Source organism: Enhydra lutris, unplaced genomic scaffold (assembly GCF_002288905.1).
Source record: "Enhydra lutris kenyoni isolate GAN:26980312 unplaced genomic scaffold, ASM228890v2 scaffoldscaffold9, whole genome shotgun sequence".
Lineage (NCBI taxonomy): Eukaryota > Metazoa > Chordata > Mammalia > Carnivora > Mustelidae > Enhydra > Enhydra lutris.
In genome coordinates, this window is record NW_019154093.1 from 3265832 (window position 1) to 3408036 (window position 142205).

General features: G+C 46.0%; 4 protein-coding genes across 7 annotated transcripts in view; 2 read left to right on the plus strand and 2 right to left on the minus strand.

The window, feature by feature from the left end:
* Positions 1 to 11589: 11589 nt before the first annotated feature.
* Positions 11590 to 42922, minus strand: LOC111143556 (small nuclear ribonucleoprotein U5 subunit 40). The gene is made up of 10 exons (XM_022497381.1): positions 42723 to 42922; positions 40436 to 40565; positions 38185 to 38278; positions 36455 to 36620; positions 27263 to 27385; positions 20425 to 20545; positions 18186 to 18268; positions 16153 to 16214; positions 12839 to 12942; positions 11590 to 12114 (listed from the first exon to the last, which is right to left on the minus strand). Exons 1-10 carry the CDS (start codon positions 42864 to 42866, stop codon positions 12065 to 12067), a joined length of 1077 nt encoding a protein of 358 aa, XP_022353089.1. The 5' UTR covers positions 42867 to 42922; the 3' UTR covers positions 11590 to 12064.
* A 166-nt stretch (positions 42923 to 43088) lies between these two features.
* LOC111143162 (zinc finger CCHC-type containing 17) lies at positions 43089 to 99754 on the plus strand. 3 transcript variants are annotated; one of them, XM_022496672.1, is made up of 8 exons: positions 43089 to 43185; positions 51893 to 52013; positions 60203 to 60260; positions 69745 to 69845; positions 71436 to 71527; positions 80294 to 80394; positions 82150 to 82295; positions 98855 to 99754. In XM_022496672.1, exons 2-8 carry the CDS (start codon positions 51948 to 51950, stop codon positions 99014 to 99016), a joined length of 726 nt encoding a protein of 241 aa, XP_022352380.1. In that variant the 5' UTR covers positions 43089 to 43185; positions 51893 to 51947; the 3' UTR covers positions 99017 to 99754. The 3 variants fall into 3 exon arrangements, with proteins under 3 accessions (XP_022352380.1, XP_022352381.1, XP_022352382.1); XM_022496673.1 differs by lacking the exons at positions 43089 to 43185; positions 51893 to 52013 and adding an exon at positions 59358 to 59402; XM_022496674.1 differs by lacking the exons at positions 43089 to 43185; positions 51893 to 52013; positions 80294 to 80394; positions 82150 to 82295 and adding an exon at positions 59358 to 59402.
* A 638-nt stretch (positions 99755 to 100392) lies between these two features.
* On the minus strand, positions 100393 to 107690 carry LOC111142855 (fatty acid binding protein 3). Of its 2 annotated transcripts, none has more exons than XM_022496211.1 (4): positions 107435 to 107690; positions 104081 to 104253; positions 102098 to 102199; positions 100393 to 100727 (listed from the first exon to the last, which is right to left on the minus strand). In XM_022496211.1, exons 1-4 carry the CDS (start codon positions 107505 to 107507, stop codon positions 100674 to 100676), a joined length of 402 nt encoding a protein of 133 aa, XP_022351919.1. In that variant the 5' UTR covers positions 107508 to 107690; the 3' UTR covers positions 100393 to 100673. The 2 variants fall into 2 exon arrangements, with proteins under 2 accessions (XP_022351919.1, XP_022351918.1); XM_022496210.1 differs by having other exon boundaries at positions 104081 to 104286; positions 107435 to 107553.
* A 30843-nt stretch (positions 107691 to 138533) lies between these two features.
* LOC111143370 (serine incorporator 2) overlaps positions 138534 to 142205 on the plus strand; it is a 17137-nt gene continuing 13465 nt past the window's right edge. The window contains exon 1 of the mRNA XM_022497069.1: positions 138534 to 138572. Within this exon, the coding sequence (XP_022352777.1) occupies positions 138534 to 138572 (39 nt within the window). The remainder of the gene's footprint in view (positions 138573 to 142205) is intronic.

The window sequence follows — 142205 nt, forward strand, 5'->3', positions numbered from 1 at the left end:
ACCCTGTCTCTAGGGCCCCGAGGTTCCGGTTCGGCCCTCTCATTCCACTCTGGTTCCCAGATCTGCTCCTCATCCCAGCCTCCCTCCTAAGTGTCTGGTCACGTGTTCGTCCTTCCCTCTTTCCTTCTACTGGCATTTACTGAGGCCAGACTGCATACACACCCCTGGGGGACCCGGGGGTCCAGAGATGAGCACTGCAGCACGGTCCCAGAGCTCACTGAGCTTCCCAGTGCAGGGAACAGACAGGTTCCCAGAGTCATGAGGGTGAGATGCCTGATGGCAGAGACAGAGGTCCTCCCAAGGGCTGTGGCCAGCCCCTAAACCCCACTGCAGTGGGGAGGAAGTCAGAAAGCAGAAGACTGCCTCCTTCCAAATCCCTGGGGGGGCTCAGTCAGTTAAGCGACTGCCTTCTGCTCAGGTCATGAACCCAGAGTTCTGGAACTGAGCCCCATATCAGGCATCCGGCTCCTTGTTGGGCTGGGAGTCTGATTCTCCCTCGCCCTCTGCTGCTCCCCTTTCTTGTGCTCTTTTTCTTTCTCTCTCAAGTAAATAGATAAAATCTTAAAAAAAAAAAAAAAAAAAGATTGCTCTCTCCAAGACACCTTGAAAAGCACTCAAACTTCCAAACACATGCCAAATCCATTTCATCCTCCCTGCCTCCCTCCAAACTTCCTATAGTCACCTCCGTGGTTCACATCACTCAGGCAGGAATTCCTGTGTCATCCTCTTCTGCTTCTCTGTCCCATCTGACCATTCTGTGAACCGTACCTTTCCAATAATATCTATAAAATTCCTACTGTGTGTCAGGCTCTCCACTGGGAGCGGGGGAACCAACCAGTTTCTGTAGCCACCGGGAGAACAGTTCATCAAGGGACTGTCCTTACAACCGGAAATACATAATGACAGACTCTGATGAGTGCTCGCTCTCAAGGACAAAAAAGGGTAAAAGACGGCATAAGGGGGCACAGACCAGGTGTGGAAACCAGGAAGGGCCTCCTTGAGGAAATGGCATTAATCCTGAGAAGACAACAGGAGGGAAGGAGAGGCAGAGGGGGCAAAAACAGTGTTCGGGGCGGAAGAAACAGAACATTGCTAATTCTTCCCACCTTCTCTGCTTTAACTAGCCCTTCTGACCCAGCGGGCAGCGTGAGGCAGATCCAGACCCAGGGTTTTGCACCCACACATCCTGGGTTCCAGTCCCAGCCCTGCCACTTGTATGCTGCTCCCATAGTAAGCTCTCAGATCCATTCTTATGATCTTCTCCTGGGACCAGCTCTGTAATTGGTGGGGTCTGCTGCAGAAGGAAAATGCACGGCTCCTTGTTAAAAACCCGAGGATGGCGACCCAGCAGAGCATGAATCCAAGCACCGGGAGGGCGCTGCAGGCCCCAGGGAGACTGTGTATCCCTGAAGCCAGAAACCAACCCCATCCTCTCCCCGGACTACTAAAATGGTCTCTTCACTGCCCCCACCACCCCACCCCCCCAGCCATTCCTGGGCATGCCGCTGGATGTTTTGAGACACACAGGTTATTCCTAGAGTTGAAACTCCTTGTGCTGAGGTTTTCACTTAGAATAATAGGCCGAGGGAACAGTGGGAACTTCTCTCAGCCGTGCTTGGCGAGGAACAGCTGTGTCCCACCGGTTTCTATGACCAGACGGGCTTCCAGAGTCTGTGAAGTCCCTGAGATGATATGCAAAGCTTCATGCGAGCAGATGTGCCTTTTTCTGGGGAGAGGCTTTCATCAGATTCTTCAAAGAGTCTGTTTCCACAAAAGAATGAGAACTAGCCCCACGAAGCCTCGGCCCAGATGTAACGGTTCTCCAGCAGATACTCTTTGGGGCCTCTAACAGATAGAGCCTCTACCAGTTTCCTCCATGACCTTAACAATGCAATTCAATAATATTAACAATAATAGCTACCACGTCTTGAGTGCTTACTCTGAGCTGGTTGCTTGACATATATTATCTCATTTAAGCCTTATAATAGCGGTGGGCTCCATTGGGGCTATAACCAGCCCTTCCCAGGCTCTCGGCTGGATCACATCCCACCCAGGACACCCTGTTCCAAGGCCTGGCTGTAGCACTCTTAAGTCCATCCCACGGGACAAAGGAGGGCCTGTCCTGACCTCAGCAGAATTAGCCGCTGGCCCCAGGTCATTCCACCGAGTCCAAGCCTTGCCCTAATGAAGCCACGCACACACCGTGACATCTTCCAAGCTTTGTGTGTTTTGTTCTGTCTAAAGTGTGTCTCCCGGCTAAATTCTTAGCCTGGAGAACCGTAATTTTCAAATCTCAGCACAACTGTCACTTCCCCTCGGAAGCCTTCCTCACCCTCTGGGACCCAGGGCGGTGCCCCTCCTTTGGGCTGGCAGTGGTCTGGGCTACCTCCATTCAAGCTTTTCCTGGGATTTACTGTACTCGTCGGATTTCACTGGTTTCCCCCAATAGACTGTGAGCTCTCTGCGGATAGCAACTGGGTCATAAATTATCTCTATATCCCACAGGGCTTGGATGGTGCCAGGAGTCAGCAAATATGTGGTGAATGAATGATCTTCCTGGCCTCAGGCTTCAGCACACCTCAAGCCCTCTTTACCCCCTGGAAGTCCAGTGTTCTCGGGGCGGGGGGGAAGGCGGTCTAATTGTAGGAACAGCCAGAAACAGCTTCGAAAGATGTCGGGGGGTTAGGAAACGGGGGATGACGTCCAGAGGGGCTGGTAATAGCCCAGATGAAGGATGACTAACCCCTCAAGTAGGGAAAGGCTGTGGGGCAAATGAAGTAGGATTTTGAAATAAAGGACAGAGATGATTAAGAGAGTACCCACGCTTCCTGAGTGAGGAGGCAGAGTCACGGTTAGCCCTGGAGAGAGGCATGGGAGGGGCTGCTGTAGCTTTGAGATTTACTAGGTGGTGAGGAGTTCCCCCTTTGTCCTAAACCAAGAGGTCCCAGGGTCTGAATATTCCACCATAGTCCCTCTGAGGGTTAACACTGAGAGTTCCACAGAAAGTTCACTCACGAGATGGCTAAAATGTTAAGGCTATTCATTTCTGGGGTGCCTGGGTGGCTCAGTGGGGTTGGACCTCTGCCTTCAGCTCCGGTCATGATCTCAGGGTCCTGGGATCGAGCCCTGCATCGGGCTCTCTGCTCAGTGGGGAGCCTACTTCTCCCACACCCCCTCTGCCTGCCCCTCTGACTCCTTGTGATCTCTCTTTCTCTGTGTCAAATAAATAAATAAAATCTTTTTTTTAAAAAAGCCTATTAATTTCTTCTTCCACGTTAGAGGACAGAATGTGCTCACTAACGATCATTTCTGGGGTATTTTCTGACACCAACCAATTCTCTAGCACCGACTGGTTGTCCGACAATTCACCCCATTTCGGACACTGAGGACCCAGAATGAGCCCGGCTCCTCAGCTGAAGGGTCAGTCCCACAAGACTGCCTGCCCCGCGGATGCCAGCCACAACCTCTGGTCACCCCTGCTTCTCCCCAACCAGCTCTAAGTCGGGGATCCCTGTGACCTCCTCCTCAGCTCCCATAATTCTCTCGTGAACCCCTCACAGAACTCAGGAAGGTGCTTGACTTACCTTTACTGGTTTCTTAGAAAGGATTCAAATAAACAGCCAGATGAAGAGGTGGATCAGGCAATGTCTGGAAGGGTCTCTCCCGGAGGGGTTGGGGTGTACCATCCTTCTAGAAGGTTCCCCAGCCCAGAAGCTGCTCCAGATCTCATTGCTCGAGAGATTTTATGGAGTTCAGTCTGCAGGGCCTTCCCAACCCCAGGTCTTCCCAGAGATGAGTGGGAGCGGCTGACAGTTTCCCCTCAGGTCACTTGATCTGTCTGGTGACCAGCCCCATCCAGAGTCCCCTCATGAGAATAAACCCAAATGTCATCCAAGGAGACTCACGAATAACAAAAGGCAATCCTATCACTGGGGAAATTCCAAGAGTTTTAAGAGATCTCACAAATGGGGACGAAGACCAGATATATTTTATATGATATCACAATAGTTAATGTCTCTTAAGCATTCTGGGCCAGGCACTGTTCTGAGCGATTTCTCTCAGTAAATCATTAAACCTCACCACATACCTTTAAGGTAGGTGCTATCATCGTCATCCCCTTTTTCCAGATGGGGAAACTGAGGCTCAGACAGGTTAGAGCACTTGTTCAGGGTCACACACGCAAGACAGGGACATGGCAGAAATAAGATTTGCCCCCAGGCAGAAGAACTACTTGACCTGTAATATTTCTGTTTCGTTCCTTGCGTTTTTCAAGCTTTTCTTTTTTTACAGAACCTTTCCTTCCAAAGAAATCATACATTTCTAAAACAACAAAGTGGACCTGCGTGTGTGGGAGTGTGTTTGGGGAAAGAGGACCAGCAGACTGCTCTGTCCCGTCTGTCCTCACCTCCTGTGCAGGCCTCCAAATTTACACCTCAATGCAAACTCTCTCAGGGACAAGTGGGAAGGCTACTGGCCTGGAGGAGCTTCCAGGGGCCTTTTTGGAAGAGGGGAGAGATGAAGAGCGGGGGAGAACCTGAAGGGCAGAGAGGTTGTGTGCGTTCTGTTAAGCCACACAGCTCATTAAGAGACCTGGATGTCAAGACCTCCGGGTCAGGTCCATGACTGCGCCGGGCACTGTGCTAGGAGCTCTGGAGTTGAAAATGAAGAGGACAGGTGCCCTGGAGAACCCTCGGGATAAAGGCTTGTGGGTTAGCACACTGGCCAACAGTGTGGCATTGCCTATTGCTTCTTCTTCTTCTTCTTTTTTTTTAAAGTAATCTCTACACCCAGCGTGGGGCTCGAACTCACAACCCTGAGATCAAGAGTCACGTGCTCTACTGAGCAAGTCAGCCAGGCGCCCCCCACTGCTCATCTTCTTAAACCCCGAGTTTTCGCCCACCTGCCTTCCCTCTCTGGCCCCTGACGGGCCCCTGAGTTTGTGACTCTCGGGCCTGAACAAGCAGGTGGTTACTGGCGCTGCGCAGAGCGGCGGAGGACCTCCGGGTGCAGAGACAGGATGGTGGGGAGAGTGGGGAACTCTGCGTGGTGATGGAAAACTTCAGAGAAAAGACAGTGCTGACTCAGGTTTAGGCTGCCAGGCAGAAGTGCGGACACACGAGCGTCAAACAGCGAGGTGTGTCTTTCAGGAACGGGGCCCCTTTTTTCCTTTAAGTTCTGCAGGTACTTTTTACCTCCTCTTGCCTCCTTCCTGCCACCACTCCTCTCCAGCCAACTGGCCTCAAAAATCTGTTTTGGAGCAAATCTTAAAAGGAAAAAACAAATCTCTGCTAAGCAGAAATGGCTGAGAGAAAAGGAAGAGGCCGGCATAGGGTGTCAGTGAGCGGGCAAGGTCTAGGTGGGGAGACCCCAGACAGCTCGTAGAAAGTGTCGTCTCCTTGTCTGGGGCAGTGGGGTCCAGAACGCCTAGCACAGCCTCTGCGGCCAAGATGCATCTCCCTTTCCAGTCGTCCCTGGTGGCTGCGGGCTTCTAGTCAAAGTCTGCCCTCGGGGCACCTGAGCTGGGGACGTGGCGGGCTGGCCTCGCCAGCTGTGCAAAGCTGCCATCTTCTAGTCCACTTCGTCTGGGCTCTGCACTTTGAAGCCCCCCCAGGAGGAAGAGGCTTTTCTCTTCTCCAGCGCGGCCGTCTGGTGTATGAAGACACTGATGTGTCTTGCCTGGTTCCCAAAGCTGTTCCTCACAAAGATCTTCCAGAACCGGAAGCCAAGCCCCATCGGGTGTCCTCTTGTCAGAGTAGGGAGAAAACTGGGCCGGCTCCCTTTCCGCAAGACCAGCCCAGAGCTGCCACCCTGGCTTTCGTGACCCTTTGCAATCTGGCTCCTCCAGCGCTTTCCAAGGTTCCTACTCATCTGCCTGCCACGCCTCCACCATGCTGTTCCCGCGACGTGCTGTGTGTCATTTTTGAACACTCCCGATTTGGTGATCTGTGCTGCTGTCCCTGTTTTTCCCACTATCCAGCCTGTACTTCCCGGCTCCCAGCTCCCTCCCATCTCCCCACGGTCTTTTTTTTTTTAAACTCATTTATTTGACAGAGATCACAAGTAGGCAGAGAGGCAGACAATTCCCGTGACGTGCTGTGTGTCATTTTTGAACACTCCCGATTTGGTGATCTGTGCTGCTGTCCCTGTTTTTCCCACTATCCAGCCTGTACTTCCCAGCTCCCAGCTCCCTCCCATCTCCCCACGGTCTTTTTTTTTTTTTTTTTTTTAACTCATTTATTTGACAGAGATCACAAGTAGGCAGAGAGGCAGACAGAGAGAGAGGGGGTAAGCAGGCTCCCTGCAGGACCTGGAATCATGACCTGAGCTGAAGGCAGAGGCTTAATCCACTGAGCCACCCAGGCGCCCCTTCTCCCCACATTCTAACTCTCAGTAGAACTTAACGCTAACTCCTCCTCAGGCACTGTCCCTGGCTTGTAGGTATGCCTCCAGGATGGATTATATTCTGTTTGAGTTCCTTATTTGTATCTTTTCCAAAAACAAGGGCATGAGATGACACAAAATGCAGATAAATGTGGTACCTTTTTCTGGAGTGTCAATTTTACTTGGTGCTCAGTCATTTAAAACACTTATTAGTGTAAAACAAGTACAGCTACGTTAGGAAGCAGCACACAAAACCACGCACATTTAAACAGTCAATTTCTCTAGGAAAAAGGTAGGGGGACTGCTCTGAGTTAAGAGACACTAGAGAGACAGAATAGCCAGACACATGAAACCCAATTGATTCCAGATTGAAAAAAAAAAACAGCTATAACAGACATTTTTTAAAAAAGATTTTATTTTTTGGAGAGACAGAGATAGCAAGAGAGAGCAGGAGCAGGGAAGAGAGGGAGAAGCAGATTCCCCACTGAGCAGGGAGTGGGACGTGGGGCTCGATCCCAGGACCCCAGAATCATGACCCGAGCTGAAGGCAGAGGCTTAATTGACTGAGCCACCCAGGCGCCCCTATAAAAGACACTTTTGATACAGAGGAAATTTTAATATGATCATTGGACAGTATTACAGATTGCTGCTAATTTTCGTAGTTGTGGTAATGTTACTGTGGTTATGGAAGAAAATTCTTAGGAGATGCTTGCTGAAGTATTTGGGAATATTTGGGAGTGAAGAAGTATGATGTCTCTTACTCTCAATAGTCACTGAAAGTTGTATATACGTTGTGTGACAGATTGTTGAATTATCGAATCTAGGTGGGGCATATAGATATTCACTATATTAATCTTTCAAATTTTGTTTGAATATTTTCAAAATAGTAAGTGGGGGGGTCTTACATTTTAGGTTTAAGGTAACATTCCTTTTTTTTTTTTTTTTAAAGATTTTATTTATTTGACAGAGATCACGAGTAGGCAGAGAGGCAGGCAGACAGAGGAAGGGAAGCAGGTTCCCTGCTGAGCAGAGAGCCCGATTTGCAGCTCAATCCCAGGATCCTGGGATCATGACCTGAGCTGAAGGTGGAGGCTTTAACCCACTGAGCCACCCAGGCGCCCCAAGGTAACATTTCAAAGTTATTAATTTCAAGTCTCTCCTGCCCCAGTTCATTCTTCTCCATCATTAAGGACACACAAGGGGAAAAGTTTGAGGGGTCCTGGCTTTTGTTTTTCTCCCCACCATTCTCCCCTAGCAACTCCCCAAAAGACTATGACTATCATTTCTGTATTCTCAGAGCCTAGCACAGCACCTGTCACAGAGGGGTGTTAAATAACTCCTTCCTGAGTGAGCAAAACCCCTAACTTCATAATATGGATGTGACCTTGGGAAACCCGTACCTCCTCTCAGTTTCCCCTCCTGTAAGCTGAGGCTAGACCAGATGACCCAAGCACACGGAAGGCCCTTTCTAGCTCTGGCACCTTTGGATGCTGTCCCAGGGGTTCTGAATGGAAGTCACAGGTCTTTTTTCTAAACAAACCCCAAGTCATCAGGCAGAGATGATCACTGATCACAGTGGATCAACCTCCGATCTCTGGCTAAGATCCAAAGTTTTAGCTCAGCCATGGGCTTGGGAGAAGTGGGTATAAGCTCACACAGACCACATGTCCGAGCAGAGGTTTCCCAGAGATCCAGGGGTGGCAGGGGAAGTCAGTTTGGCTTTATGCTGCCCTCCTGGCTATGACTGTAGACATGGCTAATGTTAATGTCCTTAACCTTGATTTCATATTGCAATCACCTAAGGAAGCTTTAAAAATACTCATGCTCACCCTGGAGATTCTGATTTAACTGGCCCAGGCATGATCTAAGTGAGCATCTGGAGTTTTAAAGACTCACCCGCTGATTCTAATGTGCATTCAAGGCGAAAAGCCACTAGGGCTACAAGGTGGTGAAGGGGTAGGAGCTGTGGCTGGATTGACATTCTGGCTTTGCTACTCACTAGCTGGTTAACCTTGGGTCTTACTCCTCTTTGAACCTGTTGCCCCGTTTGACAATCAAATGAGATCATGCATGGACAGCACCGAGCCAGAAAGAACAGCTAAACACATACTCAGGGGAAGCTATTAATGAGTAAACAGAAGCCTGTGGCTCTCCTAAGAAAGATTACAACTCTCTGAGCCCGTGGAGCCGGGGCTCGCCGGCTTGCATCGCATCACTTGCAGGGCTTGTGAAAACAAATGGCTGAAGACTTCCTTCCCCCTAAACTTCCGGTTCAGTAGATCTTGGATGGGGCTCTAGAATGTGCATTTCTAGCTTGTCCTCAGGAGATGCCGCTGCTGGTGCCGTTCCAGAAAGCATACTTTGAGAATCATGGTTCTGAAGCAGGGTTTTTCAAGAGCATCACTGACCTTTCGGAGCACCTCATTCTTTGAGCCATTCTGTCCCCTACTCACTAGACGTGCAGAGGATCCCTCCGCTTGTGACAATCAGAAGTCTCCAGACATTGCCGAATGTCCGTTGGGAGGCAAAACTGATGAGTTGAGAACTACTGGTCTAGAGGATAAAATTAAAGAAGATCTGAGAGTCTAAGTGGTTGTCAGAGGCAAGTGAGGGGAAGTTGAAGCCTGGAAGAAAGGAAGAGAGTTTGGGGCAGCTCGGGGATTGATACAGAGCGGGTGCACCTGGGATACTGAGACAACTGACTGGAGGGCAGAGGGCAGGCTCAGAGCTCAGATTTGGCTTCATTTAGTCCCACAGGAACGGGGGCTGTCTTTTAAGTCAGGCCCCGCCCTGTGTCCTGGGACACAGCTGTCAAGGCCTAAAATCTCTCGGAAGGAGCAATTCTGTCCTAACTCAAATGGCCTAATGGCCTTTCCCTGTGGCTCCACTGCCTGCAGCCCCAAACTGCTCTTTCTCTCTCACACCTCAGTTTCCGGTTCACGCGCTTCTGAGATATTAACAAGCAGCTACCGGTGAGAAACAACCGGAGTTTTGCTGTGAAGAAGCCACTCTGCTAAGATTCCCGACCTGTCCAAATCCACCTCCCTCAGAGCTCAGCCCACCAAACTCAACCACCCAGTGGAAAAAAAAAAGATTTGGCTCTTTAAGTGCCAATGGTATTAAGTGCTAGAGACTGTGGAAGTCATAAAGGGAAATTAACTGAAGACCAGAGATGCCATTACTCATTCGGGAGCAATCCCTCTCTCCCAAAGTGAGAATACAGTTCGCACCCTCTGGGGATGTTTAATACTCAAATCTTTATTCCCCAGGCTAGGGCCGCTATTCCCTGCAAATTCTAAATGGTGCTATTTCCTGCTAATGGCTTCTATCCAGCCTTTGAAGAAGGCACTTGGGAGGGGCAAAGAGGCTGAGGTTAGAGGAAAGCCTAGCAGTCTCCAGGGCCTTGGTCTCTCCCAGGCGCAGTCAACTTCTCAAGGGACTGGTAGGCTTTGAAAGTGCGGTGTTAAGGTTCAAGTCTTGTTCTCCCCTAAGCCAAGACGGAGACAGGGGAGAGGTCTGGTGCTCGAGAGGGATTCGGGAGTAACGTGAGAGCGTTAGAGGTGTGAAGAGCAGCTTGCGGACCATGTTGGCCAAATCTAATCCGGTTAAAGGCATAACCTTCTGTATAATTATTGCTCATGCCTGAAATCTCAGTCATCACTCCCTGTGAAGATCCCTCTATAGTTTGTGTGTGTGTGTTTTTAATATTTATTTATTTGGCACAGAGAGAGAGAGAGAGAGTGAGAGAGAGCACAAGCAGGGGGAGTGGCAGGCGGAGGGAGAGGGAGAAGCAAGCTCCTCACTGAGCAAGGAGCCTGATGTGGGACTTGATCCCAGGACCCTGGGAGCATGACCTGAGCTGAAGGCAGATGCTTAACCAACTGAGCCATGCAGGCGCCTCTCTAGTTTGTTTTAAAGGCTCTGAGCAGTCCTACAGTAAATAAAGCACTTTATTTAACCCAGGTTCCCCCCAAACTTATCTGAGCATGGGGTCTTTATGTCCTAAGGTCGCTAACGTATGGGGGAAACTGTTCTGTGGAATACACTTTAGGAAACCTTAACCTATAGGATCTAGTACATGAAGGACAAACTCTCCCAAGCTGAAGTTCTTTCGGTTCGGGAAATGCGCGAAGCTTTCAAGCTTGTGCCTGTAGTTTCTTGGAAGGCACCTGTTCGTTGTCCACCTGGCAATGCCCTTGCCCATTCTCTGAGTCCCAGTGTGAGCAGGATCCCATCACCTGTGAGACTTCCTGAACTCTGGCAGGCACAACAAATTACTTTGTTTCCAGTACATGTTATCCAAAATTCATTCACTCTATGAAAAGTAACTGGTTTGACAGCTTTATTATCCTGTTGGTTCCTTCATTAATGACTTAAATAAGTCTTGGATGTGTGCTCACTTAGAACTATCCTCAGTCTTACAATGAGATAAACAGATGATTCAGGTTTGGGAGCTCAATGTATAAAACCATACATGTTCTAAACAGGCGGCAGGTCTCAAGACCTCTGTGTCGAGACGGGAGGTTCCCAGAAGGCACACACCACGCCCCCGTGCCAGCTGGGATCCACCAGTGCCGGTGTGTGTGCGCTGGGCACAGTCGCCCAGAGATCCAGGGAGACAGTGACCTGTTTTGAGGGTAGAAAGCAACTAACAGCATTTCTCAATGTCCTTGTCAGTTTAGGAAGAACAAGGAAGCAGAAGCGCAAAAAAATCTCAGATGCTGTCCTAGTCCAGGTACCGCACAACTTGCTCCTGTTCCTTCTGAGCTGAGTCTGCTGCAGCATTCCAGCCCGCCACTCCTACCGGCTGAGGCTGCCCCCAATCCCGCACCCACTCAGGGAACCTGACTGTAGGGACTGCTGCTCAGAACAGTGTTTTTGGCAGAAGGCAGAGTAGGAAACAGATCCTGTTCCTTAAAGAGCATGTCAAAGTGTACAGAAACTAGGTTCTTTTAGACTTTACACCTCTTGACTGCTATGCATCTAGTAGGTGAGAAACTGTTATGGATAATTATTCTCTGGGAATAAATCTTCATGGGAGTAAATCTATAAAGAAGAAAAGGGGGGAAAACCCTAGACATCCCTATAAACCTGTAAATAGCATCTTGGAAGTTTAAATGGATTGTATTCCCCTGGCTACATCATGCCCAGCTCAGATTTACAGCGATCAAGCTTCAAAGGCAACAATAAGTCCAATCCACACGACTCTTGTAAAAGGACATCTATTTGGTTTTTAATACAAAATGACTCAGAGAAACACAGAGAGAAAAATATCATACAAGCCAGTTATTGAATTAAAAAAAAAAATTCCCAATAAACAAATTTCAGTCACATTCCCTGTTTTCGGCCTGGATTAGGAAACAGGAAACTACAAACCAATCCATGTCTGTCTCTTTGAAAAACTCTTACTTAAAAAAAAAAAAAAAAAAAAAAAAAAAAGGAAAAAACCCAAACAGTCCCTGAAATCTGGCCGGTGGTTTTTAGAGGCCACTGTCAGCTTGCCTTAATCATCCTGGTGGAACGGGATAGCAGTGGTTGCTGGAATATGGCCACCTCCTCCTTGCTTTTTGCTAGGAACGATCTTCATCCGAAGGGAGGCTGCTGGCCTGGGCACCACTGGATGCCACTCACGCCGCCTGAGGTCTCAGGGTCAAGCAGCCGGTGGTTCTTCCATCCTGTGTCTTCACTGAATCTCCCCCATATACAGTCTCTTGTCGCTGGACGCTGAGAGGACTGGGGTGAGGAGAATGGAGAAGATAACTGGAACTAATGAAGGCTCAAGGAGATTGGGTGCTCAAGGGCTCTTGTGTCAAGAGCCAATTTTGGTATAAAAGAGCAATTGGGTTTAGTTTAAATTCCCCTCCTCTTCAACACTGTTCACAGGAAACGGTAGCCTGGCTTTTCAATCCAAGTCCTCTTGAAACCACAAGGGTGGACTGTGGTATGGGAAATGCATTATCAGGGTCTAAACCCTGATGTCCCGTGTCAGCCAAACCTTGTGAAAAAGACCTTCTCAGCCATTCCAGGGAAGAATCAATGTCTGTGTCAGACATTCTGCAAATGTGTTTCCGCTTGTTATAGTTAGCCCGGGAGAAAGTTGCACTCTCTCCTTAAATTCAAGGTCCACTGTTTAATTAGCTAGTCAATAAAATGTTAAATTGCAACTAATAGTTGAATATTAAGAAATATTATTTATCCAAATATATCACTGCAACAGATTTGAAGCACATAAACTCAAGAGAACTAGAAATAGATTAACCAGTCTCCCTTTGAGATTAAGAAGATGGGACGTTCTTCCTGTCACCATTTAAAACCATGGTAAGACTGTCAATGGACGGCCATAAAGCCCACATGGAAATTCACATACAACAGACACCCACCTCTGCCTTGGTATTTTCAGGGCCCCTGTAGGGAGGTTCCCATAGTTTCCCTTACCCCAAAGTCAGGACAGACTTACTGATGGGCTCATCTGGGTGAAAAGCCACTTCATTGATGGAGCCGGCATGTCCGGGCAGCTTGTACAAAATCCTCCGGCTTGTGGTGTCCCACACATACACGAACCTGCAAAGTACCATGATGCACAATGCTAGAGCTTCCTAGAGCTCAGGGGAGGGCAGAGGCCCAGCTTTTTAAGAGAAATGGAAGCAAAGATTTACTTATTACCCTTATTTACTCAACTGTGTTTTGGAACTAGCTTTAGAATGTAGAAATTTTAGAATTTAGAAACTAGAAATACAGATTTTGAATAAAGGACGGACCCTGCCTCCGAGTAACTGAACAGAGATACAGGAATAACTAAAATCATAAGCATTACTGGTATTTCAAATGTAAACTTCTGAGATAGGAAAGAACATGGAGAAGAAGGACAGTTTTTCCTATGGTCCCCACACAGAAATCTTCAAAGAGCACCTGCTATTCGTCCAGGAAGTCTTACAGGTAACCTAACTACGGCAGGCTGGGAGCCTAGGTTGCAAATCCACTAAAGCTTCTCAGTACTGCATTCAAATCACAGAGCCCAGAGAAGGGACAGAAAATTTCTGCAGTGTAACACAACCCAAATATATACTTGACCAAGCTTGCACTGAACTCATGGGAATCCCATGACCAGACCAGCTAGTCTGAACTCAATTTACAGATAAGAAGGCTAAGAACAATGACTCTTCCAAGGTGACACAGTTCATCAGTGGCTTAGCGACAGAACTAAAATGAGAACGCCAGTATTCTCCTTTCTCTTACCACCCTCACATCTTCTACTTCCCCTCACCCCTCAGAAGTTCTTATGACCTTCAACCTTGCTTGGGTAAAATAAAGAGACATAATCTTCATATGACCATGCAAAAATGATCTGTTGGTAAATTTGAAGGGCTGGTGGTTTTCAAGCAGGTTATAAATATCATTTACATATTTGTTTTGTTCAGTCAACCCTAAAAGTCACCAGTACTTGATTATAAAATGCCTGGTGCTGATGTGACATTCCATTTTTGGTCTAAAATACAACTAAATACGAGCTTCTTACTTGCACTGTTTAGCTCTCAAGGACCACACTCCACAGGAACTAAATAAAAGTTCCAAGCAAGATGGGGAGGAAGCAGGAAGCTCATCTGTCTCCAGACTCCTTGGCTCTGATGTTCATGTTCTTCCTACGGTCTTCTTCCTTGCTAAAAGCAAATAATGCCCCCAAGATGATATGGCAGAGTAACAAAGTCTGAGCTCAGGAGTCCGAAAGACCTGGGTTCAAGTCTCATGTACCCATTTACTCATTAAGTAACCTCAGACAAGTATTTAACTTAGCTGAGCTCCTCTCTCCTTCATTGTGATGATGGAGACTACGCTGAGCCCGCAGTGTGGTTGAGAGAAGTGATGAGATGACATACGTGAAGCACTTGGCACACAGAAGGACAGCTGCTGTCATGACGAGTACATTCATCATCACAACAGATGAACATGAAGACAATAGGCTAACTCACGGCAGACAGACTGGCCAGTCTTCCCACAGTCCTGGATAGGAACTGTTGAAGGGTTTTGATTTTGAACATGAGGAGGGAGGTGATTTTCAAGTAGAGAGGGGAAAACTTGCCAAATCCAGGCCAAGCTGAAAAGCAATTTTCTGAGGACACATTTCCCAGGCACATAAAAGCCAGCAAGATCTCCAAGGGTTTACTTGAAGGCCTCACTTTCTATGGCCACCAGTTAGATGCTAAATTTAGAGGGGTTCCTTGTCCTCCCCTTACTTTGGCACGGTGACATTTGGCAGGAACCAGGTTCCTTATATAACAGAGCTGCTTGTTGACTTGGGGCTAACTGGAGAGGTGGCCTGTGAAACGTGGCCAACCCCAGCATGGAGACACATGGCCTGTGCCCAGGTCAGAGCCATGAGGCCCCCATGTAAGGTTTAAAGGAACAGTGGGGAGGGAAAGAAGGAAGAGGACACTGAAAGTCAGAAAGGGTCAATGGCAGAAACAAACTACTCAAAAGAAAAGCTTAGGCAAATATCATGTAAAAGCTTAACTACATAAAAAAGTATCACCGCTGAAAATGATGTAAAAACACTTAGATTGGTTCTTACTCTGTCAGAACGCACCTTAGGCTGTAGGTCGGTTTCTTAAGGTCTTCCTTAGCAACCTGCCTACTAAAAATCCCTCAGGTTCCCTCTGCAAGGCAGCTTTCTATACCACCAGGATGCAAACCTGTTTGCATGTGGACCCTTGACCCCTAGAAAACACCCCTGGTTTTTCTGGTTCTCAGGACCCTGGGATCACGACCCCAGCCGAAGGCAGACACTTAACCAACTGAGCCACCCAGGTGTCTCAGCTCCCTTCTCTAATTCATCACTGAATGGCTGAGCCAGTTTAAACTGACAGCTAGGAAAGTCTCAACATCTCTGAATTCAGCCCGGGGCTGAAAAACACCTAGCTCACATGCTGACATAACCCGCATCTAGCAATCATGGCCCTATTGTACTCACACCCTGCTCTGAATCATCCTCAGCACAGGCAGCCGTTACCAATAGCTGAGTTGATATGCAGGCTAAGAGCTGACTGCTGTCCTCGAGCTAGGAATTCATTCATGTAATATTCACTAAGTGCTTAGAATAGGTCAAATACCGCTCTGGGTTCCAGATGACTAAGACTCATTGCCTGACCTCTGGGAGCAAATAACTTAGTGAGGGTGCCCCACTGTGTTTGTCTTACTGTAAGATGTGATGAATGCTGATAAAGGCTGGATGTGTAAGGTGTGACGACAGAGCAGAGAGGAGAGTGATTAGTGCTACCCCACAGAAAAGGGAGAGAGAGGGCAGGAGAAGGTTTACAGACAGAATACAGAGGCGATTTCTAGAGAGATACGCAAGTCTAGAGAAAAAGGGGACATGAGAGAGAAGCCTGGAGGCACAGGGGGTGTAAGGACAGGGAACGTTCCTGTGACTGAAGCGCTGCGGCAATGGTGGGGGAGCCGAGTACACAACACGTATTTGATGAACTGAAGCACCACGAAAGACTCTGAAGAGGGAAACAGGAGCCAGATTAGGAGCCTAGACTTCACTCTGATGGCAGAGGGAATCCAACAGAAGTGAAGAAAGTGTTTACCCTCCCCGTTGAAAATGCATCCACAGACTGGCAACGCTGTGCCTGTCTGATGTGATGCTCAGGCCCCTCACACTGCACGCAGCTCCCTCTCCGAGCACAGCCGTAGCTCTGTGTCTGCTCCAGCTCGGATCACGCACAAGAGAACTGCCGCTCCGTCACTCTTCACCTCACACCCGGCAACCCTTACCTGTCAGCTGAACCAGCTGCTATCTTACTTCCATCAGGTGACCAAGAGCATCTCAGAAGATTCTACAAAGGTGAATAAGCAGGAATTCAGCGAATACAGTAATGTACCAAGCCCCTCTTTACTAGACTATAAAATCACTGAAAGACTTTAAATTTTTATTTTTAAAATTTTTTATTAACATATAATGTATTATTAGCCCCAGGGGTACAGGTCTGTGAATCGCCAGGTTTACACACTTCACAGCACTCACCATAGCACATACCCTCCCCAATGTCCATAACCAACCAGCCTCTCCCAAACCCCCAAGACTTTAAATTTCTTTCTTTCATTTTTTCTGTTTTAAGGGGAGGGTCAGGGAAGAGGGAGAGAGCATCTTAAGCAGGCTCCGCACCTAGTGCGGGGGCCCAGTGTAGGGCCTGATCCCACAACCCTGAGATCATCACCTGAGTCAAAATCAAGAGTTGGACGCTTAACCCACTGAGCCACCCAGGTGCCCTGAGACTTCAAATTGCCATTATTTTATATTCTGTGGCCTAAGACCACATATTTTATTTCATATAACATACAAACCAATGTTAGAAAATGTTTAATTTATAGTAAATTAAGAGAGGACCTGGCAACAAAGTTTTATTCTGCCTAAAAATGGAGACCTCCTTTGCTCCATATTTATTTTGATCCTCATTAATAATTTTATCTTGAAGGAAAATAAAAATAAAACCAAATTCAACAAAAAATAAGAATTATTTAAAACAATTTTTTAAAGATTTATTTGAGAGAGAATGAGAGCGAGCGAGAGAGAACCAGTGGGAAGAGAGGCAGAGAGAGAAGCAGACTCCCTGCAGAGCAGGGAGCCTGATGTGGGACTTGATCTCAGGACCCTGGGATCATGACCTGAGCCAAAGGCAGACACTTAACTGACTGAGCCACCAGGTGCCCTAAGATTTGATTTATGAAGTGAAACTGAATCAAACAGACTCTCAAAAGAAAACCATATGTCTCTATTAACAAATTATCTGGAGGAAAAGCTGCTATTAAGAGCTGACCTAGTACAGAAAAAATTCTCTCAAACTTTGGGCCATGATCCATACTGAGAAGAGGGATGTATTCTCAGGGCCCTAAGAGCTGGGCACTGGGAAGGTGAGGGAAGCCACCTGGGTAATAGCCAGGAAGGCTGGGTTCCATATGGAACACTGGCCAGAGGGTCAAAGTTGCCAAAGAACTAAAAGGATAACACTATCTTGTTGAAGTCAGAAATCTTAAATTAATCTTAAAATTTAAAAAAAGGGGGTCCCATCACTACATACCTATGGGCCTTCCTTCCTCCCTATGCTTCCATTAGCTTTATTTTTGGCAAGAACAGTTATTTATTTATTTATCTGACAGAATGAGAGGGCAAGAGAGCACAAGCAGTGGGGGGGCAAAGGGAGAAGCAGGCCCTTCACTGAGCAGGGAGCTCCATGTAGGGGCTCGATCCCAGGACCCTGGAATCCTGACCTCAGCCAAAGGCAGTCACCTAGCCAACTGAGCCACTCAGGCAAGAACAGTTTTTGTTTTTTTTTTTTTTTAAAGATTTTTTTTTTTTATTTTTATGAGACAGAGAGAGAGAGAGAGAGAGAGAGAGAGAGAGAGATCACAAGTAGGCAGAGAGGCAGGCAGGAGGGGGAGGTGGGGGAAGCAGACTCCCTGCTGAGCAGAGAGCCCAATGTGGGGCTCGATCCCAGGACCCTGAGATCATGACCTGAGCCGAAGGCAGAGGCTTAACCCATTGAGCCACCAGGGTGCCCTACAAGAACAGTTTTGATGGAGAACAGTGTTAACTGAAATGTAGCCCCTTCTTAGTAGAGCTACCACCCTCTACCCTTAATGCCACGCCCTTTTATGCCCCCTGAACTGAGATATAATTGACATACATAGTTTTAGTTTTAGGTGTACAACATAATGATTTGATGTATGTAAATACTGCTCTTAGCACCATCTTAAATGTTATCTTTGAGTCAAATGGACAGTAAAACTCTTTGCCATGCAGAACTTACCTTCTCAAAGTTGTGCACATTTCCTTGAAATATCTTCACACACCTCTCTTTAGGAGCAAATGGCCGGACATCCCAGACCCGCACTGCAAACAGAGCAAGAACAGTTATGGGCCAGAGGTCTCCTGAGAACCCAGCTGCAATCAATGTCATGTCAATGACACGTGCTGTTTCCTGGTGAAGGAAGGCCAACACGGTATATTATAAGGTACATGATAAGGCTCTTTTTTCCCCCCTAAACAGGCATAAAATGCATTCAAATTCCATTAACAGGGTCTAAGGGCACAGTGGAAAGCTGAGCGGGCAGAAAGGGGAAATGCCAAGCGCACTGCTGGGGGTCTGCAACGGAAAGTAGCTGGGTGTGACATTAACAAAACATTGGCAGATGATTCCTCTGCCAACCCAAAAAAGCCACATTTAACAAAGCTTTAATATGACAATCTAAATACCACTGACTACTGTGACAATCAATCTATAAAGACCAAACAAAGGACTAATTTTGCTCATAGGGACACCTGGCAGTCTACACTTGAGCAAGGTCAAATTATACTAAGATAGTATTATACTAATAGTTAGAAAAAGTGAACTCTGATTTCTCATTCCAGCTGTTATATGTATGGGTGGTATCAGGTAAAAAGTGAGGTTACGGTTTAGTCTCTGTAAGATGAGAATACCACTTGTTCTTTTTCTTTTTTACAAGAGTACATTAAGGACCAAATAAAATGATAAATGTACCAGGGCTCTAAAAGAATAGAGGCAATGGATAAAAATAAGGATTTTGTCATTTTATTATACAGCCATAACAAAAAATTCTTATTACTTTAATAACCATTTAGGGAACCTCATCATTCCTTACTGTGAACAACGCTAGAATTTGTCAATGGCAAATACATCAAAATCAGGATATAAACAGCACAGTAAGCAGTGGCTACAGCTGTTGGTAACAAATCCTTTATCAATAGTGGAATTCAAGGGATGTCATTTTAACTGCGTGTAATAAACAGAACAATCGGGATGCCTGGGTGGCTCAGTTGGTTCGGCGGCTGCCTTCGGCTCAGGTCATGATCCCAGCGTCCTGGGATCGAGTCCCACATTGGGCTCCTTGCTCGGCACGGAGCCTGCTTCTCCCTCTGCCTCTGCCTGCCACTCTGTCTGCCTGTGCTTGCTCTCTCCCTCTCTCTCTCTCTCTGACAAATTAAAAAAAAATAAATAAATAAACAGAACAATCCTAGGATTCAGAGAGGCATGGAAAGTGAAGGTAGGTGTGAAAGTTTGCTATTAAGGTGAGAATACAGTCAGAAGGTAAGGGTGTTCATTCATTTAAGAACTACTTACTCAGCGCCCGCTGAGTGCTAGGCACTGTCTTCATTACAAAAATGTCAGTGAAAGCATGTCTGTTTTTGAAAAGCCTATGAACACAATTGTACAGAGGCGGGGGGGGTCATCTCTAAATCCTCCCAATATTAAGCATATAATCCACCTTCTTTTTTGTTAATAGTAAACCCATCCTCCCACGTGGCAACTCAAAAACAAGCAGAGAAGAGTCTATCTGTGTGAATGTAGAATGTTGCAATGTTTTACTGTTCAATTCCCATCCCACCAGTGCTTTGGAGCAGGGAGGGAGGACACACTGGTGGACAGAATGCAACTCTACCAGCAGCTCTACTGGTCATTCAAGTTTGGTGCTCTCTGTAATGCTCGAGAACTGCTTTGGATGGATCTCAACAATCTACTAATCACCAGGAGCTTCTCATACACTACCTGGCTCCACAGCATACCAGAGCTGAAACAGGTCTTAAAAGCTATAAGCAAAGTTGCCCGAGGATTAGAGTAGGCAGATTTGGGACTAGAATCCTGGCTTCCTGACTACATCTTCTAAAGGTTTTTCTATTACAACGTGTTCTCCCAGTTGCCCTGGCAGAAACCTGTGAACCACCCTTGACTCTTTCTTTTCGTTTTGTTTTTTAAAGATTTATTTGACAGACAGAGATCACAAGTAGGCAGAGAAGCAGGCTCCCCGCTGAGCAGAGAGCCCGATATGGGGCTTAATCCCAGGACCCTGAGATCATGACCTGAGCCGAAGGCAGAGGCTCAACCCACTGAGCCACCAAGGCGCCCCGACTCTTTCTTCGGATCCACATGTATCCCGGTACACATTTCTAGTACCCAATGCCCACTTTCCTTGCGGACCTTGAGGTCCACAGTGTCTGGACCCTTGGAGAGCTTTCCTTTCCATAGTTACCTGTATTGTCCATTGCATTTGACAAGAGATAAGAGCCTTCAGAACTTAAACTCAGGCCAGTCACCGAATCTGCATGGCCTCTCATGGTGTAGGTTAGCTTGTTTTGGCGCAAGTCCCAGACCTACAAAAACAAAAAGGTGCTCCCAGAAATCAAATTGAGAATAGCAAAGAAACATAGTTACTAAAGAGTAAACTGCCTGGAGAAACTGGTATCCCCTCTCCATCTGGCTGTGGGCCCAGTATTTAGCATAAAATAGAGGATTTCTGTCAAGAGGAAAAAAACTCGTCTTTTAAAAAAATTTTTTTAGAGAGAGAGGATGAGTGTGGGTAGGGGTGGGGCAGAGGGAGAGGGAAAGAGAGAATCTTTTTTTTTTTTTTAAAGGATTTTATTTATTTATTTGACAGACAGATCACAAGTAGGCAGAGAGGCAGACAGAGGGAGAGGAGGAAGCAGGCTCCCTGCTGAGCAGAGAGCCGGATGCGGGGCTCCATCCCAGGACCGAGATCATGACCTGAGCCGAAGGCAGAGGCTTAACCCACTGAGCCACCCAGGCGCCCCAAGAGAGAATCCTTTTAAAAAAGATTGTATTTATTTATTTGACTGAGAAAGAGAGAGCATAAGCAGGCAGAGCAGTAAGCAGAGAGAGAAGGAGAGGCAGGCTCCCTGCTGAGCAGGGAGCCCAAAGCAGGACTCCATCCCAGGACGCTGGCATCATGATCTGAGCCAAACGGCAGATGCCCTGACTGAGCCACCCGGGCACCCTGGAAAGAGAGAATCTTAAGCAGACTCCATACCCAGCACGGAGCTGGAGCCTGATGTGGGGTTCAATCTCAAGACCCTGAGATGATGATCTGAACCAAAATTAAGAGTCAGATGCTTAACTGACACCCAGGGCCGTTCTTATCTTTCTTTTCTTAAGATTTTATTTATTTATTTGACAGACAGAGATCACAAGTAGGCAGAGAGGCAGGCAGAGAGAGAGAGGAGGAAGCAGGCTCCCTGCTGAGCAGAGAGCCCGATATGGGGCTTAATCTCAGGACCCTGAGATCATGACCTGAGCCGAAGGCAGAGACTTAACCCACTGAGCCACCCAGGCACACCCCCCTTGTCTTTCTAAAAAAGGGAGTCAAACTTACTATGTCTGACTAAAGGGCTATAAACTTACATTACTTTTTTATATATGTAACTACATATAAATTACACATAATATAAACATATTTAATATATATAATACATAATGTTATTTATCATAGTATAATAAAATTTAACAAAAGTTAAGAATTTGCAGGGGTTATTCTTTTTTTTTTTTTTTTAAGATTTTATTTATTTATTTGTCAGAAAGAGAGAGAGAGAAAGCACACAAGCAGGCAGAGAGGCAGGCAGAGGCGGAGAGAGAGGCAGGCTCCCTGCTGAGCAAGGAGCCCGATACGGGACTCGATCCCAGGACCCTAGGATCATGACCTGAGCCGAAGGCAGCGGCTTAACCCACTGAGCCACCCAGGCGTCCCTGCAGGGGTTATTCTTAAATCATAACAAAATATATTAGGAATTAAAAAACTAAGTGTCAACTTAAAATACTTAAACTATGATTCTTAGCAATTGTAACTAAACTATTAGAACTACAGAAAAACAAGTGAACACATCATTTGAAAGGGCATTATGATTATACGTAAATATATATAACAAGATAATATACAAATACAGATGCTTAAAATTTTTCATTTAACGTTATATGCACACACATACACACATATACTATGGAAAAGCATATTTATTAAAAATAAAGATAAATTGTAGATTCACTGTTGTCTGGGTGGGAAAGGTAAGAAACAGTTTGACTAAAAATAACCTAATGTCGGGGCACCTGGGTGGGTCAGTGGTTTAAAGCCTCTGCCTTCAGCTCGGGTCATGATCTCAGGGTCCTGGGATCAAGTCCCACATCGGACTCTCTGCTTGGCGGAGAGCCCGCTTCCTCCTCTATCTCTCTCTCTGCCTGCCTCTCTGCCTACTTGTGATCTCTCTCTGTGAAATAAATAAATAAAATTAAAAAAAAAAAACAAAAAAAGCCTAATGTCAAACACAGAAAATAAATGGTTCATTAAGTTATGGCCCATAAACATACTGCAACACTATGGGATCTCATGCTAGAGACAGTAGAGCATTGGCGCCTAGGTGGCTCAGTCAGTTAAGTGTCTGCTTTTGGTTCAGGTCATGGTCCCAGGGTCCTGGGATGGAGCCCCACATCGGGCTCCCTGCTCAGCGGTGAATCTGTTTCTCCCTCTGCCACTCTATCTCTCTCAAAAATAAACCTTAAAAAAAAAAAAAAAAAAAAAGAGTATAGCAGAGTGGAAGAGTGAGGAGTTAGGGTCAGACTGCCCAAGTCCTAAGAGTTATTGGGCCACCAACCCTCTCTAAGCCTGTTTCTGGTCTATAAGATGGGGATAACAACATTACTTCCTATGGCTGTTGGGAAGATGACAAATAGAATGCTTAGCAGATGCCTGGTACACCGCAGGCCCTCAATACTTGGTAGCTGTTATTAAGCAACTCCTAAAAATAACTCTGAAGACCAAATGTAAAAGTGTTCCAATAATAAGCTATTAAGCTAATAGGAAAATACAAAACACTATATACATTTACATAGACTGCAACAATGTAAAAAAAAAAAAATTAAAGCCAACAGAAATGGTGTGAAATGTCAAGGCAATTTTGTTAAGGTCATTGGTATTATTCAGAATTTCCTCCAAATTTGATTTAATACTGCCATGTAGTTTTTCTAAGTGGAAAAAAAAAATTTCTTTTTTCCTCCCTGTATAAGGCACTTCTCTTACCTAGAAATGATTGGTGTTGTATGTCAAAGCAATACATAAGGCAGACAACTCCACTTTCTCCATCAATAACTCACTCATGTGTGGAACCCAACATACTTTATATACAGTGATTTTGGTGTCAGGATGTTAGCTGCCTCAATAATCAGGAAAGCTTGAAATGGCTGACGTTTTTGTTCAAGCTATTGTTCCTTCTCTTCAGAGAAGGCATTGTTGAAGTCTTTAGCTTTTTTAGGAGAGAATGAAATGTGCCATCCCTTACAACACTTGGGCACCATTTCCAGACCTTCCTTCTTGTGGCCTACACACATCATTTGTGCACAACCAATGTGTATCTGGGATTTGCGGCAGAAAGAACTAATTTAAGCAAGATATTTTCCAAGTGCCCAAATCAGTTGTTCAGTGAATGCTTGGGTCTCTGTTTAGTGGGCATCAACAATATGAGTTTTCATGCTAGAAACAGTTGAGCAGAGTAGAAATTTTCCCCAAATTTTTGGAGTACTGGGTACATTCTTTTTTTTTTTTTTTTTTTTTAAGATTTTTATTTGTTTATTTGACAGATCACAAGTAGGCAGAGAGGCAGGCAGAGAGAGAGAGAAGGAGGAGGAGGCAGGCTCCCTGCTGAGTAGACAGCCCGATGCGGGGCTCGATCCCAGGTCCCTGGGACCATGACCTGAGCCAAAGGCAGAGGCTTTAACCACTGAGCCACCCAGGCGCCCCTCTTTTTTTTTTTCTTAAAGATTTTATTTTATTTGACAGGCAGAGATTATAAGTAGGCAGAGAGGCAGGCAGAGAGAGAGAGAGGAGGAAGCAGGCTCCCTGCTGAGCAGAGAGCCCGATGCGGGGCTCGATCCCAGGACCCTGGGATCATGACCTGAGCCGAAGGCAGAGGCTTTAACCCACTGAGCCACCCAGGCGCCCCTACTGGGTACATTTTAAAAAAAAAAAAAAAAAAAAAAAAAAAATTTCTGGGGTGAAATTCATTCATTTTCTAAGTAGGCTCCACAGCCAACATGGAGTCCAGTGTGGGGCTTGGACTCCTGACCCTGAGATCAAAACCTGAGCTGAGATCAGGAGTCAGATGCTAAACTGACTGAGCCACCCAGGTACCCTTGAAGGACATCCTCTTAGAAAAAAACCTAGTGACATATGTTATTACTGTACTTATAGAACTTTATTTGCACATTCTCTGTGAGATAAATTCGGCCTTCAGAACAGAGTTGAGATTAGCTGTCTACAGAAAATGCCTACCCTGACAGAAGGTATAACATACAGTGCGTGTCTGAGAGGTCATGGAAAACCTTCAAATCCTAAAAAGGGATCGGGTACCCCTTAAGGACTATAGCATAATTAAATATATCTGTTTAGAGAAGACCCAGGAAGAGTCTAGGATAAAGAATGAGGAATAAGCCACACTGTATGTCATAAGAAGGCTTTCCTAGCACAAGAGTATTACTCTTAAGCTGATCTATCCTCATAGTGGAGATGAGGGCATCAAATTCTCAGACTTAAAGAAAAGAAGCCAGTCTCAAAAGGTTATACATATTGTATGATTCCATTTGTATGATATTCTCCAAAAAGGAACTACAAGACAAAGAAGAGATCAATGGTTGGAATGAGTTAGGAATGGAAAGAGGGTTTGACACAAGTGAACATTACAAAATTTTGGGGATGATGTAAATTGTTCTGTACCTTGTTTGTGGTAGCTACACAAATCTATGCAACCATAAACATTCATAAAACTGTATACAAAACAAAGTTGATTTTGCCATATGTAAACTTTAATAACTATTTTATTATTAGTTTTTAATGGGAATTCTTTTTCTTTTTCTTTGTAACCTCTATGCCCAATGTGGGGGGCTTGAACTCATGACTCCGAGATCAAGAGTCACATGCTCTACCAACTGAGCCAGCCAGGCACTCTTAATAATTTTAAAAGTATGAAAATTATAATAGCTTAATGACACTAAACTACTGTCATGTGTATGAGATGCCCTCTAGTGATTCTAAAGCTAATGGGCTCCCAAACTTCTCTCTGGGAAATACTGCATTAGCTATTAAGATGATCTAATTAAGTTCCCATGCCCTGATTTGACATTCTCCATACAGTTATAAGATAGAAAAAGGATGGGAAGTTAAATTTTGGAAATGGTCAATTTTCAAGTATTATGGGACATCTAAGCGGGGGAATGTTGAGAGGTTGGCTGTATACAGGGGTCTGGAGCTGAAGATCTGGGTCGGAAATATAAAGTTAGCATACAGATGATAAAGTCATGGAGTTAGGTGAGAACTGTCCAGGGAAAAGGGATATATGAGAAGCACCTAGGAAAGGACCTTGGGGAATAATGACATTTCAAATATGTATGGAGAGTTTCCATAGTGTAGTGGTTATCACGTTCGCCTGACAAGTATATATAGAGAGAATGGCTCTCAGAGGTATTTGAAAATGATACGCCAGAGGGGTAGGAGACTGTAGGTACTGTCACAACTATTAAAAGATTAAAAGAATCTACTGAATTTAGGAACAGGGAGGATTATTGGTGACCTTGAAGAGAAGGTCACCAATGAAACAATGGAGGCAGAAGCCAGACTGCTGAGGAGTGATCAGGAGACATGGAGTGGAGGAATGAAATGGGGTGGAACTGAAGACAGTGAGTGTAGAACAATTGTCAGGGGGCACTTCTCATAGGCATTAAGAGCAGGACTCTGAAACCCGAGTCTGGGTTTTGCCGGGCTTCTTTTAATTCAGTTTCTTCATCTGTAAAATGGCACGAATAGCATTTATTTCATAGGGTGCTGTGAAGCTTAAATGAATAAGAGAAAGCTTGAAGAACAAGGCCTAACACTGACAGTAAGGGTCCCACGGTAATGATAACATTATTACTGTCACCACCACGAAAGAAGTCTGGCTGTGAAGGGGAAGACGGACAAGGCAACAACAGGAGGAAGTGGAATGGAAGGAAGACTCCCCACCCTAACGCCAAGAGCTGAGCACAGTGGGGTGATGATGCGAAGACAGAAGAGCAGACTGGAAACAGGATCTGGGAAAACAGATGGTATGAGGGCCCAGTCAGGAAAAGGAGCTGATATCCTTCCACTGAAGGGACTACCTTTAAACAAAAGCAAGGACATTTCATCTGTAGTAGCAGCAGAGGAGGCAGGGGGGGAAGGGCACACAGCATAATTTTTAGGTAGGGACAGTAGGAAGCTGGATATTTACCTACAGTTATCACTCTAAAGGTAAAACAGAAGGCCAAAAATCTTTGAGACACTTAAGGAAGCCAGTATGTAAAGACAGACGCAAATTGTGTAACCCCCAAAACACTTCCCATCCACTGGCATTTGCTATGTCCAGGAACTGCAATGTGCTCTAATGCATTAGGTTCATTTAATCCTCACTACAACCCCATGAAGTAGATGTTATTATTGTGGTTATTAAGAGGCTGTTAAAGAACTTGCTTGCAGTCCTAAAAAACTAGAAAATGACAGAACTGGGATTAGAAACCAAGTTAATTGGTCAAAAGCACGAGTACGCTGTGCTGCTGTGTGGACCACCGCCACTCTAACATCACCGCCTTCCCTCTTTCTTGGCTGTGGATTCTCTGAAACTTCCTTTGTGCAGTCTCAAAGAGAAAGATGCACTGAGAGATCAGAGTTGAGAATCAGAGGATGATTCAACGCTATCTCAGCAGGCCAACAGAATGAGGGGGAAAAAAAGGTTGCAAATGTCTTTAGCCAAGGAATGCACTCTTCACGTTCACAGACTCCACACATGGGGCCTCACTTCACATGAACTGTCTGGTCCCTGATGGCATTTATATGAGCTATAATGCAACCCTTGGCTTAGAAGTCAATGAGGATAGGGCAGAAAGAAAACAAGATTTAAGTTACTATCTTCCTTGTAGTTGGTATAAAGTACAAAGCTATCACAAACTCACAAGTTTGAAAAGACTACCATCTGCGAATGGAGACAGGTGAAAGGAAGGTGTAATGCAAACATTAAACATACCTTGATATCGTTGTCTATTCCACCAGAAATAATCTGGTCACTTGTGTCATTGAAGGTCACAGCTAACACCTGGTACGTGTTCTGAAATGTCTGGATGGCTGCTTTCTTCCGGATGTCCCACAGCTGAAGCAGAGGAATAGGAGGGTCTATGGTCAAATATCATTGTAAGTAATTGCAGAGTACATCCTGAAGTCTTAAGGATTTTGTAGAGGTAAATACATTTTTTTTCTTTTTTAAAAGATTTTATTTATTTATTTGACAGAGAGAGAGTGTGTGCACACAAGCAGAAGGAGTGGCAGGCAGAGGGAGAGGGAGAAGCAGGCTCCCTGCAAAGCAGAGACAGCCCGATATGGGACTTAATCCCAGGACTCCGGGATCATGACCTGAGCTGAAGGCAGTGGCTTAACCGACTGAGCCACCCAGGTGCCCAGGTAAATACATTTTTAACAGGGACACCATTCAGAAACTTGTCTGGATATTCTATTAACATGGTGAGACGTGACATAATTTGGCCAATGTATCTGAAAGTTGGGATAACAAATCACTTTGGTTGTATTTTCAGACACCTTTGTTAAAGTATGAATAATCATAGTTCATCAACATGCCTTAGAATGAAAATCCTCTGCTTGCTTAATTCATATGCTCTTTGCACAGCAAGGATGTCAGACCAGTGCTTTCAAACTGCAGCATTAATGGGCTATGGCTCACATTAAAAAATATACAGAGAGAGGTTACATCAATGAAAACAGCAGAGTAGGGAATGCTAAAAGGTTGCCCCTCTGTAAAAGCAGAGAATTATGTGGCAAAAAACCTGGCAGAATTAACTTTATCAGAACTCTAGAAACTATTCAAAACTTTGTAGCAACCAGTAAAATGCTTAATGAGGAAAAAAACCCTCCTGAGTCTTGGTAAGAGTTTTATAGTGTTTTAACTTACCCTGTCTCCCTCTCCTACTCAGCAAGAGCTCTGAAGACAATGGCCCATATTCCCAGTATAGGTTCCTATACCAGAGGGACCAGAATGGACCTTATTCTCAAAGAACTGTGGTTGTTTTTAACTTTCTGGTGGCTCCCTGAAGGATGAACTTAAAAGGTTTGACTTCATTTTGCATAACTTGGAACTCTGCCAGGGCAGAGGCATTCATCTAAAACATTTAAAGGCAAATGCATTAGCCTCTGCTGTCTGGGGCCAGGGATGAGAGTTGGGGCAAACTGTACACAAACCAAAAAGCTTGGGAGAAAAGCTGGGGAATGACACAATTTGGAGAAAAAGAGCTTTGAAAAGCTGATGTATTCCTAGGACTCTAAAAGGCCGTTTGCATGCCCATGTCTGGCACACGTTCAGAAAAGCCCTGAGAAGGTCCTAAGTGCTCTCGCAGACCTGCACGAGCTCCGCACAAGCAGGAAGTGAAGGCTAACAGAAAGTTGTAAACTGACACAAAGCTGTAAACTGCCTGGTAAAGACAGACCCCCCCCAAACACACACAATGAGTCTGCAAAGGCTGGGGAGAGGTTTTTATCCACAAGTGATTAAGAAAATCTCTGTCAAATCATTAGTGAGCCACCAAGCTAATGCAACAGAGATTTCAGTGGCTACACATGGCAAATAATACAGACTTTATAAAATTAGCTCAGAAAATTCACTTAATAGGAGTGCCTGGGTGGCTCAGTTGTGTGGCTGACATCTGGTTTTGGCTCAGGTCATGGTCTCAGGGTCCTGGGATTGAGCCCTGTGTTGGGCTCTGTGCTTAGCAGGGAGTCAGCTTGAGATTCTCTCTCCCTCTGCCTCTCCCCCTGTTCATGCTCTCTCTCTCTCTCTAATAATAAGTAAATTCTTTTTAAAAAGATTTTATTTATTTATTTGACAGAGACAGACATAGTGAGAGAGGGAACACAAGCAGGGGAAGTGGGAGAGGGAGAAGCAGGCTTCCCGCCGAGCAGGGAACTTGATGCAGGGCTTGATCCCAGGACCTTGGGATCATGACCTGAGCAGAAGGCAGATGCTTAATGACGGAGCCTCCCAGGCTCCCCAAACAATAAGTAAATCTTAAAAAAAAAAAAAAAGAAAGAAAGAAAGAAAGAAAGGTGGGGCGCCTGGGTGGCTCCGTCATTAAGCAGCTGCCTTTGGCTCAGGTCATGATCTAAGGTCCTGGGATTGAGCCCCACATCAGGCTCCCTGCTTGGCGGGAAGCCTGCTTCTCCCTCTCCCACTTCCCCTGCCTGTGTTCCCTCTCTCGCTGTGTCTCGCTCTGTCAAATAAATAAATAAAATCTTTAAAAAAAAAAAAAAAAAAAGCAAGATAATTTACTAAACAAGCAGCAACAATAAACCCTTGGGAGAAACTAATTTCCACAGTTACCACATTATAATATTCAAATGTTTTCAACAGGAAATTATGACACACACAAAAAAGCAAAGTATGGCCTGTACAGAAGAAAAAAAGAAATTAAGTCTTTTCAAAAAATGATGATGGGACAACTGGATAACCATACTCAAAATAATGAAAGCAGACCTTTATCTCATACCATATGGAAAAATGTACTCCATGTGGATCAAAGACCTGAATGTAAAAGTTAAAACTATGACATTCTTAGAAGAAAACACAGGGGTAAATTTTCATGGCCTTGGATTTGGCAATGAATTATTAGCTATGAAACCAAAAGAACAAGTGACCAAAGAAAAAACATAAACTGAACTTCATAAAAATGAGAAACTTTTGTACATCAAAGGATAGTATCAAGAAAATGAGATGAGAAGATAACCAACAGTGGGAGAAATATTTGCAAATCATGCATCTGATAAAGATCTAGTATCCAGAATAAAAAACCCATAGTTCAACAACATTGCAAATAGCCCCGAAAATGGGCAAAGGCCCTGAATAAACATTTCTTTTCAGGAGCTGTAAGCACAAGAAAAGAGGCTCAGCATCATAAATTAGTTGGGAAATGCAAATCAAAACAATGATTAGAGATTGCTTCACACTCACTAGGATGGTTATAATTAACAAAAAAACCAAAACCAAAACAAAAAAGGAATCACAGAAACTAACGAGTGATGGTGAGGAAAAATTGGAATCCTCGAACACCACTGGTGGGAATATAAAATGATCTGGCTGCTGTGGAAAAGCCTGGATGTTCCCCAAAAAGCTAAAGCAGAATTACCATACGACCCAGCAATCTTCCTCCTAGATATATACCCAAGAGAAATGAAACAAAAACTTATACACCAATCTTTGTAGCAGTGTTAAAAAGGAATGAAATAGTAATACATGTTACAACAAGGATGAAGCCTGAAAACATTAAGCTGAGTGAAGGAAACTGAACACAAAAAGGCCACTTATATGATTCTATTCTATTTATATGAAATGCCCAGAAGAGGCAAGTACATAGAGACAAAAAGGAGATTAGTGGTTGCCAGGGGCTGGAAGGTAGGGAAAAAGTACTGACTGCTAAATGGGTATGGGGTTTCTCTTTTGCCCTCCTTATCTTTGTCAGTCCCTGTCTCCCTATAATGGACTGCTCCCATCCTTTTCTAATTTTTATTGCGGGGGGCAGTTTTGGTATTGGATCATGGTGCTGAGTACACATATTGTGAATGTACTAAAAGCCATGAATTGTATACATTTTAAAATGGTTAAAATGGGGGGTGCCTGGGTGGCTCAGTGGGTTAAGCTGCTGCCTTCGGCTCAGGTCATGATCTCAGGGTCCTGGGATCGAGCCCTGCATCGGGCTCTCTGCTCCGCAGGGAGCCTGCTTCCCGCGCTCTCTCTCTGCCTGCTGCTCTGCCTACTTGTGATCTCTCTCTCTCTCTCTGTGTCAAATAAATAAATAAAATATTTTAAAAAAATGGTTAAAATGGTAAATTTATGTTATGTGAATTTTACCCCAATTAAAAAAAATATAGAAGAAAATGTCCCCTATAGAAAGGGTTGATTCATAAACACAGATGTATTGAGGGGAGTATATTCTGGGTGATAGTATAAAATGTATTCCTTAATGCAGATTGTGATTTAAAAAATGTTTAAAAGTTACTATGTTTAGGCCATCTAGTTTAATCTCAACTTTCATGGATGAATAAACTAAAGTGCAAAGATAGAACTAACTTGATGAGAAACACCCAGTAGGTCAAGGGCAAAACAAGGACAAGAATTTAGTATTGTCTGATTCTATTACATTCATATTGAATTTACTAAAAAGTGTTAATTTCTTATAAATACTAAACATATGTTTGTTTTAAAAAGTTAACATTTATCTTCAATAGCTGTTTGATTTATTAACAATAGAAGAAAATAAAGATTAGGTACAACAACTCTCGAACCCTATATTCTATAAACAATTAGGCTCTATTTAAGAAAAAAATAAACTTACATAACATAGATCTACATTAAAAAAAATTTTTTTTAAAGTTTATTTATTTTTAGTAATCTCTACACCCAACATGGGGCTCGAACTCACAACCCTGAGATCAAAAGTCCCATGCTTTGTGCGCCTGGGTGGTTCAGTCGGTTAGGAATCTGCCTTTGGCTTGGGTCATGGTCCCAGGGTCCTGGGATGGAGCCCTAGGTTAGGCTCCCTGCTAAGCAGACTCTGGAACCACGACCCAAGAGCTTTATCACTCCTAAATACCGGAGTGCGTTTGTCCTATGAGATACATATAATAGGGCTGTCTGGTGGCTCAGGTGGCTAAGCGCCTGCCTCTGGCTCCAGTCATGACCCCAGGGTCCTGGGATCTAGCCCTGTGCTGGGCTCCCTGCTCAGAGGGGAGTCTGCTTCTCCTTCTCCCTCTGCTGCTCTCCACCCCCGCCCCCTGCGCCTGTTCATGTGCTCTCTCCCTCAAGTAAGTAAAATCTTTGGGGTGCCTGGGTGGCTCAGTCCTTAAGTGTCTGCCTTTGGCTCTGGTCCTGATCTCAGGGTCCTGGAATAAAGTCCCATAATGGGCTCCCTGCTCATCAGGAAACCTCCTTCTCTCTCGCCCTCTGCCCCTTCACCCAACTCATGCTCTCTTTTGCTATCTCTCTCTCTCTCTCAAATACATAAAATCTTTAAAAAAATCTTAAAAAAAGAGATACATATAATACATACATACATATGTGTATATATATGTGTGTGTGTATATATATTCCTATAAAATCTTAACACAACCTATCAAAATTAACACCAATACATTATCATCATCCAATCCTCAGGTTTCATTCAAGTTTCACAACTTGCCCCAATGTCTTTTTTTTTTTTTTTAAAGATTTTATTTATTTATTTGACAGAAAGAGATCACAAGTAGACAGAGAGGCAGGCAGAAAGAGGGAGGGAAGCAGGCTCCCTGCTGAGCAGAGAGCCCGATGCGGGACTCGATCCCAGGACCCTGAGATCATGACCTGAGCCGAAGGCAGCGGCTTAACCCATTGAGCCACCCAGGCACCCCCCAATGTCTTTTATTGCAAAGAAATTCAGTTCAGATTCATGTGCTGAATTTATGGGTCATGTTTCTTTAGTCTCCTTCAGCCTGGAAGAGTGTCTCAGAATTTTCTTGACCTTGATGCTTCTCAAATAATAGGATAGTTATTTTGTAGAATGTCCCTCAGTTTGGGTTTGTCTGGTATTTCTTCATGATTAGATTCAAGTTATGCCTCTTTGGCAGGAATCTCACTGGAGTGATGCTGTGTTTTCACTGTATTTTATTGAGTGGCTCATGATTTTGATTTGTCCCATCATGGATAATGTTCAGTTGATCATTTGATTAAGATGTTCTTTTGACAAGCATTATTGCATAAGATGTTCCAGGTTCATCTTGTACTTTCCCTGCCCAGTCCTGAAATAAGGAGTCCTGGTTTCTTTAGTGGAAAATGGTATTGAAAGACCAATACGTGCCCAGTAGATGTGCTCACTGCTTTGGGGGTTTTGTTCCTAAACCCTCTCAGTGGACAGTTGCCAATATATGCACACACAGGCACATCACATCTGTAAGCATACACTTAATCTCTTGTTTTTTCTATACCTATCTGTTTTATGTGTTGAATCCCACGAGTTCTCACTGATACATCCAGTTCAATGCCAACAACACAAGATGCATTTTAGTCCTCTCTCCTGTATTGGTAACTCCTTTCTCTGACAATGAGAAGTCTGCCTCCCGTTATACTTATTATACTTACCTGATGAAGATTCCTGTATGTAATTAATCCCCTATATCCTTTTCTACCCTTCCCCTGCATGAATGTCTTCCTTTCTCTGTTTGAACTGTGATTCACATCTCCTGTGTGGACCCCCTCCCCACCCCATTTGGGTTGTCCCTTTGTATGAATGCTCCCTTCACTCTGCTCTGGCTCCAATATCCCTCTCCAGGCTGCCTTTCCTCAGGAATGCTATCCTTAGCCTCAGACTTTGGACCTAAACTGCTCTCATCCCATGTGGACACACTCAGCTCAAGCTCATACCCATACTTTCTCCTCCACCAAAGCACAGATGAAACTTTTACTCTGCTTAGGCACTGACTCTATGTTGGGCTGCTCTCCCCTCCAATTCCCCATACTGGGCTACCTACTCTGTGTCATGTGGATGCCATCCTTACCTTTGTCAGTCCCCATCTCCCTACAATGGACAGCTCCCATCCTGCACGGATGCTTTCCTTACCTCACCTGGGCCCTGACACCACTTTGGGCCACGATGGCCCGCCCGCACCTCTAACCCAAACGCCTTCCCTGCTTTGGTCTGTGTAATGGCACGAGGACTAAATTGTTTATAAAAGGGAACAATCTTTATTTATATATATGTTTACATATATAAAAGATAATAATATGTATGCTTTAAACCTATATACAATATAAAAATGATTTCCTTTAAAATTTTTTTAAAAGATTTTATTTATTTGAGAGAGAGAGCATGTGCACATGAGCATAAGCAGGGGGAGGGGCAAAGGGAGAGGGAGAAGCAGGTTCTCCCCTGAGTAGGGAGCAGACACAGGGCTTGATCCCAGGACCCTGGCATCATGACTGGAGCCAAAGGAAGACATTTAAGTGACTGAGCCACCCACGTGCCCCTAAAAAATGATTTCCAAATTGCTTTATTAGAAAGAATGAATTGTTAAAAACCGTATGAAAACTACTAGTATGGGGGCACCCGGGTGGCTCATCTGGTTCAGCATCTGCCTTTGGCTCAGGTCATGATCCCAGGGTCCCAGGATTGAGTCCCGCATCAGGCTCCTTGCTCAGCGAGGAGTCTGCTTCTCCCTCTGCCTCTGCCCTTTCCCTTCCTCATGCTCTCTCTCTCTCCCCCTCTGAAACAAATAAATAAAATCTTAAAAAAAAAAAAACACACCAAAAAAGCCAACTACTAGTTTGGAGAATGCTCAGGTTGCCAATTCTAGACTGAAAATACAAGAATTACTGAAAGCTTTGTTTTCTATTGAGAATTCTGATGAGTAAAATGCAACACAATGTTTTCCCCCTTAGATAAGCAAAGGTTATTAAATTCCCACACTTACAAACCTAGAAAAGAAAACAATAAAGCATTCTAATGTGGCAAGTAACTAAAAGGCATATGTAAAAGGCTGTTCAACAAAGAATTGTTTATAAATAATATGGTGAAATTAAGAATAAGGAACTGGTTAAAAAGCAGTCACTTCAGGTGATGTGACATACTGCACATTAAAATAAATATTATTTTCAGTAATAAAATATTTATTTCAAATCATTTTTTTTAAAGACTTTATTTGACAGACAGAGATCACAAATAGGCAGAGAGAGGGGGGGAAGCAGGCTCCCCGCTGAGCAAACAGCCCGATGCAGGGCTTGATCCCAGGACCCTGAGATCATCACCTGAGCTGAAGGCAGAGCCTTTAACCCACTGAGCCACCCAGGCGCCCCTGTGTCAGTGTAGGTTTATCCATTGTAAAAAATGTACCACTCTGGTGGGGGATCACAGGAGAGGCTATGCATGTGTGGGGGCAGTGGGTATATGGGAAATCTCTCTATCTTCTCAATTTTACTGTGAACCTAAAACTGCTCTTTAAAAAAGTCTTAATTTAAAAACAAAAATTCCCATTCTAGACCTACTGAACAAGAATCTTGAGTTTTTGGGTTTTTTTTAAAGATTTTATTTTTTATTTGTCAGAGAGAGAGAGAGAGAGAGAGAGAGAGAGAGTGAGCGCACAAGCAGGGAGAGCAGCAGGCAGAGGGAGAAGCAGGCTCCCTGTTGAGCAAGGAGCCCAATGCGGGATTTGATCCTAGCTCCCTGGGATCATGACCTTAGCTGAAGGCAGATGTTTAACGGACTGAGCCACCCAGGCGTCCTGAGAACCTGGTTATTTTTAATAGGTTCTTCAGGCAGTCTGACATGAAGACAAGCTGGAATCACTGAACTAAATGATCTTGTTACTAAACCATATACTGACCTTTTTATATAGTGACTATACTTTTATAACAGCTTTGTAAGACATGTATATTGCTGTCATTGTTCTAAAGACTGAGAAACAGGATCAGAAAAGTGAACTGCCTGAGATCACATAATTAGGTAAACAGCTCAGTCAAGAATCCCAGGGAATGCCTCGGTGGCTCAGTGGGCTAAGCGGCTGCCTTAGGCTTGGGTCATGATCCCAGTGTCCTGGGATTGAGTCCCGCATCGGGCTCCTTGCTCGGCAGGGAGCCTGCTTCTCCCTCTGCCTCTGCCTGCCTCTGCCTGCCTGTGCACATGCTCGCTCGCTCGCTCTATCTCTCTCTCTGACAAATAAATTAAAAAAAAAAAAAAAAAAAAAAAAAAGGATCCAATTCAGGTGGTCCATTTTATTCCAAGTCACAAAGGTTCAACATGGTTCTAACATTCTACAGGATCCTTAAAAATACTGCCTGTTATTTTAAAAAACCTCTGTTTTTGGGGTGCCTGGGTGGCCCAGCCAGTCAAGTGTCTGCTAACTTTTGGTTTCAGTTCAGAGCATGAGCTCAGGGTTTTGAGACTGAGCTTTGCACTGGGCTCCACAAGTAGCATGGAATCTGCTTGTCCCTCTCCCTCCCGATCTGCTCCCCTTCACCCCCACTTGCTCTCTCAAATTAAAAAATCTTAAAGTAAAAACAGAAAGACCTCTGTTTTGGGAAATGACTGCTAAAACAAAGTTGTGGAGAGGAGGCTACGCCATAGATGGAAGGCAAAGTAAGTTCACATTATGGAACCTCTAAACCAGCAACAACATACAGACAGACAACACCCACCTTAACTGTCCCATCATCGCTGCCAGTGCAGACAAGCTGGGGGCCCCTCCTGGCCGGGTAACAGGAATTCACAAAGGAAGTATGTCCTTTCAGCCTTTTAACCCTCTCGCCTGTTTCGCTATCCCACACTGCCACAGTTTTATCTGTGGATGCGGAGAAGAGCATACTGCAAGAGGAAGAACAAAAAACAAGTGAGTGAAGACGAACAACAGCCATCCATCCTCCCCATTTGCCAAAATGTGCCAAACTCTTTAAGGCCACTGACATGTTGTACTGTTGCCAGTCTCACACATGATGTAGGCATGCCTCACCCTACCTACCAAATCCTACTGGTGCTCTAGACTGGGTTACGTGGTCTACCCCATGAAAATGTAAAAAAAAAGTCCTTCTGTCAGTCCCCATGATATATCCCAACCTAATACAGCAGTTTCCCTAATCTCTTCCTCCTTTTTGATAGATGACGCTTTAAACACTTTCCCATCTGGAAATGTTTAACCACTCCCTGCTACAGTGGGAAGACAGACTGTGGCAATTCTTTTTTTTTTTTTTTTTTTTAATTTTTTATTTCTTTTCAGCGTAACAGTATTCATTGTTTTTGCACCACACCCAGTGCTCCATGCAATCCGTGCCCTCTCTAATACTCACCACCTGGTTCCCCCAACCTCTCAACCCCCGCCCCTTCAAAACCCTCAGATTGTTTTTCAGAGTCCATAGTCTCTCATGGTTCACCTCCCCTTCCAATTTCCCTCAGCTCCCTTCTCCTCTCCATCTCCCAGACTGGCAATTCTTGACTCAGTGATTCAGTAACTTTAACCCTTTCTCTAAAATTCAAAGTTTCTTATTTCATCTATGAAAATGATTTTTTTTTAAGTTTTATTATTTAAGTAATCTCTACACCCAACAAGGGGCTTAAACTCCTGACCCCAAGCTCAAGAATCACATGCTCCTCGGACTGAGCCAGCTGGGCGCCCATGACAATGATTTCTAAGCTATAATTGATTTTATAAGGCTTTCTTTATTCAAATATTAACAGGAAAAATGCATACAGGGCTATGTACCAGTTGATTTAGGGACCTTAGGATTTTAAAAGGTCAGAGGTATAAAACAATGAATGTTCACTGAAATACCTAATGGATTAATTAACTTTGCATAATCACATTTCTATATTACATAGTTATTGTAAAATTAGGCAGTCATTAAAATGTTTATGATAAATGTATGTTATAATAAATGATACATTAGGTGAAAAATGTTAAAGGAAAAAAGCAGCAGAAAAGATCATACATGAAGTTCTAATGTACACGTAAAACCAAATTGCTTTAAGCAGGAAAAAAACTTGAGAAACACTAACAAAATATTAACAATGATTATCTTTGGAGTGGTAGGAATATGGGTTATTTTAAAATTTATGTATTTTTGAGTTTCTCAAAGTAAACATTTTATTGCTTATATAGTAAGAATAGCTGATTTCTGCATATAAAATTATGTTTTATGTCTTAAAAAAGAAACTGGGCTATTGATGTTAGATAGAGATGTATTTATAAATGCATACATGGAACAAGAGATTGGGTTGACAGTGATAGGATAATAAAGTAACTGCCGAAAATGCGGTAGTTTTTGACAGCAAAGTCTCCAGAGAGACAGAAAACTTATGGATGAAATGTGAAAGGATGCCAAGAAAAATTAGTATGAAAGCAGCTGTCATTCTATCATGCAGACTTCTTACTCACCTGCCATCAGTGTTATAATGCAGCTCCATCACGGCCCCACTGTGTCCCTTCAATGTAGCATAGTTATCACAGTCACCATAGACATTCCACAACACTGTTAGGAAGACCCGAGTTATATGATCATTACTACACAAAAGAAAACTCATCATTAGCCATAGGAAAGGTACTTATAAATTTACCACAATGGTTTTGAGATTACACTCCCTTGGAACACTATTGGCTCTACTGGCTGGACCGATTTTCCTGACACCAAAAACAAAAATAATGTACTATTTTCATATTTCATAAGATTGATAAAAATTAGTTAATAGATATAATTTGGAGGGGCACCTGGGTGGCTCAGTTCACTCAGCATCTGCCTTTGACTCAGGTCATGATCCTGGGCTCCTGGGATCAAACCCTACATAGGGCTCCCTACTCAGTGAGGAGTCTGCTTCTCCCTCTGCCCCTCCCCTATTCGTGCTCTCTCTCTCAAATAAATAAAATCTTAAAAAAAGTAGGTATAGGGGCACCTGGGTGGCTCAGTGGGTTAAGCCTCTGCCTTCAGCTCAGGTCATGATCCCAGAGTCCTGGGATCGAGCCCTGTGTCGGGCTCTCTGCTCAGCAGGGGGCCTGCTTCCTGGCCCCCCCACCTGTTTCTCTACCTACTTGTGATCTTTCTCTCTCTCTGTCAAATAAATAAATAAAATCTTTTAAAAAAATAGGTATAATTTTTAAAGTCTTAAGCTTTCTACTGTAATTTTTAAAAAGTTGGTACTCACTACTACATGTTGGTTGAGTATAGAGGCTACAAAATGATGGCACTTACAGAAAACCCAGGAAGCTGGAATTGACTTGAAGGTCACATGGCAATGACTTTATACTACATTTATTCATTCCACATGTACCATATACCTACAACATGCCAGGTGCTAGGATAAAATGAGATAAATGAATAGACACAATTCCTGTCCTCAGGGAACTTGGTCTAGCAAGGAATGAACTTTGATGAGTGTTATTAAGGAGCACCTCTATATATTATAAGGTACATACATATTGTAGTTATTTTTCTGTTGATAAACTGTTTTTTGCTTGATGAAATAAGTGTATCGATTCAAGAATGTTCTGCAAAATTGCAAGTGTTCCAGATGCTTGGCCACCGTTAAGTTTAAGGAGCACAGTACTAGAACAGCTAAATTAAGACAGCAAAGACAGCTCTCATCTATTCTGAGGTACAGACTTATAAGCAAAGAACTAAAGGACTCACTTCATCCCATAATGCAACAAATGATGTCAGAATAAAAGACAGTCAGATGCTCCTGATATCTTCTCTCTTGCTTTTTTCTCATGACTCCTCTAAAGTGATTTTTTCAACTTATTTCTCAAAAACGGGTACGCCAACTAGCAGCTAAGAATCTGGATGCAGAGTTTGTTTTTTGTTTTTGGTTTTTTTTTTAAGATTTTATTTTTAAGCAATTTCTACACCCAATGTGGGGCTTGAACTCATGACCCTGAGATCAAGAGTTACATGCTCTACCAACTGAGCTAGCCAGAAGCCCCCAATTTTTTAAAAATTTTTAAGTAGGCTCCACACCCAACATGGAGTTTGAACTCAGCCCCAAGATCAAGACTAGCATGCCCTACTGACTGGGCCAGCCACATGCCCTGAACTCTTTTTTTTTTTTTTTTTTAAAGGATTTTATTTTTAAGTAATCTCTACGCCCAACATGGGGCTTGAACCCACAACCTCAAGATCAAGAGTCACATGCTTTACTGACTAAGCCAGCCAGATGCCTCTTGGATGCAGATCCTAATGATTTACAGGGAGATTATCCAACTGAGTTGTCACTTTACCATCCCCACCCCCCACTTCTTTCCCATATGCTAGGATTCTATGAGTGGATCAAGAGGAAGGTCTCACATCTGGGAAAAGGAAGCTCTCTCTCCCCTCATTACTTCCATTAACCTGGTATGCCTAGGTCTCTTATCTGGCTCAATCCACTCAAGATTTGTCTCCATGAGGAAGATATTCTTAAAGTAGGGCAACTCACTTTCCAACTAGTAACATAATCCCTTTTATATTTACCACATGGACCTTGAGGTCTATACCCAAGACCATTCAATATTCTTATTGTACTGTTTTAGCATATTAGCTATGTAGTTTGTGACATGACCGATTCAGACTGATGACCTTCTTCGGCACTGGAGGTTTTAAAAAATAATCACAACTTAGCAGACAGCAATTATTCCAACTTCAGAAACTATCTCTTACATATCAGTCGATCAAATCCTGCAGATGCTAAGGTGGATCCATTGGGGTGAAACTTGCAGCAGTAAACTTCCCCTTCATGTCCTGAGAGCAGCATGATTGGGGCCTGAAGGGAGGAACACCTTGGAGGTCCCTGAACAAAAGACAGAAGTACAGAGTAGTCACTACATACAGGCAAAAGAGGGTGCAAAAGACATGGGAAACAATAATTGAGTAGATTTCTCCTGATTTAGAGAATGGCAACTCTTTTATACTAACTTATGCCTCCAATTTGATCCCTTCCTGCTGTAGTGTCTAGTGTCTACCTGTTTACTAACTACTCGCTCACTCTCCTCCGGTCCCATAGCCAACTTTTAATTGCTCAAACATGTTAAGCTCATTTCTGTCTGAGGATCTTTACACTTGTTGGTCCTGATCAGAATCCTCTTCCCTTGATCCTCCTGTGTTTAGCTCCTTCCAATGTTTCCTCTTCAGAAGGTCTTTCCTTGATCACTCAAACTCAAGCAGCACCACACCTCCCCTCAGTATTCCATTACTCCTACTGTACTTCTTTACAGCACTTACCACTACTTGAAATTACCTTAAATATTTGCTCACGCATTTTTTTCTTTTTCCCCAGTAGAAAAGCAGCCTTGTAAGTGTAGGGACCCTGCCTGTGTCATTCAATACTGTTTTCCCAGTCTCTAGCTCATTTAATGACTGGACTGTGCTTCCCAAACATCCTGCAGGGTACATATTACCCAGCAGTTTTGATTATGTTCTTGACACCAAGCCTAGGCTTGGACAATTCAATGAAACCCAGGCTGATACTTTTTTTCAGAGAGAAGGATGGGTGCACTATTAGTGCCAAATATCTTTAGTAGTTTCTGGTTTAGTCAAAAAAATATTATGTGCCGGGCTATTTTTCTAGGCACTGGAAAAGTAGTACTGAACAAAATAAACAATGGAGTTTGTGTTCTAGGAAAGGAGGAAGAGGAGAGAGGGAGAGAGAAAACAAAACATACAGCAGGTGGTAGGTGCTATGGAGAAAAAAAAGCAACGTGGGTTAATGCATATGGGGTACTGCAATTTAAAGCAGTGTAGTCAGGAAAGCCTTCCCTGAAAAACGGGATATCTGAACAAAGATTTGGAGGAGCCGGAGTGTGTAAACCGTTTTGAAGAGCATTCTGGTAGAGTGCAGCAAATGCAAAGGCTTCGAGGCAAGAGCATGGAAGCCAGAGAAACGAGCAGCATCAGCAATGGAAAATAGGTAGATTTGAGATAAACGGAATATGGGCAAAAGATTTTAAGGATTTTGGTTTAACTCTGGGTGAAGTGGAAAGCCACTGAAAGTTTTCAGCTGAGGGAAACATGATCTGACCTTTAGCAAGGTTCTCCAGTCGCCGGACTGAGAATAGACTGACTATACAACAGCAGAAACAGGATTACCTTTTAGGACCTCACTACGATAATGCCAGATGAGAAAATAATGGCTCAGACCACGAGTTAGTGGTGGAGGTGGCAGAAGGGGGTAGCAATTCGGTATATATATTTTGAGGATGGTGCCAGCAGGATTTGCTCACCCGCCAGTGGAAAGGTTGAGAGAGGACACACATATTTCTTGATCTGAAGCTAACAGCACAGGAAAAGAGATGTGATCATTACCTCTATCTTACAAGAAATGCAGTTAAGACTACGGATTTGGGGTTTAAAGTCTCTTTCTATCATTTACCGGGTAAATTTACAAGAGACTGCACGAAGTTCCTAACTCTTAAGCTGTAACCAAGATTAATGGAGTTTTCGCACACAAAGCCCTGGGTGCAGGGACTCAATGAATGTTAGCGATTGTTCGGTTGTCGTTAATAACAACACGAGTGCTGAGAAACAAAGGGGAGAGCAACTTGCCCAAAGTCCCAAAGCGAGCGGGTCTCATTCATTTCCTTCCTTCCCTCATTCATTCATTCTTTCATTCATTCATCCATCCACTCTACAACCTTTTCTGAATGTTTACTCTATGCCGGATCTCTGTGGAAGATTAAGTATGAAAAAGCCCTGGTATCGGTTTTGAGTTCAAGGTCTGTAACTTTAATTCTAACGCCCCCTCACAGGGTGGTCGAGACCCTGAAAACAGGCGTCCAACCGGGGAACGAAGGGAGCATCTGCGGGGTTGTTGACCACCTCCACAGTGCTCCCCTACTTTAACTGCAGGTAGCTATTCTCGTTCTGCCCTCGCAGTGCGGGATCACCGGGTGCTAGGCTCTCAGAGAGGAAGATGAGCGTAGGGCCGAAGGCTGTCTGCTACTTCACTTACCGCTTGTAACAAAGCGCCAGGCGCCGTCGGCTGCTGCCCGGCTCCGGGGCCCGACCCCGCGGCTCCCAACAACAATTCATGCCGCTGCCGCTTGACTGGAACCAGTGGCAACTCTGGGCCTTTGCGCTTTTGCTGCTCTATCATGGCGGCAACCACTCTCCTCAGCGCCGCCACTGACCGCGCCGACACACTTAGGCAATGCGCGATTGGTTCCAACTTAGTTCTTCCCCTAGAACTTCCGGCTTCGAGAAACCAATCACCTTCCAGTATTCCCTTCTGCTCCGCCCCCTGAGTGCTCTCCTTTTATTGGTCAGATCTTTCTAGCGTCACGAGAGTACGGTGCCAGGATTGGTGGGTGGGGCTGGAGTCCCACCTAGGCGCGCTGTGTCTTGTGGGTGGGAGCGCTGTCTGGTTTCGGCGTTTCGCGCAATGCTGCGGCGGGGAGACCCGGAGCTGACACAGAGTAAGTGGAAGGAAGGTCGGGGGTGGGTGGCTGCGGCATCTGGAGGCGGCACCTCGGTTGTGTGGCCTGAGTCTGGCCCTTCTCAGCTGATGGTTTTCAGGGGGCATAGGCGGGCCCCGAGGTCCCAGCGCCTGCACGTAGCAGCCTGGGTTCCCCTTCTTGGCCGGAGCAGAGCGTTGGGGTCTCTGCGGCCGCTTGGGGCCCTCGACCGCTGGCTTGTTCGTCCAGCGCTTGCCTTGTCCAGCCCTTTGCCTGTGCCGGACGCCCCCAGGGAGGAAAGCCTTGTCTCCCAGCTCCACCAGGCTCCTCTCTGGCTGAGGAGGTCGACTTGTTTCTGCCACTGATTGTGCAGTCTTTGACTAGGGCCTGCTCAGTCCTCTCAGAGAGACGGAGATGAGAGGAATATCCGACCCCTGCTTCTCCAGAGCACGGTCTTTTGAGAAATTTGAATTCATATCTGGGAACTAGGTCTCTCCTTAATCGTCCAGCTGGTACTGGAAAGAGCCTTGAGGATACATGGTGAACCAAAGATGGTCCCTGACCTCAGGGGTTTGAGTCCGGGAGGGCAAACCTGTTAAACGGTGATCTCACTAAAGAACTGTAAAAGACCTGCTGCTTAGGAGACATACCTGATGCTATGAGTGCCTGAAATAAGCAGAAAGGCGTCTGTGAGGAAGAGATGCCTGAATGGATACCTGAAGGAAGGATTTTAATTACTTGGGTCAAGGGAGGAAGGCAGAATATCCCATATAGAGCAGCATGTGCAGGGGCCCTGTGGTGAGTCGGAGGAAAATGACTATAAGGCAAAAAAGAGGCCACTGTGGCCAGTACAGAGGGAAAGAAGGAGAGTCTCCTACAGGTTGCAGCGGGAGGTGGGTAGAGGTGCAGGACTTTTACTTCAAGACCGATGAGAAACCACTGCGTTGTTGTTGTTGTTGTTGTTGTTGTTGTTGTTGTTGTGGGAGAGAGTGGTGAGGTGGGAGAGGTGGCTTGATCCCTCAGTCTCAGTAGCATAAACAGGTTGGAGGAATGATAAATGCAGATAGACCACTTAGGTGAGAGAGATAAGCAATGAGGACTGAGGTATTGGTACAAATGCAGAGAACTGGACAGATTCTAGAGATAAGGAGGTAAAATCAATAGAACTTAGTGATGGATTAGATTCAGGGAGTGAAAGAGAAATCAAACATAACTCTTGGGTTTCTGGCTTATGCAACAGGGTAGTTCTTTTTTTGGATGGGGAAGGGAGAGGTCATTCATGAGATCCAGGAGGCAGTTTGAAATACAGCTTTGGAACTCAGAGATGTTTTGGGAAATATTTAGCTGGGAGTAATTTGCAGATGGGTGGTAATTGAGACATAGGTGTGGGTAAGATCAACTGAGAGAACCTCGCGTGGTCCCAGCATGTAATGGCCAAGAACAGGAACAGGACTCCACAAGAGAAACAGAAGAGCTAGGGTAGAGGACCAGAAGAATGTTATCTCAGCAGCAGGAAATTGTCTGTGTTAGGAAATCCTGGAATTCAGGGGTGCCTGGGTGGCTCACATGGTTAAGCGTCTGCCTTTGGCTTGGGTCATGATCGTAGGGTCCTAGGATCAAGTCCTGCATCGGGCTCCCTGCTTGGTGGGGAGCCTGCTTCTCCCTCTCCTTCTGCTGCTCCCCCTGCTTGTGCTCTTTCTCTCTCTCTCTCTGTCAAGTAAATAAATAAAATCTTTAAAAAAGGGGCGCCTGGGTGGCTCAGTGGGTTAAAGCCTCTGCCTTCGGCTCAGGTCGTGATCCCGGAGTCCTGGGATCGAGCCCCGCATCGGGCTCTCTGCTCAGCAGGGAGCCTGCTTCCTCCTTCTCTCTCTCTGCCTGCCTCTCTGCCTAATTGTGATCTCTGTCTGTCAAATAAATAAAATCTTTAAAAAAAAAATCTTAAAAAAAAAAAGATGTCCATAAACTGATCCCATTAAAAGAAAATCCTGGAATTTAAATATCATCAGAATTGAAAAAAGTCTTTTGGCTTTATCTTCATGGAGCTTATGGTGTCCTTCATGAGAGTTGGTGTGATGGGACCAGAAGCCAGATAGGAGACAAAAACTCAAGAGAAGGAAATGAAGGCAGTGAATCTAGAGAGTATTTTCCATACATATGATTGTAAAGGAGAGGAGAGGATGTGGAAGCTAAGGGAGATGAGAGGTCATCAAGGACCCAATTTAGAGGGCAATGGAGAAATTGAAAATGCAAGAGAGAAATTGAGTCATTGATAGTGTTCTGAGAACATAGGAATGGATGGGATCCAAAGTACAGTTAGAGCAATCTTAGGAAGATGGGAATGAAAGAAGTTTTTCCAGTTAATAGAAAGGAAGAAGAAAATGAAGGCAATAGGCACAGGTTGTTTCTGTGTTTTGTACTGGTAAAATGAGTTTTCTCATGGCTTTTATTTTTTCAGTAAAGCAGGTGATGGGATCATATACTTAGAGGGAGAGGAGGTCAGAGATTTGAGATTGTAGAAAGTATGGAAGTCATTGTAGATTGTGGGAGAATGAGTAGACCAGAGAAACGTAGAATTGTCCTGCAGAATTAAGGGTCCATTTGAGGGGCGCCTGGGTAACTCAGTCGTTAGGCATCTGCTTTCGGCTCAGGTTGCAACCCCGGGGTCCTGGGGTCGAGCCCCACCTCGGGTTCCTTACTTGGCTGGAATCCTGCCTCTCCCTCTCTCTCTCCCACTCCCCCTGCTTGTGTTCCCTCTCTCACTATGTCTCTGTCAAATAAATAAAATATTTGAAAGGGAAAAAAAATACAGAGTGTCTTTATAGAATTGTAGTATGTACTTAAAAAAAGGTCCACTTGAGGTTGGAGATTGTATTTTTTTTTTCTAGGAACATTAGGCTGTTCAGTGTAGGCATGGAGAAGACATATCCAGGGATAGTGAGGACCGGGGATTTGACTTGCTCAGCATACTTTCCACCTCTTAATGTGCCTTCTCTTACTGAAAAATTTGGGATGCTAAAAGCAATTTCCTAGACTCCTTTGCACCTAAGGTGAGAATTGAATTTGGAACTGAGTTAGATGTGGAGACAAAAAGGGTGAGAGCCATCCAGTTTTGCTGGCAAGTATCATAGCAGAGGCACTGGATTTCTTTAGTCAACAACTTTCTGGTTTAGTGACTTTCTGCAATGATAGCCATAACTTTCTTGATCATGGCAAAGACTTATTTTGTGGGCTAAGACTTGCTCCTGTAAGTTCTAAGGGAGCCTTCTCCTGTAGCCCTTCAAGTAATTTTGTAAGGCACATAATACCTGGCAATAACTCCTTTTCCACTTAACTTAGCTAGCATGGGTTCTGTTGTCTGCAGTTATACTCCACTCATGCCAGAAAGGTGAGCTGTAAAGACACGGAATTAAAGGGAGGTCATTCTAATTATTAAAATGATGAGCCCTGGGATCCAAGCTGGAGAGGGCTAACAGGTTGGAAGAAAGTAGAGTTCAATAGATTAGGGTTCTAATGAGGTCAAAGAACAGTATTCTCTGCTACAGGACTTCCATTTATCCTTTGGTTGTCACCTCTTAAACTTCCCTATGTCCTCCAAACCCTTGCTCTCTCTTGTTTTCTCAGTACTTTGAACCTAGCCACCATTTTTAGTGCTGATCACACTTGTAGTTAGCTAAGACAAGTAAAGCTTTTAGGTTAATGCATGGCAAATAAACACTGACGTACTAGCTGTTGTTATCAGAGTTCTTGGAGAACCTCCAGGATTATTGATTGTAACAATAGTGTGGGATAGAGTACTGGCCATGGGGTCTAGTGCCAAACATGGTTAGCTGTAAGCAGCCTTTGTCAAGTCACTTGACGTCTGTTAACCTCATTTTCAGCTAAATAAAAATAACATGCTAAATGAACTTCATAATTCCTTTTCAGCTTTCACGTTTTATGAGACCATTTTTGTGTGTGGTGTGTTTTTGTTTTGTTTTGTTTCATTTTACTATTTTTTCTCTTTCCTGCTTTTGAACATTTTCTTAACTGATCCATGACTGAAGTTCAAAAAGGAAGAATCATCTATCTAAGGTAATCATTCTAGTAATTTGGTGGGGAGGAGGAATTTTGGCTATCAGTCTCCCACCTTCTGAACTCACCAATATATTGGGTGGAACTAATTTCGTCTGCATTCTTTAGGGCAGAATGCTTTCTCCCTTCTTTCTCTACCTGTGTTTAGCACATACTGAGGCTCTATTCACTCATTCAAAAAGAAAAAAAAAGAAAACAACAACAACAACAACAACTTTGAGTACCTACTGTATACCAGACACTGGGAAGAGAAAAACCAAGAAATGGTCCTTGGTTGCATCTTTGGATGAATGAATCCAGACCCAGCTCATCATTACCTCCTCCAAGACTGATGCCCTTCTGATCTGACTCCTCATTGGAATCTCTAATGTTGGGACTTAGTTTGTATTAGAAATTATAATAAGATTTAGGTGTGGGTTGCATATTCTTTTTGAGGCGGTGTAGAATAGTGGTTGAGAATGCAGGCTCTGGAGTCATTATTCTGTCTTTGTTGATATCCCAGTATTTTTACTTTTCAGCGGATTCTCTCAATTCTTATACACAGGTTAAGGATAAATTAGAATTCCTTTAACTCTCAGGGTTTTATCTAGTTAGTATTGTTCTGTAGCAACCACAACAAATCCAAATCCAAAGAAACAAATACAACAAAAAAATCATGGCCAGATCAGTAAGGTGTCACTTGAAGTTCCAAAGGTGCTTTAAGTATCTTACTGATTTAGTAATTGTTCTATGGACTTCTCATTGCTTGAGAGAAGAGAGAACAGGGGTTTTTTTGATTTTTGTTTTTTTCTTTTTCAGTTGCATGCACATTAAAAACAGCTTTTAAACAATCACAAAATTGTGGAAGTACAGTACAAATAACATTTTTTAATGAATTATTTGAGAGTTAAGTTGCTGACTGGATGCCTCATCATCCCTGAATACTTTAGTTTTCCTATAAAAAAGGACATTCTCTTATATAATCACAATATAACTCCTGTAATCAGAAAGTTAATATTGCATTACTACCTCTACTCTCCAGGCGCTGCTTCTCATTCTTGGCACTGATTCATCATTCTGGACAGCCCAATATGTGGATGTCGTCATTACCCTGCTCCTTTCCACACTGGGTTGCTCTTTTTATTTTTTAAGATTTGATGGAAAGAGAGACAGCCAGAGAGGGAACACAAGTGGGGGTGTGGGAGAGGGAGAAGCAGGCTTCCCACAGAGCTGGGAGCCTGGCGCCAGGCTTGATCCCAAGACTTGAGCCAAGACTTGAGCTGAAGGCAAACACTTAATGGCTGAGCCACCCAGGTGCCCTGCTGAGTTGCTCTTCTTTGCAAATTTCCTCCTCACCCGACATAGGTTCTGCCCTCACTCTGGGCCACCATTTGTCTGCTACACCTCTCATTCCCACAGTGTATTTTTCTTGCTCTGTCCCTTGCTTTGGGAAGTGGGTGGCTAGTAATTGGGTCCATGTTGCATTCCTACATATTCTATTATTGTTTAAAACATTCAAGGAAAACGAAGCACTTACTGTAGGTATTCTGTTTCTAGAATTATTGCAAAGCAGCTCCAAATGATGTACCTCGATCTTTACCAGTTTACTTGCTCTTTGACGTCTACAGATGTGGTCTTATTTGACTGGACTATATGTATCTCAATGTTTGTTTGTTTTTTTTTATAAGATTTTACTTATTTATTTGACAGAGAGAGAGATCACAAGTAGGCAGAGCAGCAGTCAGAGAGAGAGGGGGAAGTAGGTTCTCGCTGAGCAGGGAGCCCGATGTGGAGCTCAATCCCAGGACCCTGGATTATGACCTGAGCCGAAGGCAGAAGCTGAATCCACTGAGCCACCCAGGCACCCCTCAAATAAATAAATCTTAAAAAAACAAAAAACAACCTCGGATTAACTGAGGAGCTTCTGAATAACCACCATCAAACTCTAGTTTCTTTCTTACTTTTTTTCCCCCCTAAGATTTTAGTTATTTGAGAGAGTGAGAGAGAAAGCAAGAGCATGAGCACACACACAGGAAGAGGGAGAGAGAGAGAAGCAGACTCTCCACTGAGCAGGGAGCCTGGTTCGGGGCTTGATCCCAGGACCTGGGATCATGATCTGAGCTGAAGGCAGACATTTAACCAACTGAGCCACCCAGGTGCCCCCAGAACTCTAGGTTTCTACAGAATGTAATCTGAAAGAAAATTTTAAGTTCCATTTTTTAAAAATGGCAACCCTCTGCTTTCGTGAAATTGTAAACCTGTTACTGTTATGTTTCAGGATTTCCCTCAGTAATGCATACTGCTTTCTTTCCTGAAGGATTGCGCAGGGTTTCTCAGGGTAGTGCTCTATAGAAGGAGCCAATAGGAGAGCTTTAAGTTATGTGGTCATACACTTAGCACAGCAGAAATCTGTAAGAATCAACTTAAGATTTTTTCTACTTTTATCGCTCTTCCCATGACCTTTGTGTAGAAGGAACAGGTGATCAACTAAGACGTTTGAGCTCAATTTAGGTGTCCTAACCGCTGATGCCTCTATGGATTCTATACCTCACTGTATGGATTCTATACTTCACTAGTGTTCCCAGAGCTGGAGGAATTAAGGTCTCTTGATAGAGCCACTGGCCTATCGAGGTCAATAACCTTTATTCTAGGATGTGAGGTGAGAAATGCTGGTTAGAGGGAGGGAAAGATTGGAGATGAACCTGCATAGCTGGGAAGTGGAAGAAGCAGTATCTAACCAGGCTGTGATACATGGATTTAACCTGTTTATCGGCCATTTCTCAAGAACTGACAAATCTGCCTCCATTCTATGTTCTATTAGTAAAGTAATAAAAACCACCTATGGCTGATATAAGCCGAAAAGCACAAGTTTATTGCAAGGATACAAAGTTCTCTTACAGAACTCAAGGAGAAGGATGTAGGAACCTGGGGGTGATACTAGGACCAGGATTTGGAAGACTGATAGGATTTTCTCTCATTTTTGTTTTAAGCGAGGCAGTTCAATTAATGGATGGTCCTGTAGATCAGGAAGACTTTGCAAAACTAGGACCCGAAGTTGTCATATGAAAGTGAGGGGGTTGAGGAGAGAAGAAGGTATTTGGATATGAAAATCTAAGGAAAACAGAGTTTCAAGTCTTATTGTCAGGAAGTGTAATTGGGAGGAAAAAGATACCCGAGGGCAGTACCATTAGATTTATCTTCATGTAGCAGTGATTTATCCAGCAGAGTAAAGTGGCATGGTTAAGAGCCACTAGACTGCAAGTTCCCTCTCTGTTTAAAACAGGAGACTGAGGGGCACCTGGGTGGCTCAGTGGGCTAAAGCCTCTGCCTTCGGCTCATGATCTCAGGGTCCTGGGATTGAGCCCCACATCGGGCTCTCTGCTGAGCGGGGAGCCTGCCTCCTCCTCTCTCTCTGCCTGCCTCTCTGCCTACTTGTGATCTGTCTGTCAAATAAATAAATAAAATCTTTAAAAAAACAAAAAAAACAGGAGACTGAGCAAGAGTATCTGTAAGGTCCCTTCCAACTCCAAAGTGGTTAAGATTCTACTCAGGCAGCATCACCATCATCCAGGAGCTTGTGGAAATGTACAATCTCAGGCACCACTTCAGACTTACTGAATTGCAGTCTGCATTTTAACATGATTCATAAATAGTTAAGTAAATTTGGTAGGGGCGCCTGGGTGGCTCAGTGGGTTAAAGCCTCTGCCTTCGGCTCAGGTCGTGATCCCAGGGTCCTGGGATCGAGCCCCGCGTCAGGCTCTCTGCTCGGCGGGGAGCTTGCTTCCTCCTCTCTCTCTGCCTGCCTCTCTGCCTACTTGTGATCTCTGCCTCTCAAATAAATAAATAGAAAATCTTAAAAAAAAAAAGTTAAGTAAATTTGGTACATCCAAGAATGGATTGTTATGTGGGCACTAAAAAAAGAGGTGTAGGGGCACCTGGGTGGTGCATTTAGTTAAGTGTCCAACTCTTAGTTTCAACTCAGGTGGTATTCTCAGGGTCATGACATCGAGCCCCACATTGGGTTCCACACTCACTGCAGAGTCTGTTTAAGACTCTTCTGGGGCGCCTGGGTGGCTGAGAGGGTTAAGCCTCTGCCTTCGGCTCAGGTCATGATCCCAGGGTCCTGGGATCAAGCCCCACATCGGGCTCTCTGCTGAGCGGGGAGCCTGCCTCCTCCTCTCTCTCTGCCTGCCTCTCTGCCTACTTGTGATCTCTGTCAAGTAAATAAATAAAATCTTAAAAATAAAAAGAATATCACCTACAGCTTGAGAGCTTTGAGGATTAAATGAGATATTGGCTGTTTGGTGCTTAGCACGGTACCTGGACATTCTTGATAAATGTTACCTCTTATTACTATTATTCCCTTTTTAAAAATTCAGTTTCACACACACACATCTCAAAGCCTTCCTTCGACAAAAGAATAGTAACAATAGCGATTAGAAAAAAACAAAACAAAACAGACTAATGTAATGGCCTTGGGTAAGTATCAATTGGGAAAAAAAGGATCCAAGTTTCCACAACTCCTCATGATGACTGTGGGCAAAAGAGATGTGGATGAAAGCGCCTAGTGTTAAATCTAATGCCATTATTCTGTAGAGACTAGCAGGGGATTATATGCACATTTCTTCTTTAATGCAGATGTCTTTCGCATGTTGTTTGTTTTATTTCTTTGTGATAGGACACTTGAATTAGCTTCAGCAGAAGAGAAATGGAGGAGCCATAGAACATTAAGGATGAATTCAGGAAGACCCGAGACCATGGAGAACTTGCCGGCTCTCTACACTATTTTCCAAGGAGAGGTATATTCTTTTTGGCCTTAAAAACTTTCCATTTGTGTTAAGCATAGTTGCGGGGTGAAAAGCAGCTGGGTTTGGAGCTTCTGTCCGCTTGAGAATATGTGGAGCATCGCAGTTCAAACAGGAAGGACTAGTGGAACATCTGGCTACTATTTGTACCTCCTCTAAGTTCCAGACTCCTAACTGCATACTTGACATCTTCATTTGGGTACCTCACAGCATGTCTACTTAATGTTTTAAACTGAATTTTTTCTTGCTTTCTTTCTTTTAAAAGAAATTTATTTTTTTAAATAATTTCTACACCTAACATGTGGCTCAGACTCACCCCGAGATCAAGAGGCAGATGCTTCACCGCCTGAGCCAGCCAGGTGCCCCTGAATTTTTTCTTTTCTTTTCTTTCTTTCTTTTTTTTTTTTTTTTTAAAGATTTTATTTATGGGGCGCCTGGGTGGCTCAGTGGATTAAAGCCTCTGCCTTCGGCTCAGGTCGTGATCCCAGGGTCTTGGGATCGAGCCCCGCATCGGGCTCTCTGCTCGGCGGGGAGCCTGCTTCCTCCTCTTCTCTCTATGCCTGCCTCTCTGCCTACTTGTGATCTCTATCTGTCAAATAAAATAAATAAAAAATCTTAAAAAAAAAAGAAGATTTTATTTATTTATTTGACAGATAGAGATCACAAGTAGGCAGAGAGGCAGGTAGAGAGAGAGGAGGAAGCAGGCTTCCCGCCGAGCAGAGAGCCCGATGCGGGGCTCGATTCCAGGACCCTGGGATCACGACCTGAGCCGAAGGCAGAGGTTTTAACCCACTGAGCCACCCAGGAGCCCCTGAATTTTTTATTTTCTAACCAGGTCTTTTCTTTTAGTCTTTCCTATCTCAGCACATGGAACCACTGTCCTTTCATGTACCCATGCTAAATGTCTGGACATCATCCTTCATTTCTCCTCTTGATTCGATCTTGATTTTCTCTCTCCTTCCAGTCCATTGGCAAGTTGTACTATTGCTTCCTCCCAGATATATCTCTTGAATGTATACTTCTTTATCCCTGTGGCACCCCATTAATTCATGCTCTCCATTTCTTCTTAAGCCACTGGGGTCTCTATGCCTATCTCTGTGCCTGTAGACTATATGTCTATAGTCCCTCTTTAATCTGGACTTGGCCTTTGCCTACCCTGACTGTGTGGTTTTGTTCTATTCTACTTGCATACCAGCCACACTGGCTTCCTTACCACTCTGAGCATTCTAAGCTTGCTTCCTTCTCAGGACTTTTGTACATGCTGTGTCCAACTACCCCACTCTCCCACTAACTTCTTTTCATGTTTTAGGTTTTGACCCTAAGGTCTCCTCAGAGATATTTTCCCTACCATAAATAAATAGGCTCACCCTATATTTGTGTACTTGTGTAATATCCATCTTTCTCATAAGACACTAAGCTCCATGAGGGCAGACCCCTGTGTGTTTTGTTTGCGGTTGTAGCTCTCAGTCCCAGCTAGTTGGATAGAAAATAACAGGTGCCCATTACATCTGTGGTGACTGAATGATCAGCCTTTGAAGAAGAAGGCATTGTATTTGTAGAGCACGCAAAACCTGGATTCCTGTCCTAGTGCTTTTACTTTGTGATTCTTTTTTTTTTTTTTTTTAAAGATTTTTATTTATTTGACAGAGATCACAAGTAGGCAGAGAGGCAGGCAGAGAGAGAGGAGGAAGCAGGCTCCCTGCTGAGCAGAGAGCTCGATGTGGGGCTTGATCCCACGACCCTGGGATCATGACCTGAGCCGAAAGCAGAGGCTTTAACCCACTGAACCACCCAGGCAGCCATTACTTTGTGATTCTTGAGACCACCCCTTACTCTCTTCGAGTCTTGGTTTTCTCATTTGTTAAACGGAGATAATAATTTCTTTCATAGGATTGCCATGATGGTTAAATAAGCTATCATCTATAAAAACAATGCCTGAGATAGATAATGTTAATGAATTCTTACTCTTTCTCCTCTCAAGCAATATTTTAACAGTATCATTCTTACTTGCTTTATGGTTGTTCATACTTGCTTTTTGGTTGACAGAGTTTCATCTTCTGATAATGGGAGGTCTTTGAGGGCAGACTTTGTGTCTGTCAGTTGGCTATAGATAATTGTGGCTCTTGACTTCTGTTAAGTCAGTCCCAACTTGTAAAGTTAAGATACAAAGGATAATAATGTTCTAGCAAATAGTAAACACTTCTGCTCTTCAGAGCCTTTGTCTTTTTTCTTTAAGGCCTGTGGTGTTCCTAGAGATCAGTGAGGTACCAGGGCTCAGAAGGGGAAGTGGGTAGCACTAGAGATGAAATTGATTTTCCTGATGATGAGGTTTGTTTGTCAGGTGTTGCACAGAAGGCAAAGAAGAGTGCTGTGCCCTTCACAGACTGACTCAGATTTCTGAAGTGACTCTTGCCCAACAGCTGCTTAAATAAAGTGGGACTTGAACTAGTGTAGGTTTTATATGTTACTTTTAAGGATGGATGGTCTAGGGTAATGTTTGGGGAGAACTTAGTAGTCCTAGCTTAGTATTTCAGGAGCACGTTTTGAAAAAATGATGGTTTAGGCGCCTGGGTGGCTCAGTGGGTTGAATCTCTGCCTTCAGCTCAGGTCATGACCTCAGGGTTCTGGGATCGAGTCCCGCATCGGGCTCTCTGCTTGGCAGGGAGCCTGCTTCCCCTTCTTTCTCTCTGCCTGCCTCTCTGCCTACTTGTGATCTCGCTCTGTCAAATAAATAAATAAAATCTTTAAAAAAAAAAAGAAAAAATGATGGTTTAGAAATGACTGGAATTAGGGAGAGAGAAGTTGCTTGATGTATCAGAAAGAAGAAACTATTTTTCAGAATATTCATCCACAAATATTTAATGAGTACCTGATATTTCAAAGAAGACTCAGTTACATTAAAATTCAAAAAAATTTGTCAGCAACACATATGTTAGTACTTTTATACATTCTGTGTCATTGACTCTCCAAAAAATTATTACCCTCATTTATGGATAAGGAAACTCCTCTCAAAAGTTAATTAATTGCCCAGTGGTTAATAAATAACAAAACTGGGATTTTATTTTATTTATTTTTTAAAAAGATATATTTATTTATTTTGGAGAGAGAGGAAGAAGGAGAGTGGGAGAAAGGTTGCAGGGAGAGGGGAAGCAGACTCCATGCTGAGTGTAGAGCCCCATGCTCGCTGATCTCACAACCCTGAGATCATGACCTGAGCTGAAACCAAGAGTCAGATGCCCAACCAACAGAGCCACCCAGGTGCCCCCAAAATGGGATTTTAAATCAAGTCCTTTCTCCAAGTCTGCTTTCTGCTAAACTGCTCCTGGGGTGTCCAATTTATCAAAAATGCATGGAGGAACCAAAAGAACCTTAGGAGAACTCTTCTAACTGAATTGAAATATAGAAAGAGGGTTGATAGTAAATCTAGTTGTTCCACAGTCATTTGGCTTTCAGTAACAGCATTTATCACAGTCTGTCTTGTATGATTATTACTTGTGTGTGTGTTTGTCTCCTCCACTAGAGCATGAGTTACTGGAGAGGAAGGGCCGTGGTTGTCTCATATATCTTGGTAACTACATCAAATTTATTTCAAAATAGGCTGGACATTTTTTTAAGTGTTTTTATTTCACAGTACCTAATATGATATCTTGCATGTGAGTGCTCAGCAAATTTTTTTTTTTAAGATTTTATTTATTTTTTTGATAGAGATCACAAGTAGGCAGAGAGGCAGGCAGAGAGAGAAGGGGGGAAGCAGGCTCCCTGGTGAGCAAAGAGCCTGATGCAGGGCTCGATCCCAGAACCCTGAGATCATGACCTGAGCTGAAGGCAGAGGCTTAACCCACCGAGCCACCCAGGCACCCCAGTACTCAGCAAATGTTTGAATAAAATTGAACCCAAGCTTCTTTGGACCAATCTGCCTTGAAGAAACAAGTGATATAGACCATAACCTAGCAGTTTTTCTCTTAGCAGGCTAAGCAGGGCTGGGGAGCCCAGTGACTGAATAAGTGAGAATCCAGTATTCATCCTTCTCTCATCCTCTGAGAGGTTATCTTGGTGTTGGAGTTGATGAACTGTGGTAGCAGGTATAAGCATAGCAGTGTGAATTGGGATTTGGCTCAGCCCAGCCATAGGCAAAGAAATGGTTAGGGAAGTTTGGTGTTGGTGAGGTGGAAATGGCATTGAACTAGAAGTAAAAAGACTTCTGTTCTTGCTACTTTCCACCTTTGTGACTTTGGACAAGTAATATAGGTCTCTGAGCCTCAAGTTGTTCCCTCACATTATGGAGTAACTACTTTTAAGGCCAATGTAGCCTCTACTCCAAAGATGATAAATTCATTTTGCCTGAGCCCTGAGTTTAGTTGATATAATTACTGAATTTTTTCCCCTGAGTTATTTGACTAATTATTCTTGGGACACCAGACAGACTGTGTGATCATCTACAGCAGGTGCCATTCTGTTAATTTCAACTCTGACTGCACCCTAGGAGACACAGTGATGGAAACACCTGGTACTGGAAATAGGCAAGAATGCCTTTTCCTGACTAAACAGTTGAGTGTATCCATTCCGGAACACATTAACTTTTTCTTTTGGGAGAGGCCAAATTAAGGTCTGTTAATGATATTTCCTCGAAAGATCATAATGTGACACTGGAGTTCAGGATTGAAAAGTGAGATGGTCTTAATTTACAGCAGCAAGGTGAGTTGGGCTCCAAATTCCAGATGGTTCTTTTAAGTTTGTTAGATAACTCTGTCCTTAATAATGTTGTTATGCAGTAAGAAACACCTTAGTCATCTTTCTAGATCTGTGGAACTAAAGTCAGTTACTAAATTAAAGCAAAAGCTGAGGTGCCTGGGTGGCTCAGTCATTTGGGTGGCCGACTCTTGATTTTGGCTCAGGCCATGGTCTCCGGGTCATGGGATCTAGCCCCAACTGGGCTCTGTGCTGGGCGTGGAGCCTGCTTGGGAGTCTTTCTCTCCCTCTCTCTTTTCCTCACTTCTTGCATACATGCGTGCATGCGCATGTTCTCTATCTTTCTCTCTCTTAAAAAAAAAAAAAAAGTTTAAAAGCAAAAGCCTTTAGTTGGTCCACAAAGAAGGGATTTGCTTTTATTATAATTAAAAATTTACAATCTTGGGCACCTGGCTGGCTCACTTGGTTAAGTGACTGCCTTCGGTTCAGGTCATGATCCTGGAGTCCCAGGATCAAGTCCTACATCGGGCTTCCTGCTTAGCAGGGAGGCTGCTTCTCCCTCTGACCTTCTCCCCTGTCATGCTCTCTCTCTCTCACGCTCTCTCTCTCTCAAGTGAATAAATTTTTTAAAAAAACTTAAAAAAAAAGTTACAGTTTTATCTGTATCCATGTAGCTCTGTTTTGCAGAAAACAACTTGCTTTGTGTACTGGGGTAAGCACTTTGTGTCTCTGGTCTTCCTTTCCTCATTTGAAGCATGATAGGATCACACCAGCTAATCTCTGACAACTTTCCTCCAGTTTCACCTTACCTTGATTTTAAGTACTAGTATCTGCCTCATTGTACTGTTTCTTTGGGACTGTCTGGTCCCCACCCCACTATAACATATTCATCAGTATAAAAGAGGACTTTTGGTTCTTGGGACACCTGGTTGGCTCAGTCATTTAGGTGTCTAACTTTAGCTCAGGTGATGATCTCAGGATCCTGGGATCCAGTCCCTCTCCTGGCTCTGTGCTCAGCGGGGAGTCTGCTTCTCCTTCTCTCTCCACCCCTCCTCCTGCTCATGTGCACTCTCTCAAATAAATAAAATCTTAAAAAAAAAAAAAAGCTTTTGGTTCTTAACCCATTAATGCTGTATCATAGAGTTATTTCAAGTGTTCATTTAAAAATATGAGGCAAATGGAAGTTTTTGTTTCTTTCCATCCTAACATTGAGATGAGTAATGATATTTGGTGGAGTGAGAGGCACTGGACTAGGCGTCAGGGGATCTAGGTTCTGTGCCTTGTGTCTAAGTTAGTTGTGTTTCCATTAGTCACTAACCTTTTTTTGTGCATTAGTGTCTCAAACTGTAAATTATTAAAATGCCACAATTTGGGGTGCCTGGGTGGCTCAGTTGTTACGTGTCTATCTTCAGCTCAAGTCATGATCCCAGCATCCTGGGATCGAGCCCCATATCGGGCTCCCTGCTCAGTGGGAAACCTGCTTCTCCTTTTTCCTGCTGCTCCCCCTGCTTGTGTTCCCTCTCTTGCTGTCTCTCTCTGTCATAAATTAAAAAAATCTTTTAAAAAAAAAAAAGCCACAATTTATTAAATGTACTTTAGGTGCCAGGTATCACTGTGAAGCACTTTGTGTGCATCATTTGTTATCTGCTGGAGGAAAGTGACAATACTTGGATACTTAGGCCCTGAAGGGCAAGCTGTGTTCAACATCTCACAGCTAAGGAGTGGCAGAGCTGGATTAGAAGCCACATCTTTCACTCCAAAGCCTGTGCTCTTTCTAAAGCTACACTATTCCACCTCATCTGCAGCATGGGCCCTACCATGTATACTTCTGAAGATCGTTCCCAGGAGCAGATAAAATGTGAAATGTCACATTGCTTCCGTGTTAAAATTTTATTTATTTATTTATTTATTTAATTAAAGATTTTTATTTATTTATTTGACACACACACACAGAGATCAAAGTAGGCAGAGAGGCAGGCAGAGAGAGAGGGGAAGCAGGCTCCCCGCTGAGCAGAGAGCCCGATGCAGGGCTCGATCCCAGGACCCTCAGATCATGACCTGAGCCAAAGGCAGAGGCTTAACCCACTGAGCCACCCATTAGCCCCTGTGTTCGAATTTTATAGTTCAAGGGAACTTATGAGCAGTTCTAGTGTAGTTAAGACTCACTGGGTTCAGATCCCAGCTCTGCTGCTGACTAGCTTTGTGCTTTGGGTAAGTTGCTTGGTCTGTCCATCAGTTTGTCATGAAACGAGAACAATAACAGTACCAATATCGTATGGCATCATGAGGAGTATGTAAAAGGAAAGCACTTTGAGGGGCGCCTGGGTGGCTCAGTGGGTTAAAGCCTCTGCCTTCGGCTCAGGTCATGATCCCAGGGTCCTGGGATCGAGCCCCGGATCGGGCTCTCTGCTCAGCGGGGAGCCTGCTTCCCCCTCTCTCTCTACCTGCCTCTCTGTCTACTTGTGATCTCTGTCAATAAAAATAAATAAATAAATAAATAAATAAATAAAAGAAAAGCAGTTTGAACAGCATTTTACACATAGTGAGTAGTCAATGTGTATTAGTGAACAGCGGTGCAGTGGGGCTTGACTTGTCCTATTCACTCACCTTCTCTTAGTTTTGATGAAGCTGATACAGTGAATACCTGAGATGAAACAACTAATTAAAGTCACTGAAAAAATAAAGCTTATGTCTGTAAGATTATATTGAATATTTTATAAATAATAATGAATTTAGTGATAAATATGGAATTTAGTGACAGGTTTAATCCCAATCCCCGGGTTGGGGGGTGGGCTAGAGGATGGATGGGAGGCAGAGATAGAGTTTGGGTTAATGTTTTATCTGGCAGGGGTTCTGGGCCTTTCATTACTATTGCCTGTTACATAGACCCATTAAGCCTCTAACTTCTCCATCTTAGGGCACCTCCACAAAAGACTCAGGGACAACTCTTTTTCTCTCTCATTACATCTTTCTAGGTTCTGTTACATATCTGTATTAGTATTTTCTGTAGTTGTCTTGTAAAATCTAAGACTGGTTTGGAGTTAAATAGAGCAGGCTATATCATCAGTTTTGACTTGAAGTTTAGGAGAAAGGACTGTCCTATATCCATCCCAAATTATTAAAGTTCTCTGTATTGGGATTGGGGATCTCAGCCCTAGCTAACAGAAAGTGTAACTTTATTACCAGATTTTCTGCTGTGTGTTCCTTTTCTTCAAATATCTCCTTTGGGGATTTCAGTACGTGTGGGATTTGGACATCCCTAGATTTTGTCATACCATCTGACAACACTCCAATCTCAGCAGTGTGTTTCATGTGTTCAAAAAGAACTGAAAGAATATTTGACAGAACATAGTTTTAGGGAGCTCTGCAACAGTCAGTGCCAAGTGGGAATTCAGGGAGACTAGGTTAAATGCTATGGAAGAGAGATTCTCATTTGTGTGACATTGATTCTTTTTCTTTTTCTTTCTTCCTTTTTTTTTTCTTGGTCTTTATAGGTTGCTATGGTGACAGACTATGGAGCCTTCATCAAAATCCCAGGCTGTCGGAAGCAAGGTGGGAACCTGTCACTTGAAAGTCAGCCCTTCCATTCCACTGTCTTTTGTCACCCCTCCACATCCTGATTATAGACTCTTTTTCAGACAGTACTTTGGTTTTTGTCTTTAGTGTAGAGATATGGATATAGACAAATGATGACAGTCCATGTTTTTGTTGGTCTTAACTCAGAAGAATGATGCTCTCTGACTTGGTCGGGGGCTGGGTATAGCTACTTTTGGAACCAGCTCTTGTCTAAATTTCACCTGTGACCCTAGGCAAGGCCCTTGACCTCTTTGGTCTTAGAATTTGGGGTAGGGCAGTCTAATCCCTCTCTGATGCTGATGTGGATTTTCTAGTATATGGCACAGGGAATGGGAATAGTTTTGTAACCAATATGAATATATTATATGTATTATGCTTTAATTTTTCTATTTATTTATTTATTTATTTATTAAAGATTTTATTTATTTATTTGACAGACAGAGATCACAAGTAGGCAAAGAGGCAGGCAGAGAGAGAGGGGGAAGCAGGCTCCCTGCTAAGCAGAGGCTCAATCCCAGGACCCGAGATCATGACCTGAGCCAAAGGCAGAGGCTTTAACCCACAGAGCCACCCAGGCGCCCCTAATTTTTCTTTTTAAAGTGATAGACATTAGTTGAATATTTCTTGAGAATCCCCTTATTATCTATAATCTTATTTGTTTCTTAAAATAATTGTGTTAAGTAGAAAAGACAGGTTCTATAGACTGGTGGTCTGCTCAGAGTGATTTAGCTAAGTAATGGCATAGCTAGGTCTAGAACCTGAGCCTTCTAATTCTTAGCCCATAGGCTTCTTACCATACCGCAGTGCTAGTAGATCCAAAATCTCAACTTGCTTATTCCTTGTGCTATAATAAATTAAGGATTTATTGAAGATGTTAATGCAAAAAAATATAACTACAAGGATATTAGAAAAATATGGAATGGTATTTGACTTCATAAAAGTAAAAAATTTTATTTTAAAAATCATAAGCAAAGTGTATTGGGAAAAAGAATTTGTAGGACACATGACGGAAGACTAATTAAAAAAAGGGAAAGTAGGAAAAGGTGCCAAGAATATGGAAAAAATTCATAGGAGAAAGAATAACAATTGATTGATAAATGTCTTAAAAGATGCTCATTCTCCAGATTGATTTAAAACTAATGTACTCTTTCTCTCTCTCTCCCTCTGCCCCTCCCTGCTTTATGCGTGCTCTCTCTCTCTCTTGCTCTCTAAAATAAATAAATCTGTAAAAAAAACAAAACTAACTTACACTGTGGCACACTATGCAGTGAACACTACTTGGCGGTAAAGTGAAATGAGATGAAGCGTGGTTGTATGCAACAATCTGGCTCAGTCTCCAGAGAATTATGTTGAGTGAAAAAAGCTAATCCCAGAAGGTTGCATACCTTATGATTCCTGATTCCTTTTGTGTAACATCCTGTTTTGGTTTTTTTTTTTTGCAGTTTTATTGAGAAGTAATTCATATACCATGCATTTCACCCAAATGTACAAATCAGTGGATTTTTATATATTCACAATTTTGCAACCATCACTACAATCTAATGTGAGAACATTTTCATCACGCTCAAAGAGAAACTCTGTACCTATTAGCAGTCACTCCAAATTACCATCCCGCCTGCCCAAACCTTAGGCAGCCACTAGTCTATCTTCTGTCTTTATATGTTTGCCTCATATGGGCATTTCTTATTAAATGGAATCATACAACATGTCTTTTTGACTGACTTCTTCACTCAGTATGTTCCCTAGGATCTTTTCTGCTGTGGAAAGTGTCAGTACTACAGATGTTTATTGCCATTGCCGAATGTGGCGGGTAATTAACCAGTTCTCCAGTTCTTTGATTCTCTGACACCAGCTGGGTATCCTACAGTTCAATTCAATTTTGACTCTAACTGCCCAGAGGTAGAGCCCTCCGCTACTCCACAGACTTCAGGGCTGCGTTCCACAAGACTGCTCTCACTTCAGATGCCAGTTACAAGCATCAAGTCCCCAGATTACCCACACTTCTGTCAAACTTGGCTACACATTTGAATGTTCCCACACCACCCACCCCACCCCCTCGTTCCGATAATTTGCTGGAACAGCTCAGAGAACACCAGAAGTGCGATACTTACTGTTACAGTTAACAAACTGGGTAAAGGGTATCCAGGATTTCCCTGCATTATTTCTTTTGACTACATGTGAATCTAAAATTATCTCAAAATGGTTTTTTAAAGTGATTTAAAACACTCATAAGATTTTTGAGATTAACAAAGGCTAAAGACATTGCTGTTACCCTGTATGTTAACTAACTGGAATTTAAGTAAAAACTTACCAAATTACTACTAATAACAAATTTTGGAAATAGACATTTTCAGTAATAGTTTTACTTACTTTTGGGAACATAAATTGTTGTATATTTTGGCAATGCCTATTCACATTTTTAATATGCTTCTTCTTTAATCCAGTAGTCTTTTAGCAGATTGTTTGTAGCATAGACTTAGATAAATTACGTACATTTATGCAGGGAACTATGCAGATGATAAGAAGCATGATACTTTGATGCTGGTGCCTTCTTCATTTCATTTATTTATTTATTTATTTGACAGAGAGAGAGAGAGAGAGAGAGTGAAAGAGGGAACATGAGCATGGGGAGTGGGAGAGGGAGAAGCAGGCTCCCCACTGAGCAGGAAGCCCAATGCGATGCCTGCGGGGCTAGATTCCAGGATCTGGGGATCATGACCTGAGCCGAAGGCAGATGCTTAACAACTGAGCCACCCAGGCGCCCCTGCCTTCTTCATTTTACCAGAAAGGATCTCTGAAAACTGCCCCCACACTGCTGCCTTACTGAGAGCCTTTGTAAGATAGCGCTGGTTGTAGGAAGCATTTTTATTTCAGAGATGGTAAAGTGAGGGCAGGAATGTGCCTCTTAGAATTCATGAAATGGGTACATCCCAACTTACTGAAATGGAAAGATGCACAAGGTAAGATGAAACAGCATGTTGCAGCAGAGTTTGAAGAACAGGACCTTCCCTACCCTCCCTGCATACATTTTTAAAAAACTTTATTTAAAGATTTTATTTATTTATTTGTCGGAGAGTGAGAGAGAGATCATAAACAGGGGGAGAGGCAGGCAGAGGGAGAAGCAGGCTGCATGTTCAGAGACTTGCTTGATCCCAGGACTCTGGGATCATGACCTGAGCCGAAGGCAGATGCTTAACTGACTGAGCCACCCAGGCGTCCCATCCCTACCTACATTTTAAAGCATGTGTACATTAGCCTATATAGTTTTGGAATTACTGCATATGTTTAGAAGAAAGCCTAAGAAGCGTACTCAACAAACTGTTGACAGAGGTCACCTCTGGAGTGTTCAGTTTGCTAGGGGAGACATGGACATGGAATAGGGACTTTTTCTTTGGACAGTTTTTTAAAACAAAATTTTTCCTTTAAAATAAGTCCAACAGCTGATCTTTCGATAATAAAGCCCTGCTCCCAGCCTTGGAGACTATGCCACAAATTACATCTTGATTAGAAAGGGCTCACCAGTAGTTTCCAAGCTAGCAGTAGCAATCTGTTATAAAGTTTCTCATTTTCTGTTGTTTGGATTTAATGGGAGGGAACTCATCGCAGTCCCTCTAGACATGTACCTTTTCTGGTCTGAAGACAGATTTTCTTGGTGTACTCGCCGTAGCTCCCAGTACTTGAAAGTCCCATCCTTGCTTGTGCATTTATGTGGCACTTTGGGGACTGTATGGAGATGAAAGACCTGCCACCTCTTAGCAGTTAGTCTTCCACTGACTCGTGTCCATGCCCTGTCAGGGGATGCCTCCGACTGTGGCTTCCTCCTTACAAGTGATCTGTTAGTCTGACAGCTGGTGAGAAAAGCCTCAGAGGGAGAGCTCAGGAAGCCAAGTAATTAGGTGGGAACTCTCTAATCCTGGGCTTTTCTGTGGGTTTACTGTATAACTTGAACAGTTGTATTTTGGCTTCTCTGCTCTCGAAGGGGGAAGATCATTAAGTTCCATACCAAAAGGACTGAGCTATAAAATAATTCTGGTCTCCAGATTTTAACATTTTGATTCAGGAAAGGAGACTCTTGGGTTGTTTTTCTCTGCCTTTTTTCTCAGAACTTTTACCATTACTGAGTTGAAGACCCCTTCCTAGTATTCAGATCTAAACTAGATTTCCCCCCATCTATAGTGGTGTCTAATAGAACCATCTATGATGATGGAAATGTTCTATATCTGTTCCAGTGTGTTTTCTGACACTAACCAATTCTCCAGATTCCAGTAGCAGGTATCTTAATTCAATTCTGACGCTATCTAGCTGGAGTAACTGTCAGATACCACAAGTTAAAGGGGCTCAGACTCGCAAGACTGCCTCTGCTTCAGATGCTGGTCATAAGTCCTGAGCCACCTGTACTTCTGACTGGTGCGCTATGAAGCAAGGGTTCCCATGACCCCGTCCTCAAGTTTCTTAGTTTGCTAGAATGGCAAGGTATGGGTGGTGGGTGTACTCTAAGCTTATATGTCTTCTCTGGCACACCACCCTCCCAACAAGCTGATGTTTTCACTAACCTGGAAGCTCTCTGAATCTCATTTGTTCAAGAGTTTTTATAGAGCTTAATCTCTAGCCCGTTGCCCTCTTTCCTGGAGACCAGTGGGGCTGAAAGTTCCAACCCTCTCATTTGATCTTCTGGAGACTTGGCCCATCCAGAGACATCTAGGAGCCCTACCCTAAGTCACCTCATTAGCACAAACTGGTGTGGTCAGAAGGTGCATATGAATAACAAAAGACTATCCTATCACAGGAGAGATTCCAAGAGTTATAGGAGATGTGTACAGGCTGTGTAGGAACCAGGGACAAAGACCAAATATATTTTTGTATTATAGCACATCTGTGCTATCCAGTAATGTAGCCATTGACTTTTAACTTCATTTATTTTAATTTAAACTTAAAACAGCAACATGGCTAGTGACTATCATAGTGTCAGTGCAGTCTTCTGTGAAGTTCTTTTATTTTTTTTCTCAACTATCCTCTGCCCTACCAGCACGTGAAATTTTGGGATCAGAGACTGTTTAATGTTATACTTTTAAGGTGTCTTGCTTATGGTAGAAGCTCAAATATATTTACTTCATGGAGCCCAACACAAAGGCCAAGATCAAGCCCTGAGCTGAGATCAAGAATCATACACTTTACTGACTGAGCCATCCAGGCACCCTGAAGCTCAAATATTTTTAGCAGTTAATTCAGTTTAGCAAATAATTATTTTGAATTCTATTATCTGGTCACTATGTTAGGTGGGAACACTGAGATAAGAAAATAGTCCCTGCTGCTCTCAGATTGTTCATATGCTAGAGATATGAACAAATTACAATGCAGTGTAGTAATATAAGTGAAGTTGCAGTTATCCACTGAGCTGTGAAATGTTGGGGCCTAGAACAGTATTTGAGGAATAGTGGGTATTCAGTACATTTTATTAAATGAATAAATTCTAGGGGCGCCTGGGTGACTCAGTGGGTTAAAGCCTCTGCCTTCGGCTCGGGTCCTGATCCCAGGGTCCTGGGATCGAGCCCCACATTGGGCTCTCTGCTCAGCAGGGAGCCTGCTTCCTCCTCTCTCTCTGCCTGCCTCTCTGCTTACCTGTGATCTCTGTCTGTCAAATAAATAAATAAAATCTTTAAAAAAAAAAAGACAAAAAAAAAATAACAGCTCTGCCTGTTATTGGCTTTTGACTTCCAGTTGCTTCAGACTTGAGCCTTAGTTTCCTTATCTGTGAAATGGGAATGATGTGTTTATTTTCGAGTTTCTTGATTGGCAGGATCATGTCTTATTTGTCCTTGAATCCATTTTGCCTATAATACTGTGGATATTTAATAACTATTTGAATGAACCTATAATTGCGACAAGATAAAGGGTGTGAAAGCACTTTAACTTGTGGACTTACATTATTGTCATATACCATGGATTGGCGATAACTTATTTGAAAATTCTAGAAAGGGAATTCAGATCCCCCAAAGATAAAGGGAACCTTTTATTTTGACATTTTTGGGCTGTAGCTCTAATCATTTTATTTTTAGAAACTCTTTGTAGCAGTGGGAGTTGTGAAAGAAATTGAGGTTGAACAACACATTTGGGAGGATATTTTTAAGCGAACAATAAATAGGCTACTTCTGTTTTTTTTTTGTTTTTTTGTTTTTTTTTAATATGTAGTGACTGAGATGCTAGCTCTTTCCACGTTGTCAAAATTTCTTTTACCAGCAGACACTCAGATGGGAGTCAGTCTGTTTAAGTGTCATGTTGGGTTTACTGAACATGATGATGGACTTGATATGCCCTTTGGGCATTTATGGCTTCATGTCAGAAATCCAGGCACAAACTGCTCTGAAGAGCTCCCTTCCATGTAGATGGACAAGCAAAGCATTTTTGTTGTTCCTGTTCATTTTGGAGTGTATGCTGGAGCAGAATTAGATGTGTTTCTACTTCTTATAGATGAGACCATCTTTTTTTTTTTTTTTTAATGTAAACATAGACCAAAAAAAAAGAAAAAAATAGAGAAATATCAGTATGTTGTAGAAGACCCTACAGACTCACATTCGAATTGCAGTTCTTAATTAGCTTTGTAATCTTGCACAATGTATTTAACATCTATAGTATTTCCTCATGTGAACTTATATCACAGGGTTGATACAAGGATTAAATGAATGGGTGGATGTTCTGTGTTTAATGAGGTATCCAGCACAGAGTAAGGGGGCCTCAAGTGTGTTATTTCGTGCCGTCTACCATATCCACTTAATCCAATTCTGGGTGGTTTATGTGGCTGGCAATGAAATACCTCCCAAAGAATATAGACTGCCCTCTGAAAATGCAGCTGGTAATGAATCCCCCATACAGAGCATGGGATTAACCATAGATATATGCCAGGTAATTGCCTATAAATCTGTGACTAAAGAGATGAGAGCACTCAAGACAGTGACAAAATAATCTGGGTGTGATTCCAGAGAAAAGGGATTGGAAAGAAATTATAATTTAGGAGACTGAAATCCAATTGTATCATTCTATCTATCTATTCCAAGAGGAAGTGATAGTCCCTTAAATTTGTGTTCTGGAAACCTATCTTAAACTATGTGTCTCCGGGCGCCTGGGTGGCTCAGTGGGTTAAGCCGCTGCCTTCAGCTCAGGTCATGATCTCAGGGTCCTGGGATCGAGTCCCGCATCGGGCTCTCTGCTCAGCAGGGAGCCTGCTTCCCTCTCTCTCTCTCTGCCTGCCTCTCTGTCTACTTGTGATCTCTCTCTGTCAAATAAATAAATAAAATCTTTAAAAAAAAAAAAACAAAAAAACTATGTGTCCCCATTTTGTTCTGATTCTGTGTTAAAGCAATTTGTGATCACTTACCCAATTTTTTAGGTATTTGATACTGGGAGCAGTGGGTAGTTTAATAGGCAAGGACTGGGAATTTAAAAAAAGTATATCCTAAGAACTGAGCCTGGGTGCCTCAGTTAGTTGAGCATCTGCCTTTGGCTTAGGTCATGATCCCAGGGTCCTGGGATGGAGCCCTGAGTCAGGCTCCCTGCTTGGCGGGATGCCTGCTTCTCCCTCTGCATGCAGCTCCCCCTGCTTATGTGTGTGTGCGCTCTCTTTCCCTCTCACAAATAAATAAATAAATCTTTTAAAAAAAGTATATCCTCTGTTGTAAATTAATAAATTGGTGAATTGTGTCTTTCCCTGTACCAGTCACTAAGTTCACAATCTGTTTAACATGTTAATATAGTAATATATTATTTATTTTAAAAGAAGTTATTATTGGAGAGAGAATGTGTATGCACGTGAGAGCACAAACAGAAGGGGGAGGGGCAGGGGAGAAGCAGATTCCCTGCTGAGCAGGGAGCCCCACACAGGCTCAGTCCCAGGACCCTGGGATCATGACCTAAGCTGAGGGTAGACACATAACCAACTGAACCACCCAGGTGCCCCTAGTTTGTTTCTGATTTTTTTCTGTTTTCAAAATACATCGAAGGGGACAGAAACGCAGTTGAGAAATGTTTTGGCCATTCTCACTGTGGGTTGCAGGATAAATTTAGCTTCCCTATGACTGTATTGGCTGCTCAGATTACACCCTTAGGGTTTTTTCTTTTACCTCTGGCCAACTCTTGCCATCTGGTGGTAAAGCTGGGCATTGGTAAATTTTTGTAGTTTTATTATCCTGACAAATGTCTTGAAAGAGATGAATTGATTTAGCTAATCCCTCAGTGGGGTGAAGTATCTTGATTGATAAAGCATGTGTAGTTTTTGCAGTTGGGGGTTACATCAGCTTCAACCAAATCAGATGGACCAGACTTATTTTAGGAAGTAGGGAAGGTGATGTTGATTAATACTTTAATAATTTTATTCATAAAAATCTGAAATGGTCTATTAAAGAAGTAGGGAAGGTGGTTCTCCCACAAAAGGATTTTGGACAGACATTTAATAATTTTATTCATAAAAATCTGAAATGGTCTATTAAAGAAGTAGGGAAGGTGGTTCTCCCACAAAAGGATTTTGGACAGACAGAAAAGTATATCTATTGTAAATATTTTAAAAATTACTTAATAACTAATCCATCATTTAACTTTTAATTAGTTTTATTAAATATTTTTACCACTCTTGTTAGTGAGTGCTAAATGATTTTTAAAATTTTATACTAGCCTTAGGAATATTTCTTATTTTACTACACTCTCCCCCATGGGTGTTATTTTCTAAATATGCTGTTAACTTAATAGATTAAAAATGGCACCTTGTTTCGATTTTCTTTTTTCACTTAACATCTATCATAATTATTTTTTGTAATTGTAATTTAGTTGGCTTCTTACTCTTCCGTTTGATTGATTTACCATAGTTTACCAAGCTAATTTTCCAATTATTGGTCATTTACATTGCTTTATATCTTTTTTTAAACCTTTGTGGGTAATAATACTATAAGTACTTTTATATACCCATAGGTTTTTGGTTTTTGCCTCTGTTGAGTTTTTTCTTTTGGAAAAATTCTAATGATGATATTCTTGCATCAAAGGTATAAACATTTTGATGCCCTTGCTTTCAAAGACTTTCACTGACTTGTGTTTTTACTAATGTGTTGTTCTTGTATCACGTTTGCTGACATAGAGCATTATTTTTAAACAATATGTGTTAAGTACAAAAAATTATCTCAGATTGTTTTAATTTACAGTTTTTTTTAAAAGATTTTATTTATTTATTTGACAGAGAGAGACACAGCTAGAGAGGTAACACAAGTAGGAGGAGAGGGAGGGGGAGTGAGAGAAGCAGGCCTCCTGCTGAGCGGGCAGCCAGATGTGAGACTGAGCCACCCAGGCGCCCCTTAATGTACAGTTTTAAAGTAACAGACATTTTTCAGTGAATCCTCAACTCCCATCTTCTCCTTACCTCATTAGAGTATAAATACCAGATATACCCCCTGTGCTTTATTTCATTTTTTCTTGTACCCAGGTCTGGTCCATCGAACTCACATGTCATCCTGTCGTGTGGATAAGCCCTCTGAGATAGTAGATGTTGGAGACAAAGTGTGGGTGAAGCTTATTGGTCGAGAGGTAAGGTTCCATGCAACTTTCATGTTGTTAGACTGAGGAAAAGCTGGGAGGTGGGGGGACAGTGTTGGTATTTAATAATGGCAAATGTGTATATATTGTTAACTATGGCTGATGATCTTATTTTTGAATCCTGCCATTATATTCTGTCCTGAATTGAAATCTTCTGGTTGCTGTCCTGTAAACTCAGAAGGGATGTGGTATAAACTATAATAAGTGTGGTGCAATAAGTACATATTTATAGAACTTTCCTAAAGTGGGGAAAAAAGAACCAAAGAGAGAAAAGAAAACTTAATTTATGGGACTAGTCTTTGTCATAAATTTCAAAAGAATAGCTGCCAGGTACACTTTAGTTTGGACCAGAACAGTAAAAAGAGACAGTTTCCCGTTATTGCTCCGAATACCCAGCATCATGCAGTATGAGGCAAATGAGAAAGGTCTGAAGGAGCCGGTTAACAGCAGCTCACTTGAGGGCATGAGGGCTGTGGATGTGGGCAGCCTGCTCTTGTACCGGAGAATGGCAGGGGAGATAGGTCTGAAAGAGATACCATTTGAGAAGATTTGAGTGCTTAATATGTACTAGTCTGAGGGATGTAAGAGTGAGCCAGACCTAGGTCACCTCAGCTGTTATGGAGCTTATATAGAATGTAACTGGATGAAACAAATATAAAAGTAAGCAAACATATATATAAAATAATTATAAATTATAATAAGTGCTATAATGGGCTCAGGCATTATCAGCAGTAGATTTGGTCAGGAACGGGCTCTCTGTGGAAATGATGTATGAGCTGAGACCTAAAGAAAGAGGCACTGGTTATGTGAAAAATTAGGATAAGCATATTCTAGACAGAGAGAATGACTGATGTAGAGACCCCAAAGTGGAAGAAGGAGTCAGGTGTTGGAGGAAGCAAAAGAAGACCAACATGGCTAACAATTGCCTTCATGTTTAAAAATGCACTAGACTAAGTCCAAAAGGGGATCTAGTCTAGTCTGGAATGTTTAGGAAATGAGTTCTGGTCTCATGGATCTCTGAACCTATCATTATGCTGAACTTACCTGGAAAAACCAGGTTTTATATTCTTAAAAGGCCTTGATTTTGGTTACCTCCATAAGCCTTGAATTTCTTTCTTTTTTTTTTTTTTTTAAAGATTTTATTTATTTATTTAACAGAGAAAGAGAGAGAGATCACAAGCAGGCAGAGAGAGAGGGGGAAGCAGGCTCCCTGCCGAGCAGAGAGCCAGATGTGGGGCTCGATCCCAGGACCTGAGATCATGACCCGAGCTGAAGGCAGAGGCTCCAACCCACTGAGTCACCCAGGCTCCCCAGCCTTGAATTTCTGAGCTACCATTTCTGTCTTTCCTCCCCAGAAGGAGAAGAATGAGATAAAAACCATTTCCTAAAGTAAATTTGCCACAAGATCTATTTATAATGCTCATTAGTACCCCCAGTGTTTCTAGTACAGGACCTCAGCCATTAGAGGAGCTCAGTGTTTGTTATGATGATAAAAGCTTTTGATGCTTTGTTAGATAATTTTAGACCAGCAGTCTAAATGGTGTACTCTTAACTGTTGGTGACTGCTTTTGTCTTTTACAGATGAAAAATGATAGGATAAAAGTGTCCCTCTCCATGAAAGTCGTCAACCAAGGGACTGGGAAAGACCTCGACCCTAACAACGTTATCATTGAGTAGGTAAAAGTTTTGAAAAGGCTACAGTCCTACTTCTCAAACCATAGAATGCTGTAGTGAATCAGGCTGACCTAGGAACTCTACATGTATAGTCTGTGATATTGATGATTTCTGTAGCTCTTGTGATCCTTGCATATCGATAATATCATACTGCATAGAGTTCTAAGATTGGATGCTAACATGCAAAGCATAGAGATGCCCCATCAGTGGTTTTGTTGCCTTCCCCTTATTCTTTGTCTGCCCTTTAACCAGTTAGCCAACAAGCACTCCTGAAGCTTCTGCTCCTTGTTTCTCTCAGTACAGAGGCTCAAAAAAGGTAAAGACCATGGGAAAGAGTAGGGTAATCTAGAAGCAACTCCAGTGGGGTTTAATGTTTCTTGAGATAACTGTGTTCTGAATATGACATCTTACTTTCATTGGCTCTTCTTACCTTTCATTTAAGAATGGAAGATTTGCTATCCATATAGGCTGGTGATATAAGGAAATTGCTATCTGTCCCACAGGCTTTCTCTGATGTATGCCAGTGATTTCTGATCAGGAGTTCATAGTGCTCTAAGGTTCTGTGAAGGGTTTCTGAACTGTTTCCAGTGTTTCAGAAAGCCAACCAAAATCATGCATTTACCTTCAGGTTAACCAAGACTTTATGGTATTGCTTTTGTTGTTAAAATATCACATTGTTTATCTCATGCTAATCAGGTGCTCTCAGTGACAATTATGTTATCGATTAATTTATTTTATTTATTTGTGGTTTTGTTGGAAAGATTTTATTTAGGGGTGCTTGGATGCCTCAGTTGTTAAGTGTTTGCTTTTGGCTGAGGTCATGAGATCAAGCCCCACGTCGGGCTCTCAGCTCAGTGGGAAGCCTGCTTCTCCCTCTCCAACTCCCCCTGCTGTGTTCCCTCTTTCTCTGTTAAATTAAAAAAAAAAAAAAAAAGATTTTATTTATTTGTGAGAGAGAGAAAAAACATGAGAGGAGGGAGAAGGGGACAGAGAGAGAAGCAGACTCCCCTGAAGCGGGAATCATGACCTGAGCTAAAGGCAGACACTTAACTGAGCCACTCAATTGCCCCAGTTATTGATTAATTAAAAAAAAAAAATAAAAATAAATGTTTGAGTGGGATCTTAGTGGGTAAAAGTTGGGAAACCCTTATATTTATAGTTCTCAGCAAAATCACTGTGGATACAAAGTAATTTTACCTAAAAGGGAGGGAATTGGTATTTATTGGATATATACTATATGCCAGGCATTATGCAAGATGCACATTTGTGTGTCTGATTCTCTTAATAACCTCCACTGTGGGTATTATCTCCATTTTACTTTATATTCTTAGTTTCTTTCTTTCCTTTCTTTTCCTTCCTTTTTTCTTTTATTTTCTTTTTTTAAAAGATTTTTTTTTATTTTTTTGACAGAGCACAAGCAGGGGAAGCAACAGGCATAGGGAGAAGCAGACTCCCCACTGAGCAGGGATCCCGATGTGGGGCTCAATCCCAGGACCCTGGGATCATGACCTCAGCCAAAGGCAGACACTTAACTGACTGAGCCACCCAGGCGCCCGTCCCCCCCCTTTTTTCTAAAAATTGTATTTTTGGGCGCTTGGATGGCTCAGTTGATCAAGCACCTGACTCTGATTTCAGGCCAGGTCATGATCTCAGGGTCCTCAGATTGAGCCCTTTGGTGGGCTTCCTACTCAGGGAGTTGTCTGCTTGTTTCCCTTTCCCTCTGCCGCTCCCAAAGTGTGCACTCTTTGTCTTTCTTGCTTTCTCTTTCTAAAATAAGTAAATAAATTTAAAAAAAAAAGAAAGATTTTATTTTTAAGCAATCTCCACACCCAGTTGTAGGGCTTAAGCCCACAATTCCAAGATCAAAAGTTACATGCTCCACTGATGTGCCAGCCAGACGTCCTTATATTCCTAGTTTCTATCTTGATGCTTGGTGATAAGTAATTTCCTTGTGGTTAATGACAAATTATAGTAGGTCAAGGACCTGAACTAGGACACAGAAGCTAGGGCCCTTTTTACCACATGATGCTTCTAGCTGTTGCATGTGACTTTTGAGTTTTTCCATATTTCTTAGTTTCATCTCTAAATATTGACATGTTTGTAAGTCTGATTATTGACAAAACACCTTTCATAGTAGAAAATGTTTTATAACTCAGAGCTCAGTAATTTTATTTAAGTCTGGCATTTACTGATTACATTATAATAAATTGCTTCTGCTCCAAAGAATCCTGTGCTGTATACAGACTCATTAAAAAGGAATGGAATTTCCCAAAGTCACTCTTGTAGGGGTAAAATGTGAAACAAGTAAAATGAAAGGGCTACTTCTCTGTCTCAGAACAAGGGTAGAGAAGGGAAGGGGCTCTCTGGTTTTGTGCTGTACAGGTTTCTATGTATAGGCTATTTCTAGTAATAACCAAGTGGCCAAACAGAAGCGTTTGTTGTAAACTATTTCTAGAGCTGCATCCAGGAAAGAAACACGATATAGTGGAATGATATTGAGAGTTTTTAGAGTTAGACATAAATCAGAAAGAGTCCTAGTTCTGCTGCAAACTAGTATATGACCTTGAGCAGACTCCTCTTCTCCGACCCTCAGCTTCTTACTATCAGATAGAGGGGATGATGCCTGTGTCTCAGAAATGATGGAATGATTTAAATACAGGCTTATTTGTAAAGAGCCAGATTAATGTCTAGTCTATGGTAGAAACTCAGTATATGATAGCTACTTTAGTTACTGTTTTTTTTTTTTTTTTAAGATTTTATTTATTTATTTATTTGACAGACAGAGATCACAAATAGGCAGAGAAGCAGGCAGAGAGAGAGGAGGAAGCAGGCTCCCCGCTGAGCAGAGAGCATCATATGGGGCTTGATCCCGGGACCCTGGGACCATGACCCAAGCGGAAGGCAGAGGCTTCAACCCACTGAGCCACCCAGGAGCCCCTAGTTACTGTTTTTAAAAGATCTCTGTTTTTCTTCTGTGATTATCATACCTTTTCTTTTGAAAGAATATATAAGACCTAGGAGAACAGGGGACATAGCTCTTTCTTATCTTCCAGAGTGCCTGATGTGTAGTGATTATTAGTGCTTTCATTTACTCATTTATTCAACAAGTATTTTTTGGGTTCATATTCTATATTAGGTACAATGGCCATACCAGGTTTTCTGCCTAAGGGCCTTACTGCCTAGTGCAATGAGATAATTTTGCAGGTCACTTTAATAAAAGGCAAATGTAATAAATGCCAAAAGAGTAGGTTAAAGAAAGGGTTTTAGGAATTAGCTTGAAGATGATGAATTGAGGGGCACCTGGGTGGCTCAGTCGTTAAGCGTCTGCCTTCGGCTCGGGTCATGATCCCAGGATTCTGGGATCGAGCCCCGCATCGGGCTCCTGGCTTGGTGGGAAGCCTGCTTTTCCCTCTCTCACTCCCCCTGCTTGTGTTCCCTCTCTCGCTGTGTCTCTCTGTCAAATAAATAAATACAATATTTAAAAAAAAAAAAAAAAGATGATGAATTGATTTCAGGCCCCGATGGCTGGAAGAGAGGTGGAATTTGAGCTAGTTCTAGAAGAACAGATAAGATTTTGTCAGGCAGCAGGGGAAGGAATGGTATTCCTGACAGAAGAAATGATTTAAGGAAAGGCATGGGGCAGGAAAGCACAAGGCACATTTAGGAGTCTTGTTTAAGAAAAGAAGAGGATACAGTCAAGTACTAGAATGTAAGGCTTGAAAGGTATGTTGGTCAGATTGTGGAGAGCTTTGACTTTGACTATCAGTCAAAGAGCATTAGTTTTGTTTTTTTTTTTTTTAAGATTTTATTTATTTATTAGACAGACAGAGATCACAAGTGGGCAGAGAGGCAGGCAGAGAGAGAGGGGAAGCAGGCTCTCTGCTGAGCAGAGAGCCCGATTCAGGGTTCAATTCCAGGACCCTGAGATCATGACCTGAGCCAAAGGCAGAGGCTTAACCCACTGAGCCACCCAGGTGCCCCAAAGAGCATTAATTTTTTTAAAACCCTGGAGCATTTGCTTTCTGCTCAGGTCATAATCTCAGGGTCCTGGGATCAAGCCCCACATTGGGCTCCCTGCTCAGCAGGGAGTCTGCTTCTCCCTCTTCTCCCTGCTTGTGCTCTCTCTTGCTATCTCTGTCTCTCTCTCAAATAAATTAAAAAATATATATTAAAAAAAATTTTAAGCCTTTTAGGGGGAGAGGCAGCTGAACAGATTAATCTCTCCTTGTACCCCATTCTCTGATCTCACCCTGTTTTGGTTAGTGGCTTAGTGCTGTCTCCAGCCTCCCACATTTCCATCAGTATCTAACTTTCATTTTCCATCAGTATCTAACTATCTTACATTTCATCTCCCGAGTCCGAGAGTGTTAAAGGGAATCTGTAAATGGAAAGGGGGAAAGGCAGTTTCCAGGTAGGTTTAGCCAGCATAGCATAGTCTTTTAGAAGAGTGTGGTTCACTACTATAATTATCACCACATATAATTATTATATGTCTCCTTCTGCTGCTAGACTGTAAGCTTCTTGAGAAAGACTGTATTCTGCCTTTTTGATACACTCATCATTGGCACTGGTGCTTGCCACTTAATAGTTGAACAAAAGAAAGGTTAATTCAGTTGTGTGCCTTGCTTGGAGGGACTGGAGGAGGAAACTTGTTACTATGTAGCTGCAAAGTAGCCACGCCTAAACCAGCATGGCAGTGAGCACAGAAAAGGGAGGAAGGCAAGTGATTCATTTGTTGAGTATTGGATAGGAGTTATGATTTGGCTTGTCATATGTTAGAACCCCCAGAATATTGGAATTGATTATAATGAGGGTTTGTTTAAGCTATGACTCATAGCCACTTGAAACTCAGCTCCACAGATAAGGATATCTGAATGCCATGGAGTTTGTGACTTGTTCAACTTACGTCCCCAAGATCCTTCCCTGGTTTTTAATTAATTTATTTATTTAAAAGGATTTTATTTATTTATTTGAGGGAAGGAGAGAGTGAATGCACAAAGGGGAGGGAGAAGCAGACTTCCTGCTGAGCAGGGAGCCCAACATGAGACTCGATCCCAAGACTGAGACCATAACCCAAGCTGAAGGCAGACACTTAATGGATTAGCCACCCAGGCATCCCTTCTCTACCCTTTTATTTAAAAATTATTTTATTGTGGTGAGAACACCTAACATGAGATCTACCCTCTTAACAAATTTTTAACTGTACAGTATAGTATTGTTGACTAGGTACAATGTTTATAGCAGAGCTCTAAAATTTACTTCTTATTTAACTGGAACTTTATGCCTGTTGATAAGTAACTCCCATTTCCCTCTGTACCCTCGCTCCCCCACCTTGGTTTTTCTAACTCAAGCTTTATTCTTTGAAATGACCCTCTCCCATGACCATACCAGAGTGTTGACCCTTGTCTTTTAAATAAGATTATGCTAGGGCAAAACCTGGGAATTGGAGCAGACATTTTCTTTTTCTTTTTCTTTTCTTTTTTTTTGTTTTTAGATTTTTTATTTATTTATTTGACAGAGATCACTAGTAGTCAGAGAGGTGTGGGGGGAAGCAAGCTCCCTGCTGAGCAGAGAGCCCGATGCGGGGCTCCATCCTGGGACCCTGAGATCAAGACCTGAGCCAAAGGCAGAGGCTTTAACTTCTGAGCCACCCAGGCGCCCTGCTTGAGCAGACTTTTTCAAAACTTAAATCATATGCTTGTTTACACTGTCCCACTGGATAGCCACTAAGTTACATATGGTTACATATGGTTATTTAAATGTAAATGAAAATTAAATAAAATTTAATCCAATTCTTCAGTTACACTAACCACATTTTAAGTGCTCAATAGCCACAGATCAAAATATTAGTCAACGGTACAGACATAAATTTATAGAACTTGTCCATCATGGCATTCTGTTGGACATTGGTATGCTAGATGGAATGTGTACTGTCCAGATACAGAAAAAAATAAGACATAGACTTTGTTTTTTTAAAGATATATTTACTTATTTGAGAGAGAGAGCCTGAACACAGGGAGGGGCAGAGGGAGAGGAACAACGAGAATCTCAGTCAGACTCAGTGCTGAGCTTAGAGCCCAGCATGAGGCTTGATCCCATCACCCCGGGATTGTGACCTGAGCCAAAATCAAGAGTCAGATGCTTAGCCAACTGGGCCACCCAGGCACCCCAAACATAGTCTTTTTTTTTTTTTTTAAGATTTTATTTATTTATTTAACAGACAGGGATCACAAGTAGGCAGAGAGGCAGGAAGAGAGAGAGGAGGAAGCAGGCTCCCTGCCAAGCAGAGAGCCCAATGCAGGGCTCGATCCCAGGACCCTGGGATCATGACCTGAGCTGAAGGCAGAGGCTTAACCCACTGAACCACCCAAGTACCCCAGACATAGTCTTTATCTTTGATGGTATCTTTCATGGTACAGAGGGTAAGCCAAAATATAAGCAAATCTAACAAAACGACCAGATGTTGTGGGAACACAAAAGAGTAATTAACCCTGCCTCTGGTGGTAGGGAACATTTTAGCAAACATGCGGTATGTTAGCTGAACTGAATAAGGACCAGGACGGAATATGGCGTATCTTGGTCTTTCTGTTTCCTCTCTAGAACCAGTGTATCCCATGAAACTATTAGCTAAAATGCATCAGGTGGGTAGTTTTGTTCTGTTCTGATGCTGTCATCCTGTGTTTCTCTGGGTAATGCAGCTTTTTTGGCAAAATATTTCTGGTTTTGCTGGACTCTATAGACTTGGTGAATAGTTGGAAAAGCTTAGGTGAAGTCAAAGTTCAAAGTTAAAGAGGTTCCGGTAAGGAAAAATATTTGGAGGCAAGAGCACAGAATTTTTAAAAAAATTTATTTCTTTGAGAGAGAGAGAAAGAGAGCATGAGTGGAGGGAGGGGCAGAGGCAGAGAGAATATCAAGCAGAATCCCTTTTGAGTGCAGAGCTCGATGCCGGGCTTGATCCCATGACCCCAAGATCGAGACTTGAGCTGAAACCAAGAGTTGGATGCTCAATCAGGTGCCCCAAGAGCATAGAGATTTCAACAAACATTTTAAAGTTTTACTTTATTTTTAAAAAGATTTTTATTAATTTGTTTGGCAGAAAGAGAGAGAGGGAGAGTGCACAAACAGGGAGAGTAGCAGGCAAAGGGAGAACCAGGCTCCATGCTGAGCAGGGAGCCCATGTGGGACCGGTCCCAGGACTCTGGGATCATGATCTGAGCCGAAGGCAGACACTTAACAACTGAGCCCCCTAGGCATCCCTCAGCAAACATTTATTGATGCTGTTGCTTGCCAAGCTTTGGGCTAAGGTGTGGGGAAACAAACATAAGTAAGATACTGCAGAAAGGGCTCACAATCTAGAGAAGAAACATTAATGTATCAGGCAATAAAGGGCTAGGACTTTATTTAGGCAATATGTGCTAGGACTGCAGTGTGTATAGACTACAGTTTGAGTTTGAAAAAAAGAGTGATCCAGAGTGACATTCTTCTGTCAAACATTTCTGAGTACCTACTCTGTGTGGGTACCATGTGTTATGGTAAAGGTCAAAGAGAGACATCTGGGGTGTTTAGGATCTGCTGCTGGCAGGAGTGTAATTGGTAAACATTATAGAAAACTGGCTGGCAGGGCTTGCTACCTCTGATGCCTACAACCCAGTATAGTGTTCCCCTCCTACCAGGAACGAGGCATTTCCCAACAGAAATGCGTATCTATATCTGTCACCGAAAGATGTGCTAGAAAGTTCATAGAAGAAGTACTGATCATAGTAGAAGCTACTCAGGTACCCATCAACAGCAGAATACTTTATGGCAATGAGAATCAGTTATCTACAACTGCACATGGCAATATGGATGGATCTCACAAATGAGTGAAAGAAGCCAGACACAGAAGGGTCCATACTGTATGATTCCACTTACACAATTTGCAAAAATCAATACAATTAATCTATGCTGTTAGAAACCAGCATAATGATTACCCTTGGAGGGGCCTTGGAGGTGCTGGCAATGTTCTGTTTCCTTATCGGAGTGAGGGTTTCCTGGGTATGTTCAAATTGTGAAAACCAATCAAGCTGTATGCTTATAAACACTTTGTGCCTATATTATACTTTAGTAATAAACGTAGAATTTTTAAGAAATGATAGAGGAATGTGAACTAAGAGATGAATTCTGGCTGAGGTCCTCAGGAGATGACTTGATAGGAGGAGAGGTGGTGACTAAGCTGAGCTTTGAAATGTTTGGGGGTGGTGAGGTGGGAGGAAAGAGGGGAAGCAGCATTTTGGAGAGAGGGAACTATGAGCAAGGGCATTGAACCATCTGGAGAAGGTCAACTAGTCCTTTTTGGCTAGCAAATCTCATGCAAGTAAAGTTGGGGCTGGAGAAGCAGGTTAGAGACAGACCATGGAAGGCCTCAAGTACCACAGTAAGGAATTTAAGCTTGATGGTCTAGGAAGTCTTTGAAGGTTTTTTAAACCCAGGGTTGACTGTGTCAGGGTTACTGGGGGCTTAGCGAGGTAATTATATCTTCATCCTCTGTGCATTGGTGAGCTGAAGGCATGTCATTCATAATTATTAATTCAGAGCCTGTCCTGAATGAAAAAAAAATACCTGTTTCATGTTGTTGCTTTCCCCGCTTGTCTCCCCATGCAGGACGCTTTTCCTTCTTCTCCCTTCTACCTGCCAAGGACAGAAAAACCTAGCGTACAGCATTACCTTCTAGTATCTCTGGCCCCATCTCTTAAGAGGGCCAATAGTCAGTATCCTTTTCGTTATAGGCAAGAAGAGAGGCGGCGGCGGTCCTTCCAGGATTACACTGGGCAGAAGATCACCCTTGAGGCTGTCCTGAACACCACCTGCAAGAAGTGTGGCTGTAAAGGTAAGGTGAAGCCTCTGCCGGGCCAGTCCTTCCTCCTTGTGATGGATCTTTACTAGGTGGGGAAGGTCGCCTGGTTTGGGTATGGCTCACCCTGCTTTTTAGTCAGTGATGGCCTCACCTGCTCGTGCTGTTAATCCTCCTAGATTCTTACCAGAGTTCATGCCCTTTCTGTGTCCTCTTCTGAATGCTGGCCATGCCGGATATTCTGCTGACAACCCCACCCCCACCTGTGGTTGATGCCCTGTGTGGGCAAGATCCCCATGTACTGCAACCAAAGGGGGGAGAGTGTTGGATTATGGTTAGCACTGTAAATTTTTATCTCCAAGGACCATTACTATTCTGCAGCAAAAATGAAGTGATTTGGAAATATATTGCTCAAGGATTCAAGTCAGACCCTTTCTTGCTCTTCCTTGTTTCTTTAACTTCAGACTTCTGAATACAATCTCCTTTTAGTACTAAAGAACACAGGCTAGCTGCTCGCTCAGGTTTCTTCTGGTCTTACTCAGGTGATCGAGAGCACTCTCAGTCTGACTTTCCTTGTCAGACCTATCATGAGAGGAATTGCCAGCGTCTCATTTTCAGAGTGACCTCAATTTGTCACCCCTTCTTCCTTGCCTTCTATTTACCTTGCTCTCTTGATTTTTCTACAATAGTTGGTAGCGGATTTGTGCCCTGATTGGTGTGGGAGTTAAGCCCCTACTTACCATTAATGTAGAGGGAGGAAGGAAAAAAGAAAAATGGAAAGAATACCTCCTCAGGGGAATTGTGTAAACATTCCAGATATTTGAAAAACTATGCTGTATTACCCTTCCAGGCACCATCTAGCTTCTGGATCCAGAGTTGCAAAGCAGTTTACGCATAGCTTTTTGATGATCTCATGGGATCATCTGTGCCCCTGAAATAGGGTCTACACAGGCTTGGATAAAATCAGCTCTGTAGTAGCTGTTAAACAGCCGCTTGATAGCACTGAAGGTTCAGGGAGGGTGGGTACTCTTACCTTCAGCTTACGTCCAACCAGGTGTGACATGAGGCAGAGAAGAATAATGAGAGATGGAATTTGGCTTAGTTAGCAAAGGTCAGGCCCTAGGTGGTTGGTTTCGGTGCAGCAGGAACAGCATAGAGCAGGGAGGCATGAGACCTGGAGTAAGTTTGAGCTCTGCTGCTCTTTTTGTGACCTTGAGCTACTTCTCTACTCCAGGTCTTTATATCTGCACATGCAGTGCTGGATTTGATGATCTCTAAGGCCCTTGCCAAACCTGACAGTCTGAGTGTTGAGTGCCCCAGGTGACTGCCTGTCTCTCAATGTGTTAGCTTGGATGTGAATGCCACCTTCCTGCCAGCTGCCTAAGAGCTCTCTTCCTGTAGGGCTTGGCCTGCCACTCGGCTCCCTCTGCTAAGCATTCTGCTCTCTGGAGCAGCCTTTCAATGTCAGGAATAAGTTCCAAGCAGATCTTTAAAAATTACTAAGCCCCATTGCTAATGGGAGGCAGCACAAGCCTGCTTCCTCTGCCATTTCCAAAGCAGTGCCAGTGTCTCCCACAGCTCTAGGACCAGCTGCTGGTCTGACTCTGGTTGAGTGGGCAATGCCATCTTGAGGTGACAGAAAATCTGCTCAGAATCCAGCAGCTGCTCTGAATGAACTCAGTAATACTTCTTCAACTAACCAGCCCCTTTTAGGAGCCTCTGGGGAGGCTCCACCTGCCAAGAGGAGAGGCTGCTTCTCCCTTCCCTACCTTTTCTACCTCTCTTCTGCAGGCCACTTCGCAAAGGATTGTTTCATGCAACCAGGAGGGACCAAATATTCTCTGATACCTGATGAGGAAGAGGAGAAGGAAGAGGCAAAGTCAGCAGAGTTTGAGAAGCCTGACCCCACAAGGAATTCTTCTAGAAAAAGAAAGAAGGTGAGTGCTGTGTTGCTTTTATTTATCATATTTTTTAGGGTTTTAAAATAAAAATATACTAAAAAAATAGAATAAAAATGTACTTTTTGCAGAGATTTTAGAAGTCCTGAAAAACATAAAGAATATTAGGATCTCCTGTGATCTTTCCATCCAAAGAGAATTACAGTATATTTGGTACATTCCAGTCTTTTTGCTTGGTAATGATGATAGATAGCTACATCTACATTTAAACACAAAATTATGGTTGTACTAGGTCTAGTTTATATTATACTTTTTTCATTATACATATCAAAATAATTTACCAATATTTTTAACTGTTCAAAAACTTAATTTAAGAACAACATATAATATTCTACCCTATGGCTGTATGATGGTTTATTTAATAATTTTTCTATTGTTGGATATTTTTATTACTTCCACCTGAAGTCTTTGGCCATATCTCTTACTGTTTTCTTTGGATAAATGCCTAAGTAAGATTACTGAGTTAGGGCTTTAAGGCTCTTGATACATTTTATCAAATTGTCTTTCCAGAAAGTACTTCTCTGTGCCCAGTGGTGGATAAGAGTGCCTGTCTCACAGAGTTCTGTCTCCTGTATACTGATTACAGCAGAACAGTTCATAAAACAGACATTATTATGGTGCTGAAAAAGACAGGGCATTTGTTGCATGCCACCCAGAGAGGGAACGGAAAAAAAACTGCTGTAGTTTGGTCAGGAAATAGTTGTTCTCATATTGTGTATTATCTTTCTAATTGTATCCAGCTATTGGGTTTTTGTTTCATTTTGTTTTTTTAAAAGCTTCAGCAATTTTTTGTTGAGTGGTCTTTTTGTTCCAAGTAGTGCAACCCTAGGAATAAAAAAACTATGATCAGGTCCTTGTCCTCAATGGGCATTCCCTACAAATTAAGCGTTACTTCATTTTATAGGGGAGGAAAAGGCCCTTTATACCATTGTAAGAACTAGCTAAGTATTTGAATAGTAGTTTCTTGATCTGTATATTCTCTCCCTGGTAATCACATCCCTCGTAAGACTTTAACTGCCTTGATGGCTCCCACATTCCTAACTAGTATCCCACAGGTACCTCAGACTTTGGCTTAGAGTCCCTCAGACCCAGGTTTGAGGCCCTCTGTGTTATAGACCACCTGTGTAACTTTGGGCCCTCCTTAATTTTCAAAGGAGGATTGTTGTGGTCTTTGATGACAGTGTTCCTTGTGAGGGCATGCCCAGCTCCCCAAGATACATAGAAAACACTGACAAGTTAAGTGCTTAATGAATGTTGGCTGTCATGACTACCATTCTGTCTTCTTCAGCCCCCCCCCCATGCACACACACCCACCCACTATAAAAACAACACCATCCTTCTATCTTGTATTACTTGTTTCTATCCTTCTATCTTGTATTACTTATTTTAAGGACAGTAATAACCTGCCAGAAGGAAACCAGCATGTCATTTGTTTTCCTCTCCTTTCCATCCCATATCTATTCAGTCACTGAGTCCTGTTAGTGGCGCCATCTAAGTATTCTTTTCTTCTCCTTCCCATTCCTTCTACCGCGTGCTGCACTCTCTCCTGTCTCTCACTCACAGACTATTGAACTAGCCGAGGGACATTTCATTTGCCTTTCACCTCTTAGTTCCAAGTTCCCAGGAGTTGGGTCTAGGCATCTGATTTTTTTTTTTTTAAAGCATCTTTATCTCACTGCTTGGTTCTCTTCATTATTATGATTTTTTTGCTCTCTGCTTTAACTCTGAGTGTTGGGGTGCTCCAAGGCTGTCTTGTTACTCCCTTCTGTTCTCTGACCACCTCCTCTCTGGGTAATCTCATCCTGTCCTATGGTTTTGATTACTACTTACATGGTAATAATACCCAGATTAAGTATTTGTATCATTATTTTTATCCAAATCTGTAATTCCATCCCTGACTTTCTTTGGCACTTCAGATTTAGAACTCCATCTGCCTACTTGACATCTTCATCTAATTGTCAAGTTTGTATCAGGTTTAACACACCCCACAGCTCTTTAATTTTTCTATCCAAAGCTGCTCCTTCCACATTTTGCCCTCAGTGAATAGATCACTATTCTCTGAGTTGCTCAAGCCAAAATCTATAGGCTTTGCATTTGGTGTTACTGTTGTTTTCTTTAAATTGTGGTAAAATATCCATAACATAAATTTTACCATCTTAACCACTTAAAAATTTTCTAAGTTTTATTTATTTAAGTAATCTCTACAACCAACATGGGGCTCAAACTCAAGGCCCCAGGATCAAGAGTCATGTGCTCTTCCAACAAAGCCAGCCAGGTGCCCCCCCATCTTCTTACTCTTCCTTTTCTTTTCTTTTTTTTTCTTTTCTTTTCTTCCTCTCACAGAGAGAGAGAGATCACAAATAGGCAGAGAGGCAGGCAGAGAGAGAGAAGGAAGCAGGCTCCCCGCTGAGCAGAGAGCCCGATGCGATGCGGGACTCAATCCCAGGACCCTGAGATCATGACCTGAGCTGAAGGCAGAGGCTTAACCCACTGAGCCACCCAGGTGCCCACCCATTCTTATTTTTAAAGATTTATTTATTTTATTTTAGAGAGAGAGCATGTGCACATGTGTGCATGTGTGGGAGGGGCAGAGGAAGAAAAATCTCAAGCAGACTCCCTGCTGGACTAGTAGCTCTATGCAGGGGCTTGATCTCACCACCCTGCAATCGTGACCTGAGCTAAAATCGAGTCAATACTTAACCGACTGAGCCACCCAGGCATCCACCATCTTAACCATTTTTTTAAAAAGATAGATAGATAGATCGATCGATCGATCGATCTATCTATCTATCTTAGAGGGGCTAAGAGAGAGAGAATCGCAGCCCAGAGCCCCACATGGGGCTTAATCTCAGGACTCTGAGATCACGACCTGAACGGAAACCGAGAGTTGGCTCTCAACTGACTGTACCACCCAGGCACCCATAACTTTTTTACGTGTGCAGTTCTTTGGCATTACGTAATTCACATTGTTGTGCGGTCATAGCCATCGTCCACCTCCAGAACTCTTCGTTTTGCAAAACTGAAACTCTGCCCATTAAACACTGACTCCTCATTCTTTCTCCCTGGCACCTGGGAACCACCATTCTACCATCAAGTGAGAAAAGGAGGTGAACATGAAAAAGAACACAGGCCTTTATTTGGGATCTCAGAATTGCAATTAGTAGATCACAGATTTGTGTCACTCATTTATGGAAAGCCAAGGTTTTTTCTAAGAGAGAAGGAAAGATGTAATTACACGATGTAGCTGAAGAAGAGAACAGACCCTTCTAGTTTGGTGCTGACCAGCTGAGCCACTTCTCATGCCTGTCTTCTTGATTATTTTATCAGTGCTATCAAGTGGAACTGTCATTGGTATGTAATAATTACCTTCCCTGTCCTCATGTGATCAAATACCAGTTGGTCTGTTAGAGTGTTATGAGCAGCTGCTTATACAGCAATTGCTGCTTCTGTCCCCATTCAAGAGTCCATCAATTTGGAAAGGAACATAGAGCTTCAAAATGGAGTCTCTTACGTCCAGAAATTTTAGACAATTCCACATGACTTTCTGTCTATGATTTAGACTACCTAGGTATCTCCTATAAGTGGAATAACACAGTATTTGTCTTCTTCTTTTTTTAAGATTTTACTTATTTGTCAGAGAGGTAGAGCACAAGCAGGGGGAGCAGCAGGCAGAGAGAGAAGCAGGCTCCCCACTGAGCAAGGAGCCGGACCCTGGGATCATGACCCAAGCTGAAGGCAGACACTTAACCAGCTGAGCTACCAGGCATCCCAGTATTTGTTTTTTATGAAAGGCTTATTTGACTTAGTAAACTATCCTGAGGATATATAGCATGGGTCATTTTCCTTCCCTTTTAAGACTAAATAGTATTTCATTATGTGTACACACTACAGTTTGCTTATCCATTCATTTGTTGTTGGCCGTTGGGTTGCTCCCACCTTTTGGCTATTGTGAATAATGTTGCTATGAACATAGTTGTGTCAAATATTTCTTCAAGACCTGCTTTCAGTTCCTTTGGGTATATACCGGGAATAGGAGTTTCAGGATTATGTGGTAATTCTGTTCTGACTTAATTTTTTTTTCTTTTTTTGAGGAACCGCTGCACTGTGTTTCATAGTGACTGATTCATTCCTACCAGTAGTGCACAGGATTCCATTAGGGAGTAGTGTTTGCTAATTGTCATTTAGGTAAAAGTAGGTGATGGTGTTGTTCAGTTGTTCAGTTCTATGTCTTTCTCATTTTAAAAAAAATTTCCAAGAGAGCGTAGTTAAGATACCCAGTCACACCATGTCTTCCTATATAAAACCCTTCAGTGATTTTCCACAGCACTTAAAAGAAAATCCAAACTGCCTCCTGTGAAAACAAACTGTCTTAGCCTACCAGCTGCTGCTTTTAGTAGGCAGTAAATTATATTTAGCCAAAGCATTGTTTTTTTTTAAATATATTTATTTTTATAGTTACCTTCCATTTAAAGCATGGGATTCAGGCTTTCTATTTAGAGTTGTTGTTATAAAGTTTCCCTTTTAGTAAAGCATTTTTATTTTTTCTTAAAGTGGAAATAAATCAAATTTTAAGAACAATTTTAAGGGGTGGGGTGCCTGGGTGGCTCAGTGGGTTAAAGCCTCTGCTTTCAGTTCAGATCACCATCTCAGGGTCCTGGGATCGAGCCCCACATCGGGCTCTCTGCTCAGCAGGGAGACTGCTTCCCTTCCTCTCTCTCTGCCTGCCTCTCTGCCTACTTGTGATCTCTCTCTCTGTCAAATTTAAAAAAAAAAAAAAATTTAAGGGGTACCTGGGTGGCTTGGTCAGTTAAGCGTCCAACTCTTGATTTCAGCTCAGGTCGTTGTCTCAGGGTTGTGGGATTGAGCCATGAGTTGGGCTCCTCACTCAGTAGAGATCGAGATTCTCTCTCTCCTACCTCTCCACCCCCACCCCCACGCGTGGTCTCTTTTTCTCTCTCTTCCTCAAAACAAATTCATAAATCTTAAAAAAAAATTTTTTTAAGTAAAAAATTAGCAGTTTGTAAACACATGGGGTAAAAACTGTGGCAATGGGGCGCCTGGGTGTCTTAGTGGGTTAAAGCCTCTGCCTTTGGCTCAGGTCATGATCCCAGGGTCCTGGGATTGAGCCCCATATTGGGCTCTCTGCTCAGCAGGGAGCCTGCTTCCTCCACTCTCTCTCTCTCTCTGCCTGCCTGTCTGCCTACTTGTGATCTCTGTCTAATAAATAAATAAAATCTTTAAAAAAATTTTTTAAAAACTGTGGCAATATTATAGGAATGGCACTTGGAAAACACTGATTTTGAGCAGTGGGGATATTATTTTAGTTTGGTACTATTCTCCTGTGAACCAAAGAAATAGAAATTTATAAACCCTACCTACTTCAGGCACTGCCTACCAGAGGCAAACCTTCAGCATTGCCAGACTTAGCTCAGCTCCCTCACAGAGGCAACAGCCCCAGACCCGTACTGCTGGCAGGATTGCTTCTTTTTGAACACAGGACTTAAACATACCTTTATTTTTCATGCTAGTGTTTCTAGGGCCTTTTTCATAGAGGTCTGAGGACTCATTTAAAGAGGGAAAATAGACGTTTCCATTATTTATAACCTCATTATTGAAATGTACAACAAAAGAGGAAACCCATAACCTCCCTACTTTACCGGGGTCTGTACTGTTGGGGCACGTTTTTTTTTACCAACTGTTTTCAGATGCATATTTTACCTAGATACGGTAAAGATGTATATACCGTTTTGTTTCCTCCCTTTTTACCTTGTCATGAGCATCTTTCCATGTTTGCCACACAGTCTTGTAGTGCTCATTTGCAGTGTGATCTAGTATCACGTCCGGTGGATGTGGTGGGATTAGGGGAGGCAGTGGAGAGTGGCACTTCAGAACCCGGGCTGTGAGACACATTGCCTGTGTTCTGCTCTCAGCCACCTCCTCACTGTGGAACTTAGTGTAATTACTAACTTCTCTGAATCTGTTTCCCTGTTTGTAAAGTGGGAGTAATAAGCATCTACTTCGTAAGGTTGTTAGGATGAGGTGATGCATGTGAAACTCTGAGCACCGTGGTGGGATACAGCACCGCCTGGCACGTGTCAGCTACGATGGCTGGTGCTTAAAAATGGGCTTTGTGATCAGAGACTGGGTAAATAGACACTAGATTCAAGTAGTTCATTATATATTCTAGATACCAATCCTTAATTAGATGTGTGACTTCCTGCAAATGTTTTCTTCCATTCTGTGAATTGTCTTACTCTGTTGATAGTGTCCTGTTTTTATTCCAGATTTACATTTTTATTTTTAATTTTATTTTTAGATTTTATTTTTTATTCGTGAGAGACTGAGAGAGGCAGAGGGAGAGGCAGGCTCCCTGCTGAGCAGGGAGCCCAATGTGGGACTCGATCCCAGGACCCTAGAATCATGACCTGAGCCAAAGGCAGACACTTAACCATCTGAGCCACTCAACTGCCCCCAGATTTACATTTTTAAAAAACACACCTAAAACTTACCATATTAGCCACTTTTAAGTGTATGGCTTTTCACGGTGGTGTGAAGTACATTCTTGTAATCATGTGTGTGTGTGTGTGTGTGTGTTTTAAGATTTTATTTATTTGACAGAGATCACAGGTAGGCAGAGGGGCAGGCAGAGAGAGAGAGAGGAAGGGAAGCAGGCTCCCTGCTGAGCAGAGGGCCCAATGTGGAGCTCCATCCCAGGGCCCGACCCGAAGGCAGAGGCTTTAACCCACTGAGCCACCTAGGCATCCCTGTAATCGTGTGTTTTGATGCACAAAAATTTTAATCTTGTTTAAGTCCAACTTACCAACTTTTTCCTTTTGTTTCCCATAATTTTGGTGTCATACTCAAGAAACCATTGTTAAATCCTGTCATGAAGCTTCCCCCCTCTGTTTTCCTCTAAGAGTTTTATAGTTTTAACTTCTGTACTTAGGTCTTTGACCCATTTTAAGGTTTTTTTTCGTATATGGTGTGACTCCAACTTTTTTTTTTTTTTGGGCATGTGGATCTTTCCAGTTTTCCCAGCACCAGTTTTTCAAAAGAACTGTCCTTTCCATACTGACTGGTTTTAGCATCATTGTTAAAAATCATTTAACCATATATGTAAGGTTTTAGTTCTGGCTGACTACTCTATTCCATTGGTCTGCTCATCTCTCTGTATGCTCTGCCACACTATTTTGATTACTCTAACTTTGTAGGAAGTTTTGGAATTGGGAAAGGTCAGTCCCCTAACTTTGTTCTTCTTTTTCAAGATTATTTTGACTGTTTGTGGCCCCTTGAGATTCCAGATGAAGTTTAGGATGGATTTTTTGATTTTTACAAAAAATATTATTGGGATTTTGATAGGGTTGCATCAGATCTGTAGATTGCTTTGTGTGGTATTGGGATATTAACCATATTAAGTCTCCCAGTCCACGAACGTGGATATTTTTCTATTTATTTGCCTTATCCTTAATTTCTTTCAGCAGCGTTTTGCAGTGTTCTGTGTACAAGTCTTTTTGCCCCCTTGGTTAAGTTGATTCTTTTTTAATGCAATTGCCACTGAATTGTTCTCTTTATTTCCTATTTGGATTGCGCATTGTTAATGTATAGAAAGAAATATATACATACACACACACACAAATATATGTATACATACACATGTATATGTATATACACATATATACACATATATTTGCATATATGTGTATATATATAGTTAATGTATAGAAATGCAACTGATTTTGGGGTGTTGATTTTGTATCCTGCAACTTTGCTGAATTCACTTAGCAGTTCTAACAGTTGTTTTATGGAATCTTTAGGATTTTCTGCATTTAAGATCATGTCCGCAAACAGGTGATTTGACTTTTTAATAGAGCTGGGTATTTAACAGCTATTCTGTTTATATGTTTCAAGGATTGTTCTTTCTCTTTCAGCCTTTTAGTTAGTAAAAAATATATGTCAGATTCCTAAAGCAGTTCTGTGGATATTTCACTTCTGTGGGTCTTTGGTTAAGTTGGTTTGCACTGCTTAAAACATATGGTACAATAAGTTATTGCTTTGTTTCTAAAGCTGCTTTGAAATATGTATTTCATTTCACCAAAATAATTATTAAGATCTGCTAGGTATGAGGCTCTTATATGAGCTGCTTAGTCAACCTGTTATCTTATCCCCCATCACTCTTCACTTAGTAGAGGAATGGTCTGATGAATCATGGCAGTAATAATCATCATACTTTATTATTTATTAATTATTATTATTTTCTAAAGTGCCTTTGTGTATTTGAACTTCTAACTCATGAGTTGTCTTTGATTAAAAAGTGATCTAGGGAGTTGAAATGTTTAAAAGTTCCCCCTTGATCCTCTCTGCCCCACGTTTCTACCAGGGTTTCATCTAGCATCATTGTCTTTTCACCTCATTGTTAATCCCTTTATGATCTTTGATGCCTTGTATTTGTTTAGTGCTGATGGTTTGTAAAATATCTTCATGTTTTTTATTTTGTTTTATCCTTATATACTCCAATGAAGTAGCCAGACTAGGGGTTACTGTTCCATTTTACATATTAGGAAAATGGAGAGGAATGTCTCACCCGAAGCTACACAACTACCAGAGATAGAGTCAAAATAAGAACCCAGACCTTCAGATTGCTAGCCCTCTGTTCTTTTTTTCTCTACTGCGCGTCAGCCATTAGCTCACAGTGCCCTAGTTATTTACTCAACAGATGTGTATTGAGTGCTTCAGCATGTCTGTTGTGCACTGGTAGGTGCTTGACTTATCAGGACTCACAAGGTCAGTTTTACTCTGTCGCCAGCTACTCTTAGCGACCATTTGATATTATCTGTTGATCTATTTCTTTTTTTCCCCTATGGTTCTATTTCTGTTCACAACAATAAATCAAGATTCTAGGCCTCCTATCTGTTTCCTTTTACCCTCTAAATCTTTTTTTTTTTTTTTTTTTAATAATTTTTGAAACTTCCTTAAGTAATCTCTAAGACCAATGTTGGGCTCAAACTCATGACTCTGAGATCAAGAGGTGCATGCTCCTCTGACTGAGCCAGACAGGGACCCCTACCCTTTAAATCTTTGACTTCAATAGGAGATTGACTTTCCTTACCAGAGGAAACTCCTACTGGAAATGGATGTTTTCAGTTTGTGAGATTTGTAGATTCAGATTGGCAGATTCAGACACCCGTTCCAGCACTGGTTGGCTCTGGGAACCACATGTGGAACTGAGTAGGTTCATCTGAAAGGAAATGCCTTCAGCAGTCCATGTTGCCAAATAAATTAATGGGTAGCAAGCGTGCCCAGTGTGTGGAAGCCTGTGTGATGGGCAAGTCCCATGAATTAAAGGTTGTATACAACACCTACGCTCAAGCAACTAAAAGCATAAGTAGAAAGATGAGCACCCAGGGCGTTTCTGGGGGCAGAGGACAGACACCCACTCCAAGGGTTTTATTGGATCACATAGAAATCCAGCAACAGGAAATCAAGTGTGGTTGGGCCACTCAGAACTGGAACCAGAAAGTCAGAAATGAGCTATTGAGTTCTCACCTCTGCTTCTTTACTAGACTGCTTCATTGTCCCACTTTTTTTTTGCAGTCTGGTGAAGAGAATATCAAGGTAAAGGAGAAGGTACTAGGCATGTTGGGAAACCAGGAAATGGCCCCAGATAAAGAAAGGATGTCACCTGTTCCACATAATGCCTAGCACTGCATTGCCAGCTACCTTTGAATAGGCAGCGTCCACAAGCTCTTGCCATCTGTAGCTCCTTAGTTCCTTCACTCAGTGAGATCTGCCCTCAGTTGGGAGAGTAACAGAGACTGAATCCTGTTGCTGCTGGAAGGTAATAATGAAGGGAACAGGGGTAGGAGCATGGGGTCCTTGTAGCCCTGAGGCCCCCACCTTTTTAAATCAAACATACACGTAGTGAATGCACATGTTGTCCACATACTGAGTATGCATTGGTTTGGTCCTATATACCCATTCAGTACCATGACAATTTTTGTCCAAGTGTCTGAAAATTGTAAGTCATTTTTGGGGGCATAATTAGAACAAGAGGAAACTATGTATTGAAAATGGAAATGGGCTATGAAGTGGTTGGCAAAACAGAAATAGAGGTTTTTGTAGTGAAGCCCTGGATGATCTTTCCATGAATCTATGGCCTATACTTTGCTGGCTTCTTTCTTTCACTTATCATATGCCATCATGGATTTTTCTGAATTGGTGCTGTATAAGAAAGCATGTGCACTGAGGATCAGGCTGCCTACAGTTACAGTGAAATTTAGCCATACTTGATCCAGAATGTAATTTTCTTCTTATGTTGCTACTGTATTTACTCTCTGCTCTACTATATATAAAAGAACAGATCAAGGGTTGTCATCCCTTGGCTGCAGTACTGGATTTTTCCCCTTTTCCAGAGAACTTCTTCAGGCCTATTTGAGATAGAGAGGTTGCCAATCCTGGACCCATTCTGATAGGACACAAGGTTGTCCAGGGTGGTCTGCTCAAAAGCCTTACATGATTCCCATTCTATGGAATAAAGTCTGAGTTCCTTGAAGATTCTTCACAATCCCAGCACTGTCTCTGACCAGTTCCTTCCCACACACAACTGTTCTTTAACCTCCTTTGTTAAAAGTGTCTATGTGCCAAACTCTGTTCTAGTCACTGCAGGTACAGTAGTGAACAAAACAGGTAGAGTCCCTACCTTCATGGCACTTACACTCTAACAGGGGTTACAATGAACTGGTAAACAAATATAAAATAAGACTAATATGCCAAGTAGTGGTAAGTGTTATGGAGAAAAATTAATTTGATGATGAAAGATAGGGAGTGCTGGAATGGGGGTAGTAGGGAGAGGCTACTCACAATCGTAGATAGAGTGGTGAGGGCAGTCCTTTCTCAGAGTGTCATTGAGTGGATGTTTGAAGAAAGAGAAGAAGCAAGCTCCTCTGATAAGTGGAAAGAGAGTGTTTCACCAAGGGTAGTAGCCAGATGTTCGGAATGAGCTTGGTATCTTTCAGTAACAGTAAGGAGGTCGGAGTAGGTGGAGTGAAGCGAGGGAGAGGAGAGGAAGTTAGGGGAAACTGGATCATGGAGGGCCTTCTAGGAGAATACGAGGATTGCAGCTGTCCTGTTAGAGGGAAATAGATGTCGTTAGAAGTCTGACCAGGGGGACGATGTGATCTGGCTTCCCTTTTAGGAGAATTAGTCTGGCTTCTGTGTGGAAACTGGGCAGTCAGAAGGCAAGCTGGAAGCAGCAGGCTAGTTGGTAGACAATATTAATAATTTCAGTAAGAGATGGTGGTGCTGGAGGTAGTGAGGAGTCAGCAAAGCTGACAGAATTTGTTGAGGGATTGGATGTAAGGTAGGAAAGAGAATAGTTGAGGATAACCCCACAAAGTTTTTGGACTGAGTAACTGGAAGATTTGCATTGAGAGGAGAAGGGATGCAGAAGTAGGTAGGGGCGTGGGGAGCATTTGGGCTTTAGTTTGAGGTGCTAACTATGAAGACCGGAGGGAAGCGGAGGTGGGAGGGGGTAGAGGGCCTGTCATATCCACGTGCACCTACCCAGGGGAGGCAGCTGGGTGTGTAGTTTGGAGTTCAGAGGAGAGGCCCACGTAAGAGATACAAATTTAGGAGTCAGTACATACAGATGGTATTTAAGTAAATATCTGAGGTCACCTGGAGAGTAAATACAGGGAGAGGGCAGGGCTTTGAGGACTTGAGCCCCAGCGTGTCCCAACTTTTAGAGTTAGGACTCCAACTGGAGGTGGGGACAGACTAGCAAAGGAAACTGAAACGGAACTGCCTGGGAAGTTAGCAGAGAAGTAAGAAAATGTGGTGGAAGTTAGGGAGGAGTGTGTTCTGAGGCAGATGGACTGTCAAGGTACCACTGATTAATCAAGTAAATGAGAACCACGGATTTGGCCCTGTGGAGGTCATTGGTAACTTGGACAAGAACCGTTTCAGTAGTGATGGGGTGACAGTGTGGTTAAGGTTGTTCAGGAGGTTTTTTTCAATGGGAACTATTACCGCATATTTGTTTATTGGGGGGGATGAGTCGGTGAAGGAGGGGGAGATGATACGGGAGAGAGGGGACGATCCTCAGATCCAGGGCTTTGTATACAAGAGAAGGGATGGATCTGGTGTATAGTAAATAGCTACACAGGATGTGGTTTGTCGCTTGTCGCTCATTGAAAGATATTTCAAGCATTTGCCTCTTTCTGTCTTCCATCTAGCTGGAAGGCCCCCACTTCCTTCTTCCATCAACACTACCACCACCATTCCACCAGCCAAGACCATATTCATGCTTCAGAAGCATGACACCTGCATATCTTCCATGAAACCAACCTCAGATTCCTCAGACATGATGGCTTTTTCCCTTGTGTTTCAATGGCATGGTTTTTATACTTTTCTTACGTTACTGTCATGAACTCCCTAGTATCTTAATTAGTTTTTATCTTAGATTAGATAATATGTTTCTTGAAAGCTCATTATCCTTGATTTCTGACCTCACTCAACTATTTTAAGAGAGATTAATTAACAGATATTCCTGGCTCTTAAAAGGTACTCAATAAGTATTTGTTGAATGAATGTACTATATAGTTATAAGGAGTTATTCTTTCCCTGGTTTGATGAGGTTGGCTCAGGTTTGGAGGAAAGGGGCCAGGCTCTACTACTCAGTGGGTTAGTAGGTACTCTGAATTATATTAAAAATTGGCGTGTTCTCCTTATCTCCTAAGCAACACTGTATGCAACTCGTGCTGTCCAAAGTGCTTTGTAGGTAGTAAAATTAAATACATATTTGTGAGTTGATTGATAAGCCTTTTTCTTCTGGTCTTATCTTTTCCAAGCTCTGGTAAACTAACTGCTGAATTACAGGTAAATTCTATCCAGGAATTGCACTCTATCTTACTTCCCAGAAGTTTACCCAGGTGAACTTCTCAGTTTGAGAATCAATCATTTCTCAAGAGTAATTCTTTTTTTTTTTTAATTATTTTTATTAACATATAATGTATTATTTGCCCCAGGGGTACAGGTCTGTGAATCGTCAGGTTTACACACTTCACAGCACTCATCATAGCACATACCCTCCCCAATGTACGTATTAGGAGTAATTCTTAAGAACAGATAAAGAATAAATGCTTGCTTGGTTGATTTTGGGCCAAAATCAGAGCCTTTTGGTTGGGAGGCGCTAAGTTAGTGCTGCCCATAATGCAGATGGGGTGAAAAGAACATCCACTTTGGGACCCAGCCTGAGTCAGATCCCGGTTCTACCATGTGGGCAAGTCACCTTGTCTGTCAGCCTCTCTGAATTTACCATTTTCTTTCCTGAAAATATAGGGATAATTATGTTCACTGAATGGATGTGTTGTGAAGGTTAGAGGAAGTATGTGCAAAGTGCCCAGCTTAGCATCTGGAAAATTAGGTACTTTATAAATGTTTGCTGTTATTCCCCTTTCTCAGTTTTTGTTTGTTTTTCTCGTGCTGGGCTGCTGCTGACCTATTGCAGAATGAGAGAAAATGGATGGGCCAGCTGCTGTCACCAGACATTGGCTTTTCCTGGAGAACATTTCTGAGCAGTGGCTTCTTTCCCATGTCCCCTCCTGGCCTGTCTGCCAGTGGCTTATGCCCAGGGTCATTTTTTTTACCCTTTATCTTCTGTTCCACTTCCCCCTTGAATGAAGTCAAGGGACCAGAAGCGAGTGTCACTTCTGGTACTCCATCTTCTCCCGTCCAACCGCTGAAGTGATCGACGCCACCTGCTGGAGGACGACTAGATTTTCTTTGTTCAGAGATTGAGGTCTAGAAGACTAACTACCCCTCAGCCCTCTCCATATTCTAGTGGGAGTCCACCTTACAGCCTGTGAATTCTTCTTCTTCTTTTTTTAAAAAGATATATATATATACATATATACATATATACATATATGTATGTATATATGTATATATGTATATATATATATCTATCTTTATATATTTTATTTGACAGACAGAGATCACAAGTAGGCAGAGAGGTAGGCAGAGAGAGGGGAGGAAGCAGGCTCCCTGCTGAGCAGAGAGCCTGATGCGGGGCTCGATTCCAGGACCCTGGGATCATGACCTGAGCCGAAGGCAGAGGCTTTAACCCACTGAGCCACCCAGGCGCCCCAGCCTGCGACTTCTTACAGCCTGCATTTTTGAGAGGGAGGAAAGTGAAATAATGCCAGACTCTGAGTTAGAAAGCACAATGACCTTATCACCTGAGTGGTCACTTCACTTTACTTCTCTGAGTTATAGTTTTCTTATATGTAGAGTGGGAATAATAATTCCTGAATTTTTGGCCTTACCAGATTCTTATTATAAGATAAAGGACTCAGAAAGCTTGAAAAGTGCTCTTTGGACATAAAAAAGTATTCCTACTGTCCTTCCTCATTTATTTATCCAGGGCAGGCCAGGCTTGGAGGGGAGGAGGGCCACACTCCACGTGTGCTTCACTTTCCCAGGACCCTGTCCTACCCCAGGGGCAGGATCTGGTGAGGCTCCCCAGCCCTTGTATCCCGTGATGGGCTTCCATGATCTTGTCATCTGGAAGGTGCAGCCCCATAAGCCAAACAAGTGATTTGCCAGTTCTCAACTGCCCCTAGCTGTGGTTCCTACTGCTTGGTAATGGGGGTCTGGGAAACTTTGGTCCCCTCTCTCTACTCCACTGGAGACTTCAGGAAAGAATTCTGGTTAGGGTAATCTCCTCTCAACACTTTGACTCATTTGCTGTGGATACGTGGCTAGACTGTCAGAACATTCTGGGAGTTCTCTGAAATGACAGAATAATAATTAGAGCTGCGCATACTGCCTGCTGTGTATCAGGCACTTAGTGCCTGGTAATTGGTATTTATCTTGTTTAATCCTCATAGCATCCTTTGAACTAAGTATTTATTATTTGCAGTTTACTGAAAGGAAAACTGAGGTTCAAAAAAGTTAAGTCTCTGTTCTAAGTTACACAGCCATTAAGTGGCAGCTGGAATTTGAACTTTATTCTGTCTTATTCCAAAATCGTTGGCGCTGACCACTGTACCGTGAGGCCTGCCACTGCTCTGTAGAGGGAGGGGCCGGTCATGTGCTTCCGAGGGAAGCTCAAGAGATTTCCAGTCATCCGGTCTGCGTGCAAACCCCTCCCTGTGTGATCTGGGGCAGGCAGCTCTCAGCTGGAGCTGTATATACTCCCTCATTACCCCTGGGTGCTGGCAGCCTGGGTGCTGTTCTCCTCTCCATTTCACACACTTGAGGAAAGTACGCCTCAGGAGATAAAGTGACTCGTCCTGAGTTACAGGAAGGATGGGAAGTGGCAGAGCCAGAACTTGAGTCTGGGTCTACCGCCTCCTTCCGTGTTCCGTCCCTCCTTTCTCACGGCCGGCTCCTGAGGCACACGGCCATCTGCCAGCTTGAGAGCCTATAGGGGGAGCAGGAGCTGTGCCTCTTCAGCACCCTCTCTTTGTTCTCCCTCAGTCTCTGCTTCTTAGAAACCTTCCTGAGGCAGTAGGAACATTTGAAATTCAAGGAAAAGGTTACATGTTGCTTAAAAACTGCTTGAAGCCCTGCACACAGAAGCCTGGGAATCTGCTGCCTATCTTTTGTGTGAGTTGGTGTTGCTACTTCCGCAGCACCCTGTGGTGCTTGCAATTCGGAGAAAGTTCTTTCTGGGCTTTTCTCTTTATCCTTATAATCTTACAAGGTTGTTGTGTTGGAGATGATGCACACCAAGGGCAGCAGCTGGAGCCGTACTCATTGATGGCAACTGTTCTCGCTGGCAGCGGCCTCTGCTGGAAACCAGAGCAGGAGTCCAGTACGGGCCCCTGGGCATGTGAGGCACTGTCTCCAGGCAGACTGGGTGACCTCTTAGTCTCCTTTCCTCCTCAGTATCCTGTGCTTTTTTAAAATAAAAGTAAGGATGCTTTTTTTTTTTTAACCTAACTGGACAGAATTACATGAAATAAAAAATAAAAGACTATGTTCTTTCCCCCATTCATTCATTCCTGACGTAACTTGTTGCCAGTGTCTTTTCCATTGTTCTCTGTGTATTTTAAATAAATACAGGTACATGTAAATGTATGTGTGTGTGTATATTTATTATATGCACACACTATATAGTATGGTAAGCACCCCAGAATCTGGAATACATACTGTATTATGACTTGGTCCTTTCACCCATTGGGGGCATTTTGTCTTATTAATACTTGAAGACTTTATTTTTTTTATTTAGTGCTTTGTAATTTTTTTTTAATTTTTATTTTTTTATATTTTGTCAGAGAGAATGAACACTAGCAGGGGGAAGGGCAGGCAGAGCAGGCAGAGAGAGAAGCAGGCTCCATGTTAAACAAGGAGCCTGATGCAGGACTCAAACCAAGGACCTTGGGATCATGACCTGAGCCAAAGGCAGTCACTTAACTGACTGAGCCACTCAGGTGTTCCTCCTTTATAATTTATTAAATGATCCCCTATTGATTATATGCCATGATACTCTAAAGCAAATGTATACATGCAACATTGCTTTTAAATTTTCTTTTCAGGAAAAGAAGAAGAAAAAACATAGAGACAGGAAGTCGTCTGACTCGGACAGCTCAGACTCTGAGAGTGACACAGGCAAGAGGGCAAGGCACACATCAAAAGATAGCAAGGCAGCAAAGAAGAAGAAGAAGAAGAAGAAGCACAAGAAAAAGCACAAGGAGTGAGAGTGGAAAGAGTAGAGGGGGTGGTTGAGAGGAGGAGGTACCAGGAGCCTCGTGTCTTAAGCCCTGGCTCCCAGAAAGACTCAGTAGTGCGAGTACAACCTCCCACCCCACTGACTCCTCGTCCACAGGAGATGGCTTCCCCTCGTGCAGCAGGCAGGTTTGGGAGTTAGATGTCAAAGCATCTGCCTGAATGACTTGTTAACTTATCATTCCTGGTCCCTTTGCAAGTGACCCCTGCAGCTCACCCATTCATTCACTTAAACTTCCTTCATTCGGCAGGAGGTCCTGTTACCCTCTCCAGCTGCCACTGCCAGAGCCAGATTCCTGCACAGGAGTCCAGGCTGCAGCCACAGGTACTGCTGTGGAGGCAAGTCTGGCTGTAGTTGGAACAGGGATGGGCCCCTCCCTGTTGGGTCTGCCCTGGGCTGACTGGTGAGTGATCCCTGCGGCGTCTAACACGGGCCAAGGGAGACCAGCAGGAAGAGGGAGAACATGGTAAGAAGTGGTGCTCACTTTTTCCATTCCCCCTAACGTGATTCTCCCATGCTCCAAGTGACAGCCAGAAAACCGTTGTTTGCAGTGACTGAGCTTGTGTGTGTCATTCTGCCAGACCACTGAACCAGACAGCTAAAGCCAAGTTCATTGCTTTACTTTGTATTTACTGTGTGAGTTACTTGGTTCCACTTCAGGTCTCTGCTTAAATTCCTGGCACTAAATGGAAGTGTGTTTGGTTTTAAACTTGCTGAATGTTCTTATTACTATAATCCCTCTTCCTGGTAATTTAGACTTACAAGTCACCAAGTCTGCATTAGTTGACAGAAAAACATTTACTATGTTACTTCAGACCTTGGAGAGAGGCCCAGCTGAGATATAGAGCCAGAGGCACCGACAGGTCACAGCCTTCTTAGGAGATCACTTATAAGCCCTCTTTTCTGTAATGATTAGAGAACTGGTTCAGGCGGGAGCTTAGCTGTCATCTTGGCCAGTGGGCATTGGCTCCCACCACCAGGCACAAGCCTGCATGCATCCTGTGTCCTGAGCCTGTGTTCTGGAAAAACAGACCACAGCATCCCACAAAGAGTAACTTTCCAAACCCAGGGGCCTGCAGTGCAGGATGCGCCTGATGTGACAGTTTAGTAGCCAAGCCTAGGGAAGTCCTGCCACTGGTTCATTATTCCAGACTGGACTCACTCATGTGGCCTTGGGGAGGGACAGTGTAGAGCCCAGGGGTGGGAACAGCTGTTTTATGACCGAGTGGGACAGGTGACCAGCTACTGCTGCCCCTGAGACGGTCCATTTCAGTCTCTCATCCAGTGCTGCTTCTGAGTGACCTTCAGGCAGCTGTTCCTGCCTGTTCCCCAACACACAGGGAAACTGAGACTCCCAGAGTCATGTCACCAAAGGCAAAAAGGCAGTCTGGTGACCTTGGCTCTGCTTTATTGACCTTAGAGCACCCTCTGGATGCAGTTAAAAAAACAAACATACACAATGGGAGCCAGAAGTGGACCCAGGCTGGTGCCACCTGACCCCAGACATATTTCCCCAACCCAGCCAAGGTGGATTTATACAAAATGCCGGAGGAAAAAATGAGGCAATCTGGTGCTGAGTCCAGGGCTAGCCGACTGGCAGAGAAGCAGACAGTGAAGGAGTGGGCAGGTCATGCCTCTTTCTCATAAGTACGAGTGCAAACTGCATTTCCATGGGTGAGTGTCTGGAAGGAAAGACAAAGCCAGATTAGGGCAGGGGCGAGGGCACCGAAGGTACTGGGGCAGTCTCCATTCTGATGGGGAGAGCCTCTGCCTTCATCCCAGGAGTCTCCCTGGGATTCGTCACCTACTACGTGCCAGGTTCTTTTTTGTTTTTCCTATTACACCAAGTTTTTCATTTAGTTAGGCACTTAATTCCTCTGCTAGAATTTTGGGGAAATGACCTGTGAGAGGGGAAGTGACTAGTCACTGTCCCAGGCCGTCTCTCTCTCCCTTGCACCATTCCTCTAGTGCCTCAGATGGTGCCTGGCACATCGTAGACAAATAGGTGAGTAAGAATGTCCAGACACTCTTGGAGGACTGTCCTAGGCTACCAGTTCTCCATTCCTTCCCTGACAAGCCAGAGGCTTGAGCCACCATCGTCCATCCAGCCTTGCATCGCGGAGCCAGGCCCGTGGCTTCACCATAGTCCGGTTACCCAGTGAGTATTTGGTCCTGCACGGCACATGCCCACCAAAGGCAGACACCTCTTCTTAACTCTGCAGGGACCCCTGCTCACCGTGATGCAAGAATGCAGGGAGCAGGTTATAGTTGACCCAAGGTCTGCAGTGCAGACACTGCTGGGGTGAAAACCTGAGGTCCTACAGTTAGGAAGCAGAGACCACGGGGGCTGCTGCCTCTGCCCTGGATCTAGGGGTGTTCAGTCATGGCAACATTCTTCTAATGAAGTCCTCAAATTTGTCCTTAAACAGACTGATGGGCCAGCCTGGTTGTCCCTTCCTAGGCTGTCAGGTACTTACAGGCCAGGCATGCAAGACACTGGGAGGCAGTGGGGCCGGAATGAGGTGGAAGGGACTGCACTGTCATTGCCCCGCCATCACCAGTCTGTCCCTGCCCAGAGGCTTTCTATGTGGCAGCACAGTCCCAGAAGAAGAGGGTATTAGGAGCCTAGGATCTAATTTGGCTCTTCTTTCTACCTTTCCCGGGGTGGGGCAAGGTGGCAACACAGGAGGAGACTAAGGCTGTGGAGCACCTGAGCCCTCTGCCTCGCCTCTAGGATGCTCTACATTCTGCATCAGGATCAGGGTCTCCTGGCATCCCAGCAGCCCACAAGGTTGGTGGTGTTAATGCCCATTTTACAATGGGAGCTGGAGAAGGTGACTTGTCTGAAGTCATGTAGCCTGTAAGCTGAGATGTGAAACTAGGCCTGTGTGAGGCCAAAGCTACCACACAGAATATTCCCACCTAATCCCACCCCAGCCCTGCCTCTAGCCCCACTGATCCCATGGGGGAGACCCTGGCCTTCCCAACAGGCTTGACTAAAGGGGCAGTAATGGTAACCAACTGGGGGAGGCTCCAAAGTTATCCATCTTACCAAGATAAGTTTCCCATCAACTAGCTCCCGCACAAGTGTTGTCTCTTGCCCGTCCCACTTCTGCACGTGGACAAGTTTGCCTCCATCCAGCGTCACGGTGGACTGTGGAGAGAGGTAGAGGCCTGAGCTGTGATCTGAGCCAGGAGTGAGGGACAAGATGGTATCTGGTCACTGGGGCCACAGAGGACTCCGCCTCTGCCCCAAAATGATGATGGTGCCAGGACCAAAGCTCAGGTGGCCTGCTTCGGGCCTGGCCCCGAAGGCTGTCTTGTTCACCTCCAGCCTCTGCTCCACGATTACCTGGCTGGGCCCTTCAGGTGTTGGGCAGGTAGGCAGAGGCAGGCAATATGGTGAGCCAGACAGCCTGGCTCTGAGAAGTGCTGCTAGCCTACAGAATGGGCACTTATCCCATCCTCACCTGACACCCACAGTCCTAGAGCCCCTAGGAGACAGGGGCTTGTACCATCCTACATCCCTGGGGAAGACTGGTGAGGAGTCCTGAGAGTCTCCAGCCTAGTGGTGATCACACACAATGTCTAACAGACCTTGGGGTGGAAGGTATTGGAAAATGAGCTTCCCACTTTGTATTCCTACCTCTTCTTGCTCTACATCACGTGGCCCCTTAAGCTGACAAGTAGACAGCAACTGCCAGGTCCAGGGACTGGGTGCCCTTGGAGTGTTCCAAAGCCCTGGTCAGATGCCCACTTAAGGTCTTCTGGGCTCTGCCAGCCTGCATCAGCTGGTTCTCATTTGGCAGCTCTCCCAGATCTCTTTTCTTTAGGAATTTGGGGGCTCTAGGTCAGGCTAGGGGACCCTGGCTGAGCAGGGTTGAGTACGAGAGTCTGAGACGGCTGTGTTTATGTTTGGGGCAGCATGAGGAGTGGGTGTGCATTCTTGCTCCCACTTCACTTCTCATGCCCATCCCCCAAGCTTTTTGCCTACTTAGATTATGTTTAGCTTGGGCATCCCAGAGCACTATGGTTTATTAGGGTTCTTGTCCCTCAAAAAGGTGGGCTAGTCAAGGAAGCAGACGCACGTGATATGGCAGCCACCTATCTCCAAAGTAGAATGACATCTTTGGGCACCACCTCAGCTCTGCTGCCAGCTTCTCCACAAGGAGACCAGACCCTCTTTTCTGGGGCAGTTGTCAGGAAGCAGAAACAGCTGAGGGGCAAAGTGATAGGGTCTGCTGGAGGATACTGCTATCGGGACCCTCTTTAGAGGTCAAAATCCCTTAGTTCTGTCTCTGCCACGCCTGGCCCAGGGGCTGGGAGGCCTAAGGCAAGCAGCAAAGACAGCCACCACAGGGTGACAAGCCCTGAGACTGCTGGTACATGTCCCCTCCCTACTTGGGAGGAGAGGGGCTACAGCTTGGTGGGAAGACGTACAAACACACCTTAGAGGATGCCCTATCCAGAACATAGCTTTTCCTGACTGCGGGCTGGCAGAACTGGAAATAGTTCCTCAGGCTCACTGGCCAAGCCTGGGAGGTGGAGGTTGGAGAAAAGGAAGCATCTTGAGTAGGTCTCCACCTCTTGTCCCTAGCTGCCTCCTTTGCTGCTGGAGGCCAGAATGACCTGTTCACTCAGAGAAGAGCTCTGAATTCTCCTGGGCATTGTTCCTGAAGTACTTGAAATCATAGCCATGGCCACATAACTCTCCTGTCTGCAGATTGGAAAGAAACCCAGAGCTCTTGGATGCCATGCACAATGTCATCCAGCTGGAGCTGGAGTCCACACTGAGGTCAGAAGAACATCCAGGCTCTGTGCTGCCCACTCCCAGAGGCACCAGATACTCCCCAAGGAGGGAGGGAGGAAGCCCACGGACAGGGCTAGCATGCTCCTAGCACCTGGGACATCCCCGCACTGCACAGGCTTTATGCCCCTTTTTCATTTCAATCCCCCCAAATCACCTGCCCCCCAAGGTACAGTAACAGGGTGCCAGGTCTCAAGGTCTCTTAATCCCCAGACTCTCATGACTCACCTTGACCTTCCTGTCATCTGCTGTTGTCTCATCGAACTCCACCCCTAGCTTGAAGTTGATCTCTGTGTTCTTGAAGGTGCTGTGTGTTTTTAGGATGATAGTGTCCCCATTCATTTCGATGACTGTGGTAGGCTTGGTCATGTTGGCCACCTGCCTGGTAGCAAAACCCACACCTGAAGGCAGGGGGAAGATTATGAGCATGAGTGGAGGAGAAAGGCAGGGTACAACAACCTCAGGGAACAACTCTCAGGCCTGGATGTGGGGTAGAAGGAAAAGTACGAGAACTTTCAAAGACTCTGTTTTCTAAATTCAGTTTTCTTGTTAGCTCTGTGCAGCGAAGAGACCCTTGATTTCATGGGGCAGATGAGAAGCCTAAGGGACGCAGGCATGCCACAGCAAGTCACAGCAGATCTGAGATCAGGACGAGCTACTTTCTGAGTGGTAACAATGAATGTGTGTTATCTCATTCAGCCCCTCATTCTCCCTGAAGGCACGATGCTATTATGTCCACTCACAGATGCAAAGACCGAGAGTTCAAGCCCAGGCTCACAGGTCTGGAATTCGAACGAAGAACTGTTGTGAAGAGCTCACGGAACTGCTCAGCTACAGTCTCCCAAGGCTGGAGCACAGGGCTCCCTTCCAGGGGACCTGAGCAACTTTCCAGCCATGGGCTGAGGAAAGACGAGAAATGTGGACTTTGCCTTCCAAAAGCCTGAGGGACAACAGGCCTTTTCCACCTTTGGAAGTTTTTGCCCTGAAACACACCGGTGCACTTGTCCCCTGTATATGGCAGAAGGGATTTTCAAGCCCTCTTCTCCATGACCTAGGGAGGACATTGGCAGAAGGGAGAGTGTCTCAGTGTACAGGTTTAGGAGAGGCCCGAGTGCTAGTGCAGTTAAGGACTTGAATCCAGGTATCCTGGCTCCTGGTCTAGGCCCTATGGGGAGTCCCCCACTGACCACAGCACAGCTTCCCTGAGTGTCCTGCAAGAAGAGTGTGAAACAAAAACTCCAGCAAAGCCTTAACCCCTTCAGGTTACAGCTTCCCCGAGAGCTGGCCTTTTGCTTCCAACCTCCCATCATGGGCCTGCCCTTGGGCCCGCAGCAGCAGTGGTGAGCGGACTTGCAGGGCAGAGGCGAGGCACAAGCAGCAGGCTCAAGTGGGGGGAGGCGGTGTGCCCACCTACACTGCACTTGCTGGGAGCTAGGACTTAGCCCATGGCCTATATGGGTTGTTTCATTTAATGCTCATAACACGTAACAGATCTGAACAGTAGGTTTTATTATCCACTTTACAAATGAGACTTGGAGAGAAGTGACTTGCCCAAAGTCAGAGAGGTGAATGACAGATCTGGATATGAATCTAGACTCCAAAATCTCTGGTTAGCCCCTGCTATCAGAGTGAGGCAGGCTGACCCCAGTCTGCAGAAGAGAGCAGGGCCTTGTCACCATGTAAGGAGCTCTGTTTGCTTAGGACCTACCCAGAGGTGTGGTGTGTTTGAGAAAGGGAACCACTGTGGGGTGAATGAGGGACTGAGCCAAGAGAAACTGAGACCAAAATGGGGCCGATTTTGGAGGCTCAGAAAGAGCTGGGTTCTACACAGAAAGGAAGTGGACGCTATTTACAGAGAGAGCTGAGGATGCTCTTTCCTCCCCCATGGACCTCTCTCATCCTTTCCATCTGTGTATGGAGAAAAGCAGGCTGGATGGATTCTCAGCCCTGTAGCCCAAATTTGCCCCTTATTTGGGGCAAAACAAGGGAACAAGTGTGGTAAGGATGTTGCAGCTCACTTCAGGGACACAGGTCTTCTTCAGCTGGAATGTCTGCTATGGGAGGCTTGGAAGGAGGGGCTAACTCTGGGCATCTCAACTTCCCAACAGCTGCCCAGGGCCCACCGCTCCAAGAGGGGCTACTTTCCTGGAGTCTGTGGGCGCAGTACCCAGCATACTATGGCGGCGCATGAGAACTCTGGCCCCAAGAGCCAACACTTGTGATCCCTATTTCAGGAAGGGGTTAGGAACAGAAAGGAGAGGTTGGTCCCTGCCCCCCAACCCCTGATTTGGGTAACTGCCAGAATCAGTCCCCCTTCCCTAGTAGGAAGGCATGGAATGTAGCTCAGCTGTGAACAATATTCTGGTTTCCCTGTCCCAACCCGGGAGACTAGGATAATCTCATAGCTGGGGATTTAAGAGAAAGGGTATCCACCTTCTCCATCTAAGCTCCTACTAGGAGGGGAAGAAGGGCCGAGGTCAATCATTAGCTAAGCAGCTCCTACCACTCCCACCCCCAGGGTCCGTAGTGGAAACTGTTGTGGGTTGCACATCTAGAAATCCAGGTTTTCATATCTGATGTGGGACTGATCTGACCAGTTTCTACTCTTTCTGGGTCTCAGTCTCCCCATCTGTCAGACTAGGCAAGGCATGGGGTATCTCCAAGGACCTCAGGTTATAAACACTCTGAATCTTTATTCTTCCCCATCTGAAGAATCACACCCTCCTAGACTGAAGACCCTCTCTGCACCTCACAGATCTTGGCCTTGCTCCAGGACTCTGCCGCATCCGGGAAGTCCAGCGGTTTTCTCCACCAGACCCTTCCCCCAACAAGTGGCTGAGCCAGCAGGGGATGGGTCCTCTTGCCCCAGCCTACCACTAGGCTCACTGACAGTGATTAAAGTCTAGTAACACATCACTGCAGGATAAGGTCAGAGACTCCATGACCAGGGGGAGAGCATTCTCCAGCAACCATGTTTCTCTAGTTCAACACGGAGGGGCAGGGATTGTTGCTAACTGTGCAGGGCCCCTATCTCGCCTTCTCCTCATATCCCATTCACCCCCTTGTTCCCCTCTCTTCCCATCTCCCTCCTCCTAGGAGTTTCCTCCTCTTTAAGCTTTGCCATAGTACACTCCCCATCTGCCCCGTTCCCTTTCCGTATTCACACTTTCCAATCCCTAAACCACCCATATTCCTGTTTTTCCTCCTCCAGCTAGCCTCCCACCTTATGCGATGGATGCTCTCCTTTTACACAAACCCACCTCTTTCCAGACACTATGTTTACCCCTCTTCCTCGAAAGCGCATCCATGCCCCAACATCAACAGATACCTCTTAACCTCCCTACACCTCCCTATCTGGGAATCCCTCTAGCCCGGTTCAGACTAGAAAGTCCCCTTCCTATAGGCCCCCTCCAACATGCGTGCCTTAGACCAGGCTGCCACCTTCTCCGCGTCCCCCTGTTCCCCAGCGCTGAGCAGGAGGGATGCAGCAGCCCTGCCGGCACTAGCCAGCGCTCGAACGCTGTGCACGGCTGCGCACGCGGCCAGGTCCTCTCCAGCCCAACATCCCCGAGTTGCGCTCACCGAGTGACTTCATGTAGTCATCGAAATTCTTGCTGTCCACTAGCTTCCAGGTGCCTACGAAAGCGTCCACCATGGTGAGGCTGGGCTAGGCCTAGCAAGGGCAGAACAAGCGTGCAAGGACTCCGGGACCCACGGTTCCCAGCCCGCGCTGCCTCTTTAAATAGCCCTTGTATCACGTGGTGAGGCGTGGCCCACACCCCCAGCTCCCGAAATAGGAAGCCGGCGGCTGGCGCTCACCCGCCAGGAGCTGGCTGCCCATCCCCCGACCCGCCGAGGGGGAGGGGGCAGCCAGTGGCGCCGGGCTCGCCCGCGTCAGCTCGGGTCTCCGGCCTCCGAGTCCCTGCCCCGCGCGGGCAGGACCTGCTCCTTTCCCTGGCCTAAAGGCGCTCTTCGCCATCTGAGAAGGAAGCAACTGGGGGCACGGTGCCCGCGAGGTGGGGTGCGCGCCACGGACATCTTCGTCCCCTACTGTATCCCCGAGTTTGGGGTTAGAGCAGAGATGAGACATTAGAGGAGAAAGGAAACGCCCTTGGGCTAATGCCCACGCCGGGAAAGCTCTCGCCGACTCTTCGTGGCGCAGGCATCTTGGTCCTCCTTTTGCAGGTGAGGAGTCCTAGGCTCAGCGGGGAGCTAACAAGGTCGCAGGAAATAAGGCGAAGGTTCTTTGGAGCCCAGATTGCAAGCGGGTCTAGGTGGCCCTGGTAGCCGCACTCTCCCGCCACTTCCACTCGCCGGTTGCGGGAAGAGTCACCAGGGGCACCGTGGGCGGATGAGCGGATGAGCTGCCCTTGTGCCCTCTCCGCCTGTTCAGGGCGAGAGCGTGACCCACTCCGCCGTGCCCTGCGCACGTGCTCGCCCCTCCCTGTGGAATGTCGCCTGCGCGCGTCTTTCCGCCCTGCGGTGCCCCTCCCCGTCCACCTTGCCAGCGCTTCGGGTTCCTCTGACCTCTACGCGGGGCTCTGGGCATTTCATCAGGTCATTTCCCCCCTCTCCTCCTTCAGAAATTCTGGCGGTCCAGCCAGCTCTTACAGGCCCCCGGGCAGCTCCCCGACCTGCTCCCCGACCTGCCGCCCTTCTCTGACCTCTGAACAAGCAAGCAGCTTGCACTTTCACAGAATGTCACTCACCTTCTTGAAAGAGACTCCTGTGTGGTTGACGCTTTACAAATCGCTTTTAATAGATCACCCTGTATTGGTATTTATTTCATGCTGAGGGCTTCAGGTCCATTCTAGCGTTGAACTTTCAGAACAAAGTCCACGAAGTAGGTTTTATAACTACTCCTCTTTTATAGATGAGCGGACTGAAGCTCCGAGGAGCCCATCCATTTCTTAATCCGACTGTTATTAAAGCGGCCACTTTTTGCCAGGCCTTGGGCTAGGCTCTGGAGAGACAACCACGAATGAGACACACTTGCATCGCTCACTTGGGTGGACCGACACAAGACTAGTGTGGCTCTGAGGGGAGGCCTGTCTTGATCTAGCAATTCAGGGGAGACTTCCCAGAGGAAGTGAGGGGTAAGCGAATGTCTAACTGATAGGAGGCCCTGCCTAAGAGTGCGGTGCCCAACAGAACCTCAGCCAGGAGAGGTCCACGGGGGTCGCGATGGGGGTCAGCCTGCAGGAGCCGCAGCACACTAGCCCCAGGGTCACATGAGTACAGTGGGGCGGACCCTCCTTCCTGGGCCTCTGTTTCTCCATGTGGAGGTGGAAAGCATCTGCCCCTACCTCATCTTTCTGGGAAGAAGCCAGGGAGGAAGAGCACTCCCTTGCCCAAGGTCCTGGTTCTTTGGGGCAGGTCCACTTTCCAGAAGACAGGGGCCTATTTCTGCCAAAGCTGCAGGAACAGGCCTTAGGGCTGGGCATGGAGCCCTGGTGACCTCATTGCCAGAGCAGGTGCAGGGGAGGGTTGGGGGGAAAGGGGGATGGTTTCTAAGTCAAGGTCACAACATTTAGACACTGAACCTCCTCCGTCAAGGACTGTGTAGCTGGAGACCCAGGGGCCAGAGTTGTCTTCCTACATGGTCCTCACAATGCCGCCAGGGAGAGCTGGGCTGGGGCAGGTAGATCTGTGTGTCAGTTCTGATTCCCGGGGGTACTTGCTGTGCGGCTGTGGCCAATTCACTTAAGCCACTGTGAGTCTCAGTTTCATCTTGAAAATGGAGGTAATGACAGTATTTACCCCTTAGAGGTATTCGGGGATCAAATGAGATAATGCATTTAAAATGCTGAGCATGGTGAACCTCGTGCTGGCTGCCGCTGCTGTTACTGTTCCTCTTATCCATGGACCGTGCAGGAGTCTCAGACCTGCTTTCAGCCCTGCCCCTCACCTGTGTCCCCCCACCCCCCACCCCCACCCCCACCCCCCGGCAGATTGCTTGGCTTCTCTAATCCTCACTTTTCTTACTTCCAAGACAAGATTAGAACCTGCAGCAGCGGTGAGGAAGAGGCTGCAGAAATCTTCGGGATGGGTTAAGGGGGACACTGCCAGAAAGTCCTTGTGACCTATCTCTAGGGCCCTGTCTCGGCTGAGCAGCATGGAGACCAAGCCCAGACCCACTAGCCTTGCTGCCCTACCACCGTCCCCCCACCAGGCCCAGACCCGGGTCACCAACGTTGACTCCTAAGCCACACCCTGTCTGCTTTCCACTGGGCTTTTGTTCGTATCCCTCACAAGTGTGCACAGCTTCTCATCTCTCTCGTTACCTGCATCCTTCTTGCCCTGTTCTACTCACCGCCTTTGGGGAATGAGGGGCAAGGGGAGGGAGCATGAGCCCTTCCCTTTTCCTTCCTCTCTCTCTCTTTATTGCCCTTGGTAGATCCAGATGTGAACACAACATCTGGCAGGCAGCAGGACCAGTCCCTGCCAAGAGCAGCATCTCCCCAGCCCTCACCCTGTGGTGATGTCACTGTTCTGTGTTTCCACGGCAACCACAGGCTGGGAAGATGGAGAAGAGGAGAGCTGAGTAACCATGAGAGAGCCAATGAGAGGGGCCAGCTGTACCGGGTGATCCATGGGGCCATGAGGCGGGGCGAGGGGAGTGTGGGGAGGCCTACTCAGCATCTCCAGCTCTTCCCAGGACCCTCCCTGCCATCTGGACGCCTCCAATAGGGGATGTGCTGCTGGCCTGGGGAGAAATGTGGGAGATAGAGGCCAACAAGGCTGAGCTGGAACCTCCACTGACCCAGGGACATAGAGACCCTCCCCCCAACCCCCGCTTTGACCCTTCAGGGCCTAAGTCTGTGGATGCTGACTGCCCCCACCCCACTCCACCCCCAGTTCCCACAACTGGGAATTTTTTCTTTGGATGGTAATGGTGGTGTGGCTCTCTGCCATGGAAATCAAGTTCTTAACCCTTCTCTCCACACCTTCCACTGCCTCCCCTGGGGCATGATGGGTTCAGAAGCAGCATCTTTGGAAAGAAGTCTGGTTCTGTGTCTCAAACCAAGTGAGTCTCACTCCAGAGCCCCTAAAGCTAGAGAGGAGATAGATTCCCTCACTCATTCAGTCATTCATCTCTTCATTCAATATTCCATATACTCATTCATTCATTCATTCATTCAATAATCCATATACTCACCAGCCACTTAACTAGCTAAAGACTAAGAGCCAGTCCCTTCCCCTTCCTCTCCTTTCCTCCCAAATGGAAAAAGGCCATCTACTCTCAGGGTTGGCATGAAGATTAAAAGAGGTAACCTAACACACACAAATACTCAATGAAGGGTGAGTCCTTTATCCCTCTGGGTCTCCCCAGGACCGCTGTCCCAGAGATACACATGACCCAGCCAAGGCCCTATGAGACATTGAACCAATAGCAAAGTATCCAAGTCTATCTCTGTCTCCTCACTTCGGTCACTGAGTGCCTTTAGCGACCATAGAGAGGTTTCCACATCTCTCCCTTTCTCTTTAAATAATGCATCCATTTCACCCATCTTGGTTGAGCAATCCCTGTGCCCAGGCACTGTGCTGGGTGCAGTGGGGACCCAGAGGAGAGCCACGGCCCCCGCCCTCCCTGAGCTCACTGCGTAGGGGATAGCAGCCACTGTGGCAGGAATGCAGTGTTCCTTCTGCCACTAGGAAATCACTTCCTCGTTCCCCAAGAGTTCTAGCTACTCCAAGGCTGAGGGAACAAATGATGGTTAAAGATAGGGATTTACTCAACATCAGTTTTGCTTCTGAGAAGCTGGTGCCCCTGGGGCCTGCTGCCTGGAAGGAGAACAATGGCCTTCTCTGCACGGGGAGGAGAGGGGCCAGCTCAGAGTGGCCCGGCAGGCTCCTCTGCTTTCCCAGAAACTGGCTGTCCTCCATTTTAGCAGAGTAAAGGCCAAACTCTTCCGCCTTGCTCCATCTGTTTCATTAGTTGAATTACTGAAATCCTGTTCCAAGAATAGTGGCTGGCAGATAGTAGGTGTAAATGAATAAATAGTGAATGAATGAATGAGTGAGTGAACAAATGAACTAGTATATGGGATATTGGATGAATGAATGAAAGAGTATATGGACTATTGAACGAATAGATGAATGAGGGAATCTATCTCCTCTCTAGTTTTAGGGGCTCTGGAGTGAGACTCACTTGGTTTCTGGTCCTGGGCCTTACTTACAGACCAGCCATGTGACCTTGGGCAAGTCATTGCCTCTCTGAGTTTGTGTTTCTTATCTGAAAAAAAGCGCATCACAATTCCTACCCGCGGGCCTCCCAAGGACTCTGAGAAGATAAGGTAGGAGAAGCTTGGGAATGCAGTCCGAAGGCTCATTGTTTCTCTGCTCAGCCTCCCTCTGGGTAGGCTAGGCGCGTGATCCTCCACAGCCCCCAGGCTCTGCCTGCCACCCCCCTCCTCCCCACCCCCAGCCTCTGCACGCCCTCCACACGGCAGGCACTCTGCTCTTCTGTATCTCAAGCTGGTGCATGTTTGGGTCTCGTGTTCGCCTGGAGTACTCTTTCTCCTGAGCTGTTACTCCTTTAGTTACTCCTGCTCACTCTTCAGCTTAAGAAGCCCCATCCTCCCTATTAGAACCCTGACCCTATTTTCACGTGGTCCACTCAGCTCCAAGTCTGCCTTTCCTATTAACACTGGAAGCCCTGCGACAGCTGGGACCCAGTTGGTGTGGCCGTCTGCCATGTCCGCAGAGCCTAGTACAGGGCCTGGCACGAATCTGGGGAGCGGACACACAGTCTCTCCAGAGCAAAGAAAATCAGTTGTCCTCTTCAGAGCTCTCTGTTTGAAAATTCTGCCCCTGGCCCTCCTTTCCTATGACTCTTAACTTTTCTCCTGTTGAAGTATCCTGTCTTCTATCCTCTTTTTCACTCCATCTCTTAGGATCATGAGACTGGGTCATTTCCAGTGGGGGTAGGGCTCCAAGTGCTCCCAAGTGAGAACTGCCTTTCTGGGCATATAGGTATAGCCAGAATCTCAACTGTAGCGTGCGCGCTCTCTCTCTCTCTTTTTTAAAAAATTAGCATATAATGTACTATTTGTTTCAGGGGTACAGGTCTGTGAATCATCAGTCCTCCACAATTCACAGCACTCACCATAGCACATACTTTCCCCAATGTCCATCACCCAGCCACCCCGTCTCTCCCTCGCCCCTCCCCTCCAGCAACCCTCAGCTTGTTTCCTGAGACCAAGAGTTTCTTAAGGTTGTCTCCCTCTCTGCTTTCTTGTTTCATTTTTCCCTCCCTTCCCCTATCATCCTCTGTCTTGTTTCTCAAATTCCTCAAATCGGTGAGATCATATGGTAATTGTCTTTCTCTGATTGATTTATTTTGCTTAGCATAATACCTTCTAGTTCCATCCATGTTGTTGCATATGACAAGATTTTGGGGTTTTTTGATGGCTGCGTAGTATTCCATTGTACATATATACCACATCGTTGTCCATTCATCTGTTGAGGGACATCTAGGCTCTTTCCATAGTTTGGCTATTGGGGACATTGCTGCTATAAACATTCGGGTGCACATCCCCTTTGGATCACTACATTTGTATCTTTAGGGTAAATACCCAGTAGTGCGATTGCTGGGTCGTAGGGTAGCTCTATTTTCAACTTTTTGAGGAACCTCCATACTGTTTTCCAGAGTGGTTGCACCAGCTTGCATTCCCACCAACAGTGTAGGAGGGTTCCCCTTTCTCCACATCCTCACCAACATCTGTCGTTTCCTGACTGGTTGATTTTAGCCATTCTGACTGGTGTGAGGTGGTATCTCATTGTGGTTTTTAATTTGTATTTCCCAGGTACTGAGTGATGTGGAGCACTTTTTCATGTGTCTTTTGGCCATTTGGATGTCTTCTTTGCAGAAATGTCTGTTCATGTCTTCTGCCCATTTCTTGATTGGATTGTTCTTTGGGTGCTGAGTTTTATAAGTTCTTTATAGATTTTGGATACTAGCCCTCTATCTGATATGTCGTTTGCAAAGATCTTCTCCTATTCTGTTGGTTGTCTTTTGGTTTTGTTGACTGTTTCCTTTGCTGTGCAAAAGCTTTTTATCTTGATGAAGTCCCAATTCTTCATTTTTGCCCTTGCTTCCCTTGCCTTTGGCGATGTTTCTAGAAAGAAGTTGTTGTGGCTGAGGTCAAAGAGGTTGCTGCCTGTGTTCTCCTCAAGGATTCCGGTAGATTCCTGTGTCACATTTAGGTATTTCATCCATTTAGAGTCTATTTTTGTGTATGGTGTAAGGAAGTGGTCCAGTTTCATTCTTCTGCATGTGGCTGTCCAATTTTCCCAACACTATTTGTTGAAGAGACTATCTTTTTTCCACTGGACATTCTTTCCTGCTTTGTCGAAGATTAGCTGGCCATAGAGTTGAGGATCCATTTCTGGGCTCTCTATTCTGTTCCATTGATCTATGTGTCTGTTTTTGTGCCAGTACCATACTGTCTTAATGATTACAGCTTTGTAATAGAGCCTGAAGTCTGGAATTGTGATGCCACCAACCTTGGTTTTCTTTTTCAACATTCCTCTGGTTACTTGGGGTCTTTTCTGGTTCCATATAAATTTTAGGATTATTTGTTCAATTTCTTTGAAAAAAGTTGATGGTATTTTAATAGGGATTGCATTAAATATGTAGATTGCTCTAGGTAGCATAGACATTTTCACAATATTTGTTTTTCCAATCCATGAGCATGGAATATTTTTCCATTTCTTCCTGTCTTCCTGAATTTCTTTCATGAGTATTCTATAGTTTTCTGAGTAAGGTTCTTTGCTTCTTTGCTTAGGTTTATTCCTAGGTACCTTAGGTTTTGGGTGCAATTGTACATGGGATTGACCCCTTAATTTCTCTTTCTTCTGTCTTGCTGTTGGTGTATAGAAATGCAACTGATTTCTGTGCATTGATTTTATATCCTGACACTTTACTGAATTCCTGTACAAGTTCTAGCAGTTTTGGGGTAGAGTCTTTTGGGTTTTCCACATAAAGTATCATATCATCTGGAAAGAGTGAAAGTTTGACTTCTTCTTTGCTGATTTCAGGTGCCTTTTATTTCTTTTTGTTGTCTGATTGCTGAGGCTAGGACTTCTAGTACTATATTGAATAGCAGTGTGATAGTGGACAGCCCTGCCGTGTTCCCGACCTTAAGGGAAAAGCTCTCATCAACTGTAGGTCTCTCTAGTTTTAAGTTATTATTAGTAGTAGTAGTGTTTTTATTTTTATTTTTTTAAGTAAACTCTACCTCCAATGTGGGACTTGAACTCATAACCCCAAGATCAAGAGTTGCATGCTCTATGATTGAACCAGCCAGGTGCCCCTACCGTAGTTCTCTTTAGGGACAGCTTCATTCCCTGGAAGTAATCAAACCAGATCCCAGCCTTGGGGCTGTCCCTGGCTCCTTCCCCACTGCTCCTCTGTCAAGTGGAAAATTTACCTCTGCAAAACTACAAATAATATTAGATTAAAATAATTAGGAAGGGAAACATAATGCTTGTAAAACAGTGCTTCACCCTACCCTGAGGTCGGGGGTGGTGGGGTGGTTCTTGTGCCACGTGACCTGGCACCAAACAGATGGTTCAGTGGTCACTCCCCAGAGCACACTTCATTCAGGAATGTATGTATGTATGAGGAGAGCTGGTTAGCAAGCCCTGGCAAAAGGCCTGGCAGAGAATGGATCTTGGACTCAGGAGGCTAGGGTCAGGTGCTTTCCAGAAAGCAAGTATACACAGGCAAGGCTGTCAGCCTGGCTTTGGCTTCTTCTTCTTCTTTGGACCTGGAATCTTGGGGTTCGCTGTGGCCAGTGGGGGACAGCATCTTTGGGCTCTGCAGTAAACAAAGACACCAGATAAGAAAAGGAAGGAGGAACTGGGTGGACTTGGGGATGACCAGGACTGGAGCCTATGGTGAGAGAGTGGGGGATGGGAAAACCAAGAGATTAGAAGGATGGGGCTAGGGTCAGCGGGGTTTGATGGCGGATGAATGATGGGATTGTTCAGTCCGGGGTAAGAAGAGCCCGGCATGGCATCAGGAGCCAAGGACCGGCTTATGCGCGGTTACTCTCTCCACCTGATGAGTCATTGGACGAGCTGTCAGGAGCCAGGAGGAGGAGAAGGTGGAAAGACCACTGACAGGGCAGTTGGGAGACCTAATACCAGCTGTGTGAACTTGACCCATCCATCTCTCCATGCCTGTTTCCTTTTCTGCGCATTGGAGATAGTAATGTCTGCCTTGCGAGGTTGGAGGAACAAGATTGTGGGGGGTAGGAGCCTTCACGTGCTGTGCAGCATGGTGCAGGAAACGATTGCTGTCTTATGAAGTGCTGGCACTGGGTTCTGCAACTTGTGGCCTTTAACGCTTCTAACTCTGACAGTAACCCAGTGATGCAGGAACTTTCATTCCCATCCCCTGTTTGCAGATGAGAGCCAGGACTTGGACCCAGGACCCTGGCCCTAGATCTTGTTCGGCCTACCACTATTCCACACTGCCCTTCCCCGAGGCAGTCTTTGCCCTGTCTTGCTCTGTGACCTTGGGCCAATCTCTTCCTTTCAGTGACCCCAGCTCCATGGCAGGGGGTTGGGCCAGATGAGCCCTTTAGTCCTTCAAGCTCTGGCATTTGGTGGTTCAGGAAGGGAACTTCCAAGTGGGGAAGAGGGTGAGGTAGGGCAAGAACCAGGAGAGGACAGACTTTTCCAGCATCCCTGCTCCAATCCTGTCGCCTTCTCAGTGGGTAGGCTGGCAGGCTCCCCTTTGCCCTACAAGCTGTGGGGCCAAGGGAGCAGGTGATCCTCAGCCCTAGCCTGAAATACTCACTGGTCACTGAGGGTCACTGAAATCTAAGTGCCAGGACTGTCCACTAACAGGCAAGGCCCATCTGCCTTGGCTAGCAGATCCCAGAGGTCAGTAGGGCTGCCTGAGTCATAGCCCTTGGTCTCCACCCACCCCCCCACCTCCTCACTCAGGGTCAGTCTATCTGGGGACCAGGCCTGGTCTGGACCCAGGGATGTGGCTATTTCTAGATGCCCTCCCTGTCTCCTTGGCCTGGGCCTCCAGCCAGCTCAGGACATGCACACACATATATTCTCTCTCTTCCCCTTTCTCTCATTGAACTTGACGGCCGCTGGCTTGGTTCCTCGACCCGTGCTGGGTACCAACAACCAGCAGATGGCCCAAACTTGGTTCCCACCCTTACAGAGAGAGGGGAGAGGTGGACATGTCTACAGATGATAATACAGAAGGCCTCTCATTGTCCCACATGCAGACCGCCCATGGACCCCGGAAGGCCAGAGGAGGGAGCCACCCACTCTGCCAGGATAGTGAGGAAAGGCTTCGCACAGGAGGTACCCTTTGGACTGGGTCTTGAAGGTTACATAGGAGTCTGCCAGGTGTGGGATGAGAAACTGGTGAGGCAGAGGAAGAAGAGACAGTTAAGGAAGGATGAGCTTTTCCTGGTGACTGATGTGGAACAAAGGCAGAGGATAAAAATGCCAAGTGCTAAGATGGGAAGGTAGTTTCAAGCCAGACAGGAAAAGGCCTTGCCTACCATCAAGGAGGCTGGCCTTTCTTCCAAAGGCCATGGGGAGTCATCGAGGCCTTGAGCAGGGGAGCATGAGGACCTGACTCAGATTATGCTAAGAGTTCTCGGCTGTTGTGTGAAGGCTGGACCGGACACTGGTCAGTTAGGAGGTTGTGGCAGCTGTCCCAGGCTCTCCCCATGCCAGCAGCCAGCAGGTGGGGGGAGGGGGGGTGGACACACCTCTCCTAATTAAAGGCATGACCTGGAAGCCAGACACATCTTCTCTCTTGGCCAGAAATTAGGCACAGGGCCACATCTAACCGCAAGCAAGACAGGGAAACATGGTCATGACTCTGGCCGGCCTGCAAGTCTGGAAGAAGGCGAGGACGGCCATCCGGGGGTGGAAGGTCCCTGACACAGTGGTTACAAGTCTCTTTCTGAAATCAGGTTTCCTGAGCTGAAGTCCCACCTTACCCCTTACCTGCTTCGTGGGCATGTTACATACCCTCTCTGTGCCTCTGCCGCCGGCTTGAGGTTCCGTGAGCGAATGTGCCAAGTCTTAGAGTAGAGCCTGGTACATAGTGAGGTCGAGCTGTCTTTAGGTTCTGAGAAAAGAGGATGTTTTGGGGACAGGTTCTGTCTGAGTCCCCCGGTGGAGCCCAGATACTGAGGCCGATGTATGGCTGGGGCAGCTGGGACTCTCCAGCCCTGGAGACTGGGCCAGGGGTCTGGTTTAGCTGAGGCACAGGATGCTGGGAGCATGGAGGTCCTGGGAAAAGAAAGGTTGACTTCGGAGGGAATTCAAGAACAGATGGCCCAAGAAGAGATACCCCTTGGACTAAGAATTTGCAGAGGCAGCCCAGCCCAGAGCTCCTCACAGGACAACAGGAGATGGTGGTGAGCTTGGGGTCAAGGGCACTTGAAGCAGGGCCCAGACTGATCGCTGCTCTGTGGCCCTGGGCCTCCAGCCGCTATCACCCCACTCTAGGCCAGAGTCTTCCCACCCAGAAGTGGGGGATCCCTTATCCCTGTTTCCTGCCACATGGCTCTGGAGATTAGACTTTAGTCCTGGCTCTGAAATTGGGCTGCCTCTGCAGGGCTGATTGGCCAGGAGGGGTGGATCATGGAAGGTGACCGTGGGCACCCCTCCCAGGAAGGGGGAGCATTGTAGCCCTGTTCTGCTGAGCCGCTTGCCTGTCCTACCTTCTCCCTCCTTTGGCCTGTGCTCCTCTTCCCAGGCCCCTGCTAGCCATAAAACAGGGTGGGACCAGAGAGCTAATGTGGGCAGGGCAAGGGTGGGGTTGGGGGGGTGGGGGAGTGGTGGTGGCAAAGAGCCCAGAAGAGTTTGGGGGATGGACAGAGGAAGCTCGGGGGAAAGAGGGAATGATAAGATTGAGGGAAGATGCGGAGTCTAAAGTGAGGGGCGAGGTGTCTAGAGTTAGCCCGGGAGGGACCTGTTATTCTCCCCACAGTGAGGCCCGGAGGGAGACCTTGCTGAGGGCAGGCTCTGTGCCTTAGGCATTTCTCTGTCCCTTCACAGGACAGCACCTAGGTGCCCCCCAGAAAACTCCAGGCTGAGCCCCCAGCCTCAGGCCTACATGAAGCAATCCCCCCAGGTCTTACTTAGGGGATGATGTGAAAGGCAGCCTTGGGGGGATAGAGATGCAGCTGGGCCCCAGGCAAGGCTCCCTCATCTCACTACCTTGCTCTGTGACCTGGGACAAATCACCTGCCCTCTGAGTAATAAGGGGGTGAGGGGCGGGCGGGCCAATGAACTACTTTTACACCAGAAAGTCCAGTCTTCAAGCAAACTTTCCGAGGATGTCCAGGAGATTAAAAATAAAAAAATTGAGAGGGAGCCTGTTGTACAGGGGGGAGCTGAGAGGGGCCTGGTCCCTGCCCGTGTGGACCTGGCAAGGCCCATGTGAAGAGTGTCGGGCAAATCTCTGGACCTCATTGGCCCCGCTGCGCCACCCCAGTCTGCTCTAGCTGCAGCCTGGGGGCGGGGGTGGAGGAGGGGTGGGGGGGTGGAGTGGTGGGGACTGGTATTTAGCAGCTGGGCACACAGCAGGCAGAGCCCCACCCCAGGTTGCCCTTCTCTCCCTGGGAGCTGGCATCACCCACGAACCCACCTTGGGTCCCTGCGCTGGAGGGAGCGTCCCCAGAGAGAGCCCTCAGTTGCCAGGCTTGGAAGTGCTGAAGAGAGGAGAAATGAGGGGGAACCACGAGACTCGAGACTTGGGGTCAGGAAGCTTCTGGTGCCACCTGGCTAAGCAATCTGGAGCAGCCTCTGTACCTGCCCGGGTCTCAGTTTCCCCATCTATATGAGGAGGGATGAGAGCGATGATGTGGGTGTCGTCAGACCCGTTCTCATTTGTAGCCAGAAGGAAGATGGGGGCCGGTGGAGACTTCAGAGGCAGTGATAGTGGTTGCAGCGTCCAAAGCGTGGAGGTGGGGTGGGGGGCAGGGTCGGCAGGATGACAGTCTGAGCTCAACCTCTGCTGCTGAGTTGGTGTGAGTTGTCCCCTCTCGGGGCTGCACTATCTCTATTGGTCTGAGTGGACCAGATACTCCCAGATCTAGGAGTCCCGGACTGGAGTCAGAGACTGGGAAGAGGTCTGGAACGGCCAGCCGGGCCAGGGTCCCATTGTGTGGAGCTAGGAGTAGTCATCACAGGCAGGGCGGGTACTGAGGGTAAGGTGGGATGGTGCAGAGGGGAACTTAGGGGTTATGACTCCTTTGGTTTACAGATGGGGAAACTGATGCCAAGAAGAGCAACCAGATGTCCGAAGTCCCAGAATGGGTTGGGGGCAGAGCTGGGACCAGAAGCAGGTCTCGTGGCTACCTGTTTCAGCTTTGCCTCGCAGGAAGCCCTGATGAGGAGGTACAGGGACTAGCTTTGTCTGGGAAGTGGAAGACAGACACCTTCCTGACCCTGGGGGTGGGGGAGGGCAGAGATGTCTCCATGACACCAGCTGGAGATTGTGGTGCACAGCGTGAACTCAGCCAAATGGGTACCCCTTCCTCTCCTCTCCCTGCCCTCTCCCCAGGGCTGGTGATTTTGTTATTCCCATCTTTCTGCAGGGGCAGGGCTAGGATGCTGTGGCGCATTCGGATTTTGCAGAGACAGTGGGGTGCTGGGGTGAACGTGTGTGGTTAGGCTGGCGGATGTAGGGAGGACCTGAGGTTGGAGGCTTTCCCTGGTGTCTTGGGTGGGGGTGGGGTAGCATTCTGGTCCCCAAGTCCAGAGGAGGACACACCCCAGACGTGCTCAGGCAAGCACACACTTACATACATACACGTAAAACCCCATGTGCCCTCCAACACACCCAGACACATATACACATATACCCTACCCGTGATTGGTTAGATAATGGGTGGGCCCACTGCAAAGTGAAAATATGGGCCCCTTGTTAAGAAAAAAAACTAAGAGGGGCTTCTGGGTGGGTCAGTGGGTTAAAGCCTCTGCCTTCGGCTCAGGTCATGATCCCAGGGTCTTAGGATTGAGCCCCACATTGGGCTCTCTGCTCAGCGGGGAGCCTGCTCCGCCCCGCCCCTCTGCCTGCCTCTCTGCCTATTTGTGATCTCTGTCTGTCAAATAAATAAAAAAAATCTTTAAAAAAAAGAGAAAAAGAAAAAAAGAATTTCAAGACGATGACAGTAGAGCCTTAAACCAAGAGCAGAGCCCTTCTGGGCAGAGGGCGTATCAGGCTACAAATCCCTGAAGTTGGTCCCGTCTGCAGCACATTCAAACCACTCCCTCAGGGACCCACAGTCCCACAGACATCTGGCCAGAGCCACACTCACCCACAGACAGACATTCCCACCCCAGACACGCCACTGCCCCAGCCCCTGTGCTGCTAGAGACTTTCACTGAGCCAGAGCCTGTCCCAGCTGGCCAGGTCCAGCCACCCCTAGGCCCTTACACTCATACCTTATCTGGGCTGCCCGCTCTCTCCTGCCCTTTACCCAACACAGCTCCTCCCCCTACACGCACCAGCCTGTCTGCCGGCTTGGGAGTGGATGACAGAGAGGACAGTGCTAGCCCGTCCAGATGCTCTGCATGCCTGTCTGCAGGGTGCAGCAGAGAGTAGAATGCTAATAATAACCATATAATAATAATAATACTTAAGATATGAACCTTTACCACGTGCCCAGCACTGTTCTGACACTATAAATACAAACTCATTCAATCCTAACAACCATATGTGGTAGGGACAGTGATTTTGCTATGTTGGACAAATGAGGAAACTGAGGCACACTAGAGTTGTCCCTTGTCTGACATCTCACTAGTAAGGAAGCCGGGATTTGAATCCAGGCCCACGGCTCCAAAGAGCCTGTTTCGTGGGTTGTTCTGTCTGTACCAGGAGTGTGTCAGTCCTGGGGACATGGTGGTTCTGGGGCCCATCCCGGGGAGCTCAGGGCCTCTTGTGAAATGAAGGAGAGATGTGACCTTGACCGGGATCCACGGGCCACCCTGGGAGCCGAAGGATGGTCACCAGACTGCAGAAACAGAGAGGAGTGTCTTCTATTACATCTCAGTATTTAGAAGATGTCTTAGGGGGAGACCTACACCTGTTGTCTCTTTACAGACAAAAATGGTCAATTTATCTTAGAGAAAGAGGCAGGGGAGGGAGAGAGAGAACCTAAAGCAGACCCTGTGCTGAGCTTGGAGCCTCGACTGGGGGCTGGATCCCAGGACCGCGAGATCGGGACCTGAGCTGAAACCCAGAGTGGGAGCCTTAACCGACTGAGCCACCCAGGTGCCCCAGTGACGTAAGTAAGGCATTTTCAGTGACAGCAGGGTAGGCGGTAGGAGAGTGGACAGTGCACGGGGTGGCCTGTTATCCAGAGGACTTCCTCCCTGACGGGAATGAAGAGAAATCCGCCCAGCCGGGGAGTCCTGGGCATCCGCCTGACCTCACAGGTGATTTCCTCTGATACCCGAGCTGCAGAGCGCCGCCCAGTTCATGCCCCACCCTCCTCCTCCCCAGAGTTGCCCCTCCTGCCTCCGTGGCACTGCCCGCTGAGGCCAGACTGCCTCCTATGACCCCGATACTCCACGCCCATGGCCATGACCGATTGGTCCAGGAGTGCCTACCTGATCCTGGCGGGCCAATCAGATCCTTCTCGGATTATGGATCGGCACAGCTGGCTGGAGGCAGTCCCTGACCTAGGAACAGGTAAACTTGTTGACTGTAAAGCAAATGCCTTTACCCTCCCTGCTGTTTGAACAGAAAGAGAAGAATCGGGAAGCTGTGGACAGGCGAGGGTAGGGTAGGGAGGAGCTGTGAAGCTTTGCAGAGGCGAGCTCTGGCACTCTGCCTCCCCTACATGGACACTCTGGGTAACTCCTGCTTTGTTTCAATGAGCCTGAGAAACTGCTATTCCTTGTAGTCAAATGGCCTTATTTAAGGTACTTAAGTTGGGAAACGTAAGAAGAAAAAGTAGCACAAAGCCCCTGAATGGATTGATTTTACTGTCATTGTTGGAAGTGGTGGACCCCGTAGTCCTAGATCTACCTGTGTCGGGGGCGTATCCACAATGGGAGCCTGAGGTCATTACTTCCCCGAGTACCTACAACGTTTCTTCCCCAAGAAGAAATCCACTTTGAGAAGGACTTTACTAAATTTGGATTTGGATGTGTTTAGTGGTGTGCTGGCCAATGTTTGACAAGCAGTTCTGCAGAAATCCAAAGGCATGCGTTATGTATGTATGTACGTTGAGTGTAAATGTCACTGATAGTAAAGGGTGTGTAGCACACAATTTACAAACTACAACACGCTGCATGAACTCTGGACTATAAATTCCAGATAGTCCACTGATTTCACAGACTGCTTTTGTCAATTGTTGCCAAAGTCTTGTGTCTCTGGTCCGTCTATGGTTGCAGCTTAATCAAAATTTGGGGCAGGGTTGTATCTCAGCCTACTAACTCTACTCCCAATAAATTCTTGTTATTAAATCTGATGCGTGAGCTACAGTTACATTTTATCTCACTCTCCTATGAATGTATTCATTGAACCGAAACCTCTGTGAGCAGTCAGCCCTTCAGTGTCATCTCTGCTGTTAACATTTTGTGCTTCACTTTCTTTTGTCTAGGAAGTCAAGACAGCAAGTTGAGCCCTGATGTGCAGTGTTTACCAATTCCCCGGTGGTAAATAGTCCCACCTTGACCAATTTCAAGTTGCTGCTGTGATATCACCAAACACAGAGCTGGGAAGCACTCCATTAGGTCAAACTTCCCTTAGATACCATGGAGGTGGACACCTCAAGAGACTAGATAGTGGTAAAATGTAAAATCATGAGGAAAGGAGGAGTTTTGAGCATTATTTTTATTTTAACAAAATGTATTTGAATTTAAATGTAGGTAATTTAAAATCATTAACAGTGACTGTCCAACAACCGGTTCGCAAAATTCCTGAACCTCCAGCAACCGGTTCTTGTGAGCTGATAAGACAGTTCCCGAGCCCTGCAGACCGGTCTCCACCCAAAGGCATCCCGTGGGACGCTGTCAACAAGAGAGACTCCATGGCTGGAGGGACCACAGTGAGGCCATTTGTCTTGGGAACGTCCAAGCTGGTTTGTGTCTTGGAGCAGAGGAAGAAACTTGAAGAGATTTAAGGGCAAATTTGAGGGCAGGACACACCATCCACATGGCTGGTCCATTATGGCCATTTTTATTCCTCCACGCTGAAATGTGAGATGATATTTTTTAATATATTTTTATTTATTTATTTATTCTTAAAGATTTTATTTGGTAGAGAGAGAGCACAAGTAGGGGGAGAGGCAGGCAGAGGGAGAAGAAGCAGGCTCCCTGCTGAGCAGGGAGCCTGACATGGGGTTCGAACCCAGGATCCTGGGGTCATGACCTGAGCCGAAGGCAGACCCTCAACCAACTGAACCACCCAGGCATCCCAATTGTCGGTTTTTATTAGTATGTGTTCAGTGGACATCTTTGACCCTTGGCTTCTGCCCATCTCCGCACCCCACCCTGTGTCTCAAACTCACCCCGCTCATCATGATTGATAGTTGCCGGTTCTCAGCCCAGAAGCCCAGAGGAGCAGCCTTGCTTGTTGGTTAGATTTTTCTGCCCGCATCACAACTGGCTGGCCCTCCTCCCCAGGGAAAGGCAAGCTAGCCCCAAGTTTGGTATCTTTGCACAAGCCCATGTGGCAGGAGAGATTTTTTTTTTTTTTAAGATTTTATTTATTCACTCGACAGACAGGGATCACAAGTAGGCAGAGAGGCAGGCAGAGAGAGAGGAGGAAGCAGGCTCCCTGCTGAACAGAGAGCCCGATGTGGGGCTCGATCCCAGGACCCTGAGACCATAACCTGAGCTGAAGGCAGAGGCTTAACCCACTGAGCAATCCAGGCGCCCCAGGACTGTTTGATTTTAAGAATGTAGTGGTGGGATGCCTGGGTGGCTCAGTGGGTTAAGGATCTGCCTTCAGCTCAGGTCATGATCTCAGGGTCTTGGGATCAAGTCCTGCATGGGGCTCCTTTCTCAGCGGGGATTCTGCTTCTCCTTCTCCTTCTGCCGCTTCCTCTGCTTGTGCACTTGCTCACGCTCTCTGACAAATAAATAAAGCCCTAAAAAAAAATAAATAAATAAAAGAACGCAGTGCCTGTTATACTCCTCTCCATTCTTCAAAACCCCACTCATGTTACCCCTGTCCTGCCATCTCCTCTCCCAACAGCAATGTGGCCAGGACTTGTCTGTATTCCTCCTGTTACCTGTTCAGACAAGAAGGTGAATGTTTGCTTACTGATCAGCGCCCTTGACTAGGCTGCGCATTTTTCCTTAAGGGCAAGGACTGTGTCAATGTTGTATGTTGTTACTCTGTGGACAGTGTCTAGTGCAGGGTCTGGCACTGAGTATTTTCTCAATAAATATGTCAAATTAAAAAAAAAACGGAATATAGGGGCGCCTGGGTGGCTCAGTGGGTTAGAGCCTCTGCCTTCGGCTCAGGTCATGATCTCCGCGTTCTGGGATCGAGCCCCGCATCAGGCTCTCTGCTGAGCAGAGAGCCTGCTTCCCCCTCCCTCTCTCTCTCTGTCTGCCTCTCTGTCTACTTGTGATCTCTGTCTGTCAAATGAATAAATAAAATATAAAAAAAAAAAAACGGAATATATATTCAATGCCATACAGACTCCTCTATTTATCCAGGAAGAAATGATTTGGACTCAGTCCTTCCCTCAAGGATGCTCCCCTTGAAGCCTCTTCTACCTCCTCTTTATCTCCCTAAATACATATTTTGCACTTGGACCCCCGAATATCAGAGCCAGAGGGGTCCTGAGTCCATTGTAAGGTCCAGAGAAGGGCAGGTCCAGAAGTTGCCTAAGCTCACACAACTCTTTCCTAGGGTGGAAACCAAAAACCTCCTGTCTCCCAGATCAGGATTCCCTTCTTAGAGGTAGGAAAATAGGCCTGGAGACAGGAATGTGAGCACAGACTCAGAGCAAGTGAAGGGCAGAACCAGGGTCCGAGAATTCTCCTGGCCTACCCAGACCTCCTTGGGACTGTCCTCCTCCTCTTGGGACCCGGAAATGAAACTTGAGGGTGTCCCCTGCACGCACTCAGGGTGAAGAGAGGCAATTTTGGGGGTCCTGGTTTTAGAACCGACAGGTGCACGTACCAGTTTGTCCACCAGGGGGCGCCACAGAGTGGTCTGCTCACTGAGCCTGGAGCGGTGGTTCCTCTGTACCGGTGCCTTCCGGCACAACGGAGGTCTTGGGAGGAGAGGGACTTGCCAAGGTCATCCTGAGAGCCAAAGACAGAACTGACACTTGTCCTGGGCCTCCTGACACCAGGCCGATGGATGGCCGAACGTGGCCTGGGGGTGGGTCTTTGGCCCTCAGAAGCCCCTCCTGGGCTGGGCTGGGCTGAGCAACACCCCCCGCTGGGATGGCATCGCACCTCTCCCTGGCATGCTGACCAGGGCTAAGCCACACCCTGCCTCCTCCCTGCTGTGCCCAGTGACGCCCCCACTCCTATCAGCCCTGGTCTGTGGTGTAGGGGACACGGGCCCTCTGTGTGTCTGCTTTGTCTGCAGGGAGGACAGGGTGGGCCTGGGGTTAGACCCGGAGGGCGGCAGGCAGACCAGCTACTCGGCCTCAGACCAGGCCACCCATCTCTTTGTGCCTTTGCTTCCTGAACTATAAAGCAGAGATCATAGTAGTTCTTTTTGTGGCTTTTTTTTTTTTAAAGGTTTTATTTAAATTCAAGCTGGTTAACATGCAGGGGTGATCGTGGCTCTTATCTCAGAGTTGGTGGAAGGATTCAAGGAGAGGCACGTCCTGGGGAGCTTTTTATCACGACTGAAAGCTGCACTGGCGTCCTGGGACCGGAGCAAAACCACTTCCATTACCGGTGACACCCAAAGCACAGAGATATCCACGGTGAGCAACGGTAATGCGATGTCCTACTGGGCGCCAGGTATGAAGGGCAGCCGCCACCCAAGGGGTAGCAAATAGAACTTTCTGTTTCCTCAGTGAGTTCTGTCTAAGTTGGGGTGGGAGAGGAACTCATGCAGAGCTAAGGCTTGGGTGAGCCCTTGTGTTCCCCAGTCCTGCGTCTACACAGGTCACCTGGGTGACATGGATGTCCCTTTTGCTTTGAATGGCTGATGTCTCTCTGCACTTCTAGGTTGTACGGGAGGACACAAGGATCGTTCTGCTGAGCTGGGGGTCGTGCTGAGGCTTGGGGTCATTCTGGCAGGTTCCTTCTCTGGAGTCTGGCAGCCCTCCATGGGGCGACTGATGTCTCTGTCCTGCACCAACTCCAGACTTTCTCCTCTTCCTCCCTGGGGAGCCCTCCTGCCTGCCTCACTGACTACGTGCTTGCAGCCGGAGGGGTAGCTTAGGAAAAGGGCAACATACCAGGAGAGAAAGAAACTGATGGGTTACATCAGAACATTTTTCTGGGGTGCCTTTTATAGGTACCAAGCACAGTTCAGGCCCTGGGGTTGCAGCTATGGGCAAGCAGACCCAGACCCAGTGCCTTCTCTCAAGGAGAGTTGCAGGGGCCAGACGGTGACAGTCATAATGGCTGTGATTTATGGAGCCCTACTGTGTGCCCTTATGTCCCATTTACTCCTTCCAACAACACAGTGATGTAAGTGCTCTAGGTGTCCCCACTTCGCAGGTGAGGACATAGAGGCACAGAGAGGTTTGGTACTTGCGTAAGCTTGGAGATAATAGGGGTAGGATGGTGGCCCAGGCAGTCTGGAACTTTAACAAGGTCATGAGGCCAAGAGGGGCTGGCTATGCGTCCAGCTGGGGAGGACGCTTATAGTTTCCCTGGTAAGGAGGTGGTGTTTGAGCAGAGACCTGCCTAATGATAAGGAACCGCCGTGCTAGAGCTGGGGGACCAGCCTCGCAGGCAGGGAACAGCAAGTGCAAAGGCCCTGGAATGAGAATGGGCGTGACTTCTCCAGCTCATTGGAAAGAAAGCCCCTGTGGCCAGGAGGAAGGGAATGAAGGAGAGAGGGTGGTGGGAGGTGGGGAGGAGTGGAGGGACCCAGATTGGCAGTATAAAACCCCTTGAGGGTTTGCAGCCAGGCAGGGCCAAGCCCTAGGCCCATAAACCCCAAGAGGTCATTATTTCTCCGCCTGGCAGCTGAGTACCCACAGCTGGGGCCTCTTCCAACCTCTTACTTGTTCTGGGGTGCTGGTGACCACCAGTTTCTGTGGGAAGGGGGCCAAGCTGGGGCTTGAGGCCTATAGAAGCCTTTTTACTCATGGGGTGCTAGGCAAGGGGTGCTGACCACTGAGTCGCAGGCCCTGAGGTCTGGCCCAGTGCTGGCAAAGGCATTTTGATTGGAGCCATGAAGATCACCCAGGCTTGAAGTCCTGGCCCTGAGCCAAGCTGTCCCATTGGCTCCCCTCAACTTCCTGGACTGATTTCTCCTATTCCCCAGTGACAGGAGAGGCCCCTGTGAAGGCTCTAATTAACACTTCCTCCTCTGGATTCCAGGGCTTTCTCTCTGCCCACCGACAGGGAAACAGCTCCTTCCAGAGAACAGGTATTACTTGTATCCCTCCCACTTCCCCTAACTCCTGGGGGTTCAGCTGAGGTTAACAAAACCACATTTCTCGGGTCATCTGGTTCTGCCCGTGGGTAATTTTCACCCATGGGTGCCTTTCTCATGCTGTTCCCTTAGAATGCTTGGAATGCCCTTTCCACTCTTGTTTGCAGTGAAAATGCCTCCTACTTTATTCCACAAGGTGTAACAGACTAATTCTTTTTGTTCTTTTTCCTTTTTCTCCCCCTTCTTTCCTTCTGTCCTCCCTCCCTCCCTCCCTTCCTATCCATTCATTCATTTCATTCATACATGGTGGGCATCCGTTCATCTGGTTCTGCCAAGCACTGGGGGCACAGAGACGGTAGGACAGACCCTGAGGTCAAGGAGTGTAATTATCCTGGGGCACCTGGCTGACTCAGTCAGATGATGTGCGACTCTTGATCTCGGGGTCGAGAGTTTGAGCCCCATGTGTAGAGATTACTTAAATAGATAATTTTTTTTTTTATTTGACAGAGATGGAGAGATCACAAGTAGGCAGAGAGACAGGCAGAGAGAGAGGAGGAAGCAGGCTCCCCGTCAAGCAGAGAGCCTGATGTGGGGCTCGATCCCAGGACCCTGGGACCATGACCTGAGCTGAAGGCAGAGGCTTAACCCACTGAGCCACCCAGGCGCTCCTAATTTTTTTTTTTTTTAAAGGAGTCTATTATCCTGTGCAAGAGGCAGAAGGCAAACAAGTGGGACCAGCTATAGAGTTGGTGGGTGTCAGTACAAATAAAAATGTGAGATCCTGGGGCACCTGGGGAGCTCAGTCCGTTAAGTGCCTGACTCTTGATTTTGGCTCAGGTCATGATCTTGGGTTCCTGAGATCGAGCCCTGACTCAGGTTTTGCGCTCAGCGGGGAGTCTGCTTGAGATTCTCTTTCTCTCTCCCACTCTGCTCCTCTACCCCCCTCCCCAAATAAAGAAATCTTAAATAAGAATGCGAGATCCCTTGTTTAAAAATTATGAAGAATTTTAAAACAGGGCGTCTGGGTGGTGCAGTTGGTTAGCCATCTGACCCTTGGTTTCGGCTCAGGTCATGATCTCAGGGTCTTGGGGTCGAGCCTCCACTCAGGCTTGGTGCTCCGTGCGGAGTCAGCTTGAGATTCTCACTCCCTCTCCCTCTGCCCCTCCTGCGTGCGCTCTCCCTCTCTCTCAAATAAATAGATAAATCTTAAAAAAAGAAAAGAATTTCAAAACAGTCATGATAGGGCCCTTCTGCAGAGGTCACGTGCCCGTGGAGCTGGCCCTGTGTAGCGGCAGGTGAACCTGGGAGTCACGCAGAACAAGGTGACACCCACAGATAGCCAAAAGCAGGAGGAGAGGGGTTGAAGGACTCTGTTCTGTCCAGTCATTCCTTCCTTCCCCACTAGAACATAAGCTCTTTAAGGGCAAGGGGTTTTGTCTCTTTCGGTCACGGTGTACTCGCAGGGCCCGGGACTGTGTCTGGCACTCACTCCATTGATGTCTGTTGAGGGGACCTGGGTGCCTGGTACCTGGGTGTGTCAGTTGCACTTTCCTGGAGCTTAACCTGCCCCAGGGACAGTGTCACCGGCAGAACCACAACACACTAGTGGGCAGATGAGGGAATAGGAGAATTTCAGATATGAAAGCGTCATGATGTGGTTGGAGAGCTCATTTAGCCTCAGGGTCCCCAGGAGCCTTGCCAAGACAGTGACTTCTGAGCGGCTGATGTGCGCTGATGAGCCACTCTCTGTGCCAGTCAGAAATCATCGTAAGGGCAGGGAGAGGTGCGCACGGTCACATGTGAAGGGCGGGACGCAAGTTGTTTATGTAGTGTGAACCCAGATGGTGTTCAGGAAGTGTCTAAGCACTAAAATAGATCAGAATAAGATATGTATATATTTTTGTAGCTTTTCTTTTTTAGAGGGAGCGTGAGTTGATGGGGGAGAGGCAGAGGGAGAGGGAAACAGAGTCTCGAGCAGCCTGGGGTCTGAACAAGGAGCCTGATATGGAGCTTGATCCCATGACCCTGAGCTCATGACCTGAGTTGAAATCAAGAGCCCAACACTCAACTGGCTACACCCCCAGGCGCCCCAGATATGTGGATATTTTTAAGTCATCTCTATGCCCAGTGGGGGGCTCAAACTCACGACCTGGAGATCCAAAAATTGCATGTTCCACTGGCTGAGGCAGCCAGGCGCGCCTAGAGGAGGATATACTAAAGCACGTAGAGGGTGGGAATCCACCAGCGATTTCTTTTTATTTTTTAAGCTTTCCCGTATTTTCCCAGTTTCCTAAGATTCACATACTCCGCCTGCTCAGTTTCCCCCGGAGGCACACGCGGCAAACTGGACAGATGAGGTCCCTGCTCTCAGGGAACAGGTATGATTTTACAATTGGGAGAAATGAAACCCGGAGTAAAGGAGAAAAGTTATTTTTTAAACCAACGAATAAAATTATGCAGGTGGATGTGGCAGGGAACCTTCTGGAAGCTTGGAGTCCTGTTAGGAGGCCGCCAGGCTGAGCAGGGTGTGGGGGCTGGGCTTCCTTAGGAAAGGGCAGTGAACCAGGGAACACAGCTACCACTCACTGTGTCAGTCCTTTCCCCTGGCTTGGCCTCAGCTTCCCCATCCGTTGAATGAGAAGAGATAGGAGATGTGGGGTTTTTTTGTTTTTATAACCCCCTTCCCTTCTCCCCCCAGCCCCCAGCAGCTACCCTTCTGTTTTTTTGTCTCTGTGAGTTTGATCACTCTTAAGTGCCTCCCATAAGTGAAATCACACAGGTCTGTCCTTTCGTGACTGGCTGATTTCACGTAGCGTAATGTGCTCACGGTCTATCCATGTTACGGCATGGGGCCGAATTTCCTTCCTTTCAAAGACTGACTTGTATTCCATTGTATGCATGTACGTTAGGTGGGTTTCAAGCTTTCTGCGGCTCCGACATGGTAGGGTTCTCAATGCCGAGCCTCTGTCCTCCTGTAGGAAAGTTGCTGCCTGGTGGTTGGGGGTGGGGGGCTGTCCTGCCTCCAGGCAGACTTTCCCTCCCTCCTGAACGCAGTGACCCTGGGGAGGCCCCTGGGGATGAAAGGCTTTGGTTAAATACATGCTACCTTCTGTCTGGGGCTTCTGCAGCCCGGGCGAGGCCTGGGTCAGGGCAGGGGTGGGGGAGCTAATGATGGCCTGCTGGGGGCTTGGGTGTCCAGATGAAATGGGCCCTTGCTCCACAGCCCGGCCTGATTACAGGGAGCCCTGTGCTTCTCCTCCCCAGGGCCCGGGCCTGGGCCTGGCTTCCAAGCAGCTTCTGCGTGCCCAGCTGTTCTGTAACAGCTGCGGAGACAGATGGGCTGAGGCATTTAGGGTCGCAGCTGCCAACTGCATTGGCTTTGGGGTCCAGAATGACAGATACAACTCATGGTGAAGACGGGGGGCTCGTGTGTGATTTTCATCTGGGCTAATTTAGTCACAACAGCCACTCTTGCTCCAAGTCTGACTCTCTTCTTCATGGGCACGCACTGGAAGTGAATCGTTTAATCTTACACAGCCTTAGGAGGGTGGTATCCTTACCCCCATTTTACAGAAAGGCAAACAGAGGTCTGGAGAGCCTTGCCTGAGATCACAGAGCTGGTAAGCGGCACAGCCAGAATTGGGCCATGATTCTGTGCTGAAGCCTGATCTCTTATCCCCTGGTTCCTCCATCGGGTGGGACTGCCTTTGGCAAGCTTCTTGGGGGAGGACAGATGAAGGGCCTCGTGGGGGGAGATCTTCTCACCCTCCCTACAAGACTAGGGCAGCAGCCCTGGTAGCTGCCTGGGGGTTCAGCTTCAAAGCACAATGTGAAAGCCCTTGCTATAGCTCACAGGTTACAGGTGGAGAAGCCGAGCCTGGGAAGGGGCCAGGGAACTGTCTAGGGTCACTCTGACGGAGCTGGGATTAAAACCGAGGTTTTGCCTCCCAGCTGCACACTCTTTCTAGTGCCCACATGGCCTCCTGGATCCCATATGTGACCTGCATAGGCAGGAGGACACTCTGGGGCCTCACCTGCTGGGGCTGCTGGGCCTGGAGGCCCCTCCTACCATTGACCAAAGGAGGGACACAGAGAGGCGGCAGGCGCCAGGTGCAGAGAATAGAGCCCAGGCTGGCTTTCCATTCTGACTCTGCTGCTGATTTGCTGTGTAGCCTGGGTGGCTCTATTCTCTTCAGGCCTCAGTTTCTCTATCTGTACTATGTGTGTGTGTGTCGGGGGGTGCTGACAGTTGGGCCTCCAGGCCCTGGGCAGGGGAGGAGGAATGGCCAGATAGGAAAGAACTGTGTGGGGAGGAGGGGAGGAACCGCAGAGCCCCAGGACACGAGGAGTGCCCCAGCTCCTCCGGGAAATGGCCCGGTTTCTGCCGCCCACACTGCCACCGCTGGTTGGACGACGCCGCTTGGCCTGAGCGTGTCCAAGCTTCAGATGACAGAGCTCTCGGTGCCCAAGGCTGCCCTGGGGTTGCCGGCGGCCCTTCCTCAGCCCCAAGACATCCCCTCACTCCAGGGACTGGTGCCGGCCTCCTCGGGGGGTGGAGGAGGCTGAGCTCCTAGGTGGGGGTGCTCCCATGGGCCTCGGTGTCAGTCACCCACGTGGGCTGTCATCCCTTCATATGAACGTACGCTCAAACCCACACACCCCGCAGGCAGCAGGGACTCCTAGAGTCTAAAAGAGGCCTGAGAAGCTCTGGTTTTTTGACGATCCCCGTGAGTTAAAAAGGAAGAAATGCTTAAGGGGGCTGGTGGTGTTTTATGTGTTTTAACTGAACAAATTAACCTGTTTAAAAAAATTAACCTCTTTAACACACATGCACTCACAAACCCAGTGCAGTGCACCTGGGAGATTCAGATCATTGGAGGAATTAGGAAAGCCAGGAGTTCACCATGGTGCGCCGTCCAGCCGTGGGACAGGAGTTTAAAATTGTGCGATGAGAGGGTCGCCTGGGTGGCTCAGTGGGTTAAAGCCTCTGCCTTCCGCTCAGGTCATGCGGGCTCTCCACTCAGCAGGGAGCCTGCCTCCCTTCCTCTCTCTCTGCCTACTTGTGATCTCTGTCTGTCAAAGAAATAAATAAAATCTTTAAAAAAAAAAATTGTACGATGAGCAGCCTGTTCTTTCATCGTGTGCATGGCTCTCCGGGAGGGGACATCCAGCCCCCTGGCCATGTGCACTGTTTTCTAACATTTTATAATGGAAAATGTCAAGCATCCAGAAAGTTTGAAAGAGTCGCACGGTAAATACACATACCCTCACCACCTAGAATCTCCAATGAACACTTTGCAGTATTTGCCTTATGACATTTTCATGGCTCTATCCCCTCCTTCTGTCCATTTGGCCGTCAATGCATCTGAACCCATCCTTCCGTCTGCGGATCTCTCTAGCCCTCCATCCATCCAGCTGTCTTCTGATGCATTTTGGAGGCTTGTGAAAGTGAGGTCTGGGCCAAATGGACATTCTTCTCTCCTCCTTGTCCCCAACAGTAACAGGCCCTGCTGCACACGCATCCGCATGCGTCACACACCTACACGTAAGCCCTGTGCACACACCATGTGTGGTTGATCCATGCCCCCCGTTCACACTTGTCTACTCCACACACGGGTCCGCGTGTGCAAACAGCACACATAATCACACATGCACACGCCTGTAAAGCCACACACACACACACTACCTACATGGGCATTCACAGCAGACCCTCGATGTCTGTGAGGGAAGCATCCAGAGACCTTCTAGAATGCTGGAAACTGTACCCCTCTTGGAGTCCACGCCAGGTTCCAGCCGACTCCCCGCCCCTCATTTCTGCCAAGGGTTGGGGCTCCCCAGCAGCTCCCACCCTGCCATGGCCCACCTTTGCCTCTTTTCTCCATTTTCTCTCTCACCTCCTAGCCACATCTCATGGGGGGCACCTCGCACAAATATTCCCTCCAAGTGTTACTGCCTGTGGGTGCACAGCCCCCCCAGCCTGTCCATCTGGGGGGGGTGGGGACTGTGTTGGTCTTGTTGACGGCACATTCCCGGCACTTGGCACTCAGCAGGCTCCCGCCAGGCGTGGGAAAAGAAGGACCAAACGCAGCACAGCCGTGCATACACTGAGCAGCCTCGAGGACACCCTGTCACGCCCTCGTCCGTGCACACACAAAACCCGATGCTCACACACGCATCACTCACGTGTCTGCACACGAGTGAACGTGCACTGTGGACACACACCTGTCTGCCGGTTTCCCTGCTCTCCAGATGGAGTCAGTTCCAATCCCTGGGGCCTTTCCCCAAGACTTGGTCACCTAAGATCACGATGAGCTCGTGTGCTGGGTGTGAGATCCAGATGTGGCCCCTCGACCATGTGTTCAGGGCTCCTAGCTTGGTCCCGTGCATCTGTGTGGCGGGGGTTAGGAGTACCAGCTCTGCTGTCCAACAAAACCTGGGTTCCGCCCTTGCTCTGCAGGTAACCACTGTGTACATTCTACGTCTGGTTTATGGGCGCATTACTTAACTTCTTGGAGCATCAGTTTTCCTATCTGTTAAATGGGGAGAATAGTTTCCACCTTTAAAGCATCGTACAGGAGATGCTCTTAGTAGGGTGCCTAGCATGTTGTAGGCACTTAAAGATGGTTGCTGGGAGTCCTATTATTTTTGTCACTTTAGTCTTTGTCCCAAACTCCCGTGTACCCTTTGGGAGGGAGGGCAGCCTTAGTGGGGGACTGTGTATGGGGAGAGCAGGTGGATGGCTCCTAGTGAATGTCTCTCCCCACCTCCTCCCCTAATCCCAAGCCCTCATTATCCTACATGCATATTCATAAGAGATAGCCTCAGCCCCACGCTGTAAATGGGTCAGAAGCAGGAAGTGGAGGCCAGTGTGGAGACTGAGGCCCTGTGGATAGGAGGCTCCAAGCCACAGTGCATCTGAGTCCTCATGGACGGGAGGATGGTGAGTGGAGATGGGGCAAGAACGGACTGGGGAACACTGGGGGGGCACTGGAGGGCTTGAGCAGGGGGTTATTGCTATACTGAGATTTGAAAACCGAGGCCTAATGAGATCAGATTGGTGAACCCTTGGGGTGAGTGGCCAAGAAGTAGCCAAGAAGCCAGAGGCTGTTTCCTTTGGGATCTGGAGATCTGAGCACCTGTCTGGGCTGGTTGATGGGCACAGAAGGATGGACTAGATGACTCTTGCAGGTTTCTCTCAATGGATATAGCTTACATGGTATGATGTAGTTGAAAGAATGGCGGTGATCCTGAATCTCAACCTCCAGTGGGGCTCAGAGAGGCTGGGTGACTTGCCAAGGTCATGCAGCTGCTGACTATGATTTCACCTCTGGAGGTGTGACAGAGAGAGTGACTCTGGTCCTTGAAGGAGGTTCAAGACTGGGAGACAAGTAGGTGGGATGGGCAAGAGAGAAGTAATGAAGCCTCTTTATCTACTTCCTCATTTCATCTCTCAATAATCTCCTGAGGTAGCTCGAGCAAACACGATGGTCTGCCTTTTACAGATGAGAAGCGTGAGGCTGAAGGAGGAGGAGTCGTCACCGGGACGAGGCAACCCGGTGAGTTATCTGCAGCTCGGTTGGCCCCTCCGTGTAGGGTGCCATGGGGGCCTCAAGAGGCCTCGAGGGCCACTTGCTTAGGTCTTGGGGATCTTGGGCGGGGTGGCGCCAGGACAAGGGCAGTGTGATGCCCTGCTCTGGAAAACTGTAATCGAAAACCAGGTAGGGGGGCGCCTGGGTGGCTCAGTGCATTAAGCCTCTGCCTTCGGCTCAGGTCATGATCTCAGGGTCCTGGGATCGAGCCCCACATCGGGCTCTGCTCCTCCGGGAGCCTGCTTCCCCCCTCTCTCTGCCTGCCTCTCTGCCTACTTGTGATCTCTCTCTCTGTCAAATAAACAAATAAAATCTTTAAAAAAAAATACTTGTGATCCCCTTAAACCCGTCCTCCTTTCAGACAACTGCCTATTTCTTCCAGTGCTTTCTCTATGTTCCCAACAGTTCTGGGAGGTTAAGCAGGATAAGCATTCCCATTTCAGGGGAGGGGAGGGAGGTGAAGTGACCCCCAGGATGGCCGAGGGTACAGAGGCTCTGACAGAAGAAGAGTCTCAGCTATGGCTTGTCTTGATTTTGGGTGCTTTCTCCTGGATCAGGCCGTGGGAGGGGAAGGGGCTGAGGAAGGAAGAGTCTGGCCCTTGGGGCACAAGTATCAAAAGATGCTGAACTGGGTGGGGTGGGTGGCTGTGGGAAGAGTCCCTTTAGACTGCGTGGTGGCATTGCAGACGCAGAGGATTTCTGGAGAGAGGAGGACCGTGGATGGGCTGTTTTGGGATCAGACCATTGGTCACAACCAATTGAGGAACTGGGCTTGGGGCGGAGGTTCAGACATGCGTTCATTCCACAAGACCACTTCCCGTGTGCCGGGCTTGGTGCTGGACCCAGGTCAGGGGAGGGGTGGCCAGACTCGGACAGTCCCTGCGTGGCTCCTAGTCTCGGACTAGGGAAGGACTGCACCTATTCTTGCACAGAGAGAGGATATCTTCTGCTCTGTTTTCCAAGAGAGGCCGTGGGACCTCAGGGACAGGCCTTGGGTTCCAAGGTCAAGGCCAGGCCAGGTGGTCTTCCAGCTCTGCCCTTCTGACCTGTGTGGCCTTGAGCAACAGTAACAGCAACCACAATAATCACAGCCAATGTTGATTCAGGGCTGGGCTTATGGGAGGCACATCACTTTACTTTGCGCCTCAGTCTCCCGATCTGTAAACTGGGTGGAGTGAGGAATGAATCTACTTCTTAGGGTGATTGTGGGGTTTGGATGGGACCATGTAGGTGAAGGAGTTCGGCACCTGCTCCAGCTTTCTGGTAACTTGAGTTATTTGTGAGACTGTAACATAGGTCCATGTGGTAGAAACTCAGGGAAGTTGGAGGATATTCATTCCTAATGGGGCCAGGTAGTGGTTTGGGGATAGTAGTGGTTCTCTTCACTAGGATATGGGATGTGAGTGAGGCTTCTGGAGGCAGAAAGTGGGGGGGGGGTAAGGAGAATAAAAGGACTTTCCAAGGAGAGGGCATAATGTGGACAAAAGTGGGGAGGAGGGAAGCTGTAGGGTGTGTTTGTGGAACAGTCCTGGGCACAGTTAACAGCCTGGTTCCATGAATCACCCAAGGGGCAGTCAGGCCGGATCTCTGGCCCCAGGGCCAGCTGTGAGGCACTTAGACTTCCTGCCCTAACATTATCTGTCCAGGGTTGAGCGAGGAGAGGGCTGGAGGGTAAACTGAGAATAATTACAGAGCCCCAATTCTGGGTCTCCCTCACCTACCTGTATGGGGCATTTGGCTGGGAATGTGACCCACCCACCCTTCTGACCTCCTTAGCGTAGCTGGGGGCCAGCGTTTGGGCATCTTTGGGGAGCAATAAGCCAGCCAGCAGGAATGGCTCAGGGGAACGTGTGGACCAAGACAGGAGTCAGTAGAGCTTGAAGAAGGGGTGGGTGGAGGGAAGGATGGCTGAAGGAGTGTGAGGCCAGGGTCTTAGGAGAAACAGGGATGATGAGGAGCTCACATTTGTCAGGCATTTACTATGTGTTGGAACAGCCCCATGAGGTGGGTATCTTCATTTTACAGATGGGGAAACTGAGGCTCCAAGAGGTGAAGTGAATTGCCCAAGTTTCTTTATCAGATCATGCACCATACAACACCTATGTATTGGGTGGAGGCTCTACGCCAAGGAATTTGGGGTGACCATCACTTGGCTTCTGCCCCTTGTGAGGGGACAGTGTTGTAGGGTCGCGCTGTGGCCTCATTGGGGTTCGAACCCAGGTCTCGGTATTTCCAAAACCTCGCTTTGTAACAAGGCTTGAACCTGGGGCAGAGTCGGGTACCGCTGCACGCCTCACATGGCCGCGGGAGTCCCAGGCCCTGTCACTTTCCCTACCAGTCTTTCCGGGCGCACCTGCCCCAGGTGAGTCCCCGGAGGCTCCGAGAGTGGCCGGAAAGCGGCGAGAGGCTTCGGCAGGTGGGGCGGGGCGGGGGCGGGGCGGGGCGGGGGGCGGGACTCGACCGGGGCGGGGCGGGGCCAGGAGCGGGCGCCCGGAGCCCCAGTGATTCCGCCGCCCGCGCCCCGCACCCCGCGCCCCGCGCCGCCGCCATGGGGGCCTGCCTGGGGGCCTGCTCCGTGCTCAGCTGCGTGAGTCCTGACCCACCCGCGCGCCGCCCGCTCCTTCTTCGGCCCCGCACTTTTGTCCCGTCTTCTTCCTCCACATAGTTTCTTCTTTTTTCTTCCTCCAAACTTGTCTTTCTGGGCCCGCACCCCGCCACCGCGCCCCGCGGGTCCCCCAGTCCCTCGGTCCTCCCACCCCCATCCCGGACCAGCGGGCGCCGGGGACAGCTGGTGTCCGGTGCTCAGGTTACCGCGGGGGAGGGGTTGGGGCGCGCCCGGGTGGCGGGGCGGGGGGAGGGGCGGGCCTTGGGAGGGCTCCCCTCCTGGGGACTGGGGAGACTGAGGCCCGTAGCCCGGGGTGGGGGTGCGCGCTGGGGCCCCACCTCGCCCAACTTGGGGACATCCTAGCCGTCCGCCTGTTGTCTCTCTCAGACGTTCTTACTTCTTTGTGTGGCCCGCCTAGTCCCTGCCCCACTCTGCAGTGTCTTTTTCTGTCCCTCTGGCAATCCGTCTTTCAGTCTGTCTCCCGGCCCGCCTGCCTCAATTTGCGCATTTATATTTGTCGGACATTTGTTTCTGTCCGTTTGTTTATCCCGCTCTCTTTGTCCGTCCGTGGCTTCTCCATCAGTCATTGCCTGACGGGTGTCCGTCTGTCCTATCGTCCAGCCTGTCTTTCTGCATCCTGGTCTCTGCCTCTTTCAGACTAACTCACTCTAAGTCCTGGGGACTTCCCCAGTGAGCCCCAGGCCTTTCCCCTCTAGGCCCGGGAGCCCGAAATGGGGGTGGAGAGGAAGCCCCCATCCGCCTTCCTAAGCCACGCTTGAGTGAGATGGTTTGGGTTGCCAATTGCCAGCAGGCCCAGCTCTGGCTTGGAAGACCCAGGAATTGAGGGAGGCTAGAGTGTGCGGGTGGTGGTGCTGGTGGTGGGGTACTGCTCTGGGGCTGCAGCCAGCAAAGGGGAGGAGCTGGGAGGCCCCTTTTCCTTTCCCTTTTCCCAGCCCCCTCTCCTTTCCCTCTTCCCCTCATTAAATCTGAGGTTCGTTCAGGCAGCTCCATCCCCCTCTGCCCTACACAAAGAGAAGCAGAGAGAAGAGGGGGGTCTGGTGGCTGCAAATCTCAGGACTTGCTTTCCTTTGTCCCTGATTCCTGTGTGTGTGTGTGTGTGTGTGTGTGTGTGTGTGTGTGTGTGTGTGGGCTGTAGGGTTGGTGAGCTTCGGGATCTGGAGATTACTTTGCAACCATTTTCTGAGAATGATATATGCACCGAGAGGCTCTAGAGTGGGCCCCTGGACTGTCTCTTGTCCTCTCTGGGCCTCCACTTACCTACCTGTGAAGCGTGTGTGCGCATGTGTGGGCCTTTGCCCACAGGAATGAAGAACAGGTCTCTGAGATTCCTTTCTGCCCAGTGAATTCTAAGTTTGGGCTGGGTCTGGCCAGGAAGGGTTTGCTTCCTGGTAGGGGAGAGAGCGCTTCCTTGAGGTTGACCAGTTTTCCATTTGGCTGGGCTGGCCTGGGAGTGGTCCATGTTGAGAGGCTGAGAGGCCACTTGCCAATTCCCTGTGCCTCTGTCTCCCCATCTGCCTCCTCCACGGTTCTGTTTGAGGAAGATCGAAAAGTGCCCCACCTACTTCCTGGCCACGGTGAGTGGCGCTATTATAACCTCCTAGAGAGTGGGTGGAGAATTCCCTTTGCAGCCTAAGCTGGCCACTGAGTCATGGAATCTTACAGCTCTGAGACCAGAAGGCACCTGACAGGCTGGCTCAAACCCTCAACAAACTGCGGCTCAGAGAGGTTAGCTGACTTCCCGTAGGATGCACAGACAACGGATGGGAAGCTGGGCAGTCAAGATTAAAATCTGATTCATGGTCCAGGCTTCCACCCACACCTTCCCTCCCTTCACATCCCGGGTGCCTGAGGGACAGCGCTGGTCCAGGGTAGAACTGGGAGGTCCACTTAATGAGTATCTAATGTCTGCAGGGGACCTGTCCCTCCTTTCAGTGGCCTCCCTGGGGCTTCTGACCTCGGACATTTACTGATTTCCTACCACATACCAGGCACTGTGCTGAGCCCTTGCCATGCTGTCTGGTTGGTTCTCTTGCCTGCCCTCTGACACAGTCGCCTCATCTCCGTTAATGATACCAACAGCAGCCATGACCAGGGCGTCCTCACTCAGGGCCCAGTGCTGTTCAGTGGTGGCACAAGCCAGCATGTGGTGAGCTCTGTGTGTGTGTCTTCTCGTTCACTTCAGCCACAGCTCCGGTGAGGCAGTTCTCTTGATTTCCATTTCACAGAAATGACAGACAGAAATGATCCAGACAAAACTGGATCAGAGAGGGAAGGTGATTTCCCCACAGCCACACAGTATTAAGTGGTACAGTTGGGTGTTACTGGACACTGATAACAACCTATTTCAGGGGCACCTGGGTGGCTCAGTCAATTAAGCAACCGACTCTTCATCTCAGCTCAGGTCTTGATCTCAGGGTTGTGAGTTCAAGCCCCGTGCTGGGCTCCATGCCCAGTGTGGAGCCTACTTAAAAAAAACAAAGAAACAACAAACCAAAAACAACCTGTTTCAACAGATATGTGCGCCATAGGAGGAAAGTTCTAGTAGGGGATTCCTGGGCATCTTTGGGGGAACATTCTGGAGTCTGTGGATCCAGGGAGAAGACTTCCAGGCATGACCCATTTGCATCTGCCCATCATGCCTTTCGGTCAGCATTTGTATTGGGCCAAGGGTGAGCCCTGGCTCAGAGGAGATAAGATGGGCCCAAGATGCAATGGGAGTCACCAGGCCAGCCAGCACTTGGTGGCCTGGACGGTGAGCAAATGCCTAGGGAGGGCCTTGTCTAATATCTGAATGCCATTGGATCTGTCTATGCTCTGCATTCAAGGAGCATGGAAGGGCAAAGGATGGGACTCAGATCCTGGCGTGGCCTCTCCCGGGTTGTGTGACTGCGGCCACAGTCCCCTCGCCCCTCAGGGGCAGAGAGTGAGGAAGTGGAGAGAGCAATGGTGCCTGTCTCTCAGCACATTGTGAGGATTAAGTGGGATGGAGAGGGGCACGCTGACATACTTAGCATGAAGCTGGCCTGCAGTGGCCGCTCTAAGCACCCCAAAGTGGGAAAGTGCTCCAGATCACATTCGAGGAAGTTGGGGATCAGGGACACTGGGACTGACGGTAGAGCCTGGGCTCTGAGCCACTTCACTGCCCTGCCCAGCAGCCCATCTTATGGCTGAGGAAACTGAGTCCCACAGCAGGGAAAAGAGACCTGTCTAAGGCTCTCCTCCAAGCTGGTGGCTGCGCCCAGACTAGGTGATCTATTAGTGCTGCCCGAGGTGGTGCGTGTGCCCTGAGTAGTTCGGGGGCCGACCTCTTCTCTGCTGGGTCTCCTCTGTTCCCCGGTTGGCTTGGCCAGTATTGGAGCTGTTCACAGAGTCTGCAAGGTGCACCCCATCCTTGCTGGGACCGGTTTTTTGTCCCAATTGTAGCAAAATGTACGTCACATAAAAATTTACCACTTTAGGGACACCTGGCTGGCTCAGTCAGCAGAGCATGCGACTCTTGATCTCAGGACTATGAGTTCGAGCCCCATGCTGGGTGTAAAGATTACTTAAAAATAAAATCTTTAGGGGCGCCTGGGTGTCTCCATCAGTTAAGCC

Bases quoted from the DNA above. Each gene is read 5' to 3' on its own strand.
- LOC111143556 (XM_022497381.1), bottom strand. From the start codon at position 42,866: ATGATAGAGCAGCAAAAGCGCAAAGGCCCAGAGTTGCCACTGGTTCCA. The intron at 38,279-40,435 runs GTAAGAGATAGT...TCTTCCTAACAG, and splicing joins AGGATTTGATCGACTGATAT to TGTTGTGGAATGTCTATGGT. The intron at 16,215-18,185 runs GTAAGTTCTGCA...TCACCTTTGTAG, and splicing joins ATGTGCACAACTTTGAGAAG to AATCTTCTGAGATGCTCTTG.
- LOC111143162 (XM_022496672.1), top strand. From the start codon at position 51,948: ATGAATTCAGGAAGACCCGAGACCATGGAGAACTTGCCGGCTCTCTAC. The intron at 60,261-69,744 runs GTGGGAACCTGT...TCTTGTACCCAG, and splicing joins CCCAGGCTGTCGGAAGCAAG to GTCTGGTCCATCGAACTCAC. The intron at 82,296-98,854 runs GTGAGTGCTGTG...TTTTCTTTTCAG, and splicing joins CTTCTAGAAAAAGAAAGAAG to GAAAAGAAGAAGAAAAAACA.
- LOC111142855 (XM_022496210.1), bottom strand. From the start codon at position 107,507: ATGGTGGACGCTTTCGTAGGCACCTGGAAGCTAGTGGACAGCAAGAAT. The intron at 102,200-104,080 runs GTGAGTCATGAG...CTCTCTCCACAG, and splicing joins CAGATGACAGGAAGGTCAAG to TCCACCGTGACGCTGGATGG. The intron at 100,728-102,097 runs GTAAGATGGATA...CTTTCCTTCCAG, and splicing joins TTGATGGGAAACTTATCTTG to ACACTCACCCATGGAAATGC.